Raw genomic sequence first — 121,896 nt, 5'->3', positions numbered from 1 at the left:
AAAACAAAAGATAAGAACATAACAGTTGAGCACAGTGATAGTGATTAGCTGCTAAAATTACTTGCAGGGAGGAGGAAAAGAAAAGGAGATACAGAAGAGAACAAGATGAGAGAAAAAGTATGAAAGAACAGGAAGGAAAGAAGAAGAAAACACTCAAAATTCTGTCAAGTTGAATCGAAGTCTCATATCTTCCCTGGAATACTTTGCAACTTGGCTGCAAACCTGCAAATGAGGAGTCAGAAAGAGGGAGTAGGACAAAATCCCAACCCAAAAGAGGAGCTATAAATTAAAGTAACAGAGAGTTTGTGGAAAATAAATACAACTACATGAAGACCTATGGAGAAGAGGGAAAAGGAGATAAAAGGCTTAAGATGGAAAAGGCATGTATGGACTGAATGGGACAGAGCCAATAGATAGGAGGACGAAGACAGGGTCAAGCAAGTGACAGGTACAAAATGTTTATATCCCTTTCCCTCCTTGATTTATAATACATATCTTGATGAAAGGTAGCCAGCAACGTACCAAGTTAGTAGGTGAAGTAGTTGAACCAAACTAACATATTTTACAGTCTCAAATCACTGACGTAACAAAAATGGACAATCGGATGGAATGACCATTACCTACTTGTACTTGCTGTTGTGACTGTCCTATTTATACTAATGTATCTGCACTTAAAAATGGCTTTCAAAACTATTTTTTTCTTTCAAATCACCTCTGCTAAACTTCCTTGTAAAGGTCACACATATCTGCATGCCAAGCCACGTAGTTCCCACAATCACCATGGCATGGATTCACAGAGGCAATTCATTTGAAAAATAAAAGCCACGGTTGGATACAACACTGGTGATTAGAAACACAAGGACTAGGAAAATAAGAAATTAAGTACAAGAAGTACACTGACGTACTGAAGCAAGCACAGCAGAGGGCCACCAAGATGGCCAGGGGCTGGAGCACATGGCTTTCCAGGAGAGGCTGAGGGACCTGGGCTGCTTCTCTTTAGCAGAGGAGGTGAGGAAGGGACTCTAAGGGTGCCTTCAGCTACTGACCGTAGGGTGCAGAGAGGATGGAGAGACTCTTCTCTTAAGTGCACAATGGAAGGACGGAGGGTAACACATTCACCTTGGATGATGGGAAATTTCAACTCGATATAAGGAAACTATTTTACCATGAGGTGGTAAAACACTGGAACTGGAGCACAGAGAAGCTGTGGGATCTCCATCCTTGGAAAACTTCAAAACTCAACTGAACAAGGCCTTGAGCAACCTGCTGTAGCTAGGTCTGATCTGAGCAGAAGGCTGGACTGGATGACCTCTGGAGGTCCCTTCCAACCCACAAGAGTCTGTGCTTCTACATGAGAATCCTTTTTGAGAGTCGGAAATCTTCACAGTTTGGTATAATTTTTAACAAGAAATTAATCTTTCAGCTAAGGATATTAAATAGGTTTTTCCCTTGGTTTCACACAAGAGATCTGACCTTTCACAGGAAATGTGATTATTAGATGAAAACAATGAATCTGTGAGGGTGAAGGTCACATATTTGTCTTTTGAAATAAATTCTTCATGTATTATCTGAGCTGCTCAGTTGCAAATGCACAGGCAGTCATATCACATGGTGATAACACCTTTATTTACAGACTTTAAGGCTTCACTGAAAATGGTGAATAAATGAGTCCATTGGTGAATACATTCACCAATTAACAAGAAGCTGCTGTTTGTCTTCTTTTCTTAGGGTACAATTGATCAAAATTGCATGCTTCATTTAAGCAGAATTCTCTCGTACTTTACCAAAGGGGGAGAGAAAACTTCTTTCAAATAGAGTAGTTTCTTTTCTGATTTATTGAACATCTTTCCAGCCGAATACAAATTAGAAACCTATTCTGTTTTGTGGTGTATAATATGCAGACACTGTTTTAAAAATCAGAGTTAAAATATTTTGAATGTTAATCAGAAATAAACTATAACAAAAAACAGTTGGTGCAACAAGTTATTTCAGGCTTAAACTATACTTCCTTTTATACTTAGTCCACATGTGTATATATACACAGATACAGACACAAACACACCTACATATGTATATTAGACAGTACAAACTGACATGTTAGTGTTAAGACTTTCTGGATGTTAGATCAAGCAGAGGACAGCTATGAACCAGCATGGTCTAATCTGCAATGCAACCAACCTACAGAAAAACTACTTAAAGAGATTTTGCTTTGTGCAGTTATGGAATATAAAAGCTTGAATGCAGTTAGAAAGTATCTAAACAGGGAGCAAAAACCGATGATGACATCTCAGCTCTTTGATGTAGCAGGCAAAGGCAGAGTAAGATGCATTGACTGGAGACTGAAACTAATGAAGTATACACCAGAAACAAGGTGTACCTTTTTAACAGGGATAATTAATCTCTGGAACAATTTAGCTACTACTGTAGTGGATTCTCCACAGTTATTCCAGTTCAGCCACGAGCAAGAATTTGAAAAGAAAATCCTATTGCTTAGGTTACACCAGAGATTAGATGCTGCCTATAATAATCTGGGCAACTTGTACAGTAATGCTTTTCAACTAAAAAAATTATTTTAAGCAAGCTCTGATTGCTTGAAAAGCTTCATGCATTTGTTACAAATGCATGAAGAAATAAATCTCAGCTTTGGAGTATCTGCTTCAAAACAAATGAATCTGCTTAAGCTTACTTTACTGCATCTAACTCTCTCAAATATTCCATACAACAATTCTTAAACACTATCAGTTTTAAACATCAAAAGCATCTACAAAAACATATGTTCACATTTTAGGAGAGCTCTCCTTCGCTGTGAAAAAAACATCTGCAATGCCAACTTGGAGATTTAATGAAAAATGCTCATGGTAAAAAACTAATTCCTGAAGTCATTTCAGGTGTCATTTAAAAATATGCAAAACTAGAACTTATGAAAAACTTGAAAATGAGTTGCCTGGTTCCAAACAGACATTATTCAAGCCTGAGAATGTTTATAGAAAAAAAAGTATTTATTATTTTCATCTTTAATGATTTTTATATTATTCTCATGATAGCTGAACATCTGCCAGTTACAGAAGTTACTCTTGCTTCTGTCTGCTTAAGAACGCCCTTTCTGTAGTTGGTCTTATCCCACTAGGCACCTCCGACAGCAATTTTTAACAACTTCAGAAGTACAACATGTTCAAGGCAAGGTATTCACTGATCAGCGTCTCGGACCCCTGAAAAGAAATGTAACATACTCTCAATAAAAAATGCTAAGTAAGTCACAGGAAAGAGCATGCATGTCTACACTTTCATGAATAGAAACATTTCTGGTATCATAATCATATTCTTCCTAAATCCAGAGGGCATGAGATAGGCTACATAAAAAATAAACAGCTGCTTTTCCACCTGCTTACCTTGAACGACCAATACTTGGCTAAGGAAAAAACATTCTAAAACATAATTAAAAAAAAAAAAGGAAAAAGGAAATCAAGTAACGTTTTAGTCTTCATTTTTAAAACTATGTTAGAGAGCACTCTAGAGACTATTATAACTATAATTTAATCTACAGAATAACTTTAGTCTGTATTAGTTAATTTGAGTATTAAAGTAAAATTATGTGATTTCCCTAATGTCTGCTCAGAAAACATGTTTTTTTAAGCATTCCTTTTTTTTTTTTTTTTTTTTTAAATCTGTCCAAGGAGTCCTTGAATTAGTCACTTCATTATAATTTAAAATCTGTACTACTTTCTAGTAGGGAACACGGAGATAACTGGACTATAAGGAAAAGCTCCTTTAGGGCTAGTGACCTTTAATCAATACCTGTAGGATATTCTTGGCTCACATGCTGTGTAGCATATCTTCTAAAAAGAAAAGTCTCATATGTTCCTTCAAATATTCCAACCACTCTCCAAACATTTCAGCACATAGCAAGCGATAGGAGGTGTTTCTACAATGTTTGCAAAACATATGCGTTACCCCTCAAAATGAAATGTCCTCAAGTTCTGCATCACTGCTCCCATACTGATGTATCTGTCAAATCTAGGCATCAAGATATAATCTATATTGCAATATAATGATTTTTTCCAATATAAGCTAAGTCATAAATTAAGACCAGAATACAAATGGTATAATCACTGTTTTTCCAATCAGAGCAGAGCTTTTTCAGTTCTGCTTATGTCCCCAGCTAAAGAGATTTAAAATTGTCCCACATAGGAAAAACCTAATTTGAAAGTAACCTTAACTGTGCCTGTAAATTAGCTGTTCTCATATGAAAAATGGCATTTAGAGACAAGAAAAGACATTTGCACATATAAATACCTCATCTGCACCTGCAGTTAATGCAATATCTGAGTATTATACATATTTGGAAAACACCAAAGGGGAACAACATGTTTTCATTTACAGATCATCTATAAATCTGAATACTAAAATACTTCTAAAATGTGGGAGTGAAGATTTCAGGAGAATCTGAAGGTTTTATCACAAATCTAAAGTGAACTATTAATCAAATATTTACAACAATTCTGAAGTCCAGCATACTATACCTGCTATTTTAAAAAAATACTCCTTCAAGAGAGCTGCATTTATTAGAATTTATTTTAACATTTAGGTATTTTTGAATTGTGGGTATAGTCAAAGAGGTATTTATGGGATAGAAAGAAGTCAACAGGACAAATCATAAAAAATGTTAGTACTAATACAGTCTAATTCTGCCACCTAGTGACAAACTTTCCTACGTAAATTTTCGAAGGACATTACTATACCTGTCACTAGAAAACACATTCATCTGTAGGAAAAGGACCAAAGCATGCAGCCTTTATAACCGAACCAGCAAACTCTGAATTTTACTACCACCACCACTTCATATTTAGTTCAAAGGAAAGGGAAATAGAGTGTCTCTGTATTGATTTGCGATAGTACCTAAAAAGTGAATAAGTTATCTAAGCATATGGAAAGTATTGGTTTGTTACAAGTGACTCCAGAATTGTCAAGAGCTTATTTGGGAGATACCTAACACGTAAGCAGGGTAAAAGAAAAAAAAAAAAAAACAACAAACAGCCCCAGTGAAGTCAACAGAAGTTGTGCATGTTATCCCTCCATGGACTGACTCTCTCTTTGTAAGAAATCACACCATGATAGATCTGAAGATCTACCTAGAAGAAAGAAGACATGGCAGATTCCTAGGTATGCAATAGCTCTGAAATTACTCACAACTTGCAATGTCCCCTTCTGAAAAAAAATCCACATGCAGTAGAGTAGAAAAACATTCCTTGATAATATTTACAGTAAAAATGGTATTATTCAAGAGATTTATTAATAAAATTACTTTAAATGTTAATAATATAATGCAAAATTCTAATTTTACATTTTACTTTTGCAAAAGATACATTTACAGCAAATATTCAGCATTTCAACCACTCTCAGCTTTAAAATGCTTTACAAATCTGAAGACACTACCACATAAACTTTGTACCTACGTATATATGACTCCATAAGTATACAACATTGGATCTCCTTTCTTCAACTGAGTATTATAACCCTTGTCCTTATGATCTTCTTCTATCTGCTTCTTCTTTTGGGGCCCAAAGCAACTGAATACGGTGGTGTATCACTTCTATAACTGGAGGATGTGTTTTATTGATGGTTCTTTTTCCTAAAAATGAATAAATACTTCAAATCATTACTTTTATAATACAGTTTGTATAAATATTTTCACATGAGAAAATGGATTTTGGACATTCAATAATAAATTAAGTTATTGTTTGATTTAGTACTTGTATCTATAATTGGAGAACCACAAGTACACACAAAAACGATGCACGTATTTTACATCTTTATCTAAGCAACGGAATCAATTAAATTAATCAATTAAATTCACTATTTGATGGAGAAATAGTATCTGAAGTTATTGCATTGGATCACTTTAGAAATCTGCTGTGGCTGCCATACTATCATACTGAGCCTATGCATTCAGTTTTAATGCAGTTTCTGCTTCTCACTATAAATCTTTCTATACACACAGAGCTCCTCTCACCAAATTTCTTTTCAACAAATCTGAGATGCCACATGCCTGCGGGAAGACTTTGGGCTGCTGTATACCAACATGCAGCTCAAGTCACAAAGCAAGCAAATCTAGGAAACAAAAAAAAAAAAAAAAGACCAAAAATTTGGAATAAGAATTCAGAAGTTCCCTTCTATTTTTCTATTTTCTTTTTTTTTTTTTTTAAAAAAAGCATATATATAAAATCTGGACAAAAGAAACATATTGGTATTATAATATATAATGTCAAAAAATAATGTAAATCATCATGCAGGTATGGGTCTACAAAGAGCTGCTTAATTAACCAATAACAGTTCAACCTCAAATACTGAGTTTCCTGACTGTATAAAAGGAAAATCTCTATTTTTGTGATAACACCAAAAAGCAGAGATGGTTGCCCTCCTGCTTTTATAGCCTGGATGACAAAACACGTGGTGGCCTATACTTGCAAAGCACTGCTTTGCAAACACACACCCAAAAAGTGAGGATAACAAAAAATCTGTACGAAGGAATTTTAAATTAGGCAAGACATATTCAGTTAAGACAAACAATTTTAAAACCCAGCCAATATTTTTGTTTCTGGTTAAATTACTTCAAATGACAAAAATCTGGATATAAGAAAGATAATTTTGAAAACAAAATGTGACTCTTGATAAACATGAATATAATAAGAAAAATATATAAATGAGAAAAATATATAAATGAGAAAAATCAGTCTGAATGGTGAAAAGAGACAAGAAAATTTGGCATTACAGATCTTCAGGGACAACAAGATTGCATAAAAATGGCAGAAGAGTGGAAGATGGATTTCCAATGATAAAATGAGGAAAAACTTTGATTTTGCAAATGATTAGGATGTCTGGCAGTCAGGCTGGGAAGAAAGTATTTCTTAAAAAGCCAGCAGATGACAGAGTCAAACTCTGAAAACACACACACAAACTTGAGGAGCTAGGAGGCCCAATGATATCGACACTTGCAGTTGACTCCTAAAAATGTCATTTTTACATAAATTTCCTTTCATAAAGGAATAAAAGCAAGTTCTACAGGTGCCAGTAACATAAATATTATCTGAACTCCACACAAATATCGCAAGGTTTCCTTAAGGAAAGGAAACACAAAGCTGTGAATGGAGTAACCTTAAAAAATTTAATTGCTCTTCAGTTATGTTTTAAAACATGGCAAGATATACTTATTGGTTTGAAGCAACTATGAGAAAGCCAATAGTGTTTTCTGTGAGCTATACTACACTGTACCAAAACAGTATGAATACTGTATTTTTTAAGCCAATGAGTAACATGTCGTGTTTCATTCATCAAAAAACACTCATCATTTATTCTCCCTCTGATTCATACTATTCTGCATTCATTCCAGATAAGCCTATGTAAGCTAAATGTCTACTAAACTACTTCTCTTATGACAAAAATACCTTACAAAGATATTCTCAACATGTTATTAGTTAATTACACCCCTTGATTGTAAAACTGGTAATAGTTTTGTACAACATGGTAACCAACAGAAGCTGTGGGCTTAGGTAGAAAGTAACTAGGTTCAGCAACATCCATACAGCATAAATAATTGTTTTAATGTTCTCCATCCAGGTGGTACAAATGCTTCAAGCAAGTTTTTACATCCTCTCTGTGTAAGATATCCCTTTTTCAGGGCACATTGCCTTTCAACATACAGTCTGAATTATTACAGTGTCTAAATTTGCTCATGTTAGAAGGAGCTGAGCTATCTTGGTACGTACCTGCTCTTTTGATAAAATGGTTTCATTTCCCTGAAGAAAAGTTGTGTCTCATTGCAAAGCCATGAAGCAACATCTAATTTGAAGGAAAGTCCTCTAAGCTTCCTGCACCACTATACTTTTACACATTGTCAACTACAATTTGTGTAGTTTCCAAAGGCATGAAAAGGAGAATAGTGTATTAGCAAACACAAGCCTTCAAGACTTACTACCACCTTCAGAAATCCTAAAAACCAGAAAAGGAGCAACCTTGTACTAGAGGGCCTGAGGTCTCCACCCAGGTAAGGTCTTTGGCCAAAGAAGCCTTCAGAAAGAGTTGGGGATCACGTAATCCAATGCCTGTTTTATGGTTACATTTCTGCTGCCAACCTGTCTAGGTAACTAGGTCCTACTCAAAGGAATTAAAAAATGCAAACATTTCCTGAATGATTTTAAAATCCCATCTTACCTGTGTTTATTTTTGGAGCACAGAGAAACAGTATAAACAAATGATTTATCAGAAGTAAGTCTATATTCCCCCACTCAGAGAATCATAGAATCATTTAGGTTGGAAAAGACCTTTAAGATCATCCAGTCCAACTGTTACTCCCACCTATCATTTTTCTGCAGCTGGAATAACAAAATTTTACTAGAACAGTGAGACTATTTTTCTTCAAAGTTAACATAAAACATTTATATCTGTTTGTGTATATATATTATACACACACATACTGCATTTCTATTACTATATACATACATCTATCTTTTCCATTTCATGATTTGTTCTCCCTTAAATCTCATTTCTCTAAATGAAGAGAAAATACTATCTTTGTTGGCAATAGTTAATGTTGAATTAGCTAAATCTCTGTCCACTGGATACATTTTAGCAATAGCAAATACTGTCCTGTAACTATTGCTATGCATAAGACAATTTTAATCGCTAATCAAGAATTTGCATGTTATTAAAAATATTACATCTGTAAAGAATGAAAAAAAATCTTGCCATTTTGATCAAGGAAATCACATTTTCCACGGACAATGAAAGTCTCAGAGTTTTCTGTACTTTAAACCCACTGAATAATAATAAGGGCAGGAGAAAGAAGTCAATTTTAGTCCATTTTGGGCACTCTCCTCAGCAGCCTCTGTAAGCACAATTCGAATTTTGGCCCTGGGCACAAAGCAAAGCAAGCTGGATGCAACGCCATTGCTCCTGCTCCAGAGGTCAGAAATTATACATTAAGGGGGGAGAGGGGCTGAAGGATGTTTGTGTGGTTTGGGTTTTTTTACCTCAAATTATTACAGAATCTGATCACTGGATTCCCCACCTAAGAAACCAAAGCTTGCCTGCACGCAGATTTCAATGAGTATGATTTTACTGCTTATTTCTGAAAAGCTTTCCCTACCACCACTTAACTTGAATCACATTTGTCTCACTTCACTCTCATTTCATCAAACATGCATTCCTCTTCATTAAGCAGGAAAGCATATACTACACAGTGCTTAGTATTAGATATATTTTACCTACAGGAAAAAGAAACAAACAAAAAAAACCCCTTCTCTATACCTTGCTAGAGCCAGGACTGTGATATATTGCCCACTTGTACAAGATTGTTCGTAACGATTTATTCAGTAAAGGCCGTGACTGAGAGTAACTGAAAAGAAAGAGCATAGAAATAATGAGTAGGTGAATTTGAATATTCAACAGTTCATTCAAAGCTCATGAAAACATGTGTAGTTCTTAAAAATAAATAATACCATTTAGTCCATCCAGTTACATTCTGACGTGTAAAACAAAATACTACCCTTACGCACCTATAAAAGGCAAAGATACTATATTTGCCTCCCCTTTCAGAGGGTCTAAAAAAATTTGTAATTGAAGTATTTATTATTATAACAGATACCAGATTTCATTATCACAACCATATAGCCCTTCCTAACATATTGCAAAAAGGCTCTAATGCTGCAGTTTGCTTTAGCACTATCAAGGGAAAAAGTCAAAGTTATCTTTCTGGAAACTTTCAGAGTTAAAGTGAAATAAAAGGTGAAATTTACTCAGTAGAAACAACATAGTTACTGAGAACATAAAGAAAACATAATAAAGCGGGTATTTTTCTTAATTCACATGTAAAATTATATTTGCTTTCTTCTACAGAGGTAAACAGAAATTCAGGATCAAGAGATCACTTATTATCTAACATTTACTTTTTTTGCTTGTATCTGAAAACTACAACAAAGTTTGACCCCACATAAAGGGTTACTCTACCTTGAGAAAATAAGCTACATTTCCATAATTCTTTTAACCACACGTGTCTCACAGATACAGTAACAACATTTTCTGGAAGAAAATTTGGCTTGATTTATACCAATGGCAAAATTCCCATTAAATTCAAAGGCCAAACATTTAGTTCTGCATCTGTAATGAAGCAGACATTCATACTAAATATTATCTGCATATACAACAACAAGAAGGACTTGATTTAGCAGAGTATAGCCCTGCCAATTCACATTGACTTCCCTAATATTTTGGCTTGAATAATGACTGTAGGGTAAAAGCCAAAGAATGAAGACTGACTCCATTTATATCCGCAACAAAACTCCTACGGACTGATTAGGGTAGGAATATTGTAACACCTCAGGCAAAATCAGTGCAAAATGGTGGCCAAACCAATGACATGGGATTTTCAGGTTTTAAGTCGTCGAGCACGGCATTACAAGAGCTCTGTAATGCAACCCCACAGTGCCGGTGACCAAATGCAGCTGAGAGGCACTGAGCCAGGGCAGTGTCACATGAAAACAATCTCCTAATGTCAAAACAAAACAAACTTTTATTTCAGAGCACATTGATCCTTGCCAGTTCCCAGTGACAGTAAATGTGTGAGCAGCAGAAAACAGCCATGTCAACTCCAGCTCAGTTCAAACAGTACTGGGAAAAAAATATTCAACCCCAGCATGCAAAGTCGATCTTTCATAAAGGCAAAGTTCTCATCCTTTTGCCTCGGTTTTTTATTTGCAGTACTGCAGCATTGTGTTTTGCAGGAGCGCAGTATTCATTATCACAAGGCATCCTTAATATGCAACATTTTCACATCTCATGCTTCATTGAATAAGTTATTAAGTTACAGCTTCCTTAAAAGTTAGTAAGGATAAACAAGTACTAATAAATGAAAATTTTTGGAACGTGAAACAAATCAATAAAATTTGTACTTACAAAAACGTACCCACAAAATACTATTTCTTTTTATATTAAGAAATAAACTAGATTAACTTCATGTATGCTTTTTCCATTTTGCATGATCTAAAGCATCAGAAATCCATACCCACAGAGAAAGGAATAGATCTCTGTGTAAGGAAAGGCAGACACCTGTGACATAAAAACACTTGGGGGAGGTGTGTGCAATGTATTTTATTAGGCAAATATAAAAAATAGCCACATCAATCAAATCCTAAAGAGGCAGTTGGAGTATCTTAGAATACAGAAAATTAATTCTAGAGTAAACAGACTTCTCATCCCATCATCCATCAAAGTAGCAATGACCACTCTAAAAGTTTCATGCTTGCTGCCAAAAGTTGTAAAGAAAACTGAAGCCGTGAATTCACAAAACAACTGCTCAGCCACAGTCTGCTGACACAGCAGGTCCACTCGTCTCTGCAGTAACCTCTTCTAGAGTTGGAAGCATCTGATTTTGGGTTAGGTAATTTGAAGAACCTGTAAAACTCGTTCTCCAACTCTTTGGGTTAAGTGATGGCTCCTTTTCATCAACTGCAAAAACCTGCCGACTGCCGGGTGACTAAAGGTTTGCCTTCCACTTGATCCCTTGTCAGCTGCCCATAAATCTATCACCACTACTATTTACCACTATCTGTAAATGCTTCACCTTCTTCATTTTCCATTACATTGCACACCTTTCTCTTGCATTGCTCAACGTCCCCTCCATGTGCTTCACTTTACCTCCCCAAAATCCAGAAATTCATGTTACGCGCCATGAAAATATTTCAGCCTTCTCATTCAAAGAAAAACATAACCACATCACTAATACTTTCACATAGTCCCCAACTTGTTCTAAGAGACTTTCCAGAGAAAATTTTTCATCAGTTTATAAAGCAAAAGCACTCTTTGAGAAACAGCCTAATGTTTCTCTATTCCCCACGCTGCTACAGCACTAGATTTTGTTGCCGCCCCATCAGACATTTTGGCCCCTACCCAAACTTCTTGTCTGTAGTTCCTGTCATCTGGAACAAACTGTACTAATACTGTCTAGCTGACTCTTCATCTCATTTCAAATCCAAGTTCAAAATATGCTTTATTCTCATCCCTATGAATTAGGGAATTCCTAATCCTATTTCTTCCTCCTCCTCCTCCTGCTGTTCCAGCTCTGGAAAGCGTTAAGTCTACAATATGCATGAATATTATACTAATTACTTGAAAAGAGAATGCTGGTCTTGTTTTTCTAAACAACATAAAGAGAATAGAAAACAGATGAAGATATCCCATTAGGTTAATAATAAATAATAAATTCCATTTAGGAAATAATAAATAAAATTCCATTTAGGCGTCCTATCATCTGTCTTCTTAAGATGTCTTGGTGTTTAAATAACATTTAAAGCTATTCTCTAAAACAGCTCAGGAAAAAAAGTACTTGCAAAAGATACATATAAGTACTAGTTTGCTTTTAATATCATGATCCAAATGAAGAACAAACAAATAGATCTGATGCCTGGCTGACAGTCTTGTGGATAATGTCCTAACACAGCTATACTACAGATAATGAGATAGCCAATGGTTTTATTAAGCAAATGGTGATGATAAATACAGTAATATACAAGAAAACATGTTTCGAGTTTTTTGTTTTTTTTTTTTTAATTGTGAAAGTTAGGGGCATTCAGCCTGTGTCCCATACCAAGCCAGCCCATCCCACAGTCCTCTCCTGGAGATGACCTGGGGACACAGGGCTCTGGCAGTAACCTCCCAACCTCTTTCCTCACCATCTTCTTCCCACCACCCGTCACAGCAATGAACATGCTCATCAGTCTCAGCAAAATCCCAGCAGCTCTAGGTTTGCTCAGCAGGTGTTAATTGCAGTACTAACGGGAGCCTAATGCCTGTTACTCCACATGAACAAAATGCCAGGTCTTTCCAAAAGTACTGTTCAGGCTTAAATGGTACATAAATTAATCTTACGTATCCTTATCTACAAAAGGATAACAGATATCACTAACGAAAAATCATCAAAATTGCTCCTGCTACTGATTTGGGATGGGTAGGATATGGAACAATTAATAAAATACTGAATCTGTATATTTAATTTACTTTTTCTCCTTTTAAAAATAAAACTTACTTAAACTTCATGACAGTTTATGACAAACTATATTAAGCCCTGAACTCACTGTAACCCACTGGTAGAAATAATACTCAAACAGTTTACATTTATTGCCACTACTGAACTGAGCAGTCACTGCACTGTACCCAGAGCCTGCTGGAATGATAACACAGCTTCTGACCGTTGAAGCCTCCATGTGAAAAGAGAATATTTTCTTGATTTGAGTCTTATAGGATTATACTAATCTGAAACCATCCTCTCAAGTCACTAGCTATTGGGACACACTTTCTTTTCTTAATACATCTGATTGGAATTTTAAAATATTATATTTTGTTATTATTTTCAATATTATTGTATATGTAAAACAATTACATTGTGATTTTTAAGTGAATTCCAATTTAAAGCCACAATTAGCAAACAAGGAAAAAAAAACAAGAAGTGTCTTACATACTTTTACTTCACGTTCACTAAATGTGAAAATGATGAAAATAAATGTGAAAATTATGAATCTCAAAAACAATCAAGTATATTGCTTACACATGCACAATTTCAGCTCTAAACCCATAACATTCTCATTCAACACTGGGCAACCAGTGAGTTAAAACTAGATATTTTTTTTTTGCTGACTCGAAACACTTTGTTCTAAACCAATCTATCACTGGCTGTCAGTACTTTTAAGAGCAAAACTAGTAATATTTTACCAGACAACAAAACCTTAAGTGGAAATTAAAACACAATAGAAGCGTAACTCATCTGTACTGCTACAGTCTCTCTTATATAATGGAAATTCTCTATTTTAGTTTTACATTTTGCTCAATAAACAGTAATACAGTTACAGTATAACCAAGGTTAAATGTTGCTGTCAGCAGGCCAACAGAGAAGCTAACAGAGTCTTCATATGAGAGGGGTTTTTTTCCACATTTGTTTGCTGTCTGTTGGCCAGGCACCAAGCTTTCGTATTCATAGGAGTATAAAAAGCAACCAAAGAAAAAAACTAAATTGCTGCAGAGACTATTAAAGTGTCATTTTTAGTAATAGGACTCCATAAATCGTGGTGAAGTTCTCACCTCCAGGTTCTACTAGTGCTTGGCACTGCCTCCCCCTGCAATCAGCTCCAGGGGATTTATGCCTACAGGTTACTGGTTCAGCTTTCATTACACACAAGGAGACCCCCGTCTCTGTCCCCTGTCCTACTTTTATCACAGAAAAGCTCTTCAATGAGGATTTAACATGCGCCAAAATCTAGCTATTGCCCAAGCCTCCTACTTGCAACACCTGCCTTGGCAGGCTGGCTGCCCTTGGGAATGGTGGCACCACAGCATTGTGGATGATGAGCTGGAGGTCCAGGGGACACCTGGGCTCCTCCTTTTCCTGGACATGGTCGTGGCCCCGGAGTCCCACAACTGAGGCCACCAGCCTCAGGCCACGGGAAACCAGAGGTGGCTTAGCAGGGTAATCCAGTCCCACAGAATAAACTAAGCTATCTGGGTGGGTAAAACAGAAAGATGTCTACTTTTGGAGGCCATCTGTCTTCTGAACTGCATTGGCTCCATATAACCCTCATTTGGTCTCATTAAGAAAAAACAAAGTGTTCAAACAGATGACAGCTCCTGGTCTGAAGTGCAGGGGAGGAAGTGGGTGTTGTACCAGGCACACAAATAGTAAGACGTTACCAGCATACATCTTTTTTTATGTTAAAAGGGAAAATTAGCAACGCCTTGAGGAAAAATGTAGTTCAAGATTAGGAATAGCCCCTCCACTTTCAGCTGCAAAGATGCAGTTCCACGTGCCGGTGGACATACACACGAGTGCTGGAGGGATTTGGCATCAAAAGATTTTATGCTGGAAAATAGGATGGAAAGAGGAACTATTCTTGACAGCATCTGCTGGTTCTCTATTCTAACAAGAATAAACTATAATTTCGCTTTTTAAAATGTGATATACTTCACATTCATATTTCATAGGCTTCTTCTGCTCCATTATAAAGTAAATTTAATCTGAAACTCTATTTAAACAACGTTCTTGGGGAAAAAAGAAGTAACACCCTTAAATTCCCATTGCTATTGCAAACTATTGCTGCCAAAATGGGGGAAGAAAAATGAAACAGAGAAGAAAGTACATTGTAATACCGTTGATATTACAAATCCAAATTCTGTACAAATTACACACAGAAAATCCTCCTCCTCTGACAGATTTAATAGCAAAGCTGCAAAGAGTACCTATATATTAACAAGGCTTTATTAAAGATACAGAATATGTTCTGTGGTATTTACTGCTTTCCTACAGCACATTATCATAAGCACTTGCACAACAACATATAATTTAAATCAATAGCAAAGTTCTCACTGATATCTTTGAAAGCAGCTTATACCCTAATTTACTAAAAGCATTCATCTGCAGCAAGTGTTTCTGTTATTTATTAGAATTAATTAAATCCTTCTGTATTATGTTAAAAAGTATATCTTGTAAATCCTCAAGGGCCTGCTATAATGACAGCAATCAGAAGAGATGATCAAGAAGCCTTGTATCAGAAAAGGGTGCAACACTCCAAAGGGAAGAAGAGATCTTGCCAAAGAGCAAAGCCAAAGCCAAGAACACCTGCAGTGGCACTACAGGAGACATCCAACAGAATGGTCAAAAGCAGGTGGAGTGACAGGGACCAGGACAGAACAGACAGACATCATGAGGTCAAAATCAAGGACTGAAAGAGGCAAGATCAGAAACCAGTACTCTGGAAGAAAATGGCAGAGCTAGAGCAATGAGGCATAGCGAGCAGCAAAGAGCTACTGCTTGGATGTCTTAATTTGCAACGGCAATGCTCAATCACGGTCCTAGCCCAGTGTTTGGCTGTGCTCCTTAGACTCCTCGATTGCCAGAGAAGCTGGCTGCAGAGAGCTGTTGGGCTGATGCTCCAGGAAGAGGCTCAAAGTACTCAATCAGATACCTGGCTGAAGATCAGGATAAAACTGTTACACGGCCCATTTTAGCAAAGATAAATAATGTAAACCAGTTAACAACCTGTCGTGTTAAAACATTCATGATCATGAAAGGAATATTCGTTTCATAATATGTGGCTTTCAAATAGCAAACATTCTTCTTGATTTGGTAACTTACTTAAATTTGCTCTCTTCCATTACAGGTACCAAAAAAATGGCTGTGGTATGACCATTCAAATTTGTTCAATGAACCAGAAAATACCGCTGCCCGGTTCTCATGTTTTGAAGAAAACAAGCCTGTACTGCAATTGAGGAAAGCAGAGAGCACATACTGCTACTGCTGCTAAGCATACGAAAAACAAGCAAAATGCAGGATAATAGCAATTCACCTGTTTGCTTCATGTCACTTTAAGCTGAATTTCACAAAAAACAGCCTCCGTAGGATTGTGCTCTGTCAGTCCCCTCACGACATTTATGCCTTATTGACTGATTTCAACCGCATCTGTGAGAGGCAGAGATCTCAATGGTAGTGAGTTTGCAACAATAAATAGGAAGGATGTAACAGAAAATGAGATAAAATATTAGTCATCAAGGGATCCACTAAGATCAAAGGAAAAGTGACTTCCAACTTCAGCTGAATGTGACATAATTCAGTGTTCATTCACAGATATCATGATACATCATCCTGTCATCTTCACAGGTATCAGGCACATCCCCACTGATGGTTAGTCTGAAGCATATTTTGCAGAACTGTAATGCCAGAGAGTGGGCAGATAAATCACCTGGTCCTTTTGCCTTTCAGAGATGCTCCTCCAGAAGATCACGTTTGGTTTTGGCCCTCAAACTGGGCAGTCTGTCAGTCTTTGCTGCCAGCCAGTCTAAGTGCCAATAATCAGCCTGTTTTGTGAGCAGCATATAATTAAACTTATCTCATTTGGATTGAGATATTCAGACTGCTGAACAAAAGATCTTCTCCTACTTCTCTTTGTTGGTTTTCTATGCTGCTGTCATCAGGAAATGCATTAATAGCATTGTAGCCAGTATGGTCCAAAGCTATGAAACAAGAAACATTTGTAAGAGGAGGCAATAACTTTTATTATATTACTTCGCGCAGAAAAAGCTTGATACAGAAAAAGCACACGAGCATTGTGCTCATAGTCTGTTCACCGAGACATTATCAATATCATTGTTCAAGGAGACTTGCCTCTGGAACTGAAATAAAAAAATGTTATTTAATATTTGTGTTACAGTACAGATCAGTCAAGATTAGGAGACTCTATTTTGTTACTTTTGAGTCCCAAGAGTTGGAGTTACATTACGTCAGTAATTTGTTCTTCCCTCATCTTTCAAGGCCACTTCTGTTGCCCTTGAAGGATTAGAATTGGCATCTCTCTCCTTTTTTTAAAATATGAAGTATATTTTAGATTTTTAATTACGGCAAAGGCTGCTAAAGCCTTGTAAGATTTCCAAGTTAATACACAGAGTATATAAAAAGACTCTTTAGTAGTCTGACTTTCTAAAACACTGCAAATAACATAAAATAAAAATACTGGCTCTTCCTGACGGATGCTTTCACGCAGCAGTTACCTCCGGTTAACTGAACGCTCGCAGCCCCTGCACTGTTTTTGCTGCACCCAGGGGTGAACCCCATTGTGCCGGGATTAGCCGGCCACATGACCATCTCTGCAATCACAATAATCGCCCCGTAGCCTCCTATTCACGGCAGCCGGGGCACAGGCGGGAGCAATAAAGGTCAGGCTCAGCGTGCTCTTTCCCAATTATTCTCCAGCCTGGCTGAGCAGTAGCAGACAAGAGCACGAGCAAACACACCGGCTGGTACTCATAGTCTGGCTTTAACATGCTACTAAAGTGCAAAAGCTACTTAGCTTCTGTTTAACATCTTTTGGTTTAATCACCTCTACTTTGAAGAGTTTGGACAATTTTTAAAATATATTTTCTCAAGGCTCAGTTGGGTTATTAAACCACTTGAAGTGACAAGCAAACCACAAGAAGGCGGCTGGACACCAAGACTGAACTTTTAAACTGAAGAGCTGGGAAATACTAAATCCTGAAGCAAGCAGAAATGGATTTCCTTGGGGTTAGGGGACCTGAATGATCAATCAATACAAAGGACTCCTTCCATTACTAATGTGTTTTTGGAGTAACATATGTAAGAAAAATGGAGTTTTTAACCTTTTCTCCAGAGATCCACTGCTTTTCAGAACTACTTGACTGCAGTGATGGTGATGAAGAGGAAATACTAGTATGTGGAGAAGATTTAGAGATTAATCCTTTCGATGGCTTGCCTTACTCTTCCCGTTATTATAAACTTATGAAAGAAAGAGAAGAACTTCCAGTATGGAAAGAGAAACATACTTTTATGGAAAGTTTGCTTCATAATCAAATTGTGATTGTGTCAGGAGATGCTAAGACTGGCAAGAGCTCCCAGGTCAGTACAAGTTACTTGGTTGGGGTTTTTATATTATTTTTAGAACATTTAATGTTGTACACTTTTCAGAGTTACTATTACATTTTACTAATATTACATATTTTTAAAACAGAAAAAACTTTTCAATGAATTTACTATTCACTGCTGTTGCCCTTTATTTATATTAGGCACATCAATATCCAGATTTATATTACACTAGTATCTGGTTTCTGTTAGTAGTGGACTGTTGCTATGTTGAGTGCTGTATGGTATTGCAATATAATAACATCTAGTTCTGAAGAGTTCAGCTGCGGTGTACGCACACATAGTTGTATTGAGTTTAGCAGTTCTCCGTGTAGAAACAGATGTGCAGCCATCTATTGTAATCTTAGGTATTAAGGCCAGAGAGGGAAAGTGAAATACACTTTCAAGGTGACAAAATATTAATGCAGTCAAATACAGATGTAAAATATATATATATAAAAGCATACATTTAAATAACTTCCTTCAAATATTCACAAATAATTGACACTTACTTTACGTTTGTTCATTACAAGCCATTTTTACTTCGTTGATGATGTCTTTTAGGCTTCAGGGTAAGTTGAGCACTGAAGAGTAAGACTTCTCAGACTGATTGTCTAACACAGTGTCATAAACAACTAACAAAAATCTCAAACTACAACTTTTTTTGTACTAAATTTAAAAATACCAAGCCCTTTCTGAACACTGGAGACCACATGCATTAACTACTATAGTTTAAAATTCAGAAGCAAATATACACATAAGCTTAGAAAAATTCTGTACAAAATTTCCTTGTATCTATCAGTATGTGCACTGTAAATTATTGCTTTGTTTGTATATCACAACATCGCATCTCAACTTGAAAAACTATGAACTATATATTTTAAAATGTATTACAGAATGCATCAGCTAAAATCCTTCCCTACTGAAATTACAGGTGTATTTCTACTATCTTCAGAGAGGCCAGGGCTAAGTGTAAAATACTTCAGGACTTATTTCAGATTGCTTTATTATTTTGTCAATAAACCATTCCTCCTACATTTGGCTGGCTGCTACTCTGTTCCACTGGAACCCCCTCCCTAATATTGACTAAACTTGTCATTTTATCCTCTTTTTGTCCATCATCACATTGAATGCCCACGGGAAATGGTAGACTTTGCAATGCCTATGTTGGATTCAATGTACATTCTTACTTGGAAAGCGTGTTTTGGTTCTGACTAGTGCTATATCAGGAAAGAAATACAGTGGATTTGCAGGCAGGTCACAAGAGACAGTGAAAAAGTTCTCAGGGAATGAAGGATTGAAATCAGTAGGGCTGTTTCTCAGGGAGAAGTAATGGTCTTTGCCTCACTTCAGCCAAAAGCAAATGCTTTTTCCAAGAATACACAATTACTTTACAGAACTCATGTTAAAATACATCACTGAAGCCAAGATCTCAGTTGATTCTAAACACATAAATATCCACTAGGACTATCAAATTTTGTTGTAATAATACATAACAACCTAACTCTGTTACCCTGGTAAGCAGAGAAGAATTTTCAAGTAGGTGTTTTAAGCCAAAACATGATTGTTTATGACTGGGATCAGGAGAAAACTTTCCTGCAGGTAAAGATGTAGGATAATTACTGTTGCAGGGCATCTCATATCTGCCAGAGACATTAATGCTGGGCACTGCTAGAGATCACATACTGAACTAGAGACATCATACTTCTAATTGAAAATTCCTATGTTCCTATAAAAAGGATACACACCCACCTGGTGCCTGGAATATTTTTTGGAGTGCACAGTCTTTACCCCTTGTTATTGACTGTAATTTATACAAAACAAACTTTGCATAATAATAAACTACTTGGTAAGAAATATTAGCTTTTTAAATTGTCCTTAAACAAGTTTAATAAGATGTAACACATTGCTGGCTGCTTTTTAAACATTTTTAGAAATGTAAATAATCATACAGAAATAAACAAATCCTTTACTTAACATATATAAACTAGGTGCATCAGTTTATATATGTTAAGTAAAGGATTTGAAATCTAATATTTTCACTAAAATAATATTTATAATGTAATTTTACTTTCTCATGACAATAACACATTAACACTTTCTAGTGTTGATTTTCTACTGTAAATATATAAATTAGAGAGCTACTGCACAAGTTTCTGGAGCAGTTCAGTTTCAGTTATCTTTGTTTACAGAGTAATTAATCTGAAATGCCATATATTTACTGTGGCATTTGTCAGTTTGAAATCCTCTTCTTCCTGGAACGTTTCTCATGTCAAGCACCTGAATATGACATAGCATGGGCAGGTTTACTGCTGAGCCATCTGAGAAGCCCCTGACAACAACTGCACTAACATTGTTGGATCAGTCAGGAGATGCGTAAGAGTGATACTGCCAGTGTTACCTGCTCCCCCGAGGCCAGTTCTGTTCGTTCTGCAATATATTCAAATTAATCTGAGTCCAGCTGAGAAATTCCCAAGTAAACCTTCTAGCCCATGTCACTCCAACTCTTGACTACTTAAGAGATTCAGGGTCTTGACATTTATCAAGGCAGATAATTTCTGTGTCAGATGCAGCTCATCCGTCACTAGTCAGGCAGAGAGTAAGCAGCAGGTACTCAGGTTGATTTAGTTCTTCCACACTGTCTACTTCTTTTGCATTACAGTCTCTGCTAAAGGTGTTAAATACCAAATATGTCTGTTTTCTTATTTACTTACAGATTCCTCAGTGGTGTGCCGAGTATTGCCTTTCTGTCCACTATCAACACGGTGTAGTCGTATGCACCCAGGTACACAAGCAGACAGCGGTGTGGCTGGCACTGCGTGTAGCTGATGAAATGGATGTCAATGTTGGTCATGAAGTGGGGTATTTCGTCCCATTTGAAAGCTGCTGTACAACAGAAACTATCCTGAGGTTTGTGTGTTTGGTTTTTAATGCCTTCAAACTAATACGTAGCTTACAGTTCTTTGCAAATGCAAAAGTTTGCAGCTGACAGCACTCCAGTCCTCAGCTCTTCATTGCACCGCTCCAGTAACGTGGTCAGGACAGATAACGTAACAACCGTGGCAGAATATTGCTATAGTTGCGAAAGATTTTTGCATACAGTATGAAAACAAAAAAACCAATACTGCTTTATAAAGTTGCATAAAATATTTTAAAATGCAGATACTGGAAATTTTGTAATTAATCAATAAGCTGTAACAGGCTTGAAGGAGGTATTCTGTGCTAAATTGTAGTAGATATATAAGCGGGCAAGGTTACAGTCTGTGCAAAACTTCATTAAGCATCTCAGTAACCTCCATACCATTCTACTTTTTCTTTCTCTGTTTTCCAGTATGAGTGTTCATTACCATAAAAGAACATGGGATAATCTATCTCAAAGTAAAGCTGAAATTTAAAAGCAATCAAAAATCATGGCTAGAAAAGGGTATATTCAGTTACAAAAGAAAAAAGCATTTAGGAGGATTTTTAAAAGATAAGAAATGCACTTAATGTATTAAATATAGGCAGGTGACAGCAGCAACACAGGGATTCAGATTTTGAGCTGCTCTGAAAGTTAGGAGAGTTATTTTCTCTGGTTCCGTAATATGGCAGGCACAAACCATAAAATCTAGATCATAAGCCTTTTTCCCAGCCACTGATTTCCAATGGAGAAGAGCATACTCACCACTTCTGAAAATCAAGTTCAACCGCTCTTCCTTTTGCGTGCCCTTTGTCTTTCACGGAGAACTCTGTAAACCTCATCCTGCAGCACATCTTCCTGCCGCTGCTCCTGATGTGAAAGGGAAATGAATCCTATCCTCTCACACATCGAAGTCTGGTTCAAAATTCAAAGTCCTGCTGAGCAACACAGCAAAAAATAATATCCTTTTAAAAAATTTCCGTAGCAGGAATAATAGGGATAAAAGTGAGGAGGGCCTTACGGTATGAATTAATCTCTCATCTTGGTTCTGGCACTGCCTCAAGTGCGTGTGTACACCTTCTTTTCCTCATCTAAAAGTATTAGTTCCTAGCTAAAGAATTGGTTATGGCATCCAATATGCTTAGATAGTTTGGACGATGAAAAGCAATATAAGTTATGATTGTAGGGCAGAAGTATTTCTTCTTTTGCCTAGAGCATCCTTTCAACTATAGTGCCACTTAGTGTCATTGAATTACATTGAGTCTCTAGCTACTTAGAGAAGGATTTAAACATGTAGTTGAGACTGTGATACTGTCTACAAATAGACTGTCTGTTCTCATCAAATCTTTCTTGTTAGAACAGAAAGAACCAAGCTGTCCCCAAGACCCTGAATTACTTTCTTACAATCAAATCTGAATATTCCAAGAAATTTTGTAGAGTTTTCTGTTTGTATGTTGCAGATACTGTACAGATGATATGCTACAAAGGGAAATGATGTCTACGCCTCTTCTGAACTATTATGGCATTATCATCTTGGATGATGTGCATGAAAGAACTGTTGCAACAGATGCGTTACTTGGCCTTCTTAAAGATGTCTTGATATCAAGACCAGAACTGAGGCTGGTAATACTCACTGCGCCTCATATGTCCAGCAAACTGCAGAATTATTACGGCAGCGTCCCCTTCATAAGGGTGGAAAACAAACACCACACAGAGGTTGTATACTCTTGCAGCGTTCAAAAAGACCACTTTCTGTCTGCACTAAGACTGCTCTTTGAGATACACCATGCAAAAGAGAAGGGTGACATTGTGATCTTTCTGGCATGTGAACAAGTAAGTTATTAACTGATTCCAATATTTCTGATTTTAATCAAGAAACAATTTACATCTGTGTTTTTATATGACCTATAAATATATTGTTGCCAGTATCTAAGACACTGGACATTGCCAAAAGTTTTTATCAATTCAGGTTTTTCCTACAAAGAAGTTATGGTATACATAATGCTGTATTATATATATATAGAATAAACTAATACAGGGAACGATCAGATTTTCTGTAGGCTTAAAGAAAGGCCATCATCCTTCTGTGTGATGCAAAAAGTAGCATACAGGGACAAGGGCCATAGATGCAGGGAGTTAATACGTTGCAACCTATTCTGGCATTGGGTATATCACATTTTGCGTTATCCCTGTTTTGCAGCAACGGACACATGTCCAGTTTGCATAAATGTTGTCCTACTTCACGTGAATGTTTTTACCTTAAACCTGCTTACAAGGTCTTTCCATTTGCATTCTCCTTTACTGCAAACTTCCCAACCATTTGTGTACACAACAGCAGGAGGCAAATATCACCCCGGAGGTGCAATGGTAATCCAGGAATCTGCATGGGCTTGGCTATTCTAAATAGAGGCATCTTTGAATCCCTGAAGACAGCAGAGATGCCCTAAGTTCACTGCTGCCAGGACTGCACCATCATGACCTTCTCAGAAAAACTTCAGAGTACTTTATAGCTGCCAAAGCAATCTCCCATCAAATGGACACTTTTAAGACTTGAAATTATTATAAATTATTATTTATTTCCTGATAGCAATCTTCAATCTTCCACTTTGCACCATTAAATCTGCTTTAAAACAACAAATTCACCTTAGTAGCTCCAGGAGATAATGACTTTTCATATGCAAAGATGAATTACCATAAACTACCCAGGTAGTATTGCTTTTCACTGTAAAAAGGGGGATGGATATGTAACACTTTTAATAATGCTAATAATCAGTTGTAAACTTTATAGACACAAATTTTACACATGATGAATTAATGAATTCTCTGTATCAGTTCACATATTTAGAATAGGTAATGTTAGAGAGAAAACACATAGTCTTTCCATTTCAAAGGGCTGCTTAAATTTTTTTTTTGCTGGGCAAGTCCCACACAATACTAAAATAATGATTTCTTTCTTGCCAAAAAGAGATTACTTAGTTTTCTCTCTCATGATGAACAAAACACTCATTATGAACTGTTACCGCACAGTTCACATCCCATGCATTCTTGCTTAACTGTGATTTAAAGTTTCATATGGCTAATGGCTCACTGTTCCCTAGCACTCAACTGTCTTTTGAACTGAACAAAAATATGAACAAACCCAGAACATTAAGATTGATGTGTTGTCTTGGTGCCAGCCTTGCTATTAGATGCCACTGTCATATCTTTATAAGAATTTTATAGAACACTTTCAACCTGTAACTACTATGAACGTAGCGGCAGTCTCAAATAGAAACTCAATCTGGTTTTTCAATTTAGAAAAACATTTGCTAATAAAAATGCTTTTGAAAAAAAAAAATCTTTTTCAAACTGAACAAGTCTATGAATGATTTTTGTATACCTTTAAAACAACACAAATGGTTTTATATTTAAAAGACTAAAACAACAGAAATAGATCTTTTACAATTTATATTCGACCTCTGAGTTTGTGGACTGTTTTAAAGGTGATGTTCCATTAACACAGCCTAGGGACATTTTATTGACTTTATTAAGTCTTCATAGAGTTTATTAATCATTAGGGGGAAAAAACAAATCCACAATAAAAACCTTTACAATACTTATATCTTCTTAAATATAATAATTAAGGTAAAGTAGGGACGTTTCTGCATACTTTGATCTTTTTATATATTGTAATTGGACTAAGAACATAATAGTAGTTTCCAAAGTGACCCAAACAGGGGCTCTGCCATTTTAGCCCTTCCAGTGATGGGGACAGTAGGGATTGAAGAAGGTTGGAGCAGTGATTTGCTGTGATCTGTTCTGACTCCACGAGCACCCGTGCACATCGCACCTTCGCCAGCAGTGCAGGTCACCCCATTGCCAGCCCCGGGGTGCACCGTACAGACGGGGAGAGCTGTTTCCCAGGGGACCCTGCCACTCAGGGCACCCACGTGCATAATTTTGGTTCCAGCAGAAAACATTTTGGGCCCAGCAGTGGGGTACCTGAGTACTTGCTACAGCATTACCAGCCCTATGACAAATTTGCACCAAACTCTTCGGCACTAAATGAGTGATGTGGGTACATCCTACATGTCCTATATACATGAAGTTTAGTGACTCTCTCATAATTTCTCAGCCTTGTTATTCCTATACTATATTTTTGCACATCTTCTTCCCCTGGTGGTTGGTTTGGATATGATTAAAGCCAGAGAAGACTATTTTGAAAATCGCAGAGGAGAAAAAGACATTTCAAAAAACAGCCCAGCTTTTCCCTGGTCTATAGTTAGCAGATACAGGTGGTAAATTCTCATAAATAGTTCCTTCCCTTTTTTTTCCCTTTAATTATTAATCATGTAAGATTTCAGTGTTGTTATAGTTTGATCCATAGTTAAAATTCATTTTAGAATAAAAAGTTGCTTTAAAATTAAATATTGATATTTGTTTTTCATACTTACGAGAAAAAGGGGGAAAAAAAAAACATCTTTCTCCTGATTACAGGAAATTGAAAAAGCTTACCAAATGATCAGACAGGAACAGTCTAATTTAAATCCCGACCTTGGAGAACTCATCCCAGTTCCTTTATACCCCACAAAAGAAGACCTAATTCCCAAGCCAAATCAAGACAAACAGAAATGCTGCAAAAAATACAGAAGAAAAGTGCTACTCACCACAAGCTTTGGAGAATCTTTGATTTGGATTAAAAATGTAACCTTTGTCATTGATGTCGGTGTTGAAAGACGAAAGGTTAGTAAAGTTAACCAAAATCAGTATGCCAAGAATGAACTATGCATAAGCTTTTTTTCAGGGTGGGGGAAAGGGAAATACGCAGCTAATAGATCGGTGCAAATAGTTTCTAACGGATCAAATATTTTTCTATTCTTTCATAAGTCAGATTCTATAACATTTTTAACATTCAAATTACCTACATTCATAGACATGGGAAAAAGCAAGAAAATACCATTACTTCCTAAATTCAGTCAGAAAACAAAATTTTCAAGTTTCTAAAGCCAGATTAACACTCCCAACTGAAACTGCCACTCATTTGGGCACCAAACTAATCACATTCCATTTGCAAACTACATCTCACCTTAATTTTGGCCTATCATTCCTAATTATGTCTTCAGTATCTTATACATAGAGCAAAATACAATCAATTCTTGGTTACCTATTGGCAGATTACCTGGTTTAGTAGGTTAACCTCGATCTTGCTTAACGCCTTCATAATCAGTGTAGTGCCACAGATCATATAACGCCAAGGGATGCTCACACAGGGAACCGCGTCTTTTTAAAGATGCTTGTGCTCCTTCCGGATACGTGCTTCCATCTAAGTACCTCAAAATGCTGCAATTTATTGAATTAATCTTTGACCTTTTACAGTTCATTCTAAGTATGTCCTCAGTTCTTGTTTTCCACCACATCCTGGGAAGGACTAGTGCAACTGCAAATGCATGTCTCGTTTCTTTCATTTATATAAAACTGATGTCCTAAAGAATGAGTGACTATGTAGGAACATGTCATTACATGAATTGGAAAGCTGCACTACGCTACAGGCTTTGTAACTGTTCAGTGCGTTCTGCTAGTGAAAATAAATATTCTAGTAATAGGCAAAAGAAACAATATAATACATTTTCTTCATATAATCCAGAATTGAATCACCAAAATGGACATTAAGTGTTCCTAAAATTTTGGATCGATGATCATTAATCTTGATTAGCCTTGAGAGTAGTTCAGGCAAAAGCTTGGGAACTACCATATCCTCTCATTTTCATTGCAAAAAAAACGTATCTAACTGTCATTTTTAAGGGTTCTCACTTGGAGGCTATAAACTAACTGAACCTCAAGTCAAGGGTAAAAAAAATTGTCATATTTTTGTGTGAAACAAACAAAAGCCTAAAAGCAGCTTTCAATTAGACCATGCATAACCCAACTTATTTCTGAAACTACAATTTTCTTGGATTACAGAAATCAACCTCACTTCCACGGTAATCTGAAGCCCAAAGTAAAATTCAGTGCTTCCACACTTCTGTGAATCAGAAATACGAAGTGATGGGAACAAATCCGTTTCAACACAGTCCTGATGGCCACCAAATCTTCTCTATCAGTTACACAATTTTTACCCTTTAATTCAATTATTTTGTCCTAGCAGTTCCTCAGCAGTTCAAATTCACATTCAATCCATATGGCTGAAAGTCAGTTGGACACAGAGGGAACAGTCAAAGTTTTGTGCAGAACAAAATCCCACATAATTCTTGCAGTTGGGACATACAATAAATTTATCTGGAGGGAAAGACATTGTCCCCTGCACTGAGGCATATTTTATCTTTTTTATTAAAACCCTGCTTAAAGTAGACAAGGTCAATTCAGATGACATGACTAGAAAGTTTCATTATCCAGATGTTGTATGTCTTGCCACATACTACAGAAGCTTATGGACATCATCTGGTGGTCAGAACAGTGAGTGAATCGGCTCCTCAGTTTAATCAAAATAAAGTAAAATTAAGAAAAAAATAAATCGGGGCATTGTACATCTTTGTTACAATCCTCGTCTCCTATAATGAATTGACAGATTTCAGTACTAAGACAAAAATCTGAAGTTATGGGACAAAATGTTATCAGACAATGTTGGGATTCTGTCATTAGAAGAAATAAATAATCTTTTTTGATGCTTTTCTTGATGATACCATAGATATACATTTTGTGCTTTAGTAAGGTACATTTCTTCAGAAAAAGACATTTATCTTACAGTATACTTACAGAGTTATTGCAAAACATAAGTGTCTGTCAATGTATCAAAGTGCTGACTGCTCTCATTTCCAAGCTGGTGAAATACGTAGTATAAAAACAAATGCAACTGTTACTATACTTTCTGTAAAATGGCCTAGACAAAAATTCAGTACAGACCATTAATATTTTTGTAGTCTTCTCTTACTTATCTGATGCTTAATATCTCTTTCATTTAAAGGTGTACAATCCTAGAATCAGAGCAGACTCTGTTATAACGCAGCCTATCAGCAAAAGTCAAGCAGAGATGCATAAACAAATTCTGGGCATGTCTTCATCAGGTAGAATTATTAGCTCAAAATTTAAATCCATTAGCTCAAATTATTAACATAACTGATGCAGCAATGCAAAAAAAAAAAAAAAAAAAGTAATTTTCCTGAAATCTCTTCCAGGAAAACTCTTCTGCTTGTATCCTGAAGAATTTACCTACAAAGAAATGAAACCACATCTACCAGCCAAAATACAGGAATCAAAGCTAACTAGCATGGTTCTTTTCCTGAAGAGGATGGATATAGCAGGCTTCAGACACTGTGACTTCATAAGCAGGCCAGGTAATGATGATGCACCAATTTTCCATATTTTTATTATTATTTTTGCAGTTATTTGAAGACTAATTTTGTCCTGTTATTCACAGTACTGTTTTTAATTGCAGTACTTGTAAAAATACTGCCACTGCTTTTACCACTTAGCTGCTAGAACAGTTCACAATGCAATAGTAGCACTTAGAAAAATGGTATCGTGTATGAACTCTTTGCTCTGAAAAAGACCGTAAAGTATCTGAATGGAATCGGAAGGAGGGGGAAAAAAAAAAATAAATCAATATTCCAAATATCTTCTCATCTAGGTTTCATATTATTTTCCTGGAACCCACAAACAAAATTTGTGTCCTATTGTACAAGGCATTGTACAGATATCTAACAAAATATATTCCTTCAATCAAGAGCTTACAACCCAAATAAACTACTGTTCTTACGTAGGAGATATATTTGGAGGAAATCAGCTTTCGTCTTATTGTCCAGCATCTGCCACCTCAAATTTACAATAAGCTGTTACTTAAGGCCAATATTATTTATAAAATAAACCCAAATAAACTTTCAATACTAGATAGGGAATACTCTGAATTTTGAGGTAAGTGTGAAGAAAGTGGTTGCTTTTTTTTTTTTATTTTTCTGACTTCATATTTTAGGGTTTTTTCTATAGAAGGATATTCTCCTCTATTCTGACCTACCACAAAACCCAAGTACCACTGCAAATTCTGCTGTTGATTTGAAGCCAATTAAAGTGAGGGAAATAGCACCGATTTCACTGGTTTGGGGATCATGTGACCTATTGCTAGCTTCATTTATGATAATTTTCCAGTGCAAATAGGAAGAATTCTTATATTATTCTCCCTTTCCTCATGCACATACATGGAATTAGAACGATCATTTGTCTTCTACATGTTGTGCACTGTAATTAATCAGTAATAATGAGTTTAATTCCCACTGTTGGATGTTGTGATAGACTGTAAGTGGAATTTTAAGTAGAATTTATTCTCCTTTTCCCTTGTCTACCCATTTAGTAGAAACGTGCCTAAAAGAAATGTGAAAAAACATTGCCAGTCTGAGTGGTAACTAATTCAAAACTGATGAGAATTGCAGTATTTTGGCCTTGTGAGTGTCACCTCCTGTGATGAATTTAAGAAACCTTCGTGGAAAATTATTATGGAATACAGTTGGCTTCCACTCAAATTTAGAAAATATTTTACTAAAAAAAAAAATTCTAAAACGTATTAGTGCTTTTACTGGATATGAAGAAAGTTGTTCTTGAACTGTAGAATGAATTTGTAAAGTTACATTAGGAAAAGCATTCAGTATTTTTGGATTTAAAGGCACACTGGAGACCGTTGGTATTCAGAGAGAATGAAATGCTAGAGGCATTTAAGGATTTCACAGATGTAGGAATTCTAAGTTTTGTCTGTATTTTTGAGATAATGCAGCTGAAGAAAGCATCTTGCTGACGTGTACAAAATTGTAAAGGCATTTGATGAATGCATCAGTTTTACTTGGATAGGCATCAAATATGAAAAAGTTTTTGCTAACTAGATCAAAAGTGCGAGGTCAAGGTATTGAAAAGTTTGAGGAATTACTGAAACAGTGTGAGGAATGTTAGACAAACTGTCTGAACACAGAAAAAAATCCCACAAACACTCTAGGGGGTCCACTGAATGGAGATGAGAAAGTCTGCACAATTTCCTGGTCTCCTTCACATCTTAAGGACCCACACGACTAAACATTTGAAACATTGCTTTAATTGTCTAGTACAACTCTTCCTTTATCCTAGGATAGATCACACATGGGCTTTCTTTGCCTTGGGGCTTTCTTTTTCCCACTTCTGAGCGGGCAACGAATCCCTTTCGTACTAACACTTAAGTTATATCCCTACCACAATTCTCCAGAGATGACTATAAAGCTCACACTATCAGAATACAGACAGTTTGAAGCACCTGGTGTCAAATATGTTTGTCTGAAAGAAACAGGAATACTGAAGTAAGCAAATTTGTAAGGGGAGTTAGTTATTGTATTAGACCAACTTACAGAACTCAAAACACATGTCAAGCTTTCAAGCACAAAAAAACCTTCTTTTGGCCCCTCCCAAGAGCTTTGGGTCAATGTTCTCAGCCTGTGAAAGTCCAAGTTTTCTCATTCTGTGCTGAGATAGCCCCAACCTGCCGCGCACACTCAATGCTGCACAGGTCTCTAGCGGCTAAAGAAGCACAACATCCTCCAGCAGAAGCAGAGACTGACCCTAAATTCACACCACAGAGTCCTTGCTGCCCAGCTCCAAATACCTCTGGTATCCCATTAAAGGGTAGCCCTGAAGCTTTCTCATTGCTAGTCATAGGGTCAAATAGATGTTACACCTTTCTGAATTATGTACTGCAGGAGAGTGTTGCAGAGGAGGCAAAGAGAAGAGCTATCAGAGATGGAAAGCATCCTCTCTTGAGCAAGAGATTTTAGCTTCCCAAAAAGGCTTCATTATCTTTGCTGCAGTCAGTTTAGTTGCATAAGCCTTCTGTAACCTGAAGTAATGAAAAAGGCTGAGGAAGAGGAGGAGGGTCTCTTAGAGACCTAAGTGAAAAAGCTCACAAAACAAGCAATGTGGCTTTTCTGACCCTAAGAAAACTCCTGGGCATAACAGTTCTTATTCACATCTACTACTCATGTATATAAAGCCAATTTGCCCACCCTCAACCAAACATGGCACAACTGGACCAAACAAAACCCCCACAAACAAGCAAACAAAAAGACATGACAGTATTTCTATATGCTCTCATTTGACCTGGCCAAATCAAGTGCTGTTCAGAGCATACAGATACTAAAAACACAAATAGCCTTCCTATTTCTCCCCAGCACAGTTTGTGTGGGCTTGACTATTCCATGTCTCTTCACCTCCTTGCACTTGATTTCCTTTTGAGAAAAGGGAGCAAACACATTGCAGCATCTCCCATGTGCCACACATGCCACAGGCTTTCCTGTGCACCGTTTCTGTTCAGCTCATATTCTCAAGTTTTCTTTGTAATTGAAACAGATGGAGGCTTTGGGTTATTTTAACCCAAGGTGAATTTCTCCTAAACAAAATAATGTTTTCACTGAGATGACAGAGTAACGTACGGACATGAACTGGTGAACAAACAAATCAGAAGTACACTGAAATTCATAGCAAGAATTCAAAGAGAAGTACTTCACAGTCCATTCCCTGTACATGAAGTAGAGAACATGTAGCAGATAAGTAAAGAAACAAAAATTACATCAGTAAAACATTTTATTTCTGCTCAACAACAATGTGCACAAGTTTTTTTTCTGCTGCTGCTTTTTGAGGAAAAATAAAAGCCTGGATTAACTCTGACTCATTACTGCATTATGAAAGCAACAAACATGTCAGGCTTACAGCTGCTGCATTTAATTCATGCTATAATCGAGATGAGCAAATGCAGCAACCTTGTTACCCTTTTTAGAATTCATGAGCCATATGAAAATGTATTTGGCACTGCAGTTCTGAGGTGCATTATTTGAATTATTGTGCCACCATAATAGGGATGTGTTTACATTTTTATCAGTTAATCAGCTAGATCTTTACTGTGTTATATAATGGGACAAAAAAACTCCTTTCCCACAGATTGCAGCAACATTATGTATTTTTGTAAATCACTGGAAAATCCTTATCTAAACTATGCAAATCAGCATAAAGATGAAGCCATGTAAAATTTCCGTAAAAAATCAAGGTGAAAGCAGTTTGCAGATTCTGCATTCATGCAGAATTACCATAAAAATTTTTCAGATTAAAATATTGGTTGATGGTCATGGATACCATGACATTTGAGAGCCATGCTACTATAACCCCACTGAGAATATATTCCTAGAATATCCATAATAACAAGAGTTGTATAAATGCATATAATTTCAAATTGTTTCAGAAACAAAATTTGTTTGCGTATTTTTTCACTAGAAACAGACTGTCAAAGACAGAAACTCAATGTGCCATATAAGGCCTGCTCGACAGGGATCACTTCATGGCAGATTTATTATCTTAAGTTCACTTGCTGATTCTTTGATGTTTTAATTTCTGAATTTCATCGATTAAATAGTATTATGTATCTCCTAATGAAAAGCTTTCTGATAGCATAGACATGACCACATACCTCATAGTCTGTACTGCACAAATCAGTGGAAAAGCATAGAAGGAATTGGAGGAGGTAAGGAACAGACAGCAAACAAACAGAGGAAGCAAAGTATGGACTGGACAACCTGACCCTTAGCAGCAGTTCCATGTCCACGGGACAAGAGGCGTCAGGAATGGGAGTCAGGGCAGTATGTATAGCCCAATAACTGAGCACATACCACACTGAATGTAGCCAATTGCTTAGAACAGGGAGCATCACAAAGAGCATCCCAAAAATGAGAAGGGGTAGCCCAATTCTGTTACAGCTGGACTACTCTCATGTCATTTACTAGAGAGTAACAAAAGAAACCAAAGTGATTAAAAATATTTTTTTATGCCATTATATATTCTTGTCGTGGTTTAACCTGGCAGCAGCCAAATACCACGCAGCTGCTCGCTCACCCCCCCTGTCGGGTGGGATGGGGGAGAGAATCAGAAGGGTAAAAGTGAGAAAAACTCGTGGGTTGAGATAAAGACAGTTTAATAGGGAAAGCAAAAGCCGCGCACGCAAGCAAAGCAAAACAAGGAATTCATTCACCACTTCCCATCGGCAGGCAGGTGTTCAGCCATCGCCAGGAAAGCAGGGCTCCATCACGCGTAACGGTTACTTAGGAGGACAAACGCCATCACTCCGAACGCCCCCCCCCTCCTTCTTCACCCAGCCTTATATGCTGAGCATGACGTCATATGGTATGGAATAGCCTATTGGCCAGCTGGGCCAGCCGCCCTGGCCACACTCCCTCCCAGCCCCCTGCACATCTGGCAGGGCATGGGAAGATGAAAAGTCCTTGACTAGCGTAAACAATACCTAGCAACAACCAAAACATCAGCGTGTCATCAACATTATTCTCACACTACATCCAAAACACAGCACTATACCAGTTAATAGGAAGAAAATCAACTCCATCCCAGCCAAAACCAGGACAATTCTTTAAATTATACTCTTTGTGGAGGTACATGTTGCAAAGTCATGTATGTGCTTTGAGGATGACATAAAGCAGATGGAAAACCGACTTCACTAAACAGTCAGTGCTATCCCTGGTGTGCGGATATTACTCGGTATATTTATGTCAGGAAAATGCAGGTCAGCCTCTGTCCTGGCTGTCCCTGCTGGCAGATAAGCACAGTAGGGACCATTACCAGCCAGCTTGGAGGAGTGAAGAAGCAGCATAAGGGGGAATGGAAAGACTGCAAAGTATGCGTTTGGAAAAGTAATTCTAAATGATCAACTATAACTATAATTTCAAAATAATGGTTATAGAATTGGTGGCTTCAGAGCATGACAGACTTATAAAAAATCCTACCTCAGAAGTTATAGGGGAAAAAAGAGAGTCAAGATGAAACGTGCACACAGAAGCTTGTCCTTGCAGAAGAAAAATCTTTGCATAATTTGAAGATAACTTGGCACTAGATTTCTCCGTATCTTCAGTTAGCTATCCAAGGAGCAATGTTAAAAAACAATAAAAGAGAACGCCATTCCCCAGAACTATTCTCCCTGCAGTAATTACTTTGGCAGTTCTTCATGCTGTTAAGCCTAACAGAAGCTGGAAAAACTTGTGGTTTGCCAGGCAGTGAATCAGCTCTTTGAAGACAACATCCCTTCACCTGACATTCTAACTTTGTAACAGTTATTTCCATGGAAAGAGAAGATCTATCAAGAAAAAGGTATTTTACATACTCAACACTTTCACAGAGTAGGAGACCAGAACACAGGACCTGTAGATCTTCCAGATAGGCACGACAGAGCAGTTAAATGGACTATTAAAAATCATGAAATTTACATTTCATCCCTGTCTCTAATATTTACTTATTGCAGAACTTTGGGCAAATCACTAAATCACTTGCTTCCTTATGCAACAAGAATAATACTTTTGTATTTATTTTATCACACCTTAAGCACCTCAATTTCAGCCATGAAGGATGTGATACTGGAAAGATTAATGGCACTGCTACCTTTAGAAACATAACTTACTCTGGTCATGTCAAAGTTACAAAAAACTGTGAATCAAAGAAACATCATTTTAAGTCTCAGATAAAAGATTTCAGTACTAACAATAACATTTAGTTACATATTTGCTTTACTATGCCTAAGTATGATCAAGAGTAGCATCTGTATTTATATAAAACTGGTCAGATTTCCTGAAACAAGTCCAGAGCAACCCCGTCTTAAGTTGCCAAAGAACACAGGCAAGGGAACAAAAATATCAGATAAGGAAATACCTTTTAAACTTCCAGGGATGTAACAGTTTCTTGTTGAAAGCACAGGACACATCTTGAGAGCTTCTTTTTAACTTTGCTCCCATGAAAGCAGCAGTCGAGTCACAAAGCCTTGCCTTTTGCCTCAATGGCAGCAGTAGTTGGCATTGGCAAGCAGCCCTAAAAATAATGACACCTGCTTGCTAGAAATCATTGTAAGACAATGCAGGTTTCTGAGCTTTCCATATCTAAACATTTAAACTACTTTTGTTTATCATAGTTTTTATTTAAATAGGAGCCATACCATAAAGAACTCGCAAATGAGTGTTTGCTGTTCTTACAATGGCTTTTTATTGATTGAGTTTGTGTCTCAAAATGCAGACCCATATCTGAAAGCCCTATTCTTTTTTTTTTTTTTTACTGTTCATTCACCTGCTCTAATCTACCTTTACTATCTTGTCCTTTCTAGCACAATAAAACTCCAGGAGTCGTCGTCATCTTTTTTTTTTTTTTGTAACACTTATCGCAAAATAGGGAAGTAATTTGTGCTTATAAATCTCAAGGCAACTAACTCCAGGGCATAAAAATGCAAATTACTGATGCTATCAGGGGATTGAAATTGGCTGCCATGCAACCATATATTTTGTAAGTTCTAGCACAAAGTACTTTGTTGATTTCTGGAAATTAGCTTTCCATGATTTCCTAGTAATTACTGTATCTCTGAATGACCATTTTACTCTCCCTGTATTTTCAATCACTGATATCTATCTCCTATCACTGACTCTTATTCTTCATCAGCTGTTAGTTTTCATTTCTTTAAACTTCCTAAGTATTTCCTTCTCAGATGCTTTAGCTTTTGCAAGGGCTCATCTTTTATCCCATTAAACCTCGTATGTCTGATAACAAATGTTCTCTCTAGACAGAAACCCCTCATGTTGTACAGGCAGACATATGCACTCTAATACTGAAATGAAACAGGTCCACAGTTTTAACAGGAATTTACAGACTCCTAAGAGAATTTCTCTGAAAATTAATAGTAAGTGTTTTAAAATTAAGTGAAGTCACAACACTAACAGATTAACATGCTGGAGAAGTTCTGTAAGAGTTCATGTAAGGGGAATTAATAAACTATTTTTTCCCTTCAGACATTAGTAACAGAAAAGGGTTAAAAACAACAGGTGTTTGCTTGTTTCCCATTTTACTTCTTTCTTTACTTCATTACAACTAGTTAATTACAGAGTGATGGCAATAAACTAAGTTCACTGACAACAAAGAAAAGACCCGAACTCAACATTTTATTGCAGGAAGGCAGGGTGCCTGAAGTGCGGCGTTATGGCTAAATGTGACCTACCAGCTCCTTACAGGCTTCCTTTGCTTTTAATCTTCACGATGCAGAAGTAGCCTGGCAAAGACAGGTTCCTGTTCATAACGAATTCAAGCAAGAAATTATTTCTAGTCATCTACTAATGAAGATACAAGAACAAATATACACCCTGCCTGTGTGGGTAGCTGTGGTTGTGGTTTTTTTATTTAGAGATTTTTTCGACATTAATATGCAAACTGATAGCAGCCCACAGAAGCCTGAAAAATTGCCAGTGCAGTCATTAGTTTCCCAGTGCTGGGTATGCTTGGCCAAGTCCTGCTGTAGTGGAATTTTTGCCACCAACTTCAGTGGGACTAGAATTTAACTTGTTCTCCATAAAACAGAGAGAAAATATCAAACAGTTCCCTAAACTGGAATAAGGAGAAAGTTGCTGCTGATAGGAGAGCAGTTATGAATTTAAATGAACTGGCACTCATAAAAGATATTGACCATTACAATAAGACCTGGAATAGAAATCTACCTTTGAAAAGAGCTGGGAGGAAAGAGCCTTCACACTTCAAGGGTTCCCAAATTTCCACCAATGTCTTTCATGCTCTAGCAACTACTTTTTGGAGAGTGTAGGCTTGACAACTTCTACTCAGCTTTCAGGTTCACTCTCTCTAGCCCTGGAACTGTAGCCTCCATGGTTGCACATAAAGCTTTTCTATGCTTGTTTTGCCAAAGGGACCTACTTTCATCAACAGCAGATTTCCTACAGACCTGCTCAAGTTCTCATTTTAAGTACTGATTTGCTTAATCCTGTCCTTTCAGACATGTTTTCTTATCACTGCAGCTGTGAGGGTCTGAATTCATTACACCATTCTTTCAGCAGAACAAAGTATCACTGAGAAAACACTTTGACTAATTTTTTCAAAATCTGAAAAAAAAAAGTCAGAATAACACTTCACATTCTTCTGGCACCATTTATCAAAAGAAAAAGCAGTCAATAATAGTAAAAGGGCTAGGGTATACATAAGGTGATTCTGTCTTACACTGCCTCAGATGCAAAAAAGCAAGAGAAAAATAGTTGGGAAAAAAATGGTAAAGGAGAAATTCAGAAAGATACTTAATGAAAAAAGAGAGTCTTTGTCAAACTCCTTTGTTATTTATTCCCATCCAGCTGAGAGGTTCAGAAGAGCTACTGCAAATGCCATCTTTTGGTCTATTGAGAAATAACTGATGAGATGTAATGATAGTTGATGAAAAAGGCATATTTGTGTCTGTGTGTATAAGCCTTTTTCTGTATCTTCAAATCTTGTAGGTTGTTGATTTCATTCACCCTCATCCATGAAAGAGGAAGCTATGCCTATGATTTGTGGAGGTACTCCTCATAGAATGAGCCTAATATGCCATTGATCAAAACTGAATTAATTGTTGATACTCCAGTAGTCTTCAGAAAAAGCACATGTAGACCACTTTAGCCTAAAAGCTCGGTGTTCAACTTATGCAGAAGCAAACCTCCCTACCGAACACACCTGGCAGGCCTCCACCTGCATTTATCTAACATCTAAGATGCAAAACCCATCACTTCAGTCTTTGTTCTCCTCTGCTTTCACTCTTCAGACCCCCATGTTAAATGCTAAACTCTAGCTCATTATATCCTTCATGTTTGCCTCCGTTCAATCCATCTCATACTCATGCTCCCTACTCACTGTGTGGCCCAAATTCACTTATTTCCTACTTTTTTACCAAATTATTCTCTCAGCCTACCTAATTATTTGCCTGTATTCACTCATCATTTTTTCTGCCTCACTGTTCTCACTTGTACCTATGTAGGTTGAAAGGAAGTTATAACCTACAATAAGGGAAAATGGAACATTTAATTTTGTGCAATGAGAAAGTACAGCCATTTGCTGGGGAGACATTTTCTTTTACTATGTTCCCATTTTTCTTCTGACATCATGAGAAACTATGTAAAAAAATACATTTAAAATAATTATTAAAAAAGGCAACAAAGAGAACTCCAAATACTTGCAAGAATGGTAAGACAGCTACAAGCTCTGTAAATGGCTGTCTTTTGGTTATAATCCTCTTTCCTAGAGCTGTTGTGTATCTCTCAAACCCCTCAAATGTGACTACCCCTTTTTAAAAAGAACGAACATACACACAAAAAATACCTGAAGACTGCCAATAACGGAAGTTTTTGACATAGTCTCGGTGCAATACACTATTCAGCGCCCACTGTGTCTTGACTTTTGACAAAAACTGCTCTGACAGAAAAAAGATCAACAAAATTATTTGCAGCCCTGTAATTGTTATCCCTTATTTTCTTCCTCCAGAATGTTCTCAGCCTTCCATTCATCTCATTTATTACTTTTTCTTCTTACCCGTTGTCAAATGATAGAAGCTGACTTCTATCATTTCCACATAGGAAATATACAACTGAAATATTATAATGAGATTTCAGGCGTTCATTTATATGTAGCCATTCTCAAGAATTTGAATTATCTTTCCTTTTTATTAGCTCCTGAAAGTCTAATGCAGGCTTTGGAAGATCTCGATTATCTAGCAGCCTTGGATAATGATGGAAACCTTTCTGAATTTGGAATTATTATGTCAGAATTTCCCCTGGATCCACAACTGTCAAAGGCAATTCTGGCTTCATGTGAATTTGAGTGCGTTGATGAAATGCTCACCATTGCGGCCATGGTAACAGGTACTCATAAATAATGTCTTACTGCATGGCTTGTGCCACCTGCCAAATCCATGTAGACTCTTTCAAAGTCTATTCACAAGGGCAAACCAAAGGCAAACTTTTGTTATTCACACCCTGCTTATTTCAAGTAAATGAATATCTTCGGCATATCTTTAAGCATGCAATGAAACACAAGTAATGAATTCATAAGTAGCACTCCAATTCCATGCTTCAGATGCCCCATTAACTTCCAAACTTTTGTCAGAAAGCATACACAGAACATCCCTTCAAAATGAACTTTCTTATTTCATATTCATGTACATTTGTTACAGACTGAAGCAGCAAATTAGGGGAAGTTCTAATTACAAACAATATCGAACTGTTGCCCTACAAAGAATTACTTTGTGATTTTGTTTCTCCACTTTAAGTATTTTCTAAAACTAACTAATCTTAAGTATCCATACCATTCTGTCCTGATGGATCACTCTGCTCCTACATGGCACTGTGAGACAAACCAGCTGGCCCCAGACACTGGACACGTGAAGTCTGGAGCAAGAACATTTATATTAGAAGGTTGTTAACTATGGAACTTCTTTCATTTGATGTGACAGAGCTTTCAAACCAACACATAAACCCCAGATATTTAAAACCTATTCATTCTGTGAAAGCTGCTATTGAAATCTTAATACATCAAAGACGCACAAAACTAGGCTAACTGGGAGGAGGCGACTCTAGAAGTTCAAATAGCAAATAATGACAATGACTTCTCAGGATCCCACCAGATAGTGCAGAACAGGGCTAGACGTAGATTCTTTCAGGTGTTGCACAGTGTTGGCTCCAGCTGTCTCACTTCTCTCCGCAGCAGCCTCCTAACCATATACGCTACTGGTTTTATGGCATAACCCTAGTACAGAACCAATGCTTGAGAGCTATCTACTGCTCAACAGCCACAGTTTAAACTTGCCTGTAGAGAATGTTTTGGCACGGCATTATTGTGCTCTGCCCAGAGGGAATATCCTAGGCCCAGAAATTGGTGAGGAGTCTTAGGCAGCAAGGACATGAACCCACAGCACACCAAGCTGCATTGGTTCTTCTCCTTATGGAACAACTTGGTTTTATGCTCAAGCTGGCTTGATTTTTAATAGTGGGCCTAAACTTGTGATAAAATTTTTAAGTATGTAAACCAAATGTAAACGCACATTTTAGTTTTTAAAAAGCTCAATCATCTCAAAAGACATAATTATGTAGCAAAGCATCACAACAGAAGTAAAATGCACTGGAAGGCACAAATTTAAACATATATGAGCAAATTAAGGCATTACATCCATAGATTTGTTTCTTTCTATATTAAAGAAACCATATGCTTGGATTCTGGATAAATTGGATCATGCCATTATGAAGCATTTTTGGCATCAGTCTAGGAGAAAGCTTCTCACCTTCTTTTGTGTTTACAGCACAAATTAGCTAAATTAACTAAACTAGAGATTGAAAGAACATCCACATAAATAAAACTCTAGTGAATGCAACAGGTTCTTTAGCAGCAATTCAACATAGAACATTAAAGGGAACTGAGAAAGGAAAAAAAGAAAAATATCAGTGGATTTACTATTTGTGCACGCACCTGTGTGTCTTAGTAACCACTGCCTTGATTTTTTTCTAAGCTCCTAATTGCTTCTTACACGCACCTCCTGGAACAGAAGAGATTGCTCTTACTTGCTGGCGAAAATTCTCACACCCTGCAGGAGATCACTTTACTCTTATCAATGTCTTCAACGCCTTCAAGGAAGCCAGTGCACACTCCGCAAGCCAATGTAAGTGTACCCATACCAGACAAAATGAAGCACATTGTAACCAATTTGGAAAAAACAAAACAAAAAAAAAGAACATCGTTGGCATTTTGTTCATAAACCCTTTTCGAATGATTCTTTCTAGAATTGCTAATTTGCAGAAAGAAGAAAAACCTAAGATAGTAGCCATTACAAACGAATATTAGTTTTAGTTTATTAACTAACTGAAAGTGACCTAGGACAGCGTACCTCATCCAACAAGGATATGTCAGCACTATTACTATTGTCATTTGAAGTGACACTGTTCAAAACCAGAAAGATGGTTCCTCCTGTAAGAGCACATAATCCAGGTTTAAGATGTGAAACGCCATAGACACAGTTGAGAAGGGACTTGATTCCCCCAGCAGCCCAACAATTCTGGTGTTTTTCTGACAGCTGTCAATTAATAAGAAAGTCTAAGGAAAAAAATTGAAAGTAGTAAAGTTCACATTTACAGGAAACTGAATAAAAACTGTGCAGGGGACTGCACAGAAGGTCTTCACAGTATTTCCCTGGGCTCAAAGATCTTGCTCAGGTTCGTTTAGCCTGAGTCCAGTACTTAGACATGGGAGTGACAAATTTGCATATACTAAGTAAAAACTTAGGACAGGACAGTAGGATTGTTTCATGTTCAGTCATGCTGAAGGCTGAAGAGAGGTCCAAGAGAACCTGTCCTTTACCAGCATGCAGGATCATCACCAGCACTACAAATGTGATTTCAGTTCCATATCCCGGCCTGAATCCAGAAATCCTATTTGAAGCTATTACTTTTTACAGACCAAGTAAGGGATTTTGAATATATTTATTCAGAAAAATATAGCTAAAATTCCATAAAACTAAGTAAGGACATCAAGTATTGCCCACTCACTTTACAAGCAAGATCTACGAGCCTAAGCTGTCCGTATGATTCTTGTTATCAGAATTTTGGACAGCTCTGACACAGCTACTCACTCCAAAATGTTTTTAATCTATTGCACCAGTCAAAGAGCATTTTACAGAGCTGTATCTGTGGATAGTACCTATCAGTAAGACTTTGCCTTAAGCCAAAATACTGTTTTTTCCTCCACAGACTACAGTAATGAGAAATGGTGTCGTGATTATTTTCTAAGCTGTTCTGCACTGAGGATGGCAGAAATTATCAGAGCCGAACTAGTAGAGATTATGAAGCGTATTGAACTTCCCATTTCAGAACCGGACTTTGGATCAAAAGAAAATATACTAAGCATTAAGAAATCTCTCTTATCTGGTTACTTTATGCACGTAAGGAAAAATATTGTGGTTTCATCTTACTGCATTGTTAACTTATATAGAATGCTTCCAGAGAACTTAAGTTAGGTAGTGAAATCTTTTGATCATCAGAAAGGATAAAAGCCATTTCTTCCACAGTGTATCAGACAAACACTTCTGCCAATTCCAATCTTCTCTCTGGGGTTCAGCTATCACAGCATGAAGTCCACACACTTCACTGCAAGAGGAAAACTGTCAATATGCTTTTCACTCAAAGAACTCTTTTACCTCAAAAAACCCTTTAACTTGTAATATTCTCTCAGACATTATTTCCTTTTTGAAGACGTTTTTGTGAAAATACCCTGAAACACAGAATTGACTTGTTGAATATGTTTAGGTATATATAATGTACAGCTTGCTTAATCTCAACCAAAAGAGGTACTTTAACTGTAATTGTAAATATGAACAAGAAAGATTAATTTATTCCTACTTGAAAACATGCTTTCCTTCACATCACTATGCTCCACCTAAATACAAGAATGACCCCTCCAAACTACACTTCAAGTGCCCAGCCACACATTCTATTTTAAAGTCTTATAATTCTTCAAGAATACATCTGTTTTCACACAGACCCTTCAAAGCCCACCACCAAGTTCAGAAATTTACTGTATAAGCCTGCCCGCATTTGTTGCAGACCGTTTGCTTTCAAATATACAGACAGACATTTTCTTTAACTCTAATCCTCATTTCATAGTATCCAGTCCCCAGCTCTCCCACAGAAATTTGGGAAGAGGTTTAGGCTCTCCAGCTGAAAGTATCTGAATACAAGTTTAATTCCTGGTTTTAATATAATAGGCAAACACTGATCTATGTATCTTGTATGTTCAATTAAGTAATGGATAACTCTCTGCATTGTTTTTAGATTGCTCGTGATGTAGATGGCTCAGGTAACTACTTAATGTTAACACACAGACAAGTGGCCCAGCTTCATCCTTTCTCATCATACTATAACACCAGAAGGATTCCTGAGTGGGTTTTATTCCATGAATTTAGTATATCGGAAGACAATTCCATCAGAGTCGTCTCTGAGATATCACCCGATCTGTAAGTTAACAATGATGAAACTGTTTCTTCACTCCTACCACAAAAGCGTAACTTAAGTCACAGACAGGGTGAGGATGTGTGTGTACATTGACAGACTGAGAGCAATGCTTGGAGAAGTCAACTCCGGTCATCTTCTCCGCTTCCTTTATCTCTGTCATAAAAATAACTATCTTCTGGTTCTGCTGAGAAAACATTCCAATAGGGACGTTGGTTTACACCAAAAAAAAAAAAAAAAAAAACAAACAAAAAACCCCAGTAAAATAGGTATAAGAGAAAAGAACAATCTTCATACCTAGTCAAGCAAGAGGAGTTGGCATCACTGGAAGGGTGAAGAAATTGTTGTTTTTCACACTTTTTATATTCACTAGTGAATATATGTGGAATAAATTTTATTTCTTTCTTGCCAGTATTGTTCTGTCACTCTGGTAGCTTTCCTTGATGTCTTCATTTTCATTCAGAACACTCACTGAATAAGAGCTCAGAATTATTAAAAAAGGGAAGAACTGTGATCTCATGCCCTCGCTATTCTTTTCATGCAAAACAAAACGTCATTTAAGTCTGCCTTTTGTATTTCCTAACGTGTGCTGATCTGTTCAGGTACTGAAGTAAGTACTCAGTGTCTGCCACTGTAACTTTAATCAATTCATCCATTGAAAAAACACCTTACAAGCAGCAAAAGTTTCTTACAAGGTAAAATATACAGAAAAAAAATCAACGAAGAGTTAACACAGCAGTGTACTCATAGATTAATCTAGCTGCAAATTTCTTTGTTCCCTGAAAAGCTATTTTCCAGCAAATGTTTTTCCTGACATGTTTTATGTACCCAGCCAGCTAAATCACCCCATATCAACTGTTTATGGATTCAAGAAAACACTACACTCTTCCTTCTGCAAAAATCTCTTTACACCAAGAACATACATTTCACTGTCCTATCTTTTCTACTTTCAATGTTTATAAGAAAGCCTTTTTCATACTTTTATTCAGCCAAAAATATGTTCAAATCCATAAAAACTACTATTTAATGCAATCTGCAGCATTGAGAACTGAACGACAATCACCTGAAGTGTACACTGTGTACATTAAGTGCAAGTCTACTGAAAGCACAAACCACTACTACATGTTGCAGAGAGTTTTGGTTTTGAGTTGAAACACCAACTTTGTAGCTGTATACATCAGCACATTGCTGGTGTCTTTTGTACAAGCCTGGAAATAGCTATTCAAACATTTCAAAATTCAATTAAAAAAAAATAATAATGTTTTGTCTTATTTCCTCACCAGATTCGTGGAGCTGGTACCTCAGTATTATTTTAGCAATCTTCCTCCTAGCGAAAGTAAGGATATTCTGCAGGAAGTGATCAATCACTTGTCACCTGTTTCAACCATGAAGGAGGAACAGAAAACTAACAATGACAGCAAAGAAAATGAAAAGTTTCCCCAAACTCCCACTGAACAAAGATGTATTATTCAGTGATTTTAAACTGAACTATCATATATTGGACAAATATAAATAAACAGTCTATACAATATACATCCGCACCTTAAGTCATGTAATTATTTCAAATTTTTGACATAAACATATTTAACAGAAGAAACACATAGAAAAAGCACTTTTCTTACCAAAAGGATTTGCATGCATTTTTTCATAACAAAAATGTACGATTTAGGTTTGGTTATAAACATATTGAGCAGATTTTCAAGTTTCCTTGTAACATTGGGTTTTTATTGACTGCTTAATGATGATGCCAAGGTATAATAAGATACAGTATTTTAAAATATTAATTCGATGGATATTTTCAGTTGTACCACCTACTTGTCTTCTAAGTGTACAGAGGAAGCATTTGAGCAGTACAAAACCATTAACTCAATAGCAGTCTTCTGAAAATATTGTGAAGTCCTAGTTCTGCATGGCTGCTTTACAAAAAACGGTGTTTATAGGAAAGTTCAGAGTGAGAGATAGTCTTTGAGTTTATCCATAATTACATTAATTCCATCAGCCGGAACTATCATAACAGTCCGCAAAGGTTTCATTGGTACATCATCAAAGGACCATCTGCCACCCAAACAGGTGTCACTTTCCTCTTGCACAGAGTAGTTGAACTTCAGAAGGGCTTTCTAAACAACAGAAATAATTGCATTAGGATTAAAATTTTTCATTAGCATGAAGATAATACATCATCTAAACAGAGTAAAAATAATGACCCTATTATGCACATGCTTATTAAGAAGTTGTTATTTCGTTCCCTCTCAAAAAGTCCACCAAAAAAACCTACAAGAGAATCTATTACGTGTTCTAAACTATTTCCTTTTCATAGAACTTATATAATTCATATTAAATTCTAAAATGATTGCTATCATTACAGTTTGGTATCAGAAAAAAGACCTAGGAGGGGGCAAAAAAAAAAGCAAGGCCCCCTTTATATGCTTACTGTGCTTCACTTTAGATGGTTTTAAGACAGCACCTCATTCCATATTATCACATTAAGAAATGGCAACCCTTAGAAGCTATTGTGCCAACTAGCACGGATCCTTGACCAACATCAGGCTCTTAACAGACCTTCAACCCTGGAACAAGAGCAAACCACTAGCTGTGTAATTTTGAGAATTAGCAGATCAGCCAAAACCCAGATAAAAGGAACAGCAAGAGAGTGCAGGTAGAATAGAGCCTGCATTAAAGATGATAGCTTGGTGTGGGCAACATGTGGAAGGCCTGTAGCAATGAATAGGCTCTGCTCTTTTCATGGTCTACTCTAGAACTGCTCAGAGTCCTAAAAATTAACGTATCTGTAAGAATATGTGGTACAGTAATGCCCTCTTTCACACTGCCAGTAGAAACTAAATATTAAGGGGATAGGCACTAATATGAATGCCGAGCAGAATTTCAAAAAGCTCTTGCAAAGTCTCTAGATGGCTGGAGCCACTGAAAGACATATTTATAAAGGATGCTTCTTCAAATAGGTAGGTGTCCATAATGTGCATTATTTCTTTTCAGTGATATATACTGCATAGATAGAACAGTCCTTTTTTAATAGCTTTCCTAGACAAAATGCCTGATGGATAAGAAAAACTTACCTAACAAATGTTTTCAGTTCTCATACAAGTCAGATTAAGAAGTATGAACTGAAGTCCTAAATAGAAAAACTTATCTAACCTCTTCCCTTTGCAGGGAAAGTTAAGATCCAGTCTCCTTTTAGGATTGCTATTTACTAACAGTATCTCAAAGTTGTAAATTTAATTTTGGAAGAACCATCAAATTAATTGAGTGGCTTTGCTCAAGAACAAACAATTTGAGCAACGGAGGCCCTAAACCTTTAATCAATTCCAAGTCTGGTTATAATAGAGCTTTTCTTCTGCTCCCTCAATAACATTTTAAGGAACAGAATAAAGCACAGGGAACTGACAAGTGCAAAAAGGCTTCTCTCTGTTTTATAAGGCTCTAAGTGTCTGCTTCGCTGCATTTAATACTATTTTATGGCAGTCTAATTAACATTATGTGTGATCAGGGGGGATATACACTCCAATGCTAATTTAACACATATACATTATTAAGTACAGAGACCCACTTAATCTAATATCCTCCATAATGTTTTAAATGAATTTGTTAAAAACACTAGAAAGACTATTAAAAAGAAAAGCATGTTCAGTTTGAGTCTATCCACTTGAGCTGAAAATTATTGCAATTAAGATAAAAGCACACAATTAGTCTTGAAAATGCCACTCAAAGTAACAAAACAAAGATAAATACAAAATAAGCCTTCTAGAACATAACACCCGTGGACACATGGGCATCACAGACTTCTCCCCTTTACATTTTCAGTAACATGTTTACATAGAGTTCAAGTTCAGTTGGTAAAGCTGCTGTGGCAGAAACACAAAAAGAAAATCCCAAACTTGTTACTGCATAGAGCTACAACAGTATTCCCTATAGCTAACAATGAATTCACCCACTTACATTTTTCTTCTTCCCAAGAAATAAAATTACAGCCATATCATAGCCTCTAACAGAGAATGTCATAAATGATTACAAACAGGAACCTTTGCCATTAACCATACGATGCATGTGCAAATACTTTATCCTGTAGGCACTGCCAGAAATGAAAAATATGGGCTCTTGACAAAGCAGTGATATTGTAGAATAATATTTTTAAAGCTTTAAAAAAAAAAAAAAGAACAAAGAAAAATTCTTTGCATTTCAAAGTACATTTTTAATTTAATTTCCTGCATCTTCCCCTCTCCCGATCTGGCTTGGGACCAGCAGAATTGTGTAGACAGGTTGCCTTAGGAAATAGGAAATAGTATTTTCATCTCAGTATTTTAGCACTTTTTGTTAATATACTTGTCCTGAGTAGAACAGAGACAGAAAAGGGAAGTGATAGCTACTTGTTTGGATCTTCAAAAGTTTTTTATTCTGAGCATTTTTTGAAAGTAACAGGTACCCAAAAGGAAATAGCTTTCCACATGGTACCAACAATGACAACACAAATGCAGAGCTTTGCATCTGTTAAGTTTCTTGGGAAAAGATCTCGGAGAAACGCATCTAACTGCATTACCAAACCTAAATAAAGCCTTAACAGCTGTTTTTTCTGACACAGGACTAACTATGTAGGGGCAAGAAAAAGAGATCTGTGTATTTAAGTATTAACAAGCATTGCAGATGCTCATCAAGACTCTAACAACAGAGATTCCTCTGCACCTTTTTGAATCTTTATTCTTTTAAGTGCTTAAAGCTGTGACACATGATTGTTAGAGCACCCTTACAAGCCACTACCAGTTGTTTGAGCTGCCACTCTTAAACACCCTTGCGATGTAAATCATGTTAGCTTGAATCTCACTGACAGATATTCAAGCTAACCTGCATTCCTGCAGTTCACACACCCACAGTCAGTCTTCCTGTTCAGCTGACACAGCAATTTAACAAGTCTCTCACATTTCTTATTATTCAGATTAAAGACGACAATTGCACTGTTCCCCAAACAAAAGGAATTTCAAACTTTTGTAAACTCAGAAGGCCTGGGACATGCCACATTCAATTCAATCTCTTCATCATTGCTATATAAGTGAAGAGATGAAGTTTGTTAATTCTCTGAGGCCAAGACACTGGCCTCAAGACAAAGTAACACCTGATCTTTCCCCTAACGTCTCTGCTTATTTCAGGTATTCTTTGAATTTTTCCATTATCCTCATAGCACTGGAGACCCTATCAGGTAGCAACGCGGCCACAGGCAGTCTACACTACACCATCTTATAGTCAGGTTAATTGTGACCTGATACAAATAAATAGTAAATTCATGCCAATACAGAGGATTAATTTAATAATTTGGATTTATGGATGGCACACCTCTCCATGATTCTCTAAAAACAAAAGGTGTTGCGTTCAATACACAAAACCAGGTTGCTTGCTCACCTCTCGATAGTACTCTAAAAAAAGCTGGATTTACTTAAAAAGATGTATGACCGTATCTTTTTAAAAGTCCCCCTTGAATTTAAGGTGAAACACCTTTTTTGCCGATATGTAAAGAAAAATAAACATTTTAAATTAAAAGAATCACATATGTTACCTCATAAAAGAATTCTTCTTCTGCATTTGCAAACATTAGTTCCTCCTTTTGCTGATTTCTCCCTTCCCTCCTCTTAGAATTGCTCTTTGTGGCTTCTGTAAAGGTCTTGCTGATAAGAAGATAGTAGTGGCACTTTCCACAAGGTTTGTTTGTTCTCTGTGCCTCAGTCAACTCTTTCCTAAAGATAAATAAATGTTTACACATACAATTTAAACCCTCAACAAGTGTATAAGTAAACCTTATAATGTATTAGTACAGAAAGGATAGAGAAGAAACAAGAGAAAAGAAGAGGGGAAAAAAAAAAGATGAAAAAAAAATCTTCACTTCACTTCACTGATTACTGGAGTTCCTTATCGAACATAATTTCCTGGTTCTCAACATGGCACTAAAGCAATATATACGCTGTATCTCAGTATTTTCAGCCATCACTGACCTTCACCACTTGGTGTGCAGGCTCCACTGTTGTGCAAGAGGAGAATCCTGAATCATGATTCATTTAATTACTGTCACCCAGCCTATGATACAAATCCATAAATTGGTAGAGATCAACCAGCACCTAATCTGCTTCACTCATGTACTTGAAACGAATCAAAACACTGTATATGGTTTTCATGGGCCAGAACTCATCCACCTTATAAGCCTGTCCCTCAGTCCAAATCTTCCATTCCAGAGCCAGACATTAACACATAAGCAGGAACATCCAAGTGGCTCATTATCAGCATGCTATAAAAAAGTTCTCATTTTTAAATCTTCCTAAATCAATATGAAAATAATCTGCAATACAAAGATAAACTACAATATACACACAGCTATTTCTGCAGTAGAACAGCATTTATTCTTAAATGATTTCCTCTATCTTAAAGTAGAAAGAGTTTGAAAAGCCTAAGGATATAAAAAATATTTAAAAATTAGCTAAAGACCTTATATGAGATGAAAATATTTTTTTCTATTCATGTCTTACTTATATCTATAATATCACCTGTCTTAACACAGTTCTATATCCACAAGATTTCTGAAAAAATATGAAGAAAAAGTACTATTCAACACCACATCAAAAAAAACCCAAACAAACTTACTGAAGCTGCTGGTGCATGGGCAGAGCAATCTGTGGTGGTACATTAATGAATCTTTCACTTAGTAGAAGACCCACAGGCTTAGTATTATCATTCAGGAGCTTATTCAGTTGTTCAACTACATGCTGTTCACAGCTCTTCTCACACCGACTTAGAATCAGCTCTTTGATTTGTTCAGCACACTGTGTACCCTAGAATCAAATGGTGTATTTTCTTTACATTATAGAACAATTATTTACACAAGACAACCTTGAATGTGAACTTCAAGGGAATATTCTACAGGACTATTGGCAATTTGCTTAAGTGGTCTCTAAAGCACTGTACAATTTCTCTGAAATTATTTACCAACCCTGAAGCTGAGGGCAAACAAAGGTTCCTAACTGATAGAAATGCAACTAGGAGCTGCAACACCAGTACACTCAACAGGAAAACTCAAAAGCTGCAAAAGCTTAAAGTGAAGAAATACAGGAGGCTGACAGCTCACTTATCCTGGAACTACTTATTAAACCTAGTTTTAACTCTCTATTCCACTCTTTGCTTTATGTTTGACCTTCAGCAAGTTACGCTGGACTAAATCCAAAAGAAAGCTAAGTGATGTGCAACTTTTAAGACCATAGTCCTCCATGGTGGAATTCAAAATCCTGATCTGGCTGTCTAGGCTTGTTATACAAGGCAGAAAAGCAGGAAGCAGTCTCACTTATTACTATCTAGTCGTTAATGAGGAACACCAACCTTCCTTTCCGTTAAGTTTAAGCAGCTTATAAAACCAAAGACTTCATCATCATCATCATCATCGTCACTACTGTCTTCTTGGACTTCTGCTTGCTATTTAATGAAAGAAAAAGCAACAACTCATATTGACATTCTATTTCCACTCTCTGCAGCAAGAAATGTTTTTCTTTCCAGAAGATGTTCGGCAGATGACAACCATCTAGGTAATCTGTACAAACACACAGCCTACAAATTCTGATTACGGTTATGAAAGTGCCGCATCATTGAATGTCTCTGTGTACTTAGAGCCAGCTATACAGAGAGCCAGGTCATGTATCTTCTACAGTAGGATCTTTTGAAAGGCACTAAAATTTGATAGCTCTCATATAATAAGCAACATCTCAGTACAAGGGATAGCAATATCTTAAGCAAAACCAATTTTCTTCAGTTTCTAATGTAGGGAAATAAACCTGCAAAGTCTTAAAAAACATAGAGCAATAGAGCTTTGATAGAGAGTGAAACAAAAAGCTCAACAAAACTCCGCAATGAAAAACTTGGGGAAAGAACTGGGGGTTATGCAGTTGTAATATAAGGATCACAGTAAACTTGGGCAGAAGAACTGTTGGCACAGGACAAAAAGGGAATGTATAGCAATGACACCATGCAACACGGTACAACAGCACAACTGTGCGGTGGGGGCGGCTTGTTTGGGTTTGAAAGCAACGTGGCCATAACATCTTGAGCACTATACAGTTCTGAACAGCTTCCTTAGCCAGGAGTAACTCAGGAGCCTCTGCAGCGTGCTCCACAGAGTACCACAGCAGAAGTTATCCAAAGAACTCTGCACAAAAGGAAACTGCATGTGGGATATTTTTGGTCTATATCTCTGTACATCCTGAGAATATAGGGAAATCACAAGGTCCTATCTCTTATGGAGATGGTAACAAACTTCTCTACAGCATTTCAGCTTTATTAGTCTACTACCCCAAAATTCAGAGAGAAAAGTGAAGCGCCTTCCATATGTAAAAAGAAACCAACCAAAATAATCAATCAAATTCCTTGTTTGGTTGAAAATAGGCATGGAAAGTTTCAGCTCCCACAGAGGAATTGTTCTCAAAGCAAAAAAGCAAGAAAGCATACAAATTACAAAGACAGGATCCCCTTCTGAAAGTCTGTTATATCATTCCAACATAAAAAATATTTTTTACTTCATTTACAAAAGTAAATTCTGCCTTACCTTGATAATACTTCCAATATGATTCTGTTGTATTAATATATCAGTTAATTCAGCAGTGTTAACAGAAGCTTTTAGAAACAACTGGAAAATAAGAAATAAGTGTTAAGAAGTTTTAGGCCTGATGATATATCATGGGCCACTTAGTAGAAAATAAAGTCAGTAATTTCTCTAAGTTGTTATGCAACACCCTGTTCCATTTTTAATTTCCATTTAGTGAGTTTGTTTATTTAACTTCCTTCAGTATAATACTGCAAAGACTAAAAATCAGCTTCTTGAAGCGCTTGCTCCTCGACCCTCCACAAGCTGGCATTTTCCATACCTAGTATCCTTTTGAGTTTGGTACGATCTGAATGCTTGCTGAGCATAGGTTACAACAGAAACAGCCAAAAGAAGACTGGAAGCTGCCACGTTGAACTGACACATTACTTGTTTGTCTGTTTTTTCAAGGGCTGTAATTTACAAAAAAAAAAAAACCTCCAGGAAGCTGATTAACATTGAACGAGGTTTTCTCGGCAGCAACTAACACAATGAAGATGGAAAGATTATACACACTGTGGAAGGACAGCCCTGCAGTTCATTGGGTAAAGTTCCTGAAACCATTGTTTAGGAGACACATGTTCACTGTGGCTGTAATTATTTAATCTTCATGAGCTGAAGCACAGTAAAACTATGGATCAATACAGATAAAGTGAACTGATGACTTTGCATAGCTCTTTAGATATTGTTTATTAATGGACGTATCAACCAAGCTAACAAGAAGTCAAAGTACCTGTTGTAGTAATTTCTTTATCCCATTATAGTCATTGTCTGATATGGAATGTGCTTCAAATTCAATATTCACTTCCTGTGAGGTAAAAGAGATAGTATCAAACACACCTGGCAAAAAGCTACATCAAAACAAAGCTAAACTCTAAGTAACTTGAAGACAAGTAATGGTCAACATCAGAAATGGAACTTATTTCCATCTTTTAGTAATCTCAGCAATTGTTACAGTTATCATTTCTTCTGTAATCTTTAGAGACCATCTGTGAAACTAACTTTTTAAAACTAACTTACAAACTGTGTTGTGAACAAACCTTTAATGCTTTGTTCCTGCAATCTGGTTCACACAATTATATTTACCGTAGCCACATAGACTCTTACTGTAGAGAGGCTTGATCCAGGCAGTTAAACTCTTTAAAACTGCGGGACTGGAGTGTAACGCCTTGGCTAAAGATGAAGATTGCTGCAGACATTTAAACAATTACATCCAAACCCATACTTCTGCTATTTCCTCAAATCCTAATGGTATCATTAACCCCACTCTGGAAGTCTGTTCAGTAGGTACACGATGAGAACCTCGTCACAGCAAAACAGAATGTGAACTCCTGCCTCTCCTTCTGGAACAAATGCTGTGCACCTATCAAACATTTTTACTGGTATTCTAGATTAATAGTACTGCCTGCCAAGGTGCCTTGCCTACGAATTCTTCTGTGAACCACTGTTCGAGATCATCCAAATTTACTTTGCCTTTTAATTGTGAGTTTGGATTCCACTTTCTGAACAATCTAAACAACTGAGCCTTATTTTTGTCACCAATTAAGACTCAAATCTCTCCAATCCCACATCAAGGTCATGGTCTTTACTGTCCACTGGGAGAACAGCCTTAAATGCCTGCTTACAATGTAGAAAACAGATATACAACCACTTGGGGGGGGGGCGGAGAATAAAAATCAGGAGACACACTCAGATAGTCCTCTTTGGTCTAGTAAAGCAAGGAAGCTCTACAGAGGTAACTGAGAGCACATTATTTACTTGAGAAGCTATACCTATACAGATTGTATCTTTGGTGTATACAGTATTCACTCCTGGCATCCAGGAACTTTCTGACTGCTTTAAAATTCAAAGATCTCAATGAATGATTAAGCCAGTAAATTCTGAACAAAACACAGTTTACAGTGGTTCTGAATACTGTGCAAATCATAGCCATAAAATGGATATAAATCACGGGAGCACTAGTCTAACACTGGTCTTACTTCACGGCTTTTCCACTACCCAAAATAACAGCCTGGTATGACAGTGTTTACAAACTCTCCATCTTTCATCTATTAAAAAAAAAAAGGCAAATAGAGACTCATCATATATTTTGGTGTGTCCTATCTTCCTGCTGTGTGCTTATTCTCTTCCCTCTGTGTTGTGTCCAAAGCAAAGCAAGAGCCTGCAAAGCAAGCTGTTACATGCAACAATACTCTGCTACGTACAACAATACAGCAAGCAAAGCTCCTTCCCAGCAACCAGGCCCTACTTGGCAATCATATTGTTGTTCTCAGATTGACAGAACTACCACATGCCCCTTTCTATGAAGAAAATATCTGCATAAAGGAAGAGATTTTCCTTTTCCCACCTGAAGCGGTAGGAGGCGAAGGGAAAGGCTAATATGCCAAAAATAAAAATGCTGAGAACTACAGAGAAACAAATGCCCTTTAAGTATATGACTTTACAAATTTCTAAGTTTGTACAGTTATAAATGTTCAGTACATTTCTTTAATATTAGCAATGCACACCTTGATGTCTTATACAAGAATTGAGGGAAACTCAATATATCTTTATATCAAGACTTCCAAACTGAAATAGATGGAATAGTGATATATCATCCTCAAAAGCTGGACTACTAAATTAAAGTAAGTGTTATATTGCAAATTTTATCCAGTGCACAAACAATTGCAAATAAAACACAGTAGTGCACACCAGTGCAGGACATACAGAAACCATCCTCAAAACCCCTGTCACTGAAGGCTCAAGAAACTTTGTCCACAAACACGACAATAAAAACCACTGTCCTACCTACATTATGCAGGAACGCCAAGTACTTTAAACAAAAAGGGAAAAAGGATTATTGCCATTAGCTTTAATTTCATAGTGTCTGGACACTACTGCAACATTTTGTATCAGTTTACAAACACTGAACAGTACACAAAGTACTAGCAGTGCTGGTCAAGAACTTCATAAACATATGTTAGCTCAAACTAATCCATTTAACGTGGCACCCATTTCTAGCAAATGGTAAATGTGCTTTTCCATCATGTTAGTACGACTGATAACACAATTAAACCTACACTTTTTATCATGACATAGTTTTTAAAAAAGGTAGGGTTTGGGTTTTTTATTTGCTAACATAAGCTAACTAAGGCCTTATCTAAGAAAAAGGAAGATCATTAACTCAAAGTGAAATCCTAGTGAAGACAATCCAGCTAGAAAAATATTTAATTTGAAATGTACTGAGTTAAAACCCATAGATTGACTCTTTTAAGCCCTGTGAAAATGACAGATTGCCTTATCATCCAAAGATTTTAATAACAGTTCAAAGTCAGTGCGTATCTCTTCCTTTCCTAGACAGGGGGACTCCTCCCTCAGTGTTGTGTTTCACAACTAAATAATGCGTTTTCACATATGTCCAGGTGCAGATACATAAGGAGAGAGAGAAAGAGCTCACAAAAGAAATTAAAATTTGATTTCCGTGAGGTCTGGTGCTTTTTCTTCTTTTCGCCCCCTCCCCCCCCCCCCCCTTCCTTATACAAAAAGGAAATTGGAGCAAATCTTCTGCGTTGAAAGCATTATTTTCAGGTGGCCGCCTCCAGTCCCTCACGAGAACGGACGTGGACAGGCTACACGCGAGGGCTAAGTCTGTACCACTGATTGCAGCCTCGGGGATTCCAAAAAAAACAGAAAAAACCACAAAAATTAAGACTCCCAACAACAAATAACTGAAGAAACTTTACATCGCCGATTACCGACACACGCTAACGCGTTACCTACACTTTAACACAGGAACCCACGGCCCCACGCTGGGCCCCGACCCCCCTGCGAGGGAGCTCCCGGCCGGCGCCCCCTTCACGGGGGGCAACCCCGGTCCCCCAACAACTCCCAGTCACGGCTTCCTGAGGCCGCTGCTTATTTCTAGCGTTTTACAACTTATTTTAGTGACAGTGACTCCAGAGAGGAGGGGCAGGCTCTGGAGGAGGGCAGGGGACGGCGGTGAGAGGGGCGCACCGAGGGCCCGTGAGGGGAGGGCGGGCGCGGGCGCAGGCCCCGCGTGAAGGCCGCGAGCGCCGGGAGGAGCCCCGCTCCCCCCGCTCACCTCATCGATCCTCTCTTCCTCCTCCTCCTCAGAGTCCGACTCGCTCGACTCCGACTCCGGCTCCGAGCCGCTCTCCCCGGCGGGGGCCTGGGGCTGGGCCCGCCGCTTGGCCGGCGTGGCCATGCTACCGCGGCGCGCAGGCGCTCCGCAGCCGGAAGGCCGCGGCGGAGGGAGCGGCCGCAAGCAGAGGCCGTGCCCGCCCGGGGCTGCCCGGCTGCCGGCCCTGCGCGCAGGTGAGCGCCGGGGCGGACGCGGCCCTGCTGCTCCCCACGGGGTCGGGATCCTCAGCAGGGCCCGGGGGAGCGCCGTGGTCCCGGTCGGGCCGGGGTGCGGGCTCGCAGTGGGTGACCGTAGGGCGGCAAAGCTCTCCAGGCGGGAATTGGGGTACGTCGTGCCTGGCCGCGGTACATCACGGGGAAAGGCTGTGTTAAACTGCGAAGGGGCGAGCGCTCTGGGGAGGGCAGCCGGGACGTGTGGGGAGCGGGGTGGGGGGGACACACGTGCCGGGCCGGCCCTCTCCTTTCTCCTAAAAAACCCGGGATTCCCTCTTTGTGCTGCTGATGTCATCTGCATACTAGAATAATAGAATATTCTGGGAAAGTCATCTGGATTCCGCCGGAGTCAAAATACACTTGAAAACGATCCGTGGAAGTGTTGGTGCGTGTTAACTGTGCAGCTCCCTGCCCTGCTGAAGCATCGTCTGTTTAAAGGCAAGGAAAATAATTGTCCCGTGCAACAAATGTCCTCACGTTTCTTCTGCCCTCACCGCCTCTGTTCCTGGCCTGTTTCTGTTGAACCGGTCGGTTACGCTTGTAAAGAAAAGAAAGCCAGACAGAGGCTGAAATACAGTACTGGGGCCTGTAAGTCTGTCCGGAGCATCTCTGACATTAGTCAAATTACTGAAAGCCAAATTAAAAAAGGAATCAAGTGCTTACTGCTTACTTAAAAAAATTAATTTCCAGACTAGTTATAGATGATTCCAGACAAATGAACAGAAAAGGCAGCGAGGTAGAGTACAGTAAACACAATGTAAATGTGGTTTGTATAAAAATATCACAGGAAAATGTAAAAACGAATATAATAATAAAAATTATAAAATAATAATAAAAATTATAAAAATAACACAGGAAAATGTGTTTAAAAATCCAAAGCACTAAAAGTATAGAAGTCGCCATTAATGTTTGAGCTCATTCATGCAGACCATGTTCCATTTAAGTCTTCATGTCTAGTTAATGAGGTCATCTGAAGAAGAGGATTGGGCATTTGCTGTTGCCAGCCAGAAGAAACGCAAGGCACAGGGCCTGGGATGTAATTTTGGCTTTATAAATACAATCCACATAGGTTAGAATTTGCATGTCTCTTTAAAGTATCAAACATGTCTGTGTTTATTTTTTTTTTTATTTTTTGAGAGCTGCGTTTGCTCTGGGAGCACTTAGGTCAAAATTGCCAAAATACGAATACTGATATGCAGGGAAAGAATACAGTGTGGAGAAAGATGTATTGGCAAACCCCTTTACTGCTGCAGTAAAACTGCCTCTGTGTGGATGCAATCTGCATCTATATACAGTTTTCCATTTTATTTTTGAAACTATATCAGTCAAGAATGACACTAATTACTAACATTGCTTTTGGTAAAAATCCATGATGTAGTAGAAAGGTCTGAGTTCTTTGCTCAGGCTCCTCTGGATTGCCATATCAAAGAACTAGTTTTGTTGTTGAGTTTTGTGACATAGCCACCCAAATAGCAGGAATTATTCTCAAATCTTTTTTTGATGTTGTTACTTGATGGTATATGTATTACAGTATCTGTGAATTTGGTAAGATTTCTGAACCATACTTCATGGCAGCCTTGCAGGTAGGCTTTTTTCCTTTGGTTATTAAACCCATCTAATCATAGTAAAAGAATATCAGTAAGAAATGCATAGCATCAAAAATCCTAGCCCAGGCATTTTTAGAGGTTTTTTAAAAATCATATCTCAATAGTGTCTTATAATTCATCTGCATTTATGTTTATGGTGGAACAGACAGGTCCCTTTGCACTTGGCAATCAAACCTTATTTTGTGACCCATACAGTTGCTTATAATCAGAACAGTATTACAAAAGTTTAATATATTTTGCAGCTTTCAGTGTCACTTAGCAGCAAGAAACAAAAGGACCCATTTATTTATTTTTACAAGCTGTCCTCTGTATTAAAGATATTTTGCAGTTAGGTTGGGGATAGGTTTTGAAATGAAAGTTGAGTGACCCACAAAGATGTTCTTTGTGTACAATGTTTTATATAAAAAATCTGCAAAGGTTTTTTTAATATGAGAGTATTGTCATTTTCACTGTACTAATACCAGGAATACACATCCTAATCAGCTTTGTATTTTAATTGAAGGCACAGGGATGTTGGAATTTTACTGTCTGATGTTGTAAATGGGAAGCATTTCAATTATGTCTGTAAGCATAATATTCTGAATATGCAATATGACCTAAAATTACCCTTCTAAATTAAGTAAGGTAGACCTAAAATTAAGTAATGTGGATTCAGAGAAATAGCGCCAAGCTATTTTTACTTCAGTCGTGATGTAATGCCTTGGACACTCCAGTCGCTCTGGTACTTTGTTGTCAGAGCTAATGGGATGGTTCCCAAACCTCAGACTGACTAATACAAGTTTTTCTTCATCTTTGTGTCTGTGTGCTCAAGACAGAAAATCTGTTGTCCTCTTATTGGCTGTTTGCAAGCCTAATGGGTTTTAAATGGTATTTTTTTAACATCTGAAGAGCAATCTTTGCAGGATTGTTATTGGTGCTCAGGCAAACAAAGTGCTTGTTTAGCGAGCCAAAAGTGGGTGGCCAGCATCATCCTATAAACAAAGACTTGGCAGTGTGAAACTTTTCCAGATAATAGATTCAGCACTGCTGGACTCTGCTAAGTTCATCCATATCTAAATAGAAACTTTTTATGTTGTTTAGAAGTTTGTGCATACCTCTCTTGATTAAATATCTAGTATATAAGCTATAATTTATAGATAAAATATGTAAGATATCTAAAATATATATTTGTATTGTAAGTACTTCCCTCAGAATACATCAAAAATTACCAAAGATGCTGCATGTCTTATTTATGTGCTTCCTCGTAATGCTCTTTGATTCAATAAGAATGTTTGTCAGGGTTCTTGACTCTAAGTGTGTTTAGCAGAAAGCTAGCTCTTTGGAAAACTGTATTTCAGTCACTTGTAGGTCACTCCTTAGTGACATCTCAAGGACACAAGTAAACCATTAAAATTACTGTATTTCTCTTACCATTCCCAGTGCAGAGGGACCCTCGCATCATTGCAGCAAGTCATAACAACTTCTCTGTATGTTTTTTCCCCACAAAAAGAATCCATCATGGGGTTTTAACTTCTTCACCCTTTCAATGTATATTGGCATATTTTTGGTTTGAAAATGTGCCCATGCGTGCTTGTCCCTCTTTGGGATCTTGTCTGCCTTCTCTCCTGCCTGCCCGTTAAGATGGCATTTTGCTCCAGTTCACAGTGATGTGGTGGTGGGGCACATTTGCTAAGAAAGTGAGTTCGGGTGGGTTGCACCCGTAGTGTTGGATGTGACGACCTGGCATTTGGAAATGCGTATATGCCACTCGTTTTCGTTTGGTCACATCTGTCACCAAATGTATCTGAACTACACAGGCAGAAAGAACAGAACAGTCTGAGAGGTTTATGGCTGTGGAAAGAGACTAATTTTTTCAGCAGTAAAAAACAAAAGCAGTCAGAGGGTACTTGCAGATCAAAATACATGTTATTCATGAATGCACAAACTTATAGATTCCCTAGGTCAAATTTGTCTTCTGGTGGACACTTGCAGCCCCTTTTTGAAGTCGATAAACAAGCTCCCTTCTGGCAGAATTGAAAATAAGCCAGTGGCTTCTAGGAGCGCCAGGGCTGTGCAGTCTTGCTCTTTTTGCAAGTGAGCCAGATGGCCGAGTCCAAAATACAGCTTGCATGATTTCTTTGTAGAGGAGACAGCTAGGTAATTGCATCTTGCAGAAGTTCATGATACTTTATGACTTTGTAATTATTCTTTGGTTTCAGCATATATTTTGTATGCAGGATCTAAACAAAATAATTAATTTGATTATCGTAAGTCATGTTGTTAAGCGTGGATGTTTACCCAATTCTTATTGTTATTCATTACTTGACACAGTAATAAGGCATAGGATGGGAAGTTAATTCATTTCTAACCACCTAAAGTAATTAATTAGAAATCTGCTTTCCCCAAGTGTACCTGAATTAACTCTCTCGTGTCATCTGAGGGTTTTGTTACAATACTTTTGGAAATTGCTCTTTCCAAAAAGTGTTATTGTCTTGTATCATACAGTTTTGAAGGACTTTTATTTTTTTCCTTATATTTACATTTTGATGACTTCATAATGGTATTAAATTTATATATTTTGGAAATAGGAAGGTGTGGTAGGTTAGAGTTAACATCATTTTTCTTGGTGCTGTTAGACTTTAAGAGTACTAGTAGAAATGTAAATGTGTCATACTTAGAGCATAAGCACTGAAGGTAGAGTTATAGTAAAGATTGTTAGTAAATTCAGTATCAGAACAACAATCTATACTACAAAGAACTGTGTCCAAACGAGGTTTTTACATGAATGTTGGATTTTTAAGGTAAAGACTGTTACAGTGTTAAAGTGACTGAGAAAAGTCATTTAGCCCTACCTCCTTCAAGCTACTGGCAACTGGATACTCAGGAGCATTTGGGAGTCTAACTCTTGAAAGCCATTGATGGGATCTACTTTGGCGTTTGCTCTAGTTTGAAATCAGCAAGAATTACCATTTTTGAGAATATGGCCCTCGACAAAAGTCCTTGTTTCTTCTTCTACGTGTGTTTTTAGTCATTCGCTTTGACTTCACTGGCCTTGGTATTTCAGAACTGCAAAGCCCTACCAGTTCCCATTGTGTCAGTTTTGAGTGCTGGAAGTCTTGTGGAAATGAGCACTTCCATGTCTAGTGGTGAGATGTTCAGAATCAAAACCTTAGGACACCACAGTTGAAAACCTAGATTAAAAAAATGAGGTTTGAAATCCACAAAATTCACGTAGTATCACAGTCGGATATTGAATTCCTGGGGGTGGTGCTTTGGGTGCCCTTTTCACCACCTGCATTTTGCCAGTGCTTCTGGCTAAAGATGTGACACTGAGTGACACTGAGCTCTGGTTACTTGTACCAGATCCTGTTTTGTCCATTGTTGTCTAAAGCTGCCTTTTCTCTTTTCTGTTTTCATTTTTGTCTGAACAGTTTTTTTTGTCTTTGATGAAGTCTTGAGGATTTCAATGCATGTAATGCAATTGAATAAAATTTAAGATGTTCTGTATTCATATTTATATTCATAATTATTCATTTTAAAGAGAATTTGCTAGTATGTAATCTATCAGGAAAGTAACACATAGATAATTAAGGTAAATGTACAGTTAGAGAATGGATTTTTGTTTGTTTGTATCGTTGCATGTGTTTACTTTGATGCTTGTTATATTTGCTTACGTGTTATAACAGGCTTTGAATTCAGCACCAAAGTCAACTTTAAAGGAACTGAGAACTGTCATCTTCCATTTTAATTGTAGAATGTATTTTTTCAGTCTTGCCTTGTTTGCTATAGATATATCAAAGAAGGCATATGAATATTATATATATTATATTCATATGTATAAGTGTGTGTATATATACACACATGTTTGTATTTTTGAAAAAAATTTTGAAACACTGCCCTCCACGTGTTTTCCCCCACGAAAAGGCTTAGACCCCAAATGCATCAAATTAAATCACTTGATACATAAGCCCTTGCATACTTATTATGATAAGCATAGGGTGGAAACTAGCATGGAAACTAATAGAATAGAGTAAGTTTTTATTGATAGGAGCTTATTACGTTGCTGAAGGTGACTGCATTGTAGGGGTTGTTACTTCTTCTACAAATATTCTCCTTTAAAATGTATTCTCCTTGATGAATTTCATTATAGTTTCTCCCTTAAGCAGTATTATCTAAAGACAGCATGTTATTTGTTGGTCTTATCAGGGTGGATATTCATGCCCAGAGAATGTACGTTAACTGCTTACTCATTGTATAGAGAGCAGTGCAACTGTTAGCAACCCAGTTTCTTTGAAGCTGAGCTATTAAAGTCACTGTTTAGTAGAAAGTCCTCTAGATCTAGTTTAGATAAATTTCATTATTGTATTTCAGAGTTCTTCTGTAGTTATTTAGTAAACAATGAAGGTTCTGTTGCTGAAGGATCCCAAAGACAAGAATTCAGGACCAGATCCGTATATTAAAGTGAGTAAACTTTAAAAAAAGTAAACAATTGTGTCACTTCACTATTAAATAAGAGTATCATGCATTCAGCAAGATAGATGCATTTAACTGTTTCAAGTGAAAGACGTGCTTAATCAAAATTAGGAGTGCATGTCTGAAATTATGCTAAGAAAAAAGTTATGCTAGAAAATTTGCTGTTACTGAAAAAATTATTTTAGTTATGGGGCATTCATACTGAATTCACTGTTAAAGCTCTCAGCAAAGTACTGATATTAAAACAATTTCATTTCAATTAATTAATATTGATAATGTTCATATGGATAGAATGAAGATTACAAAAAATGTTAGTAGTCTTACTGGGAATGTAATGTGAAAAAGAGGTTACCTGCTGCTGTGGTCCTTTCTGCTATTGCTTTCAGTTAGGTGAGGAGGTCTTACTCATAAGAGCAGTTCTATTGACTTTAAAGAATTACAGAGACGTACAAGAATATTTGCAGGATTAGGTGATCGTTTGTCCCTTAGGGACTTCAGACTTACGTGCTGGTGTATACTGTAACTATTCAGTAGCTATGTAGGAGGCCTTAGTTCTGCAGCTGTTTGTTTAGTATTATGTTGTAATACTAAATACCTAACAAAACCAAACCAGATTCACTAGTAAAACCAAATAAGATGCCTTTGTATTTTACTTCAGTAAAAAGAAATATTTGTGCTGACTTAGTCAATTCTTTGAAAAAGAAAAAACTACTGTTTGAAATCTATTTCAAGAGCTGTAAACCTTTTTTTGATAGGAATTAGGATTATACGGATTTGAAGCAACTTTGATACCAGTTTTGTCATTTGAATTCATATCTCTTGAAAGCTTATTTGAAAAGGTAAGTTTTAAATTATTTCAGTTGTCTTATTTTCAACATAATTTAGACCATGGTTGCCAAGATGCCGTGTCTTATCTTGATTTAATAATGCCCTTTGTGGTACCTCTTTTTGTGTTTCCACAAACACAGTTTTATACAATACTATATTGTATACAACACAATACAATATGTATACAACATCAAGTAGGTTTCCCATACTTGTTGAAGAGTTAAGTTGGTCAGATAGAATTCACATTTAAGTTGATGGACCATAGATAGTCACAGGTATTGGCCATTTTTTCACAACAAAAAATTAGAAGACTGTAGTGACAACTAAAGGTTACTTGAGGTTCACCCTTACATTGTACTGAAATTGTGTGCTGCATCTCCTAGTTACATGGAAAAAAATTGCATAATTGGTGTTCTCTTTCTACTCTTTCTTCAATGTATATATTTCATTTAAAAATGTTGAAAAGGTTTTCCGAAGGAGGTTCCCTTTATTGACAATCTCCAACAGCACTGAACTTTGATAGGTGTTTTAATGTATCATGATCTGCATCGACAAGTGATCCAAGAACGTTTTTCGCGTTTTTGTACTGATCTTTTGGAGCCCATTAGTAATCTTAACTGTTCTTTGAGGGGGCAGGGGGCAAGGAGCTGTCTGGATAGTACCCGCTGTGTTACTACTTTGTTCTCTTGGATGAATTTATAAGTACCTCATATGTCATTCGCCCATCCTTCCAGTCATTTCAGTGACAGGAATCCTTGTCCATTCTTACAGATTCTCAGAATTAATATAATCTGTGCAAGTTTTGTTCTGAATTTGAGGTTTGTTATACATTTCTCTTTTAAATACTCTGGGTACTGATAGTAATGAAATATTTGCCCGTTTCAGTTTCAGACATTTATTGAGGCTGTTCTGTTCTTCACAAGATTATAAAGAATTGATCAACTTCATTTTTTAATTTATTTACTCATTTTTTATTTGCTTCTTAAATTTACTGTTTATAAGTAGCTCTCTCATCCAGAATGTTATGGAGGCCTAGTTTTTACCAGTCTAAGAGCATTAGAAGCCATCAAGATATGTTTAAAAGAGAATAGTAAAGATGAAGGTAAGTGCATATTTATATTCCTTGGTCTTTCTGTTTCAGTATTTTGTGAAGTTTGTAATTTTACTTCACCCACCAGTAGCTGTTTGGAGTATGCCTTTTTTAAAAAAGCTTTACCTTATAGTTCTTTTGGCATCATAAAGGCATCATGCTAAATTGAGCTTTTAAGGGTTGGGTTTTCCGCACTTATGTGTTGTTAAAAATGAAGGGAAAGAGCTTTTGATGCAAATTACTGATTAGTGTGAGCTTTTTCAGTTGTGGTTATCTCATGCATAAGGAATATTTTGCTGCAGTGCCTAGTTTTGCTTACTAACTACTTCCTTCCCTTAAAGAGCGGAGCGTGTTATAGAAACTGGCCACTGCTACTTCTGTGCCTATATAATTCATATGAAGTCTTACAAAAAAAGGTTTCTCTGTCTTCAATATAAATTTCTCAACGGAATTAAGTATTAGCTAAAAAAGCAGTGAAGAAATGGTGATACATGAAAGCCAACAGATTAGTTGTGAGTAAGAATCCTGCAGAGTGCTAAACAGAAATTACCATACCAATGATCTATCAAATCCTTGTAAAATCTTCTCAATTCTTACGCTAAGTCATAACTTCTGGCTTTGAGTTTCTATGTACACTTAAATTCTTTTATTACTTTATCTGCTCCATATTTGGGCCGTAGTCTTACTAATCAATGTGCAGTGAGTCAGGTTACACTCTTGAGGAAGCAGTAAATACACTGAGATTGTTAGCTTATTTTAGCGTTTTCAACAGCAGAGGACTATATTTTAGGATTTTTGGTTAAATGTAATGTCTTATCTAGAGTTCATCCCTAATCTTAATTAGGAATTTTGGGAGCTGCTGAAATACATGTTTTAATCAATAAAATGAGTCTTTAGTTCCTATTTGGGTTCCTTTCAAAGGTAATAAATCCTTATCTTTTTCCTTCTTTAGAATAGTTTCCTCCGATTTTTTTTTTTACTGTTGTAGTTTCTGTTTCTATATTTTTTTCCCCCAAGAATACTAGAAAGGAGCTCAATGTCCTATGCTGTACTGATTTAAGACAAGATAGTAAAAGACTTAGTATATCTATTTTTGACCCATTAGGATTTCAGGCATAGGGATCAGGTAGCTGGAACCAAGCAGTGTAATCTATAACCTACTTAATGCCTGAAGGAGGAAAACCATTTCCTAGTAATTTTATTTTGGTCTCTGGTACATTTTATTTCTGAGCTGATAACTTATTTTTGGTGTATGTTTAACATATAGTAAGTTTCTATACTTTTCTTTTATAAGAAAGAGTTGCATTATAGAGTACTGTAGTGCATGGATATAGAGTTTTACCCTTTTATTTGTTGTCATAGAAGATTATATTTGGTTTTTGCCTAAGCCTTCAGTTTTAAACCACCAGTTTATAAGTCTAAATCTCCCTTTGTACTATGTGCTGGTTTTTCCTATGAGTTTTGATGCTTTTTTTAAATTCTTAATGCCAAAAGATAAATGAACATTGCAAGTTGCATGTGATCTGGCATAGGGCAAGTGTGCATTAAAAGTGCTACTTAACAAAAGCAGCTAAGAACTGTTTACTCAAATTACGCTTTTGAGTCTACGTTGTAGACTGCTATTTACACAATGAAAAAAAAAATTAAAAATTCATTTTGTACATCCAGATTTGCTGAAATACATAGTGGTGTATTAGTTATTACTATTTTGCTGTATTTGTAGAATAAACAGAAGTCCAAATACTCATTTAGCATTCATATTTTGTTGCCACGTGCTTAAATTTAATTTAATGTTTTTCAGCCTGGTCAAAATCTCTTAAACAAAGATGGAATACCAAACCAGCATACGTGGTAGGAAAAGCTACAGCTTCTCTAGGTAAGGTGGGGTTCAAAAAAAGAAATCTTAGATAAATATGTCTTGTAAGTACAATTTTTGGAGTATTAGCTGCTACTCAAGGCTGCTTAGAAAAAATATAGTTAAGTTTTATAAATGGATAATTTTAAAAACCGGTAATGGTATACACGTTAGAACTATACGTGCTTACTTCATCTAAGGATATAGCTTCTGGTTTTTCATTACTTGTAATGTGATGGTAACTACTTTAAAAATTTGGTCAAAAAAGAAAAAACCCCTTTGTTCTTAATTTGCGTGTGGTTTTTTTTATTCACTTTGGAAATTAAATTGGATGAACGGGATTATAACATGATTGTCTGAGATTGTACGAAGTGTGGTGCACTGGCCCTTCATTCCCTCAGTGTTCCTGTGAGGCATTTGCCAAACAGAAGTCAGCAGTATACATCCCGTTGTCTTCAGTGGGTCAGCTGCTTTATTTGTCTTGACACTGGTTTTAATCTGGTGCAATACATATTTTGTGTGCATAACAAAAATGCAATGTAGATTTTAGTTTATGAAAGCCTTTCTTAGTGTAAAATTGCATTGTAGCTTTAGCTGCTATTGAACCACGTAGGAAATATTATGAAAAGACTAACATTGTTTAAAAGTCTTGATGTTTTTCTGCTTCTAGTCCAAACATAATTTGGGTAAGTACTGGCTACCTCTATAAAAAGCGTATTTTTTCAGGCAGGCTGGTAACAACACTGGATCACCAACCGGTGACACCTAAGAAGCATCTCGAATCAATCAGGTCCCAAATTATTTAACTTCTCAGGGATTCATCTTATCCCTGCTTACTTGCTTAAATAACAATGGTGTTACTCTCAGATTTTTTGACAGGATTTCAGCCTTCACTAGAAAGAACAGCGATACGCTCATTGGGAAGCTGGCTGCAACCAAACCATGCCAGGAACTGCAGCCCATTCAGCATAGTCAGACGGTGCTTTCTGTTTCACCGCTTCAGGTGCAAGAGTTTAAAAAAATCTCCAAAACAGCTTAGCTATCCCCAGAATTCTTCATTTGTACTTTTTTCATGTATGTCTTTCTAGAGCCAAAATCAAATTTTTCATAGCATGTTACTACTTCAAGTGCTCTAATTTTTTTGCTTTTCAAAGAAGTATTTCTGTGCGTGGATCAAGTTGTGTCCCTTTTCAACCCATGTTTCTGTGACAGTAAGTCTGAATTGTTCTCATTGATTTAAATGTTTTTCTTTGCTACTTTTGGTTATAGTGGAAGAAATTGGCCTTAGTCCACAAGGAGAAAAGTCTGGAAATGCTGAAAAATTAGCTGAATATATTTGCTCAAGTAAGTATCTAAAATCTTATGCTTAAGCTAATGTACCTTCCATTGTTTCAGAATTTCCTATAAATAAAATCAAGTGTACACTGAAGCAGAGAAGTACATACTGCATAGACGACTTATACGTAGAACCCATTAATTCAACTTTTTATCTCTAAAAGACGATAAAAAATACTCTGAAATACCTATACAAAATATTAATTTACATGAAATCTTAGACTCTGTAATTGATTAATACTACTATATGACCAGTAGACAAAATATTTTTTTACTAAAAGATCAGAGCTGTAATGATTGGAAATTGCTGCTTAATCATAAGATTTAAATGATTGTGACTATAGGTGTGCTGGTTCTCTGGACTTCCCTGACTTCCCTTGCTTCAAACCAGTTGGTGCTGGGGATTTTTCACCATGCCATTGTTCAAAGTAGATAAGGGGAACTCCTTTCCTCAGAATGAACACGTGGTTTCAGAGGAATCTATTTTTCAGCACCAAAGGAGAGTGGTTTTGAAGAAGTTGCAGGAAGGATTAGTTAAAATGATGGTTTATGTTTGGTTTAACCATTTTGTCATGGTTAAAGCTGTAATGCTGATCTGTTTGCTGCTTCTAAATGTATTATCAGATTGTTGGGTAATTTTAAAAGTCTAGTTAATCTACTTCCTCTTTTTTTTTCCTGTAATTTGTTAAAATTTCCAATAATAATAAGAAACATTTTTATGCGCGGGGGCTGATTATTTTTTGAGTGGATGGGTCAGTACAAGCTGTGAAAAAAGAGGCTGTGTTTTTGTACAGCCTGGGTTAATAGAACTTGGGTGAAGAATGTCGTAAGCAGGAGCTGCCAGTGCAATGAGTTTGACCTCAGAGCTCCTGACACACGTGGTGGGGTTCCAGGGGATCCACGCCTGAGGTGCGTGCTGCCTTCAAAGGGTCCGTCTGAGTATCGGCTGGGAGGAGGAGGAGTTATCAAAAGAAGTCAGCAGAATTAGTGCCCAAGCTCTCTGAAACTCACTGCTAAAATAATCGCTGCACCAGGTGAAAATCACACCTAAGGGTCAGTATCTCAGCAGCAACCTGTTAGCTGGCAGATCCTGCTCTGTACTTTTGTGTGACCTGGGGTACGTCCCCGCTCATGTGAGAAAGCAGGGAGCTGTATAGTGGAGCCTCATAGTGAAATTAGAGGGTAGCTTTCAGTCTGATACAAAGATATCTCCTTCGCTGAAGGACTTTCTGCCCCAAATTTAAAAAGGGAAACAGAAACCTTCATCTAGAGGCTCATGCAGTGTCCGCTAATCGAACAGAGAATGACCAACGCTTTGAAAAGCCATGTTATTCAGCCAGCCAAGGTAAATAGTCTGCCGTTGGCTAACCCTAGTCAGAGAAACAAATGACAATCAGTGCAAATATTCTAGATGTTGGATGAATTACTGTATCTGCTGGTTTAAAAGCCCTACTGCTGACCACACTTTATGAACTTGCTGAATAAGGTGCTAGGTGCTTCATTAGTGGAAATGATGTCAAGAACCCTGACATGTTATTTTTGGCTGTTAGGCATAACACTAGATATGAAAGAGAGTGTTGATTAGCAAAGTCTGTGTAGTAGCAGAGATTTATAGGTAAAAGAAAAATTGATTGAAGCTGGCAAGTATTGTTTTTTATGGGCAGAATGCTCTGTAATTCATTGGCAAATAAAATATTTTAACTATCTGGAATATTTAATGATAAAAATGATAGTTGTCAACACAAGATTAAATAATAAATTCTGAAAATTAAAAATGAAATTTTCAACACAAAAATGCCATAAGAATAACCCATATCTACTCTTCAACAGATATTTTAAAACAAAGACAGCCTTTAGGTTATTTTTTAGTGCTAGGAAATCTAGTTTCGGTAATGAATTAACGTTTGCCAGTTTGCAGAAGGAGTTTTTTTTGAGAAGGAAGATAAGAAAAATACCCATGTCTTCTGTGGTATGAATGTGAAAAAACCCAGGATCAGGTCTAAGGAACGTAGTGCATGTAATGCCAGGGGTGGAAAAATTCCTCGATGGTGAGCCTGTGACTGGCACAGTTGCTGCATCGTAACCTCCTCTTGGTTATTTTCTCAGTCCAGTTGAGGATCATCCTGGCTCTTCCTCCTCCCTTGGGAGCTGCTTGCTTCACAGACCTTGTCACTTCTGACCGTGTTTGATGCCGGGGCTGTTTCCCCGCTTTGCCTGCACACTCCTGCCGTTAGGAGCTGGCAGTCACAGAGGGAGCCGGGCAGGGAACAGCGCTTTCTGGTGACAGCGGAGAAGTTCAGTCCAGAGCCAGCAGCAGCTTCCGATAGCCACCCCTGGGAAAGAGAGAACTCTGTGTTTTACAGCCTTATACATAGAGTATCCTGAGGGCGGTTTCATACCCGAACACCAGCAGGCCATTTAAATTAACACAACGCTGCAACACTTCCATTATCCTCGCAAAAATAACTGCTTTTGAATACCCTTCAGTTTTGATAACCGACCAGTGAAGTTCAATCATTGGAGACTGCTTGTTGTTGATACATATAATCATACTCAGTGATTTATTGGATTGTGCGTATTTATGCGCTCTCAATTTATCAAGTGGTTTATAACAACTCTGAAGTACAGATTAAATTACATCATGTTCCCTATTATATATATATTTATTTTTGCTTATGCATAAAATGATAAGTAAATGAGAACAATAGCTCTAAAGTTTTTATATCATTAGAATTTGTTGTCAGAATAAAAATAAAATCTGAAGCAATATTATTTCTTTTGTTATTCACCTTTTGTGCTTTGGTACCCACTTCAACTTAAGTGATTGGGAAAATAAAGGAATTTACTCCTTAACTAGCTAGTTAGTTTTAGTCTCTTTTCAAGGCAAATGCTTTTTTAGTTTTATTACAGTGTAGCATTTATGTTGGTTACAGGAGCAGGGGATACCATTAGGGTCCATGCTTCTTGTATTGTTCAGGCCTACTAAGGAATTTTTCTGTGCTTTGTAAACCCAAGTCAAAAAGGATTAGTGTTTCTTTACAGATATCACATTGACATTTCAATAACTGACATAAGTTGTAGGAGGATTAGTGCTGAAATACTTAGGTTTTATCTTATTATTTTAAAATCTCTTTTACATCTCTTTACAGTTCGTTCTTCCTTCCTGTAATTTATTACAAGTATATCTACGGCTTCTAATAAAACTTCACTGTGCATTTGGGACAGTCAAATATATCTGTGTTGACTCCTACTAGGGTCTTCCCATTTGATTTTTACTATGCTGTCCTTTTTTTTTTTCCCCTGAGGCATCTCTGATGCTTACTGTTATAAACCAAGAATCTACTTCCAGAACTTAAAAAAAACCCCCACATTTATTTTTCTAGTAGTCGTCTCTTAAACATGTGTATTAACATATCATTATTTAGTAATAAAATAATGTGTTGAGGAACTCTCTTTGAAAGATGAATGCAAAATTGTGTGCAGCTGTGTAGAATTTCATCTTGAAATTTTCTCTGTATTTGTTATTTATAGAAAAGGCAAACTCAGTGCAAAAAAAATCTGCTGTTAAATTCCTATCCAAAAATCGAATTCTTTCTCGATTAAAATGCTCTTTATCTTTTGCAAAGTGTCAATATTCACTTTTATTTGATAAAATCTAGTAGTGAAAAACTTTCCGTAATTAGTTTAAGCCCTAAACCCAGCAAATTATTGGGAATCTCATATAGACAGTGCTATTTCATTCTTCCCGAGCCAGGTGTTCGCATTCACAATGTGATGATTATGGTCAGTGTTTGCACTTTCCTGTCTCCGGTGCGCGGGCGTACACAGAGTGCACAGGGCCAGGGTGGCTGCCGGAATAGACATGAATATTATTACCTGCTGGTATTTCTTAGGCAGAATTTGTTCCTCTGATAATGTATTAGAAACATATAAAACCGATGGAAACTGCATCCCAGGTGTATCATGTCCTACAAGAGGTAAGTTATAAACAGCCATGTGTTAGAAAGGTCTTTCCAAAATCTCCAAGGGGCTTTCACATATTGGCGATGTAACAATAATTAAGTTGGAGGTCACTTCCATTTTAAAGGACGAGAGCAAGTGAAGATATCAGCTTCCACCCTAGCAATGGAAGTAGAATCATTTTTCCTTGGGGAAGTAAGAAAATAAGACTGTCAGATAGACTGAAACTTTTTGGCGAAGTATTTCTGTCCTCTTTTTTGTCCGCCTGAACATTCTTTTATATAGAGAGAGCTGTCATTTATTGTGTGGGACTAAGATTTTAAATATAAAATTGAGGAAGATTGTGTTTCTGAGGAGGAGGAGATAACTTGCACAGTACTTGTTTCGCTTTGTAGAATGGCAAGGGAAATAGAAACGCAGTTTATCTTTCGTGAGACCTTTTTAGCCAATGTATTCATATTATAGGTATGGAATATTTTTTAATTTACATGCTGAGTAGCCTCTGTCCTCTGAATTGTGGATGCAGTTGCACTGCAGATGTTTTCAGTTATCTTAGGGCTGTGTCTGTGATGAAGCATACGGCATTTACTGCAGTGTTCAACATTTGATAGCTTTAAAATGTATGAAACGTGTCATGCTTACTCTTTAATAAAGACGTAAGTTAATTAAAGTTCTTGTTTGTGTGTTTACAGGAGAGAAACCTAATTCCTCAGCTCTTCTTTTTCCTTGTGGAGCCCTGAAAAGAGAAGTGCTTCCTACAGTACTTAGAGAAAAAGGTTGAACTTCCCTTGGAGCCTCATTTTAATTAGTTATGAGAAAAGTTGTATCTAAAGCTTGTGAACCAAATTTGAATAAGTAAAAATTGAATTTGCTATTATGTTGGCTAGAAGTTAAGAGGATGGGAGTGAAAATGTGAGGTTGGATTGCTGCCCACAGCTCTGGGACAGAGCTGTAGCGTGACGTGAGCAAGGTTATTCGCCTTGTTCTTCACTTGCGTTCTCTTCTGTGAGATGGAAGGTACCTTATTCACAGAAATGTTGCAAGACTTGCCAGTTTTCCAGTGTGCTTCGAGGTCCTCTGATTACAGATACTTTAGCATATCTTGCAACTCCAGAAATACCTACAGATCCTTACCAGAGATTTTTCTGTAGCTTTTTAGCCTAAAATAGTATACTTAAGTGCAGTTAGTATGTTGAGAGTGTTCTATTGAAATAATAGAAATTAATGAAACCCTGTTTAATTATGAATGTACATTCTGATTCCAGGTATACCTCTGGAAAGCCTTACTGTTTATCAAACAGCCCAACACACTGACCTGCAAGAGTCATTGAGCAGTTATTTCTCACAACAGGTATTGAATGCTGATGTAATTTGAGAATTTTTGAGGTATATGATAATACCTAATGAATATACTCCTTTTTTTCAGCTGTCTGTAAATGATACTTGTGGTGATACAAGAATATCCTGCATAGGCTTCTTGTTTTGTTTCCCTATTGACTACCAAGAAAATCCTTTACAAAACTTTCAAACAGAGAGCATGAGTCCCTCAATTATTTGTTACGGCAATTGTAAACGAGCCTAAAAGACACAGTGCCTCCGTTTGAAGAAGAAAACAAAACCTTTCGCATTTTGTCTGACTTTCAAAATATGTGAATGTTTCAGAATTACTGGGAAATAACTGCATAAATAATTACATATTCAATTTATTCCTTTGAGCTGGACAAGACTGCTTTTTAAGTAATACCGTGTCAGAAATTACATTTAGTGAGGATATTTATTGAACAGCTTTGTTATTCATTTTTATTAGTGTAATTGAAATATCACTGGACATCTTTGCTATATATTACAAATCAGAATGCAGTAGTAGTAACCTGCCCTACATAGTTTCAATGTTCCTTCTCTGATTATCCAGTTTATGCAGTGATCTCATTTTAAGTGTAAGAATTCCAAGTGACATGCTGTTGACAAGTGTATTGAGATATATTTGTTAGAGTTGTTGTTAATGTTTTTCTCTTTTTAAAACCATGTAATAAATGTCATTAATCAAGGATCAGTGCATAGTAAAACATTTGAAGGTACTAATAATTGCTCTTATTTTTCAAGACTGGCTTTCTGAATTTTCCATTTGTAGGAGCCTACATCATATGTAGGATTAATTTTATTCCAAATGCAGGCTTTCCTTCTTACAGAAACTTGGCCTCTTTTTAGAAACTTACACCTCTTCTTAAAATCTGTGCATTAATGTCTTGTGAAATTACATATTGATTTTAAAGTTCATTTTCAAGAGGTCCTAAAAGGTCTTGGGCAGTCTAACTGATACGTTGTAGTATCCTGGTGTTTCCAGGTGGATATTGCGGTTCTGAACCCCATGGTATTTAGCTTATAGCAGTTATAAAAGTGAGTTAGTAGTACACACGCGTTTTGTAACTTTCTGAACTCTTTTTATGGAACTCCTTGCTTGCTGCAATTAGATGTTAGTTTCAGTGTAAAGCTGTTAAAATGTGTTTCTCATGCACTTTTTAGTTGTTCTTAACTGATGATATTGCGGTTATATGTTTAGTGCATGGAGACCTGACATAAAATGACAAGTGTTTAGCACTTTGCGAGACAATGAACAGCACTCTGTTAAACTGTCATTCTGGCCTCCGTGAGCTAAGGCTAGCTTCCAAGTCATGCGCTATAAAATAACAACAGATGTAGTTGAGTGAAACTAGTGTATCTTTCTTGTCAGACAGAAAATCACGATAAAGCAAGCATGTGCTTTGGGTCTGCAGCTCAAGAGCTTGGGACCTTCACTCCAGACAGAATTTTGCGGTTTTATTTGGGTTCTTATTTGCTGCTATCTTAAGGCTATCTTTCTCTTCTGAGAGAGAAAGCCCTTCCAGGCGTCTGCAGTTTTAAGGCAACACTTCATCTTTGCCAGAGCATCTCAGGGCGGGCAGAACTTAGGGTAAACCGCATGAGCTGGGAAACAGAGAATATGTGCAGAACTGAGATAGATAGGAATGGATTTCGGGAAATAACTTGCTGAGTTTTCTTGCTAAACAAGAAAATGAGTACGGCTCCAGAGCACTTTCAGTACATTTATCAGCAAGCGCTTGTTTGACAAAGTATTTGGTTAAAGTCACACCTAAATTCAGCATTCTGTGGTAGAATGGGGGTTTGGCAGGCTGTCTGCACCACAGGAAACCCTTTCTGTTGGCTTAACTGCTGTTTCTCATCAATAAAAACACTTCACGTCCATATAGAGGCAGTTGAAGGGATTTATGTGAAAGTGGACTGAGATACTGCTGGAATAGTGAGTAATCTATGCCAACGTATGGTTACTTTTACTCAGGGAATTCCAGCAAGCGTCGTGTTCTTCAGTCCATCTGGTGTCAAATTTTGCCTCCAGCACATTCAGAAGCTTTCGGGGGATTTTATCAACCGTGTCAAGGTATCTTCTCTTTAAAAGTGGTGAAATACAATAGGGAGTAAGTTTGGGGTGGGCAAATGAGAGATAGGAAGGCTGTTACACCTATTACAAACCTCGTTTTCTCTTTTGTTTGTGTTTATTTCTCTGAAAAAACAGGTTATAGCAAATACATAGATAGCAAATACAAATGTTATTATATAGCTGAGAGCCTTTTTTTAAAAAAAGAAAAAGGAATTGTTTTCACCTAGAATTTTTTTCCCCAGCTAACTTGCCCGGTCTCCACTGGGTGTAGGCTTCATTTTCTTTTAGTGATGTGAAGGTGTGAATAGTTCTTACTTGAATCAGCAATTACAGGCTGAGGCTTATTAAAATTCCTCTCAGTCTTCCTGTTTCATGGGACTAAGAGCTTTAAATGTTTGTAATGGCAAGATAAATAATAATCTTTCCTAAGTAATTTGTAAGTGGCTCAACTGATAGGTGGTTTGTAATACTGAAAATCTTCAACCTGAAATGGTTGGTACAGTTTAGTAAGCTCGGCCATGCAAGTTGATACACTGACAATGTCAGCAAAGAAGGAAGGCTATGTCCCTAAGTAACTGGTAAGAGCTGATGCCGTACCCGACTGTGCTATTATAAATGATGTCATTTCAGTTTGCTGCTATCGGTCCAACAACTGCTGAAGCCATGGAAGCAGCAGGAATCCCAGTTAGCTGTACTGCAGAGAGTCCGACTCCCCAAGACCTCGCTGCTGGGATCCAAAAAGCACTTCACTTACAGAACTGCCGTTTATCTAAATAAGAGCACGGCATGCATTTGAAGGTGAATATGGTGCTGTAGAAGGTTCTTCCATTTTGCAGACCTGTTGTCCTGCAAGAAAGTATTTTTCAGGAATATGCAACACTGTCCTTCTCAGGGCCTGGTGTGAGAAGCTTGCATCTAAATATCTAAGAAATCTAAAATTTGTCCAGCATCTCAAAGCATCTAGCTATTCCCCTTTTCTCATGTGTGCAGTGTAAATATTTTATGTGGGCATTTCTTGAAAACTAGTTGTGAGAGGCTCATCTGCATCAGAGTTGTGTATTGAAATAAGTTCAATGTATCACCTCAGGTATCTCCTAGCACACAGGGTAAGGTTTTCATTTCTCTGTACAATCAGTTTTACATGCACACCTTTTTCTTTTGTAGAAGAAAAGGATACTTACCGTGAAGTATTTTCTGTTGTAAAGCTTACTTGTTCATTGTTCTGCTTTTCAAATATTTATATTAAAATGATGATTGTAGATTCTCAATGGAATAGGACAATTCTTGCAGTGAAGTTGCACTGTGTGGAGCTAATAGGAGGTCAGCTATTCCCGCTAAGTATCCTTACAGTACAGGGTCTTAAAAAATTAGTTTTTGGTTTCTATTCCTGTAATGAAGGAGGATTTATTAACAGAGAAATAAACTGGTTTATTGTCATTAATAATGGTGTTAGAGTTGTCTGTTTTGGATGTGGTTTATGCTTTAATTTGTTTATCTGGGAAAGGAGAAAAAGTAATCCTATTTAGCACTAATGGTACCTTCGCTAATGCTAAGAAATTCATAGAAGATTTAAATCATAATATACACAATTATAATCCTCATGAAAGTCATTCATGTTGTTAGTATAGTACTGAGGTTCATAGAATGACAGAGAAATCCTCATTTACTGTAAGTTTCTATTAGCTTAATTCTGAGTATATGACCTGAATTTCCAATTAGGTAAGATGCTCCCTACCTAGAATAAGAGTTAATCTGAACCCAATTATGTTAATATAAACTGAAGTAATTTTAGATTGTGTGTTTGGATGCTTCAGTCAGACTGGGCACGATACGACAACCATTTTGCTATATAAAGCAGTTCGATTTCTTGAGATGAAATAGAATCTCAGAAGCACACAATTGCTGGAAGATAATGTTGAACAGTGGAGGAATAGTTCATCACTGAAGAAGAACATCCTGTAGGATACTAGAATTGCTTGGATGTTGCTGCAGGACCGTGTAGACATGCCCCAGGGGAAGAAGGAAGAGAATGATTACGCAGCAATTGTTGACTTTGCCCCTTGTTTTTTTTAAAGACGAGTGACAGTAAGCTGTTGAACATCCGGATTCAGCTGGGTAGCATCATTATAACATGGAGCGTGCAGTACCGTTCATCTCTTCATTCAAAAATAAGTCCACGGCAGAGTGAGGATTTGGAAGTGTGTTCAAGTCCCCTGCAGCACTGCTCGCATCTCTAGTGTGTCTGACACAGAAGAGAGCCGGGAGAAGGTTTGTGTGAGCTCATGCCTTGGGGAAGAGGAACAAGAGGAGAGGGCAAGAACTGGAAACAGAAGCCACCTGGGGACTTGTGCTCCCTTGCACTATATGGCAAATTCTTTTGCTCGCGTAAGTCACATCAGTTGTTTGTCTCGCTCATCAGCTCAGGCCTATTTCTACTGGTCTTTCCAGCAGAAACTATATCAGTGGCCATCACTGACAAGTAACACGTACTTATCACATTTAATATAACAATATAAAACCAAGACCGCAAAGGGCTCTAGCAGGAAATCAGGTTGCCCTCCACCTGCCACACCAGGTAGTGTGCTCCTTCGTGACCCGTGGCAAACAGAAGATAACTCAGACGACTTGACCTGCGACAGAAGAGGTAAATCTAAGTGAGGTACAACTGGCGTTTGCTGTGGGATCTGGAGGCCACGCAAACAGTTGCTGTGACCCAACTGATACGATGTCTGAATTTTAGATTCAGATACTGTTTGTCAATGAAAAACACCAGCTTGAAAAATACCAGGTTGAAAAATCCCAGCTCCCTACCTCGGTTCATGGTCGTACTTAGTGACATTTCAGTAACGAGAGAAAAGGGAGTAGAATTGCAGCAGCTGAATGGCTTTTTATCCCTTTCCAGCCAGATCAGCTGCCGTACAGGCCTGGCTTGGCTTTATCCAAGGAACCCTTCGCAGCTGAAACAACCATTCCCAGTTCGCCATTGCCACTGAGTTCTCCCCAGGCTGGGTCTGTGGAAATCATCTTTTTAGAAGATCCATACAATATTCTATACGATGGGCCCTCGGTTATTTTCCCCTCCACCAGCCTGCCTTCAGAGCACTGCGTGAGCCTGTTCCCTGCACACAAATGCTGCTCTAAGGAAGAGACCGCAGATTACAGACCTGATCTATTCCATGTGACTCAGTGAAGTACTGTAAAATATTACTTGCATCTTGTTATAAAAAAGCAAGGAGAGGTTACACAGCTTCCCCAAAATGACAGTAACAGACTGTTCTTGGTTCTCAGAGCTTACGCTGAGGCTCTTCTCATCAGCTGGCTGACAGTCGTGTGTCAAATCCCGAGCGCCCGCAGAAGCACATGCTGGTATCTATGCTAGCAGCTGCTTCTAAAATCAGGTGGTGTTTTCTTTTGCTACTTTTTTAGTATTTTAGTATTTTTTTTTTTTTAAATTGCAGAAAAACTTCCCCACTGCTGCCTCCTGCCCCCACAGCCCCTCCACCCCTTTCCATTCCTCCCTTCCGTCCTAAACTGCACCTGCTCCCTCAGATTTTCTCAGGAGAAAGCACTGCCTTTCAGCATGGATCTGTGCAGTGCAATGCCGGTAAAATGCACTCAGACAGGCAAAATCTCTTCTAAAAAAGCCCATTTAGGCCACATTCAGTCGCAGGCGGACCAGAGATTATGCTTTGACGCTTTTCTTTGGGACACACCTTCCAGACCGTCCCTCTTGAATGAAGTGAAAACTGCGGCAGTGCATGCACCGACCTCTTGCATTAAGGTAGCCTGCCAAATCGGATCTGATCGGAGGGTTTCGGCTAGAATTTCCCCTTTAGCATCAGGAAGCTGCCAGCGGCGGTCAGGTCAGTCGACTGTTCTCTAACCAGGAATCGCTCTCCCCGTTCTCTGCACCCAAGACACTGTTACTGATCTCAGCAGTCTCGCTTAGTCACCCCTCAGCTCCTCTGAAAAAGAGATTTTGTCACGAACGTGTTTCTTCTACCCCCTCAGCCTTGCCAGGCTTCCTGATAACAATCTCAAGCATAGTGCTTTCAGCCGTCCTACTTCAGAAAGCTGCTGTTCAATTTTGTGCAGCTTTGACCTCACTGAAAGCGAGGAGGGTGCAAGGGGTGTTGCGTGGAGCCAGCCCCACGGTGGAAGGCAGGAAAAGACAGAGAAGCTTAAGCCCCCAGGTCTGCCTGCTTTTTCAAATCAGACATTCCAAATCAGAAGCAACAGACCAGACACAGACGCCGCCTGTCATCTTTCATCCTTTCACAAGGTGGTTTTGCTTCTTTCAGGTGCGTTTGTGCTCTGTGTTGCATCAGCAAGACTGGGTTTCTGATCTAAGATCAGACAGATCTAAGGATGCACTTGTAAAACCACGTTTAAATTGTGGGGATAGAAATTTCTACAGCCTGGGGTTTTCTGGGTGAAAACATGCCCCATACAAAAAAGCATCGTTCTGTATCTCTCACCATGAGAGTAAGAATCACCTCCTCAAAACAAGCAGCTTAAACAGTTAATTGACTACTTATGTGTTAAGTATAGAGAGATTTAAAAAAAAAAAAGACATGCATACAAACACACATGTAAAAACTGTTAATACCTTTAAATAAACTGTGTTTTATACTGTTACTATACAACAATGAACCACATTTATTTGTAGAAAAACATTAAGACATCAGATGTTATATTTTTGAAAACTTTATCTTTAAATAATACATATTTCAAAAAAACCGGAGTCCTCAAATGCTGAGATTAAGACTAAACTTATTGCAGATTTTTTCCAGCCCCCACTGCCTTTCCAATAGTTTTAATTCTATTGAGCAGCTTGCTTCTCTCATGAGGGTTGTAACAGTCATAACCAATAAAAACAAGACAGGCTGATTCATGAGTTTATATTTAATAAATAAATTTTTATTTAAAAATATGCTCTCATTTATTCACAGTTTCAAGTCTGAAAAAGGTAATACTATTCTTGATCAATTCAAGCACAGCTAAACCCATTCACGTTCTGGGGTAAGTGAAGTCCCAGCGATGGCTAATGTTTGCAAGAGTCTTGCATCAAAGCTAGAAGGCACACACGTTTGTGCAGGATAGAAACTGTCATTAAAGTAGTGTGTCCGTCTGTCCACATGTTCAACAGAAATCTCCTGACAACTTCAGTCCACGTTACCAGTTAAAGTGTTCCAATAAGCCTTGCTTACAAAGTGTATTTCATTAAATATCAAACCAGAGCAACTGTGAGGTTACATTTTTATGCAAAACACTTATATCACTGCAAAGCCCATTACCTGGAAGAGAAAAATCGTGAATTTCTCCAACACAAAAAAAGTGTTACGTTTATATCCAGAACCTCAAACTGGCATTTCAAACAAAGAAACGCTAGTAACCGAACCATTAGAGTTATCGCAGGATAAGAAGGAAGTCCTGTTCTTTCCCAGACGTACAATGTAACCACGCAGGCGATATTATCGCCTTCAATAAATACAAATATCACATGGGAAAACACACCACTGATCCCATGCAGAGCAAGGCACTGTTTCTGCTGTTTTGCAGCTTTTCAGTCACAGAATTCCTCCATTACTAGCTTCGTTATTTTGAGTCAGCTGTTCCAGTAAATTTAAGATTACCTCTACTCGTTCTAGCAGAGTCATGCTTTTGTTAGCAGTTGCACGCAACAGCAGGGAGTAAACTTGCTTGTTTGTTTTAAGAACAACTTCTTCTTCATTAATGCCCCTAAAAAGAAAACAGATAATACAGACTATTAACCTAACCGCAATATTTTATTCTGCAAATAATCAAAGCAATTATTAAATAACAACACTGATGACTATCCCTGTGAAACCACGTGGCTGGTGGTTTTGATTTGAGTCTCGTATTTCCTTAGTTCCCATTTCCCACCATTTCCCAGCACTGCAGTCAGAGCCTCTGCTCATACTGCAGGAGGGATTCGGTGTTCCAATCCTCACTCAGTCTGGCCATTTTATTAACTCATAATCCCAAGTCACATCGTAAACCCTGCAAAATCCAGGTCTCCACGCCAAAACTCTGTACTTTTGTCCAAGTTAGCGTCTAATCTGATCATGCCAAACGCAAACACCTGAACGCTCGGGAGACGCGGTCTATTTGCTCCCGTGCCGTGCCTGCCATTAGCTCTCCCCTCTGAACCACTACGGGCATCGTTTTCCCTTCAAGCCTGGAGCCCATGATCTGCCCTCATTCTCTCAATTCCATACATCTATTTCCCTACGATAGAGACTTTCCCATGCCCAATACCTCTACACAAAAGGGCTTTTCCTCTTTTGCCCGTCTGCAGTCTAAGCTCGCACTGATTTTCTCAATTTGACAAATATCATTGTAAATCTCTTATCACACACGTGCTGGCATACTGCTTCAGCACTGTCACCCCTCCTCTCCTACTTTTAATGTCCAAGACTAATAACTAAGTGGCCCAAACTAGAAAAAATAAAAATAAAAAATGCTGCCATTGATATTATAAATAAATTAAGCTTGTATGTGTGCAAGCAGCAGTCAGTTTAATTGCAAATGCTTCGGGAATTACCAAGAAATGGTGAAGCAAATTAAATTCATAACACTTGGCAGAAATCAGACAGGTTTATTTATTAAACTGAATAGGTAGTCAATAAAAAGCCACTGAAATGCAAAGTATTTCCAGGATAAGTTACAAGAATTCCCAGAACGAAGTATTACTTTCAATTACTTCTTTCCTCCAATTTACATAGCCAAGTTCAGTTACGCTTACGCATTTCACTTTTAGAGGGTAAAACTCAGATTTCATCCAGTTTTATTGCTCGTCTGCAAGTTTCACTATCAAACATTAATTTTACCACATGTTCTCCTGTTCTCTGCCAAAGTGCATCTGGGACCCTGAAATAGCATTTGTGAGCTCCAATTTCCTCCCTTTTCAGCCTATTATTAAAACAGAAGGCAGACGTTATCTTCTCCTTCTACAAAGCAAAACTGAGGAAACATATGCAAGACATACACAAGGTACTAGAAAGGTTAAGCGAAAGGTAGTTTTAAGCTTAGCCTCAATCCACCATTCTTAAAAAAGTTTAACATGTTATAGCAACACTCCCATTTCACAGTATTCAAACTCTAACACCTTCCCTGCATGGAATCTTCAGTACAAAACCCCATTCAAGAGAGACAATGATGAGAAAGTAAACAGCGGGGAAAAAAACTCCACAAAACAAAGAAACAAGAGGTTTTTGTTTTACAACCGTCACCCATATTATGAGATAACAGAACTAAAACAATTTACTCGGTTACTTGGACATCTACTTGGTTACGCACAAATTATACTTTAATCCTCTGCGTTTCACATATTCAGATTGCCACCTTGTGGAAGCTCTTTTTTAAAGAGTGAAAGCACCGAACAATGCACCTAAACCACTGCTAAGAAAGCACACGGGCTTTCTTCTTGTCTCATGTTTTTCTATTTACCAGTCTCTGACTATCAGCAGGCAACTTACTGGGCAGAATGAGTTCATTTCACAGTTCACTTTTAGCAAAATAGCACTTGGGTCAGCAGTGCTTCCATCTGAAAAACTATTAACACAACTTCCAACAATGCCATATTTTCATAAATTAACTTTATATAACATTAGAAACAGCAATAGTATGCTGCTGTAGCTTCTGCAATCAATTTGCTGTTGAGGGAATAAAAGGTATTTTCTGAATCCCAAAAGCAACACCACACACATTCAAATCTAACCAACAGAAGCAACAGTGGTGTGAGGAATTAACTGCCACACCTAATCCCGACAACACTTCAAGGTCAGCACAAAAAGGAGAAGCCACATTTGTTCTGAATCCCAGCAGCAAGACAGAAGATTGTTTCTTCACTGCACTCCATTAGGTGTTAGAAAATTCTTTAACGCCAGTATTTTCCCCGTATACATCCCTCTCTATTTACAGCATTACTGATCTGCCTACATTTATTCTCAAGTATTTTGCTTGCTAAACTATGCTGTCTCTGATACCTTTTATCACCAAGATATATCAAAAGATCAGCAGTACACTGTAGCTTCTCCCCCGCTAACTTTCTAGCGCTCTGTCACAGATGAAGACCAAGTCAGTTAAGATAAAGGACACCATATACACGTACCTCATTCCCTGAACAAACAGTCTGATCAAAATAAAAGACAATGACAAGTATGCCAGCAAAATTATGGCAGTACAAGTTAAACTGTTGTGTGTGAATTTATACCTATGAGGACGTAGGATTTTTATCTTCTAAAGGCTAAGTTAGATATCACAGAGCACAATAAAGCATCAGTGATTCATAACTGTACCGTGCATTTCAGACGATGATTACAAACTATTATTTTCCTGTTTGAATACAGCCATTCAAGTCTGACTTTTTTGTCCTCGCTCAGTCCTGGACAGCCATCAGGAAAGACAAGGGAAAAAAGCTGCCTAGGCACACTCAGTAAAGATGCTTCTTGGTCATTCCCTCCATTTCACAAAAAAACACAGAAAATGTGCAAAATTTAGATGATCAAGGCGTATCTCAGCTCCTTCTCCATGCAGAAGAGTCACCTCCATAACAGAATAAATGTCACACTTTCTTGCATGCTTAAGAGTACATAGTTCGTATGGATTTATGGATGAGAATCACATCTACACACGCATCTCAAGGTTCAGCTTACCCAATTTTTTTTTTGGTTGAAGTTAACAATTTAATGGATTGGAGGAGAAGGAATGACATTCTGGACTCAAAAATACTAAGCAGTTTCAATACTTCTTCTTTGTTAAGGCCAGTAGAGGAATCATTAGGTGACATATTCTCAGCACTACTTTTATCCTTGCTTATCTACAAGAAGAGAAAAAACAAAAACCATTTCACTGAATTGAAGTGCGTGTAAATGGTGGAGTTAAGTCAGACAACCACACACTTGCAGGTTAGCTTAGTCTTTACAGGAGTGGTACCAACACCACCATGGCTATGACACCCTGTTTATGAGGCTTCAGTAATTAGCTTATATCCACACTGTACACAAGTCATGCCGACTGCCTATGTTGTACACATGTAGTTATAAAAAATATCAGGAAAATACGGACTTGACTACTCATCTGTTGCTCAAATTGTCAGCAAGGGATAAACACATATCAGCATATATTGCAAGTAATTAATTATTTAGGCATCAAGAACCTATTAGCACTAGCTACAGACAACCTTCCACATTTTAATATTTCAATATTAAATATACTATATAGAGAGAATTCCCATTTATATTGTACATACATGCTTAAGTTCTTTAAGAAGGCTTTTAAGGGATAATACAGAGTTCCACAGAACCCCATTCTCTCAAGTCAGTCAGTCAGTATACATCCATATACAAACATGTTTTAATCCATCTCCAGATGAAAGGTTTGTTCTAGAGGAGATTTTTTTTTTTATCCACTTCCACTTAAAGGCTAGAAGTGAACTGCAACAGTTTCAAACCCTGCCCACACTTTAAGCAACTAGCACTACTGAAAAGTAACCAAGCAATATCTTAATTTCCAGATGACCAGTTTTATGTGAATGCAAAAGATGCAATGGAGCAGATAATCAGACCGCTTGACTTTCGTTCACCTGTTCACTTTCTGCCACAAGCTCTTTTCTGATGAGCTGGAACGCACCCTTGGTTTTCACCATTACATCTAGAGCTCCAAACAAAGTCTTCAATTTCCCAGCACTGCTGTTCTGACCTAAAAAAAAAAAAGAAAGAAAAAAAAAACCACACGCAAATGGCTTATGTTACAGACTGTACTTTTTCTTCCATCCAAAGATTTCAAGAGTTCTCACTAGAAAACCATCTACTGTCCTAGACAACTGAAAACCAGCAAGATAAAAATGTCTCTTCTCTCTTGAAGAAGATTCTATTCTGCAAAGCAGATTACTTCTGCTGTCATATACAAAAAGTTATCTAAAAATGAAATTAAACAGGTAAAGGTAGTTTGGAAAGCTGTTGTAGTAAGACAGAGCTAGGCTTACTCGCCATCTGGAATTCTGCAAATGCCACTCTTTCCAGCTGTACACGAAGGAACTCACAGGGCGCATCCTTCAAGAGTTGGAAGAGTCGTACGGCTTTACTATAATGAAGATCAGCAAGTACACGGTGTTGTTTCCTCAAATGTTCATCACCAACCTGCACTCAAAGTAGGGTACACAGTAAATCCCAGACAATTTGTACGTTCATGAGGTAACCATTAGAAGAAAAAACTGCTTACAGACTACACAAGCTACCAACAACCATTCCTCAGCTCATTTCACAATGGTTCATCTAAATATCTGCACATTTCTAGAATGCATCACCAGTCTGCCATCGTTGAAGCTATTGTAATTTCATAGCTAATGCTAACAAATTCACATCAAGTAGAACTAAGTTAATCATAAAGAATAATAATTTGGGAAAAAAAAAAAAAAAACAACAGAAAGCAACATGCAAGTCTACAATACACCAAGGCGTTAATAAATCTTATGTTAATGTTCTAGCAGAAGGCTGCCTGCTTAAGTATCAGAAGAGTGGCTTGGAAGCAAAACCAAACCAAAGAGAATATTTATCATCAATGGCTTCTGTTATGAAGGCATGGAACTACTTAGAATAGACAGAACCATAAAGCTCAATATGCTCTATGAAGGACAGACTGCTCTTAACAGTAACATTGTATTTCACAATGATTTACAAATAAACCACCTCACATTTCTTTGGTTAAATAATTTAAGTAAATATATCCCAATTACAGGTAGAAGGATAAATATCAATCTCCACACACATTGGACATGTTAAGTATGGAACCTATACAGAAAAACAAAACAGTTTGTACAAATACCTGGTTTCTCAGGCAACTGTGGTACATTGAAGCAAGCCTGTGGTGGATGGTTGCAGCCCGATACTGGCAAAGAGGCTGTCGTGCAGACACTGTATCAATGTCACAGTATTTCAAGGACTTCATCATGGCTTCACTAACTTCCTTCTCTATCTACAAGGTACAACAAAAAGATGCATGTGATTACTTTGAAACTAGAACACAACTATGTGCAAGTGTAAGGGTTAAATCTCTGTTTGTGGCACTGTCTTTTCATTAAGCAAAACCTTAAAAATGCAAGTGACTAAACATTTTATGGTTTGCAAGAACTACTTCACAGAAGTTCTTCAATCTAACAAAGGTTTACATGTTATTCCAGTATCAACTCTGCTCACTGTTCAGTTTTTCAGGAAGACATTAGCTTATTTTACCAGGTGTTGTCACAAATGCTCTTCATTACCTGTTCCTGAGCCTTTCGAGACAGTGGAGCATAATCCTGCTGTAGAGTTGCCATAGTGAAATATGTAGTTGACAGCTCCCAGTTCACAGAATCCCAAACAGCTGGATGCACATCTCTCTTACCTAGTGATCTCAATGCCTTCAGATAGTAGTCAATAGCCTACAGATTATAAAATAATACACGTACGTGGTTACTGCTTTACTCATTCTCAAGGAAGCATTCCAAAATAATCTGTCTGAGCCTTCTTCAGTATTTTCCTTACACCCATTTTGGTCATAACTTTAATCCCGACCATGCATGTCCATCGCCCTTGTGTGTGGTATTGCAGTCTGTTAAACATCAACATCTGAATGTCACAGGACTTCATACATCAGAGCAATGGAATCAAACCTCAACAACAATACCGAAGCCTATACAGCAAGGATTAGGATAATATGAAAGCAGGAGAGGTATCCCAAGTTATTACATCAAGACTTACAGATATTTACAAAGATATTTACAAATATTCTACAGTAAAAGGCATATTAGGGTATGGGCCATTCTAAAAACAGTATGATGTTACCTTATTATAATAAAGGGCCTCTTCTGGAGAAAACTCTCTTTTGAAGTCACCTTCAGCTGCACAGTGCGCTTGAGCACAAATCCGCATCAGCCTTCCCGTGTTGCACAGTAGAAGAGCAGCATTGGTTGCATCGTCAATTGACTCAAAATTCTGAATTCCTTCTTCAAAGCAAGAGAAGCTTTTCTTCCAGAGTTGCTGCTCTGTCATCGATACATTTTTACTCACTAGGGTTAAGACACAAGACTCATTCAAATTCTTGAAAGATACTGAACAAATATTTCCATTATGTTCTTTTTCTCATAAATGATCTTTTAGAATTTAAGGGTGGTAAATTATTCTGAAGACCCAATTCATGGAAAATACTCCTAAGAAAACCTCAAACTTATGAACATCTTAATACCTAAAGCGCACTATTACACATATTATACTTTCAAGAGAATTGTGGTAACATGACACACAAAACCCGGGGGAAATTAACAGGATAGAACACAGATTTTTTTTTTCCACAGTAATATTCAGGGTATCGCAGTTGCTTCTATAAACTTACAGTATGAAACAAGTAAAAAGTGACTTTTACAGACAAGTGAAATTGTATTGTATTTGAGTATTTGAGCTCTGACTTCAGCGAAACAGCAGTTCTGCAAAAACACGGAGATTATGAAAAATCACAAAATTAAAAGTCTAACCCAAAATCCTTCAAATATTAATTAGACAAAAGTCTCAGAAAACAGATGGTATTTGGGAGACTGGAGCTGTTTACACTGAACCACTAGCATCTAATTTGTTCTAGTTTATGTAACTCTTACTTGTAGACAAATCATTATTGGCTTTGCTTTCAAAACCAAAAACCCATCAAACACCTTACCCTACAAGGAAGCTTAGGCAACCTCCATTTCCTCAAAAAAAACACACCAAAAATAAACCAGAAACAAAGCTTCCAAGGATTTACTTACCATAAAATTCATAGACTGACTTCACTGAAACTACTTGTAAGTTTAAATTAAGCTTACGCTTGTTCACGCTGGGCTAAACCAAACACATCAAGAATGCAACATGCCCTCCTTTTTATAATAGAGTTGGTTTAAAGTTTCCATCATGTTTTTTGAGGGCATTCAACACACTTCAAAAGAATTTCTCCAGAGCTATAGGTTCCATTATTCTGTTTAGGCTCAATTAAGTACACTGTACAAGCCACAGTAATCTATTGTAGACAAATATTTACAATGGACATTAAAGCTACATAACATCAATTACAGAAAAGTATTTAGTATGAAGTTCTTTAAATGTCTTCTTTATGATCAGAAATACTCAAGATTTCTCGCACTGTTAGTGAACATGATCATGTTGTAGCTCTGTGAAATTGTAAGAAGTGTAAAAAAAAAAAAAAGAATACTTGCCCACTCTCTCAGTCTGCACTGCAGCAGCCTGGTTCATGTAAAACACTCCAATCTCGTTCCTGATATTACCCATCCTCTTTAGTACCTGTATACGCTGCTCTGGATTTTGGTTTTTTAAATTACTGAAAAGTAAAATTTCATAAGCTGCTTCATAACATTTACAGCTGACGGAAAGTTGGCATTCCAAGTCTGTAGACAAGTCAGTAGCCCAGGCAAACACTAGAAAACAAAATGCAAAGCCTGCATGTCAAACAGTATTTCCAAACAAACTTAAATCTGCGATGGTCATCATTTTGGGCATTCTCCTCTAGACTAAATATAAGATCCATGTCAGAATGATCCCACAATTTCTACAGCACAATTTACCCATTACTTAAACAATTACTGTCTTTAGTTATTTTACAGCTTCAGGCATGTCATACAGTATCTTGACAACCTCCTTATGTATGACAGGCACGGTAAGCTTTCTCTGAAGAAAACAGAACAGAAGCATAATAAACCCTCCTCCAGAAATGATACCTGTGCATGGTTTTGAGGAAGCACAATGAAATTACTTATGTCTGTCATACAACTGAATTATGGCAGTTATATCAGCATCATACCTTGGCACCTGGATTCTCTGTGAAGACTGTGTAATATTTCCTGATCTTCTTTTGTCTGGTAATTATATTCTTCAAGATATGCTGCTCTGTTGTTTGCATTTTGAGCAAGCATTAATTGGATATCTCCACAAAGGGTTAAACACTGACAAAGAAATACTAATACTTCAGGAAGCATGCTGGCGCAGAGACAACAGTAGGTATCTGTTAGAAAAAAAAATCCCATGGACAAGGGAGGAGGAAAGAAAAGAATTAAACGTCAACAGGTTTGACACAGACTGACAATATAATTGGTTTTTATGTTACCTGTCACACTTATTCTCTGTATCAGACAACACGTGTTCTTCTAAGAAGAACTAACCAATTTTAAAGTCATAGTTGCTCTACACAGCTGACAGTTTCAAAAAAGCAACTATGTTGTTCAAGAAGAGCAGTGAATCTGGTAATTACAAATGCTAATCTCAGATTTGACTGACTTTCTATATATTAACTCAGGTGAGATATAGCATGAAAAATTAATGTCCAAAAGGTATAGTTTAACTTGATTCTCAAGTCTTTAAAAGACTGAAACCTGAAGAACGCTTTGAGTTATCAATAAGCATATTGATGCTTTGTGTTAAGATTAAGTGTTCTTGCTTTACAAGCCTCCCCCCAGCCCAAGCCCTACAAATATGGAAGCAAAATAGGAGTACTACAGTACTAGGCTAATGGCATTTTCCAATTAGTTATTCTCATTATTGTAGTAACATTCTAAACAGCCTGATTTTACTTCCTTCATTTTCCTCAGTAATACCTGAGGATGTATTTCATTTTAGAGGGGTACCCAATTCAGGTGATGAACAAGTTTGGTATTTCTGAGAGTCAGGGATATTTTTAAATGAAATGGGAACCATCAGGCATTTCCAGGGACAAAACATCTGCTTGCAGCGATAGCACTTAGACCACAGAATACTATCTTGGTCTTGGCACCAGGACTGACTCTCCCAACTTCAAGTACCCTGGAGCTCCAAATCTGCCCTCTAAGTTTCCCAATCTGTCAAAATGGGAGCACTTTTCTACCAAACAGAGACAAGAGTTATTCTTACTACAGACTCCCCTCCTGAATAATGAGCTAGACACTTAGTTTCTGAACACACAGTTGTCAGACTTGTCACTGCACGCTACTAGGATAAATCATGCACCAGAGAAGTATTTGATATCGTGAAAGGTATATACAGGCAATGGTACAGATGACAAATACATTCTAGCAACTTACCATGGCACTGTAAAGCCAGCTTGATATATCGTAATGCTCTCCCATATTTCTGTAGAATCATAGCAGCATCAGATAGGACATAATAAGCCTTTGACGATTTCAGAATGAGCTGGAGTTTCATTTTATATTGCCATGATCCAGGAATCATTCCTGACTGACTGGAATGCTTACCCTTCTGAAATGAGCCCACTGTAACATGAACAGAACCTCATCAGTAAATCTCATCTCCATAACATATGCCAGAGGTTCATCAGTATACAGACAGAATGCAAATTGCCTTATTACAGCTCTGCACAAGTTATGCCAACTTGTCTGCCACTACATTTTTCATCTGCAAAATGGACCCAATACTTGGAACTCCTCCACGTACTCCACCTGATAGCGCTTGAATACGGTGAGCACAATGACAATGCAGCTAACCTCGCATACTTCAAACAGCTTTTGAATATGGGGGTGCAGTGGCCAAGACCAGTCCATTAGGTAGCAGTAGAAAAGAATGGGAAAGCCACAGGCATAATTTGTCATGTTCTCCACCAAATCCTTACGATATATGCTCTGTTTCTGTATGAACAGTCTCAAAGTGAGAAAGCCTCCATTTGTGGGTTTAGCCTCCAGCACAAGAGGAACTAGATAACCTGGTCCTTCCTGCAAGGAAAACCGATGTCTCTCTCACACTAGTTTCAAGACATCCTCAGCATAAGATTATGAAGGTTCCTTCTTTGATACTGCAGTGGTTACGGAACCAGAAAGAACAGGCCACTGACTTCAGGCATACCAAAGGACAGAATTTTGTCCTGACAATATTTGCACACAGAAATGAGCCTCTTGCTTACAGGTGGACCTACAAGGCCTGACTTGCAAGCTTGCTATCTTTAGTAAGTTCTAGAAGAACTACATGTTTATGTTAGGACAAAGACAAATCTAATACAGTAACACCTCAAGCAGTTAAAGACACAGAATGCACATATACTGTATCTATATACTATTCAGAAGTAGTTCTCTTCAAGAATTAAGAGCACTTCTCCTTTCTATATGTATGTAAACATACACATGTAGCAGAAAAACTACATAATATGCATCACAGAAAACAAACCAACCCACATACTGGAGAAGCAAAAGTTTCTCCCTTACGTTTGAACTATTTTTCTCTAGGTTGAATTCAATCCTTATGACCTAAACAAGTAGCACCATTGCTACTTCAGGGAAGAGCTCCAGCACAGCTCCAGGAATCAACTAAAATATTTTTTTCTGATCTGCGCAATATTTATCTCCCACATCCCCCAGGAAGTTTCTAAACAGAAGAAGTCAACATGCAGACATTCTCCTTGCCAGCTGGCAAGCAGCTGCAATGCGTCATCAGTTCCAGATGAAGGCAGAAGACAAGAGCCTGGCTGCAGGAGAGCTGAAATAAGCACACTGTTCTTGCTGAGCTGACCTAGGTAAAATTTCTCAGCAGATCTTGGTAAAAATCAGTCTCACAGTCCATATTAACAGTACTGTGCAGAATTTATGCAAGCTCAACACAATGTAACTTTCTGATGGGGGTGTTAAATTCTGTGGTCACATATCTGATAAAAACTAAGAAAGTATGCATACATCTCCAGGTCACTGTCATTCAAGAGACAATCATAAAATTGGAAGAGAAACATTAGAATACTTAAATGAATAACTCAAAACTGAACTTCCTTATTATTTAGAGATTTTTCAAAGGGGGAAGGGAGGAAAAAGGAGAGAATAAAGAATTGTAAGAATATGCAAGACTTAAATTTCTTTTTGTGTTATGCTTATAGGGCTTCTCGCCCTGCAGAGAACTCTACTACTTTCAGAAGAAGAGTCTTTCCTGTACCCTTTTATGGTATTCCAGAGAAAAATAAAATAGACAGGCTATAGTCTGAAACTTCTGGAGTTTGAGTATTTAAGCAAACAAAACATCTTTTATTTGCTGCTTCCTTCCACAATTGTAGAGGTACAAGAAAAAATACAAAATCCTAGTTAACATTTTATATACAATTCAGCAGCAAGCATAATGCAGGAGAAAAACCTGCCAGAAGCAAGAAGTTCTTCCACAAAACTTCCAAGTCACAAAAAAGAATGAAGACTGTTTTAAAAACAACCCACAAAACTTACGGTGCTTCACGTACCAAACCCCAAAATACTAAGCCCTTACGGAAGTCATCTGCAAGCCGCATCTAAATAGGGTCCAGTAAAATTATGTGTTTACTAATAAAAGATGCTTTGATATGCAAAATATCCCAAATGAGATATTCTTTTCATATTTAAAAAGGAACAGACTGTTCTCCAATTTTCAATATACTATTTTTGCTTATGCAATAGTGTAATTAGTAACTTACAAGTACACTGTTTTGACAATCAAAATAAAGTAGCAGCAGTTTGTGTTGGCACTGGAAAGGTCTTATTTGCACAACAATACAACTTACTTTTGTCTAGAAATAACGCCATCTGTTTTTCCAGACACTCGGGACCACCACTGGTGGATTCATCTTCATATTTCAATGGGATTGGTGTGCTGGGATCAGCTGCGGGAAGGTCACCCTCTTTTTTAACACTGCTGTCAACAGATTTCAAGCCCTGCAAGAAGAAGAAATCATTTAATTCACCTTGAAAGCAGTATTTAGCAAAAACAGAATACATCAAGAACTGGGTACTAGGTGAAACATGGTTAGGAAGTTGATGGTAAGCTTACCTCCAGGACGTAGTTGAGCACCAGCCTGCAGCGCTCCTCAGTGCCATGGCAGACAGGAAATGCACAGCTAGGCTTCATTGAGGGGGGCAGCGGGGAAGGAATAAGAAGAGAATTAATGTTCAACGTATGAAATGTCATAATTACTGGAGAGAAGATGCAAATGAGAGATAGCATTAAGAAAATCTGTTAATGGAACATCTGAACTTTACACCACAAAGTGTCACAGTATTTCTTTCCTTTATCTCAGTGAGCAACTCATATACCTGGTCATCTACGCTTGGTCTGTCCTGGTAATGCCAAAGACAATGCAAAGAGGAGAAGAGATGAGACAATTCTATTCCATAATAGTAATTACAAAAGCATTCACAGATGGTCTGCAGTGCAGACCCAGGAAGATAAGCAGATTCAATACTATATAGAAATAATTTCTTCAGCCAATACATCAAAGTTGCACTTTCATCACCTTTGAACAACTCAGTGCCTTGGGGGTTTTTTGGAGGGTTTGTATTTTTGTTTTCTTCTGGGGTAGAGTAGAAGGGGGTGAAGAAAGGGGAAATTGAGTGCTTCTGCACCTGTACAGATTGTTGTATTTTCAGCTGATGGACCTTGAAGTGTTAGAAATTAAGATAGCAGTAAGAGTTACAATTTTTTTTAGGAAATCTTGTTCTTTGCTACTCAGCACCGATGTTAGAAAAAAGGTTTAGCTTTTGACCAATGTGAGTCATTTCATAACCATATCCCTAAATAGGTAAGACAAGTAAAACATCAGAAGAAAAGTAAAATGCTACGAACAGTTTCTTCGCTGATCTTCCCAGTTTCTTGTATTCCCCTATTTTGTTTCAATAATAATGCACAAAAAGTGCGATGAGGTAGCAGTATTACACTTCTGCTGATTCGTTGATGAAGCACAGGTATGTCAATGAAGTTTCAGTATGGTTATGCACCCAGCTGTCCCCTTAGTCACAACATATACACATGTGCAGAGTAAAGCTTCATCGCTTTTTTAAAATTAACTATCATCAAAATTTCAAGGAAATCAAATTGCTGTATTCTGACCAGTTACCTTGGAAAGACAAATCAAAGAGGGAAATCAAAGACTAACTCTGTGGATATGAAGTAGCTGATGCTCCCAGAAAAAAACCCAAACATTAATATTGCTCCAGAAAAAAATACTAAGATAACCTAGGTATCCACACAAACTTGTGGTCATCTACAGCTCTTACACATGGCCACAGTTGGCAATATTTTCTCTGCTACCGTGACAGGAATAATTTTTCTGTAGCCAGCTATGCAGAATCATGCCATAAAGGACACATGCAAGATGGTAGGGTAAAACCTACATTAAACCTGCTATACTGTAAAATTTAAAGACTTCAATTTTTATGAGCAGCTCATGAAAAGTTTCTTTCCCCACTGCCTCATGCTTCAGTTAACCTGAAGACACAGCTAACAGGTAACTGAATTTCAGTAACAAACCTTGATACAGGAATTGAATCTTTCAAGAAAACCCTTAAAAAAATCCACAGCTTCACTTACACGTATTCGATGAACAGATTTGTATTTTTCTGGTACTGATAACTCTCCAACAGACTTGATTATAGCCACCGCTTTATTGTCATCTGGTGGATCAGAACTGTTACTGTAAGAACCGTTTTCATCACTGTCTGGCATTTCTTCCTCTTCCTCGCTATAACTTTCATCAGAATTTCCATTTATAGGGAAGTCTGTACTGTCTTCTTTTTTAGGTTCATCCAACTGAAAAAGCTCTGATAACATGTAGTTTGCTGACGCAATAATCTTTTTAAATAAGAAAAAAAAAATCAGTGATTTGTTCTCAAGTTAAATTTTTCTTTTGAGAGGCAACATCAATATAATGTGTCTTAGAATAAGGAATAAACAGTACATGCAAGTAGGTATTTGATAAGCTGTAAATACAGCCTGTACACACACACACACTGTATGACCATATTTTTGAGCACTGAATTTTATCAATATTTAAGAAGCAAATGGCTGGAGACAGTATCTTATCAACTATCCGTATACGTGCATGCAGCCCCTGCAATCAAGCTTGCCCACACTTGGTTTTAACCCCCAGCTTAAAAGGTCTTCATCTCCTGTTTTGCAAGTGGGACATAAAGGTAAAAATTAGGAATACAGGCCCAAGATGGTTTTGTTTGTTTTTTTTTTCTTCTTAAAAGAAAAATAAGTAAATAAGGGCAGCTTTTGATCATCCAATTTACTTCTTTTGAATGCAATCCTAACAAGCTCCTTGTTTATTCGCATCTTTTGAGTTTTACAGATTCTCTCAAACTGCAGCTATACTGCATTCCAGAGAAGCTTTTACCTTCTCCGCTTTTGTTCTAATTCAGGCAAGAAAGGTAAAACCTGCCATCAGAAAAAAAACAGCAGCTATCTTCTTAGTTGATGGTAAGGAGGTATTTACCCTTTCTCTTCTCTGGACTGCTGTTACATGGAGAAAAATGAGGAAGTAATGAAAGCTATGTTCTGGTAGGGCTAAGTATTCAGGGGTCTGCATTTCATTCCTTCCTGCTTCTTCAGTTTATTCATCTATGTACTTTAATATTATACACTGCCAGAGTTTCAAAATACATTGATGAATGAGGAGATATTGGATACAAGCATTTAAAAGCTATCCTGTAGCAGCAGCAACATTCAGAGTACTAAAAATTTAGAGCATGAAGAAATCAATTTCAACTTCTCAAAAACAAAGGAAACACCAAAACTGACAACCCAACAAATAAGAGATTCAAATTGAAACTCAAGAGGTCAAGCAGGACACCAGGGCACAAACAGCATATACCTGTAGAGGTAACTGTAGCTTGCTTTTTATAGTGAGAAAGGAAATAAAACTATAAGTCAGGAGAACTACAACGCACACTGGTGATAGCCTAAAACAAGCAGCATTTCCCCCTGCTTCAGTTTGGTTTTATACAGAAATAAAAAGCCTTGAGGCAAGATGTTCCAAAGTTCAACCTCATTTCTTGCCTAACTGTACTACGCAGTCCTGCGCATGTCACTCCGTAACCTCCCCTCCTTCCACTCAAAAGAGAAAGAACATGAACAACTGGAAGCCAACCTGGTCCAGCATCAGACTGCGCTCCAGAACACTTCAATGCTCGCACCAAAGACTAAGATAGCAAGATGAGAAATATGTATCCACACTATAGGCACATATACGTACACTCTTTTCCTCTAACTTTAAGAGCAGAAGTGCTTAGAGAAAAGGTTATTTTGGAACCATAGACACACCTAACAATTCAACCAACAAGAACAATACAATAATAATCCTTACAATAAATGTTAAGCCTTTTTCTTTCTACCTCAAGTTTACTTGAAGACTGAACTCTTGCTCGGACAGCTCCCACACTCCTATCACAAGGAATTTTGACACTAAGAGATGAGTCATTTGCTAAGAAATTTGGATCAGATCTGGTTTTAAAAACAAAACAAAACAAAACAAAAAACAACAACAAACACACAACACACATACATGCCTTAAAGTGACCTGCTTTTGGGCACCTGGTCCCTGAATTGGAATGAGCGATTTTATATTAAGTGCTTAGGCCCCACCTTAAATTACTGACTCTTGTGTAGCTTCAGGATTAGGCAAACACTAAGTAAGAGCTTTCAGGCTTGAACTTTTGGATTTAGGCACCTTAAGAAAGATCTGACTGCCAAAAGAACTTGCATTATTGCTTCATGCACACACAGGTGATTATGACAGGGCATAAGTTCTAGAACACATTTTTTGCAGTGAAATCTCTTGCTTTCGAGACGCCTTTTTTTCCCCAATGCTGAGTGAGTGTCCAGTGAAGGACTTGCAATTAACTCTCCTGAAATTCACTGGGGATATCAACTCCCGCATTTTACTTCCTGAACATTTTGAATATAAAAAAAAGTGTCAGGAGTAATTTCACAGCAATAGGGTAGCTGGGGGGTGGGGGGAATAAAAGAAAAAAACCCAACAAAAAAAATCAGTCAAAAAAAATTGTGCCCATATTCCTTTCTTCCACTTCCCAACATCCTCTCCACTTCTGACTGTTCAAAAAAGATATTACATTTAATGCCACTGAAGCCCTCTATTTAGGACAACATGGTTACAACATGGTTCCTGATTCTGGTAATCAGGGCATGTTCTAGCTCCTGGTTCTGCTGGAGTCTAGTGAGACTGGACCAGAATACAGCCCAGCAATTTCATACAAAGCGGAACCGAGATACAAGTTCTCCATAGTAGCAATGCTTTATCATGTAAGCTATGTTAAATAACTTCCCATCAGAACAGCAGCCTTTTGGCATTAGACATTTGTCTGAACTGCCAACCAAACAACATTTTACATTTCTTGTGTATTTTTGGAGGGCTTTTTGCAGAGGTGTTAAAAAAAAAAAAAAAGAAAATTAGTTCTTCTACCAGGCTGTTTTCGGAAGCAATATAAAACTGCTGAGAAGGCAAAGGAGGCCACCACTCTGCATGAGTATGAATTCAATTAACCAACTCAACTAAGCAGTTTCTCCTGCCCTACTAAAAAGTTACTTATGGAGTTAAAAATCCCATATAGGAAAGGGAAAAGGATTCAAGCCTGATCAAATTTAGAAGAGAATGAAAACCAACTGGTAAAGAAGGAGAATTACCTATTCTAAAAGCTTGTAGATCACAAGAAGCAAATGAGAGAAGGATCTTATGCAAGCAAAAAAAAAAATTTCAAGAGCTTCTAGTGGGATTTTGAGAGCTTTCCACAACTTTAGAAGGAATCTACAAAATACTTATTAATTTAGTTAATATATGCCATGTCTGCTATTGTAATCCATTTTAAGTACAATTTCACATCACATTTTTGGGATCAATTCTCAGTTTAAAACAGCCTAAGTCTAGACCACTTACATGTCAATTAAGTTATACTTTGGATTAGATTTCAGTTTCAGTATAGATATTTCTTTTTGAAATTGATGATGTGTTGCCTATAAATAGTAAAAATGTGAAGTTACCATGTTAATGTACCATAGCTTGCATAAAGCAGCTCCTGCCCAATCAATTTCCAAGCCTCCTGCAGTATCCCAGTTTACTTTTTTGGTTAAACACACGGATACTCCCTTATACCATTCTGAACCTACGGATTTCTCAACTTAAGACAAGGAAGAGATTGCGAACAGACTTAGTCAAAATGCCAGTGAGAAAGCAGCACACTCCATTATCTTCTGCAACTAAAAAGGAAGCTAGCACATCTGGCAGCAGTAATACTTAAGACATACACACTTTCTTCACCCCCCTAAACTTTAGTAAACTACTTGTCTTTCAGAGCAATTAGATTCCTGTTTTTCTTAGAGAAGAGCCAGAATCAAGTATCTAGAATTAAGGAGGTCAATACAGCTTCATCTCCTTTTCATTACTTTTCTTACTGCTTCTGAAAGTGCAGAGCATCTCAAGGTACTGATAGCTGATACAATAGTCTCTTGAAGAGATCAAGAGGTTGAGGTTCTTCTGCTGACTCTCCCACCTACCACAGAATAGTTGAGGTTTGAAGGGACCTTTGGAGACTGTCTAGCCCAACCCCCTCGCTCAAAGCAGGCTGCTCAGGACCACGTCCAGTCGGGCTTTGAGTATCTCAAAGGATGGAGGCTCTATAACCTCTCTGGTTGACCTGTCCTAACATTCAGCCACCTTGAGAGTAAAAATGTTTTTCTTATATTCACATTTTACAATGTCTAGCTAAGATCTGCTTCAGTGTCTGTACAGCTTCCAAACACAAAAGGGCTCTTTGGGAACGAGAGCAAAAGAGCAAGCGCAAGGACAAGTTCCTTTTTAGAGCAGAACAAAAGACTCATGCAGCAATGAGGGTCAGTGAAGGCTACTAATTTAAAAAAAAAATAGTCTGGGGTTTCTTTAAACATAAATCAATTTCTGAGTTTATAAATAAATTTAAATTCTCTCCCTTGCAGAGGGAGGAAGAAGTAACACACAAAATATAACCAGGTGCATTATGATGACAGCATTTCTATTATATTTACACAAAGCTACAAGAAAACATATAATTCTTACTTGAGGATGTCTGCCATTGTCCAGTAACTTAAGACAATTAAGGAGCAATGTTCTGATAGTGCCATAGTGTTTCTTGTTCTGGTTTTTCTTCAGCATCATATTGCAAGCAACTCTAAAAGAAAGTTAAACGAAATAACTATCCAGTAAATCCCTGGATAATTTCTTTGTGTTAGAAGAAAAAGGCTTTAAACAACACTACTGCAAATGTAGATCTCCCAAACTTCATGAAGACTTACTCAATAAGAGTGTAGTTTACATGGAGAAATGGTGAAAAGGAAAAAGTCTGTTTTGATTTAGTGGGACTGGGCTTACCAAGCTTATGTGTAAAAGAAGATTTTTATTTCATGCGTTTTCATTTCAGCATAATTTTTGGTCTGTATTCTTAACTAATACAACTGCACCAAGCATTAAGTATTACAACAAAAATTATAAAAACTCACTTGTATAGAAGAATTGCCACTGGCATTGTAAAAGGGTTTTGGTATTTGTCTTCTGTCTCTTCACAAAGGGTGGTTAGGTCATAGAGCTTTACTATATCACTCCCACTTGCTGAAAGTTAAGACCTTTCATTAATGAACATGACATTAACATAAATCTTTTTAAATTGATCTAAATCTACTTACCCTTAAATAACCAATAAGTATGTCCTTCTTTGGTGCAATTTGATTTCAGAAAAGATAAGATATTTTGAGCAATATCTTTTATCACTTTGGTAGAAAAATTAGAGTTTTCCAAATTGGGAATATCTTCAGTCTTGATCATTTCATATTTCTGGAAGGAATATATGTTAAAACTCAAGATTAGGAGGGTTTTCTGCCACCTACCTCCCCGAAATCTATACATCAGTGCCTCTTATCAACTGCTAAAAGAAACAAAAGCTAGTATTATGATACAGTGTCATGATAAATTGAGCTAATTTCTATGATTTACTTAAAAAGCAAGCACATCTTGATTATACTACTCAATAAAACTGTTAAAGAGGACTCACTTCTATGACAAACATGGTAAAGTAAAAGGAGAACAAGAGGTGAAGAAAACGTGCAACATCTAACTACTACTTCAATGAAACCTAGTCAGCCTAGTAAGCAACTATAGGCTACTGCTAACAGGTACAACAGAAACTCAGCTGGTATGTGTGGTCTATTGTAAAATAGTAAATACAAACAAAGGTTTAAAAAGCATGCATCTGTCTTGGCAAGTGAACACTACAGATTTTAAGGTGCAAGAAACTGATGTATTTCTGCTGCTACATTTTTTATTTTTGTCTTCATTCCTACGTTGGGGAAGTAGGAACCTTGCATGCATGGACGGGAGGAAAAAAGAGAACACAGTATTTTTGGATGACTGTTGCAAGCTGTGTAGACGCTTCTCATTCTGCAACAAAGCATTCTTGTAATCTTTTTGTCAGAACAGTAAGATTAGAAAGAAATCTGTTACAACTGGAGCAGTTTCAGAAACTGAAGAACGGATGAACTAGGCGTAATGCAAAGAGACAGTCTTACCTGAACAATTCCATTAACATGAAAGCACATCACAAGCTCTGGTACATTGCATATTAAGTTGTCCAACCAATAATCAATTCCTGTTAGCACATTTATTGGCTTGTTGTTGTCCCTAAAAACAAACATTTCTAGTGTTATTTAAGTTTTTATCTACTCTTCAGTAAATATTAGGGATGTTTCCTAATGGGATTTAGATTTAAGTCACCTGAGAGTGGATGGATACTAAAACGATTATTTGTGAATTGTTCTATTTTAAAGAGGCAAACAAGGAATTATATGAAACAAACAGATGTACTGATCTTTCCAATGGAATACACTCACATTCCCTCAGCAGTTTCTAATTATTGCCCACACTTACACTGAAACTTTAACAAGCTTCGGATGTCATACTATTACCAAGATAACAAGTACTTAAGAAGTTCTAAAGGAATAGCAGTATTAGCTGCAACTAATTATAGTGCAAGCCTTCTCACAGACCTTCCAAAATTCCTTGTAAAGCAAGCTACTGTTAATTCCTAGGTGTGTCTTAAAAAGACGACAAATACATCAAGCGAGTTTCAAGTTTTTGCTCATTCTTTGCCTACACGTAGGCAGGAACAGAAAAAATGGTAATCAAGTGATCAACATAAAGTATTAGTGAACAGTAAGACAGCCAGAACTTAGAACTACTGTAGTCACAAGTTTTAAGTACTTATGAAGTGCTCAACTAGCAGTTATTGAAATGCAGCATCCAGTAAAAGAAATATTACTGCCCTCTTACAAAAATAGCAATAGAATGAAATTAAGGACTAGATGTACAGAAGTGTTTTAACACTCAACATTCACGTTGAAGTCAGGAATGTTTGCAAACCGCCAGAACTTTCAAATAAAGATTTAGTTACAGAGCCAGAAAAAGCGGCAGAGCATCTCAAGTTCTAGTGCAGTGGCATGGCTATGGGACTGTTTCTGTTCTCCAGCACTTTACAATGCCATCACCATTGAAGTCTAAAGCATGAATTTTATTCTTTAAACTGCACGTAAAAATTAAGAGTCAACCAAACAAAATGCAGGTAGCTAAATAGGAAACAAAGCAACAAGTCAGTCAAGGCTGGCATATATATCTCATTACTTCAAAACTCACCTGAGACGCAAGCTCACAGCAGGGTATCTCCCGCCTCCAAATATAGGCATATTTGATCCTACTAACATGTGGATATCCTCAAAGGTCCACAAGATATTACGAACAAAGTCATTTTTAAGTCCCTTCATCAAGAGAAAAAAATTGGTCTATAAATCACTGTTATAAAACATGTTCTCTATGACATTCTGCGGAATTATGAGAAAGCAAGAAGCAAAAGCAGCAAATAAAAGACAGCACATAATGAACTATGCTACGCATTCACATTAACTTAAAAGACTGAGATCACAGATGCCACAAAAGCTACTTCTACAGGGGGCTTAGTTTTTCTCTTGGTTCCAATTTAGACCAAATTTTAAAATGTTCGATTAAATTGGGGGTTCAGTGTTTGAGCTCAAATTTCACATATAGCATACCTGACTGTTTTCCCCGTCATTGAACAAAGTAGTCAGGTTTTGTTCTTTGGGGGCTGAGGCCACATGCCCCACTATATATGAGGGTTCAAGAGGCACACTTCCCTGTGAAAAGCACAAGGATAAGGAGTGATTCTGCTGCTGAGGTAAAGTTAGGCCATTTAAAAAAAACCTGAACAACAAAAGCATATAAGGGAAAAACCTTTACCTCTAACATCTTTAAATAAATATGTATTAAACTACAGAAAGCCTCTAGTCAGTGACTAGAATGCTTCTTTTCTACAGCTAGTACCAAAATTTTGTACTTTATATTCTCATAGGCTTTAGAAAGAAATCAGAAAGTTTTTATAGAAACACTTTATTACCCCAGGGTCAGCACCAGATTATCAGTCTCCAGAATGTAAAACTTCTATCCTGATGTCTTATTCATAAATTAAAGAAAAGGACACTGTACAAATGCACAACAGCTTCTTTATGATAAACAATCTGCCGTATTAGGCCATAGTTCCTCAAGAAGGTGGAGGAGAGAAGTAGTCCTTTTTCTAAAAGCTTCCAAGTACTGAAATATTTCTCCACTTCAGAATATTACTACATCACAACACATGCAGTTACAGTTTTATGGATAATGCAGATTAGAGCCTTCGTAAGTTAGCTGACCAAGTCACTTGGCAGACCAGTTGGTAATACTGTCTAAGCATAACTATAGCATCATTATTATATTAATGTAGACTGAATTCAACAGATCTTTCAAACTCTCAAAAATTTAATCAATTCCTGTATTATGTTACTCAAAAACCACAGGAATTAACAGTTTTCATAAATAAGCTTAGCCACAAACTGAAACCCTGGATTAGGGCCTAATACTAATCATAGTTTGTTGCATAATTACTATAAACATCTCTCCCTTCCACTTGTGTAATCTCATAGCAAGTATTCGTAAATGTTGCTTAACTGTTTTGCAAACATTTTCATAGATCTTCATTTTCCTCTTCACCTAATAAATTCAGGGCCACAACAGATTCATTTTAATGGCAGATTCCATACACACCTTCTGAATATCAGATTTTCCTACTTTTAGGTAAAGTCATTGATGACTACTCATAGCCATATGTTTCGTTTCTCAAAAAAGCATAGACAAACATGTATTTAGCATTACGGTGACAGAAAAGAATATTTTCTGAAATTTGGAGCTCTGAAACACTGGCATAAGCTAAACCACACAACCAAGTTCTTTTAATGCCTTTGTTCATTTCTTTCAGCAAAGAGTTTTGCACCAACACCTTTGAAAACCTTTCAATATATATGTCTCTACAAAAACTAAACTGTCATTTAAAACATTATATACACTAACCTGGTTAGAGGCACCTGGATCTTCAGATAACGAAGAAGGCATTTCAAAAGGAGCTGGCCAGGAGGCCCTTCCTGCTTCATCACTCTCACCTGAAACAGGACCCTCCTGGTGCTGTTTTGAAGTGGAAGGAACAGGCTGAGCAGCTCCATCACCGTTAATGCTGACAAAGCAACATTAAAAATTTCAGTGAACAATATGCAAACAGAATCCGTTTTAGAATTGTTATATTTGATGCACTGTTCTCAAAGAATGACTTTGCTAATATGCTAAAAGATTGCTATATTGACAAGTTGGCCAAACTCTTACAATATTACATAGGGTGTCACCATCTACCGTGCATATTTTAAGTTGTTCTTCCCTCAAATCCAGTTCTCAGAAGGAATATTAAGATATGCAGTTAATTAAGTCACCCTGTTTATTTCATACTTTAATACTTAAAATGCTTCAATTCCTGTTAAAAACATTTACATATTATTTCCTGATTTCATTCCTCAATTTTCTCTGCGTAAGTATAAATCAGTAAATAAGACAAACTATAATGGAATTTTAACATTTACTTCAAGACAAGAAACCAGGCAAAAGTAAGTGATACAGAATTCAAGATTCATTCAGACATAAGGTTACCTGTAATACAAAAATTTAGAAAGTATAGCCTTCTGGTACCAATGTTCTTTACTCTTCTTTTTTCGTTGCCATTTCTGATCAATCAGCCTTTGATAAAACTCTTTCAGCCACGTCCAGTCCCCTGTCTAGGCAATATCATAAATATGAAATTAATGTCAAGAAGCATCTACAAAGTAAACCAAGTGCCTTATTAACTTACGAATACTCATCCATCACAGCAAAAAAACCTCAAACCCCAAAAAACAGAAAATAACTTCACAGCTAAAGCCTTGCATGAGTCATTTATTGAAAATGTATCTTATAGGAAAGTTACATTCTTACTGAAAAGTTGACTTCATTAGAAAGTCAGATACATGGTAAGAGATAACACAGGAACAAACACTTATTAATAATAAAATTAATAAAATAGTATAGCAATACTGAAGTAATTACAGGAATGTGTGACATGGAATTTTAATCCTACAATACCATAAATATAGGACTCAGATATAGTTTGTGGGTAAACCGATTGCTGCAGAATACAGCACCTTTTGTACTCGCATATGGTTCTCAGGAATTTTGATACATAGATGTTTTCTTGCTAGTTACACTATTCCTGAAATAATGCATTTTGACCATATGACATACTTAACAAAAACCAAATGGTTAACCTGAGATGATCTCATGAAGAGTTCTTGAATATCTAGCTCATCCAACAGAAGTGTCCGCCCAATGCGATGTACTGCCATGCTCACATGTGACTTGCTATAAGGTATCTTCAGAAGTTTTTTAATATTCTTGCAGGAGAAAAGAGAACAGAGATTATATTCCATACAATTATACTGCATTGTAAGACAATTCTTAGGGAATTATAAGCAAAGAATACACTACTAACATTGGAGAGGCATGGGCAGGCAAATAAAATCTTATAGTGCCAGTGATTTTAAGAGGCCATTCCGCAATAAGTTGCATTTGTTGAGGTCAGAGAACATGAATGACAGTGATAAAGAGACCAAGTAGTCAGTATAAACCACATACATGGTTTAAACATGATCTCTCTTTGGATCATCACAACCAGGTATCACACCAAAGTGACAAAAAAATGCAAGTGGATGGTTTGGATTTTAAAAGCTTTATCTTCACCACAGGAATACCAACATTTTGTCAGATATTCAGAGGAATCGGGACAAAGATCTAAGTCTGAATAAAAATCTGTCAAACACGAATGTCTCCTCTTCTGAATAGCCTCACCTGAATTCTGTAGAAATTACCAGCACCAAAAAAGCCGGTAAAAATCAGAGGAAAGAAGAAGGTTGGAGGGGGCTATCTCTTCTAGATAAGAATAGGAAAAAAATCATCTTGAGAGTAATAATTTACATCAAAATAACCAATTTCAAACACGCAAGACAACTACATTGCCAGGCTGGTGTGCTGCGTTCACTAAACTACATATTCCAGTTGATGGTTATTTGCAGAAATCCCCAGGAAATATGATTTTATCCATACATTTCTTACTCAGTAATCACAACTCCCTTAAATGCGGGAAGAAAAGTTGGGTGATCTGTTTGTGTTTCACTAGGGGATCTTTATTTTTGCTCAAAGGGCACAAAGATGACAGAAACGATAACAGTATCTTAAAATAAGATTTATACAACGTAAGAGTTTGAATGATGGAGCTTAAAAAGTTATACATACCTCTGAATCGGACACAACATCGACATCATTTCCAACTGAGTCAATGAAGTCATACGCCATCCCAAAGCTATTTAGAAAATATTACAAATTAAGACAAATGCAGTGTGACAGCAAATAGAGATCTCTTCTTCTCAAAGCTTATTAAATCTTTGAAAGCTTTTTCTTCATCAAAAGAAGAATCTAGCTAAACATTACCAGGTGTAACGATATAAAGTTAATTAACGAAATCATTTTGACATTCTTCAAGTTTTCCAAAGAGATCATTGGAAGTGCTCAGATCCAATTTCAAGACGTTCTAAAATGTATTTTAGGTTTTGTTAAAATCAGGAAAATCAGAACTATTTAAAGTGTTTGTTAATATAGCTATGGGATATTAGAGAAATGGATTTTTTTTGTCTAACGCTAAAAAGGAGAACAGTTTTTCAAAGAGTTTATCTTTAAGGCATTAAGCCCTTTAAATTCTTTCATTTTAGCAGCTGTCATTTCATTTTACCTCTTATTATGTTTTCTAAAACTGGCCTACATGTTTTAACAAACACACCCTTGTATCCTCATCCACCCTCATTAAGGCCTTACAAGCTATTAAATTCGAATCTCTCAATGTACAGATCATTCTTTCAAATTAAAGCAGATATTACCATAACCCAACCAAATACATGATGCGTGTCTGAAGTTATACTTTCACTATTAGCTTTTTAATATTGACACTAGAGACAGAGATATTAAACTGCCAGCCTCTACTTGACAAACAAACGTAATATTTAAAATAAACAGGAAAAATTCATAAAGCCCTGAGAAACAGGGCCCTGTTACCCTGCTCAAAAATGTACACCTCCTAAAAAAGACTATAAGGATTTCAACACAGACCCTCCACAAACTGTTACATTTCACTAACTAGTTGACTTAGTGTGAATTTGCTTGCTCAGTACAGGATTTAAGCCTCCTATTTATAAACACTCTGAAATCAACTCATCCAACTCTTTAACAAACATCCACACTGAAAGGTAACACTGCTTTTTGGTTTTGCCCCTTATCGCACCTTCTGTGTTTACTCTTGACATGACTATGAAACTTCTTTTGCCATTAGTTAGCCAGGTCCAGTTTCTAAAGATCCAGAAGAGCTATAAATTGGCTCTGTAACTTTCAAGGGGAACCACATATGTTCCATTTCCACCTGTTATCAGGTGAAGCAGAATGGCTGGCTGAACCAGTCTAGTTTGATTTTGGCCAACTGACAACAGCCAACCAGGGAAGAACGCGAAGTCAGTTTGACTGTCTCAGGCAAGGTGTCAACATGCACTTGAAAAAAATAATGATAAACAGCATTACCAGCACCATTAATCGTTTACAAAGGAGACAAGATTATAGCACACAAGCAAGAACTAATGATGAAAAAGTAGAGGGAGAATGGTTAAGAAAAAGCAGTAGCTATCTTCTATGGTAAAGTCTGTACTTTACACTTTGAATTACATAGGGTCCAAGTTCACTATTAGAATTATTCTTAAAGGCCTGGAAAAAATAGAGCCTGCTGTTATTTACCTTGAAAATGGTTTACTTTTTTTGTTGTTGCCAAGAATGGTTGTACCTGCTGGTCCCAGCTTAGCGCTTTCACGTAACCAATTGGCAGGTGGAAGCTTCAAGTCTGTTTTCTCCTGAAGACGGGCAAATGCTGCTTGCGGTGGGGCAGATGAGTATTTCACCACAGCACTGCTTTTCACTTCATTGCCTCCAAGAAACAATACCGACCCCTAGTTTTCAAAGAGAAATTAGTCTTTCATTTATAAAATAATAGCAGTTAAAACTATCAGACTTGCTCTATGATAAGCTATTTTTAATGGTAAGCAACCAAAGCCCTGTCCTGCACTCACTCATAACTTTCTCTTGCACATATTTGAGTTCCCCTGACTCCATATGCGTCAATCATATGCTCCACTTTATAAGGCTAAAGTGCTATTAAGGTCAGCTCCCCACAGAATGTGAAATTACTCAGAAAGGCCAAAACTAAAATATAATTCACACTAATGCTGCAAAAGTTTGTGAAAGTAAGTGTTCACTAACAAACACCAACATCAAAGCTAAACACGTTTCTGCCTTAACAAGTAAGCATTATGTCTGCATATTTCTTTTCAAATACAGCAAAACACACAGCTGTCACACTTGCATTAAGAGCTTTGATCCAATATACATAAAGGGAAAAATAGATCCACAGGATACTATTTATGTAAATACAATGCAGCACACGGCACTTAAGCATAACAACAGAAATACTGCTTGCAATTACAGCTTAATCATAATTAGTACGTTCCCTACTGTACTCCAGTCCTGACAATAGCATTCCCTTACTCGCCAAACTGGAAAGAGGATGCACGCCTATGAGGCAACTTAAAACATTACTGTGGGCTGTGTTTACAGCCCCGCGCCTGCCGCGGCCAAACGGGCAGCGCCCGGCGCCCAGGTCCGCCGCCGGCAGCTGCCCTCCCGCGCCTCAGCCTGGCCGGCCCCGCTGCACCGGCCGCCAACCGCCTGTCTGAGGCGGGGGAGGGCAGCCGCGGTGCCGCCGGGCAGCTGCGGGGAAGGCTGCGGGGCAGCGGTACCCCCTCAGCCGCGGGACCCCCCTCCCCACCGCGGCTGTAGGGCGCCGCGGGTAGGGTCGCGTCCCCTTCCCCGCACCGCCGTTACCTGCTTAGGCTCCTCCGCGTCTCCCCTCAGAGGGGCGGCAGCCCCCACACCGCAGAACTCCTCCATTTCCCGTGGCCTTCCGGCGCCCGCCCGTGACGGGGCCGGGGCGCTCCCTCGGGCGGCGGGGGCGGCGGGGGCCGCAGGCCGCTGTCAGCGCCCGCTGCCGGCGGGGAGGCGGGGGGTGCGTCACGCCGGGAACAGCCACCTCTCGCGCGGCTTCCCGGGAAGTCCCAGGAGGCGCTGGGGGCGGGGAAGGCGGGCTCTGGCCAATAGGAGAGCGCGGAGGGTGGGGTTGGCGGGCGGGGCGGGGCGGAGGCGTGAGGAGGAAGGCGGTTAGCGGCGGGCAGCAGCAATGGCGGGCGGTGGCTGCTGCTGCCGCCGCCTGTGGGGCTGTTGGGTTGCCTCTCGCCTGGCCGAGGTGCTGGTTTAACTCTCCTGGGATGCTTCCCGTCCCCCGGGGTGCTGAGCCGAAGCAGGTGGTTGCGGTGGGGCCGCACCATCAGCAGCTGGTCCGGCCACGCCACTCTGTGCCGTACCAGGAGAGTGAGGGCCTGTAGTCTTCAGGGCGCGTTTCTGTGTGGCGGGGAGCTGCCCAGTCTCTGGGGTCTGCTCATGCCCGGTGCTCCTGGAACCCGGCCGACCTGGGTTGTCCCAGCCTTATTACTGAGAAAGGACTGGTACCTTGCCGTGTTAGGTAGCCTAGGTGAGGGAGTGGGCCAGTAGGGCTTATTGATGGGGATTGCTGACAGGCTGAATAGCTATAACCTTCACGTAACTAGTGAACACTTGGTGATGGGGCACCTTAGAGCGTGGGGGGATCAAGAATTGTAGCACGCTGGCCTCTGTTTATGCCCTGAATTTGACAAAGGCTTGGCCATGATGCCCTAAGCAAGCAAATGGTGCCATGGATAGTGCCCAAAGGATTTTTAATATTTATTATTTTCTTCTTAGATCATATTCTTTATTTGCCATGTCACAAGAAACAGTACAGTTTCTGACTGGTTGGGAAGTACAAATACTGACTGCCTGTCATTGTCCTCCTAGACAACGCGTATGTATAGCAACTGGGCCAGGGCCTGCCTTTCTTTACTGGGGTACTTTTCAGTCCTGCCACTGACCCTCATGGAGCTTAGATGATCTTCGAAATTCTCTTTCTATCAAAGTTGATTGAAAATGGCCTGAAGATTTGGAAAATACTGTGGGATCTCAGAGACATTGTGCAGTTGCATAAGCCTTGTTTCCTTTGTAAACCAAGAGAAAATACTCTTAATTTTGCCTATTTTTGCTAACACAAAGCATGTCTTTTAGCAGTAACAGCAATATTATAAATACAACAATACACTTTGGTATGAGATACACATCTGGAATCTATTTAAGAAATACAATTATTTAAGATAATGTTTTAAAGCAGCTTTAGTCAAACTTTTATTATATTGGACCTATGCCTACTGCCGTTGCAGACTGGCACAACTCTTCCTTAATTTAATTATTTATTCCTTATGTTCCTTTAGAATCCTTTTATGGCGTTAGGAAGGGACCTTTTTAAGTTTCATCCTTAAATGTTTTCAGCTTTACCCATATCTCACTGGAAAACAGCAGTAAACACAAAACTGTTGCAGCCCTTCAGGAAAAAAAGAGATTCTAGTTACTGAATCTGAAAATTAGAATAGAATGAAAACAAATTGTAGGTTCCTCTGGCTGTCACGCTCTTTATCCTTCTCTAGTTGTTTCTATCCTGACTTACTCAGTCTTAAAAATAGCATGAGTTATCTCCACAGCCTTCTGATCTGATCCTGGCACATTGGACATTGGCACAGTTTGTTATAGTCGAGGCTGAGATGACAATGCAATCATGAAAGTGTTTCAAAACACATTGCTCTTACAGCTTGTTTACAATTGTTGGTTTATTTTTTTCCTTAACCAAAATTGCATTCTCTGGAACAGCTGCTTTTTCATAAGCAAGGTTTACATTAGCCTCTATAAATCATCATAAAAGTCATTTACCTACTTTTGTACTTAAAAGTAACTTGCAGCATGGCATCATTAATAATAGCAAGTTCCAAATAACCACTCTTATCTGTATTATCAAAACTTCAACAGATATTTAGAGAAACCCTTCGGAAGAAAGCCTTGAAAAACTCCATGATGGCAGCTAGTATTCCCAAATATCATTACCTATGTTTGATAGTAAGATGGAAAACTAGATTTTCCCGCAAGAACTTTGAAATTGCACTTTGTAAATGGCTATGACTGTGAATCATTCATCCTTAACTAAGACAAGTACCGTATTTTTTCTTGTTCCGTTTGCCAGCCATGGTATCTGATTCCCACCTAAGTTAGCCTTGAATATCAGTGTACTGGGAAACAGGCCGCTTGCCATCCGAGTGTCATGTGCTTTACAGTCTGTCAAGGCCCAGAAGGCAAAGTCTTGGTTTGTGCTTGGTTCAGTGAGGAGTTCTGCCTACAGCTCACCCACAGGCTCCTTTCACGATAAGCAAGGGCTTTGTGCCTCAGTTTTTCTTTCTGTGAAATAAGCCTGACATTTCGGCTTGTTGTCCACTTCCCCATCCATAAAAACCTGTTATGAAATGTTATACATAAAAAAAAAGCCTGCTACATCCATCTTAGGGACTATGTCTGTAATACAATGAACGGACTAGGGCTTTTTCTGGCCAGCAGGCAAGTGGCACGGTGCAGATGGCACCCACGCTCCAGCGCTGTCTGCGTCTCGGCAGGGCTGCCACCCCCAAATTCCTTGACAGACACAGTCCCCCATGTGTTTTCCTGAACCCCTGCCTGGGCACTGCTTGCTGGCAGGGTGTGCTGGCAGTTAAATGGTCTGGATGTTTACAAGTCAGTGCTCAAAGGCAAAAATATCCTTAAGGTGCTGACAGGTTTTTTTTAAGCAGATGTTGTTTGTGCCTGTGATTAAGATGTGTGTATGTGTAAAGCGATTTTAAAAAGAGCATGAAGTTACATCTTAAAAATAATATACCTAATGTCCTTGGTTTTTCCTCAAAAATGACCCTCCTTTCTTCAGATATTACCATTCAGATTGTAAAGTGTCATTGAAGTAATTGTGCAGAACTAACTAATTTTTAAAGGGAACTCCATTTCTCTCCCATTTTAAGACTGCATTCAATACTTTTACCAACTTTTTTTTTCCCTTCTGCAGCTGACGGGTAGGAGTGGCGTTGCCTTTGCTTGCCTGGATCTTACTGAAACACCGGAATCACTTAGTGACGCAGTTAGGGAGGGTCTGAAGTCACGGTGGGGGTTCCCCCCTCACCCCCCTCTGTGAGTGGGACAAGCGCCTGCCATGGCAACCGGGGGGTCTGGGCAGACCAGCGGGGGCAGCAGTGGAGCCGTTGTGTCCCCTGCCCACCTTTTTTATCTGTAAACTCTCGAAAAAATGCCATGCTAAGGGTGACTTTGTCCTTTAGCCAGAAGCAAAGTTTCCCATTCCTGACGTTTATGAGGAAAAACTGCTCTAGATATTCAGAGGAAGTATGCTAAAGCAAACTCTGGTAGGACTTTTTTCCCCAGTTTTCCAGCAGTGCTCGAGGTCTCTTATTTTATATTTAGTCCTAGCTGATTTTCTTTATCTTCTGGAAAATGCCAGCTGACGTTTGCCTCGGTTCTCACCCTCAGGAGGCCCTCGGCTGGGGCGTCTTGGCATCCCAGGGCACTGTGACGCAGGGCTGGCATAGGCTCTTCTTCAGTCTCTGAACCCGTGGGCCTAGCGTTTTGCTGAGCTGTTCCCCAAAAGTTTTGTGCTTTCAAACCTACAGTTGTACAACAGCAGGAGCAGTGTGGGGAAAAAAAAAGACTTTATAGTATAAGTGGTTTTGCTAAACGGATTATCGCTGTATAAACAGCTTTCGGAAAGTTCCTGAAGAAATAATATTCTTGTCTGTCTTACTGATCTATGTCGTAAGGCCTTTATGGTAGGGGTTGTGTTGTGTGGGGGAGGCTCCTGATTTTTCCAGAGGCCGCTAGGTGCTGCTGCAATCCAAATAATAAAAAATCAATGGGAAAACACAATTTTGCCCACATTTCTACCAGATTTATTTGGGTTTTTTGTTGTTGGCTTTTTTCTTAAATGGGTCACAATTTTCATTATTTTCTAGTTTGCTCATTTTGGAGTATGCCAGAGTCAACCTGAGTCAACTACAAGCTCTGAACTAAAACAAGTCCAGAACTCAGAAGCAGCTCAGTATATTGAGGATAGATTGCCGCTAGCATACAGAGCTCAGGAGCAGGTGAGTTACTGTGGCAATACAGTCAATTTACAGAGCTCCGTTTTGCAAGATATCACTTGCTAAGTTATAAGTAAGAATAGCACTTACAGTACTTAGCAAAGCAGTCATAGCGGACTGGCAGACTTTGTGCCTCAGGGAGTAAAATGATTGCTAGCTGTGCTAAGGAGGAAACATGTTTTGCTGTTACTCAGTTATAATTCTGGATACTCAAAGTCCTGCTATAGTTATTGCTGATTTCCAGCATCAGTTACTTTTCCCTTTTACGAGCTACTATAGCTGCTTGAGGCATGTTTATGTGTCAGAATATATTATGATTGATCTCAGTCCAAAACCTGTGTGTAAAGTCTTGTAAGAATGTTTAATTGAAATTTGATGATCTGTTTTGAATCGAATGTCAGAAATTCTGTATATTCAAGCAAAGGATTATTTTTTTGATCATTAAAAAGTTAAAAGCTTCCCATTTGAAACATTTTTAAGTCTTGCTTAAAAATGAGGAGATTTGGAACAATTTTGGAAACAAACAAAATACAGTATTTTAAAATCACGAGTATTCAAAATGTTACAATTTCATAAGCACATTTTTATGTCCTTATTTTATCATTACACTGAGCTTTGCTTCACCCACCCACTTTGTGCGCAGAATATTTTCTATTTTCACTGTCTATAAAGCATAGCAATTATATTGAGTTCATTTCGCAGATTTTGCTGTAATGAAGAGCAGAAATGGGCTAGAAAGGAATATTTAAAAGGGAAGCTTGGGGCTAGTGGAAAGAAAAGGAGAAGATTATACTGTAACATGAGTATACATTATGCTGATATTACATATACCTTTCTGTGGAGCATGTGGCCTTAGCCACTGTCTGAAAAGGAGAACCAGGTCATTTTACCGACACCTTTTATCAACACTAGTATGACTGTTCACCTGATGGTTTATGCCTTGTATTTACCAGCCCTTCACTGTTAAAACGAGTTAGTGGAATTCCTACCTGTCATACATCAAGAATTAAAATGAGGTCAGCGGTGAGAGTACAAAGATGCATTAAAGGCTAAAATGTGATGTCACAGGAACAATCTGAGGAAGTTTATTTATGTGACATTTTTAAAAAGTGCTGGTAGAATGTTGGAAACTCATTGCATGTGAAGCTGGATGTCTCTAATCTCTTTGTATGAGGGAACTCACTGGCTGTGAGGTTAATTAATTTTCTCAGAAATATAGTACTGTTTAAGCTTATATTACCTCTTATTTCTTACTTCATCATAGTCCTATAATTATTCTGTAATAGATTTTTTTTTTTAACCATTAGTTAATATGGGGAATCCTTCCAAGAGTTGATATTCAATATTTACCATCTGGGTTTTCAATTTTCCTGCAGCATATACACACTAGTAATAAACACTATTCCTAAAATGTTAAGATTGATGTGTAATTGCAGTAGGATATTTTAGTAAGTCTTACATTTTACTGGCTTAGAAGGTGCTTATTTTTAAACACATATACGAGAATGTATCCGTTGAATTTATTTATCCATTAAACTACACTCTGGTTGAATCTGGTATGAGAAAACAAGTGAATGTGTGGCACGTACCCAAAAAAGGTAGAAAATCTGTCTAGTATACCAAATACCCTAAGATATGATCATGCAGCTGACTCCATGCAGGCAAATTTTGTATTTGGTGATTCTTCCTGCTGGATCAGGCCTCCAGTTACATTTATCTTTAGAACTGATTCAGATTCACTTACTGTTGAAACACGTTTTTTAAATTGTGTTACATTAAAACTTGCTCTTCTGTTTCGAGGTGAATATCATAATTGGAAGATGAAAAATGTATTCCACAATGTTAAAAGTAAAAATTGCTAGAGCATTTACAGAAAATACATAAAGTTCCCAACACAAAGCAGGAAAATAGTGCTTGGGGAAGAACAGAGGCAATCTAAGTCCAGAAGAGTTTTCAGTGTTTCAATTTTTAGCTATTTTAATAATATTGCAATGATATATAATAAACAAACTTAAAAAAATTAAATATGTTAAATTACTTTTAAAATAGTTCTTTTGCAGTTGTCCTTTTTTCTTCTAAAACTCTAGTTTCATTTTAGAGACTGGATGAACATTATGTTAAAGAATGAGATTATAAATTAGTTATGCAATTAATACCTCCTCCACTTCCCCTGCAACAAGCAGTGTACATGACATTCAGTACATAAATCATAGATTAATTCAGTTTTGAGGTCCCTTTTGTAGTTCATTTTAATTAGCTTTAGGCTTACTAGTGAATCAAACAAGGCAATCCTGACATATATCTAATGTTTTGCTGCTTGCAGACAGAATGTATCATTTCTTATTTGAAAATTCACACTTTCATATTAATCATGTATATATTCAGCAAGTCAAGGGAATGCAAATCCTCTCGATGATTTTCTAAAAAATAAAATAAAGTACAGAGGATCCACACTGCCCCTATAAAAGTATGTGCAGTTGAAGATTTAACATACAAATATGACTTCTGCGTTACAACATAGGCAACTGTAATTTCAGCATGTCAGAATATAAGAACTAAGAGTAGTAGACTCCAAACAAGGTATGTGAAAATTCTTTTTTTTTTGCTATAATTCCTTTTTTTCAGAGAGCAGTGAGCAACAATTTCCCATTTTCTTCTCATGACAACAGACACTGTCTACAGAATGTAGGAGAGTATTTTGATTGTGTAAGTACCCAGCACTGAGAAAAATGAAGCAAGCTTGTATCTCTGAGTCTGCCAGAGATTAAACACAGTATCTTTTCTCTCCTGCAAAAATTATAGATGCTAAAAATTGTGAGAGAAAAATGAAAACAGCAAAGAAAACCACACTTTTTATTAGTATAGGGATGGGACTCCTCTGGAGCTGGTACAGGTATACAGCAGCACACATGGACATTGAGAATGGCAGAATTTAAGGGGAACAAAAACCCATGATTTGGGTCTCTGACAGGCATCTTCTAGTGCTCCTGTTTTTTATGTCTTAACATGATTTTGTAGCCAGTTACATGTGCTATTAGTCTGCTAAAAGTGATTGGCCTCATGAGGAACTTTTGTAGAGGTCTCAGCCACTCATAATTCACAGTCCCACATACTTGGTTCAGAGTCATCTTTACTATAATTTTAACCAAAATCCGTAGGACACACACAATATATCTCCAGAAAGTACTATTTTCCAATCCACATCTCTTTATAATATACCTGTTTAAGTGTATGTTGCAGAAGCCACAACTTCGAATAGAATTTAAATTGTTTTGGGATTCTCTGTATGTTCAACGGTTTCATGTTTTTCCACTTTTCTTAGATTGTTGACGTCTTTCTAGGCAGCAAAAGAAGTAGTACAGTTCACAAGATAATGAGCAGAGGAGGAAGCAGTGAATTGTGATATTGAAAGTTGGTCTGACTTTGGGGTCTCTTAGACCTAGATTTTTTGGTATTTGTTGTTCACTGAGTAACCTCCATTTCTGTTCACTTTGTGCAGTGTCTCATAGTTTTAGAGATACCAATCAACCATAATTCCAAATACATTTCCTGCAAGCTACAGTGTCAAAATCAGGCTCCATCTCTCTGTGTTTGGACACACAAGGGATAGTTTTGAAGATTCAGATTTCATGGTCTGTCTCAGTTTCTTTATTGCAGTCCGAACATAAAATTATTAACCTATTTCTTTGGGGTACTCTGAAGATTAATTTGGCCACCTATAGCTAAATAGCTTTAAGTATATAGTATGCTATAGAAATGCAAAGTATAAGCGATTTATTAGTACTAAGAGGTGGAAGGTCAACAGATTTCCCATTATATATGCAACCAGAAATGTTCATACAGGCAAGTCTGACAATATTATTTTTAACTTGCTAAAGATCAGCCATGAGTTCTTGAAATCACTGTGGTAACAGCTTCGTTAACTTCCCAGTGGGGTAGCGACTGCTACAAGATTCATCTGTGAAACTGTGATTGTAAGTCATATGTTTACATGAATTCTTCTTTCTTTTTTTTTTTTTCCTAGGGTATGGGCCGGAGGAAGGTGGAACCAGAGAGACGGCAACAGAACTCACAGAACTTCTTACTATGGGCTCATGAATCAGTTCCTAGCAATGAGGATGGCTTAACCATTTATCAGACATCATTTGTGAAACAACAAAATACTGAGAGCCCATTTTATAGGCGGTATCCAAAACACCACTCAGAAAAATGTTGCACTGACAAACCTGTTCCTGAGAATGAAAAAAACCTGCAGCCAAACAAGTCTTAATTATAAAAACACCTCTGTAGCATTGACTTACCATCATCAGAGCCTTTTCTCGAGATCTGAACTACTTGTTACTCAAATGGATGATGAAATAAACTTTTGTGTAAAGTGAATGTGGTAGTACAGTTGAGAGTTCATTGAAATCAAAAATAATATGTGACTCTGAAGACATACATCACTAAAAAATTTGAATGAGGAGGAGCATTATAAGGAAAAGCATGTTTGTGCATATTTTTAGAAATACCTCTATTAGGAAAACAGAGGTAGCGATTGTACTTGTGTTATTTGACACTGGTTGACCCTCATCTTGACACAAAAGCTCCTTCAACTTCAGAATCAGTGGTATGGCTGTACTTCAAGCATCTGACAGCATCTATGTTGACAGAAGTATATAATGAAACTGGATCCTTGAGGGTTTACCACAACAGGGAGCCAAAACTGCATGCTCAGGTAAGAGAGAAACTTTTCTGAAAGGTTTCATGGGTATGAAGGCAGGTTACTAGCCATTAGAGAAATGAGATAAAAAAGAAGCTGTGCATTAGATTGCTGTGCAAAATAACTGTAATGTTTGGTTATAACCAAACAGCAGCTGTGTAAGAAAGAAAGGATGTTGTAAACAATGTTTGCATATCTGTGTGTGCCCTCACAAAACGTGAGTGTATGTATGTACGCGTCATTCATGGCGGTAAGGGGGAAAAAAGCTCAAGCTGAAAGTGGAAGGATGCACGAAGGTTTGAGTTTGCAGACTGGATCTGAAAAGAATTCATGATTTTATGAGGAAGTCATGTCCCTAAGGAAGTGAATTCAGAACCAATCCTCCAAGCACTCTGCTCCCAGAATACTTACTGGCTTTAGGATATGGAATGCATTACAGTCAGACCTCCAAATAATGTGTTCTTCTCTTCTGGATCATTTCCATTAATATCAATGAAATAATAAACCAAACTGTGTGTCTTAAAATGTACTAGAAATAAGCTTGTTGCTATGCAAAATAATGTTGACTAAAAAAATTTAAGCATAAGTTTATGGGCTAATTTCCGTTGTTTACAAGACAAATGGTAAAATAAACCCTCAACACTTAGAATTCCCTGCACCGTAAGAGATGCCTTGAAAATGAGCTATGTTAAGAAATGATTTCTGCCTCTCGGTGAACAGATACATCTTTTTGTATCGGCATGCAATGGGTGACCTTTTTGTGTGCCATCAAAATAGATTATATTAGAATATTTCCCCAAACATGTAGCAATTTTATTAGCACATGCTGAAATAATAAACTTTTTTTTGTATGAATTTCCCCCTACTGAAGTTCTTGGGGTGCCGCACAATATGTAGAAATGCAAAACATCATTGAACAATGTAAAAACAGATAAAAAGCCAAGTAACATAGTGTTATTAAAAAGAATTATTTTTTCTCAAAGTAAAGACAGCCTGCCTGACAACTCTAGAGTCAGAATTTCCAGAGCTTTAGCCAACAATTTCATCTCCAAACTGATTCAAAACTAAAGTGTGTGCCAATCACATGGTAAATGAAGTACCCCATGCTGTTTGGCATACTCAAGAGGGCAATATTGGACCTCCATCAGAAGGAAGAAACACATTCTTGCTATATTAGTAATGTTTATCTGTGGTTTAGCATTACAACTGGATATGGTGAAATAAATTGCTGTAGTTTGTTATGCCTTAAAACACCAATAGAAACATTCCAGATTTCTTTTTTTCCCCTCTTTCCCCCCCCACACATTTTGACTCAAACATGGATTTTTTTTTTTTAAAAGTAACCGTGGATTAATTTATGTTCTCAGTGATATTGTGATAAAGATTCCAGAGGAGAAGCTGGAAAGCTCATGAAACCTCCATACAAACTGAAATATACTGTGCTGGGTTGAAAAAAACAGGTGATTCCCACATATCTTATGCTCTGGCTGTGTTTCTTGAGTAAATAACATGAGATACAATACACTGAATTTTGAAATGAATGATAAAAGCCCCAGATAAATTCTAGAAAGTCATAGCCTTGCATACTTTTGCTAGAAACTGTCAATTTTGTTTAATCTTGTGATAAAAATGTCTCTGAGAAGAAGGCCCTATTGAGTTAAAATATTTTTGCAATATGGGGTTTTTTCCTTCTTGGGAGATGGAGGAGGGCTGGTAACTCCCATAAAGGTTTTCTAGTCAGTGCAGGAAAGTGCTCGCAGCTGGTAGTTAATTAGGATCAGATGGGTGTAGGTACACTCAGCAGAATGAGCATACTATGGGTTAACTCAGCCAAATACTACTCTGGAGAAGTAAAGGTTATGCTCTAAGTGGTGCTGATAAAGATGGACTTTTTTGTACCTTGTTTTATTAAAAAAAAACACCACAAAAAAACCAAGCGAGTTTGTTGCAAAATTTCCTTGAACAGTATTGTCAACAATTTGAACACAGCCAAAACCTCTTTACAGAAACAACAGGCTTCGTACTATAATCCTTTTGAATAAGCAGCTATTGTTGTCCTCTGTTTTTTCCTCTGAGCCTACATCAATTTAGGGACTGTCTATACAGCTTTCTTAAGAAGTCTCTTTCGTGTTAATTTAAAAGTGTTTTCAGTATGTTAGCTAAATTCATAAAACTCAACCAAAATTGATTAAAAAAATTAGACCAAGTGGATGGGCAGATGGCTGCAAGTTCCTTTGGTTTAATGAGTTGATACTTACCAGCTGAACCCGGCAACAGGCTAAGGTTGGTGATTAATATGGCTGAGCTAAGGAGTAGCAACTTTGTCACTTAACTTTCCATGCCCTGGTTGAAGACAACTTGCTTCGCAGGTTGCATCAGTTCAGGTGCATTGGAATACAGTCTTATGCTTGTGTCTGCGTGGTTTTGTCCACTTGTTTAAAGTGTGGGGTTTTTTTCCTTTTTTCTGCCCTGGTTGCTGATAACTAAATCTGAGAAAATGGTCTCACTCAAAGCTTCTGGCTCTTGAACCATGTGGCCTCCTGGTAAGCTAGATGTCAACTTTCCTTTTATAGCGGTTTCATTTATGATATGTTGTGATCTATGAAATGCTTTTAATAGTCATTTTGACCCTGATAGACAAACTATTGATGTTGTATGATAGCAGATTGGTTTTGGTACAATAGGAGGCAAGATTTAAATTTTGCCTTTTGTTTACTTGGTGTCTAAAGAACCTTAAAGAGATGTTTAAAGGCTGAACTGCCTGGCCTGTGGAAAGGGTTGGGTGGAAGGGGGAGTGCTGCTGCTCGTGGAGCTAGTAATTCAATGGGGATGCAGCAGCTTGACTTCCAAGTCATCTGCTGCTAATCTAATCACTCTGTGTTCATAATCGAATCACTCTGTGTAGCTGAAATGTTGTTTCTTAGCATGTACTCTCAAGGTTAGTCTGAGTGAAGTAACTTGATAGAAATGTTGGGCTGAAGATGAGTCCTTTTCCTTCCCTGGGCTACACAATTACATGGTAGCAATACTGTTGGAAATCTGTCTAAACCCAAAACTGGTGCTGATTTATTGACAGTGACATAGTGTAAGTCTAGATAATATTAAACTTCTACAAATGTTCTTATACTGGTTTAACTTTTCCCTAGCTGAGCAAAATATCGGTATAACTGTGATGGTGCTAATGTTGAACTGAAAGTATAGGCCTGTATCTAATAGAAATGTTTATGTTGACACAGTGGCCATGCTGATGGACAAGAAATAAAATTTCTGAAATTAAGTAGAAACTTTGGATGAGGCATCTCTCTCTTTAAAGCAAAGTCTGCAAACTTTTTTTTTATTATTCCCTAACACCCACCCCCCCACACCGCTGCTGCATTATCTAATGACCAGTAGATGGCAAGTCCAGAGATCCATTTCACTCTGGAGTTGGAAAGGAAAGAGCTGCCTCATCCCAAATTTCTTGTTTTATGCCTGCCTCCCCTACAAAGTAATAAAATAACGAGCCGTTAAAGCATTATCTCTGGAATATCTAATTAAAGGGAAATCTATTCAACAGGGAAGTAATCTTAACTGACCTTAATTTGGATGTATGGCAATAGTGGGTGTGAGTGAACCACTAAAGCACGCAATTTATGATTCAGGCAGGTAGCTGTGTAACATTTATGAAAAGCATGTTATCAGCTTGCTCTCTTGTCTGATCACAGTTTGTTATACTTCAGTGTATTCACCTGAAAATGAAATATCTCAAATTATCATTTTTTAAATGTGATGTACAGAAAGAAACGTAGTTTGAAATAGATAAGTTTCAGCCCAATAGAATCAAAGAAGCGCTGCTCGGAGGGGACCTCTGGGACATGTCTAATCCAGCTTCCCGCTCAGGCCAGACCCTTGTCAGCACAGGATCGGCTCAGCCGTAATTTTGTTGATCTGAGTCTAGAAAGCCTCCAAAGAGGGAGATTGCACAACCTCTCCAGGTGACGTGTTCCAGCACTGCAGTGCTAGAGAACAATATTTCCCTAATATGCATCCCGAACCTCCCAGTCTGCTCTCTGTGACCACTGCCTCTTAGTGCATCATCGGACACTACCAAAAAGTTTGGCTGCATCACCTTTGTAACTGTTCCTCAAGTAGTCACAGGCTGGCCTTAGCCTCATCCTCACCAGACCAAACAAACCCATTTTCCTTAGCCTTCTCCTCATGTGCCGCTGACCATCTTACTTTTTGCTGGATCCTGTCCTATTTCTCTGCAGCCCGAAGTTGGTCACAGTATTCCAGGTTCAGCCTACAATACTGAGGGAATAATAACATCTCTCAGCCTGCTCATGGGAAGTGATTCTTAAAACCTTAATCTCTTCTGAAGCCAATGGGTTGCAAGCATGTGTTTGGACAGTCTGTAAAACAGGTTTTTGTTTTTTTTTTTTTTAAAAAAAAAAAAAAGAAGGCAAGCTGGGTGAGCTTGCTTTTCTCCTTCTTTCTGAGGTTATGCAGCCCAGCTCAAGTGCATGTACACCAATGCACGCAGCATGGGCGGCAAACAGGAGGAGCTGGAAGCCATTGTGCAGCGGGGTAGCTATGACTTAGTCGCCATCACGGAAACGTGGTGGGATGAGTCTCACGACTGGAGTGCTGCAATGGATGGCTATAAGCTCTTCAGAAGGGACAGGCGAGGAAGGAGAAGCGGTGGAGTAGCCCTGTATGTTAGGGAGTGCTTCGACTGTCTAGAGCTCGATGGTAGTGATGACGAGGTCGAGTGCTTGTGGGTAAGGATGAGGGGGAAGGCCAACAAGGCAGATATCCTGCTGGGGGTCTGTTATAGACCACCTAGCCAGGACGAGGAGGCAGACGAAATATTCTACCAGAGGCTGGCAGAAGTCTCCCAGTCGCTAGCCCTTGTTCTTGTGGGGGACTTCAACTTTCCAGACGTCTGCTGGAAATACCACACGGCAGAGAGGAAACAGTCGAGGAGGTTCCTGGAGTGTGTGGAGGATAACTTCCTGACGCAGCTGGTAAGCGAGCCCACCAGGGGAGATGCC

The 121,896-nt window shown here is 37.8% G+C and overlaps 5 protein-coding genes and 1 long non-coding RNA gene across 15 annotated transcripts; 3 read left to right on the top strand and 3 right to left on the bottom strand.

Annotated features, from left to right (window-relative positions):
• Positions 1-2,916: 2,916 nt before the first annotated feature.
• On the bottom strand, positions 2,917-26,948 carry LOC142084489 (uncharacterized). The gene is made up of 8 exons (XR_012674382.1): positions 25,991-26,948; positions 22,110-22,279; positions 21,160-21,328; positions 16,776-17,046; positions 16,383-16,495; positions 9,304-9,391; positions 5,454-5,629; positions 2,917-3,209 (listed from the first exon to the last, which is right to left on the bottom strand). It is a non-coding gene; the product is annotated as an uncharacterized LOC142084489 (long non-coding RNA).
• On the top strand, positions 18,020-44,626 carry DHX32 (DEAH-box helicase 32 (putative)). Its single transcript, XM_075155285.1, has 11 exons — positions 18,020-18,442; positions 21,162-21,355; positions 22,805-23,177; positions 25,821-26,066; positions 28,285-28,384; positions 28,496-28,654; positions 38,828-39,019; positions 40,660-40,809; positions 41,894-42,084; positions 42,974-43,155; positions 44,434-44,626. The coding sequence occupies exons 1-11, from the start codon at positions 18,173-18,175 to the stop codon at positions 44,624-44,626; spliced, it is 2,250 nt and encodes a 749-aa protein (XP_075011386.1). The 5' UTR covers positions 18,020-18,172.
• BCCIP (BRCA2 and CDKN1A interacting protein) lies at positions 44,580-55,982 on the bottom strand. The gene is made up of 7 exons (XM_075155278.1): positions 55,849-55,982; positions 52,501-52,575; positions 51,732-51,812; positions 50,516-50,608; positions 49,787-49,974; positions 48,711-48,888; positions 44,580-45,267 (listed from the first exon to the last, which is right to left on the bottom strand). Exons 1-7 carry the CDS (start codon positions 55,969-55,971, stop codon positions 45,097-45,099), a joined length of 909 nt encoding a protein of 302 aa, XP_075011379.1. The 5' UTR covers positions 55,972-55,982; the 3' UTR covers positions 44,580-45,096.
• A 33-nt stretch (positions 55,983-56,015) lies between these two features.
• On the top strand, positions 56,016-76,127 carry UROS (uroporphyrinogen III synthase). 5 transcript variants are annotated; one of them, XM_075155280.1, is made up of 10 exons: positions 56,016-56,081; positions 62,078-62,167; positions 62,935-63,018; positions 64,013-64,109; positions 65,899-65,973; positions 67,222-67,296; positions 71,940-72,023; positions 72,513-72,598; positions 74,585-74,683; positions 75,314-76,127. In XM_075155280.1, exons 2-10 carry the CDS (start codon positions 62,105-62,107, stop codon positions 75,458-75,460), a joined length of 810 nt encoding a protein of 269 aa, XP_075011381.1. In that variant the 5' UTR covers positions 56,016-56,081; positions 62,078-62,104; the 3' UTR covers positions 75,461-76,127. The 5 variants fall into 5 exon arrangements, with proteins under 5 accessions (XP_075011381.1, XP_075011383.1, XP_075011385.1 ...); XM_075155279.1 differs by lacking the exon at positions 56,016-56,081 and adding an exon at positions 56,126-56,232; XM_075155281.1 differs by lacking the exons at positions 56,016-56,081; positions 75,314-76,127 and adding an exon at positions 56,126-56,232 and having other exon boundaries at positions 72,513-72,633; positions 74,585-74,670.
• A 3,446-nt stretch (positions 76,128-79,573) lies between these two features.
• EDRF1 (erythroid differentiation regulatory factor 1) lies at positions 79,574-108,100 on the bottom strand. 6 transcript variants are annotated; one of them, XM_075155271.1, is made up of 25 exons: positions 107,903-108,100; positions 106,763-106,971; positions 105,224-105,290; positions 104,200-104,325; positions 103,550-103,674; positions 102,926-103,085; positions 101,578-101,679; positions 101,165-101,286; positions 100,045-100,156; positions 99,166-99,313; positions 98,983-99,091; positions 98,543-98,654; positions 94,024-94,284; positions 92,488-92,559; positions 92,222-92,372; positions 89,784-89,972; positions 88,532-88,732; positions 87,926-88,148; positions 86,533-86,752; positions 85,971-86,129; positions 85,535-85,684; positions 84,696-84,849; positions 84,294-84,409; positions 83,365-83,528; positions 79,574-80,425 (listed from the first exon to the last, which is right to left on the bottom strand). In XM_075155271.1, the coding sequence occupies exons 1-25, from the start codon at positions 107,966-107,968 to the stop codon at positions 80,254-80,256; spliced, it is 3,690 nt and encodes a 1,229-aa protein (XP_075011372.1). In that variant the 5' UTR covers positions 107,969-108,100; the 3' UTR covers positions 79,574-80,253. The 6 variants fall into 6 exon arrangements, with proteins under 6 accessions (XP_075011372.1, XP_075011373.1, XP_075011375.1 ...); XM_075155272.1 differs by having other exon boundaries at positions 86,533-86,756; positions 87,930-88,148; XM_075155276.1 differs by lacking the exon at positions 79,574-80,425 and adding an exon at positions 80,432-81,145.
• Positions 108,101-110,923: 2,823 nt separating this feature from the next.
• On the top strand, positions 110,924-116,438 carry TEX36 (testis expressed 36). The gene is made up of 4 exons (XM_075155398.1): positions 110,924-110,959; positions 112,033-112,164; positions 114,787-114,867; positions 116,186-116,438. The coding sequence occupies exons 1-4, from the start codon at positions 110,924-110,926 to the stop codon at positions 116,429-116,431; spliced, it is 495 nt and encodes a 164-aa protein (XP_075011499.1). The 3' UTR covers positions 116,432-116,438.
• Positions 116,439-121,896: the final 5,458 nt, after the last annotated feature.

The sequence above is a fragment of the Calonectris borealis genome, chromosome 7, assembly GCF_964195595.1.
Source record: "Calonectris borealis chromosome 7, bCalBor7.hap1.2, whole genome shotgun sequence".
Classification (NCBI taxonomy): Eukaryota; Metazoa; Chordata; class Aves; order Procellariiformes; family Procellariidae; genus Calonectris; species Calonectris borealis.
Note: the sequence above shows the minus strand (reverse complement) of the source record. Positions and strands in the feature narration are given on the sequence as shown.

What these genes read in the sequence shown, in the direction of transcription:
- UROS (XM_075155280.1), top strand. Translation starts at nt 62,105, where the DNA reads ATGAAGGTTCTGTTGCTGAAGGATCCCAAAGACAAGAATTCAGGACCA. An exon ending in TTGAAAGCTTATTTGAAAAG is followed by an intron (nt 63,019 to 64,012) that starts GTAAGTTTTAAA and finishes GTTTATAAGTAG; the next exon opens with CTCTCTCATCCAGAATGTTA. An exon ending in AAAAGCTACAGCTTCTCTAG is followed by an intron (nt 65,974 to 67,221) that starts GTAAGGTGGGGT and finishes TTTTGGTTATAG; the next exon opens with TGGAAGAAATTGGCCTTAGT.
- TEX36 (XM_075155398.1), top strand. Translation starts at nt 110,924, where the DNA reads ATGACCCTCCTTTCTTCAGATATTACCATTCAGATT. An exon ending in CAGATATTACCATTCAGATT is followed by an intron (nt 110,960 to 112,032) that starts GTAAAGTGTCAT and finishes ATTATTTTCTAG; the next exon opens with TTTGCTCATTTTGGAGTATG. An exon ending in CATACAGAGCTCAGGAGCAG is followed by an intron (nt 112,165 to 114,786) that starts GTGAGTTACTGT and finishes CCTTTTTTTCAG; the next exon opens with AGAGCAGTGAGCAACAATTT.
- EDRF1 (XM_075155271.1), bottom strand. Translation starts at nt 107,968, where the DNA reads ATGGAGGAGTTCTGCGGTGTGGGGGCTGCCGCCCCTCTGAGGGGAGAC. An exon ending in TCTTCATGAGATCATCTCAG is followed by an intron (nt 103,675 to 104,199) that starts GTTAACCATTTG and finishes GATATTGCCTAG; the next exon opens with ACAGGGGACTGGACGTGGCT. An exon ending in ACAGTTGCCTGAGAAACCAG is followed by an intron (nt 84,850 to 85,534) that starts GTATTTGTACAA and finishes CTTTGAGTGCAG; the next exon opens with GTTGGTGATGAACATTTGAG.
- BCCIP (XM_075155278.1), bottom strand. Translation starts at nt 55,971, where the DNA reads ATGGCCACGCCGGCCAAGCGGCGGGCCCAGCCCCAGGCCCCCGCCGGG. An exon ending in AGGAAGAGAGGATCGATGAG is followed by an intron (nt 52,576 to 55,848) that starts GTGAGCGGGGGG and finishes TTTACCTCACAG; the next exon opens with GAAGTGAATATTGAATTTGA. An exon ending in ATATTGGAAGTATTATCAAG is followed by an intron (nt 50,609 to 51,731) that starts GTAAGGCAGAAT and finishes TTCATTAAATAG; the next exon opens with CAAGCAGAAGTCCAAGAAGA.
- DHX32 (XM_075155285.1), top strand. Translation starts at nt 18,173, where the DNA reads ATGGAGTTTTTAACCTTTTCTCCAGAGATCCACTGCTTTTCAGAACTA. An exon ending in TCTGGGCATGTCTTCATCAG is followed by an intron (nt 28,385 to 28,495) that starts GTAGAATTATTA and finishes AATCTCTTCCAG; the next exon opens with GAAAACTCTTCTGCTTGTAT. An exon ending in TCTGAGATATCACCCGATCT is followed by an intron (nt 43,156 to 44,433) that starts GTAAGTTAACAA and finishes TTTCCTCACCAG; the next exon opens with ATTCGTGGAGCTGGTACCTC.